This window comes from Leptodactylus fuscus, chromosome 8, assembly GCF_031893055.1.
Source record: "Leptodactylus fuscus isolate aLepFus1 chromosome 8, aLepFus1.hap2, whole genome shotgun sequence".
In the NCBI taxonomy this organism is placed as follows: domain Eukaryota; kingdom Metazoa; phylum Chordata; class Amphibia; order Anura; family Leptodactylidae; genus Leptodactylus; species Leptodactylus fuscus.
Genome location: NC_134272.1, coordinates 12,761,845 through 12,906,023, shown reverse-complemented (window position 1 = coordinate 12,906,023; position 144,179 = coordinate 12,761,845). Strand labels below are relative to the sequence as shown.

At 46.4% G+C, this 144,179-nt stretch overlaps 4 protein-coding genes and 1 non-coding gene across 6 annotated transcripts; 2 read left to right on the top strand and 3 right to left on the bottom strand.

The window, feature by feature from the left end:
* Positions 1 to 26,453: 26,453 nt before the first annotated feature.
* On the top strand, positions 26,454 to 30,150 carry GFER (growth factor, augmenter of liver regeneration). Its single transcript, XM_075283905.1, has 3 exons — positions 26,454 to 26,671; positions 28,565 to 28,773; positions 29,537 to 30,150. Exons 1-3 carry the CDS (start codon positions 26,468 to 26,470, stop codon positions 29,697 to 29,699), a joined length of 576 nt encoding a protein of 191 aa, XP_075140006.1. The 5' UTR covers positions 26,454 to 26,467; the 3' UTR covers positions 29,700 to 30,150.
* Positions 30,151 to 41,336: 11,186 nt separating this feature from the next.
* SYNGR3 (synaptogyrin 3) lies at positions 41,337 to 75,520 on the top strand. The gene is made up of 4 exons (XM_075285990.1): positions 41,337 to 41,677; positions 68,310 to 68,544; positions 72,308 to 72,450; positions 74,857 to 75,520. Exons 1-4 carry the CDS (start codon positions 41,579 to 41,581, stop codon positions 75,064 to 75,066), a joined length of 687 nt encoding a protein of 228 aa, XP_075142091.1. The 5' UTR covers positions 41,337 to 41,578; the 3' UTR covers positions 75,067 to 75,520.
* Positions 51,138 to 51,219, bottom strand: TRNAS-CGA (transfer RNA serine (anticodon CGA)). The gene has a single exon. It is a non-coding gene; the product is annotated as a tRNA-Ser (tRNA).
* Positions 75,521 to 80,227: 4,707 nt separating the features above from the next.
* Positions 80,228 to 94,120, bottom strand: ZNF598 (zinc finger protein 598, E3 ubiquitin ligase). 2 transcript variants are annotated; one of them, XM_075285512.1, is made up of 12 exons: positions 92,744 to 94,120; positions 91,078 to 91,190; positions 90,574 to 90,703; positions 89,713 to 89,924; positions 88,957 to 89,174; positions 87,746 to 87,863; positions 87,466 to 87,653; positions 87,291 to 87,387; positions 84,798 to 85,567; positions 84,238 to 84,379; positions 83,884 to 84,028; positions 80,228 to 82,922 (listed from the first exon to the last, which is right to left on the bottom strand). In XM_075285512.1, the coding sequence occupies exons 1-12, from the start codon at positions 92,921 to 92,923 to the stop codon at positions 82,572 to 82,574; spliced, it is 2,664 nt and encodes an 887-aa protein (XP_075141613.1). In that variant the 5' UTR covers positions 92,924 to 94,120; the 3' UTR covers positions 80,228 to 82,571. The 2 variants fall into 2 exon arrangements, with proteins under 2 accessions (XP_075141613.1, XP_075141614.1); XM_075285513.1 differs by having other exon boundaries at positions 87,478 to 87,653.
* A 25,345-nt stretch (positions 94,121 to 119,465) lies between these two features.
* Positions 119,466 to 131,965, bottom strand: LOC142217105 (astacin-like metalloendopeptidase). Its single transcript, XM_075285297.1, has 13 exons — positions 131,909 to 131,965; positions 128,069 to 128,111; positions 127,705 to 127,755; positions 126,280 to 126,330; positions 126,022 to 126,174; positions 125,183 to 125,300; positions 124,051 to 124,229; positions 123,884 to 123,968; positions 121,276 to 121,403; positions 120,927 to 121,176; positions 120,417 to 120,549; positions 119,877 to 120,108; positions 119,466 to 119,470 (listed from the first exon to the last, which is right to left on the bottom strand). The coding sequence occupies exons 1-13, from the start codon at positions 131,963 to 131,965 to the stop codon at positions 119,466 to 119,468; spliced, it is 1,485 nt and encodes a 494-aa protein (XP_075141398.1).
* Between the last annotated feature and the right edge of the window lie 12,214 nt (positions 131,966 to 144,179).

Genomic DNA, 144,179 nt, shown 5'->3' with positions numbered 1-144,179 from the left:
ATTGGTATTACACCCTGATGAGTCCAACTACCTGCCTTGTGCATTAGGTCATGATGGAGTTTCTATACCATTCTAGTGCTCAGTGGGGTCCCAGAGCTCAGACCCTCTCCCATCACAAACTTATCCCCTATTGCTATTAGATGAAATAGTTGAAGTTAAGCTGTGAAGTACCAATCATGTCCAGCAGTTGGAGCTGTGAAGCAGCTAGATATAGGATATGGCACGCTGTATATACTAAATACCCAACGCCCCTACTTCCATTGTGCCACTTATAATACTGGTGCTGTGTATGTGGCAGAGGGATCTTCAGGTTTCCTGGATTTTGGGAGCTGCCGCACTGTCCCAGGCAATGGGTGGTATGTCTAACATCATTCTGTCCACACTCTGCTTCATCATTCAGGCTCTGTAATGGACACAGACAGGCGCAATGTCGTGAGAGTGGTGGAGACCCAAAGATGGTTTGTTTTGCATGTTACAATCCGTAATACGAGGCAACACTATACGGTGCATGAGCCGAAAGGAGGTATTACACTGTGTATTATACTGTCCTGAGAGCTGCAAAGGGGCATTCTAGTGCATGGGGGTCACAAGGAGGCATTATACTATTTGGGGGTCTTAAGGAGACAGTGTACTGTATAGGGGCCACAAGGGGATTTATATTGCATTATACAGCTGTTTGGCCACAAGGGGATATTATACTGGATAAGGGACCATATGGGAAATGTATCCTTTGTGGGGACCACTGGGGGACATTATACTGTATGGAGGACACAAGGGGGTCATTATCCTGTGTGAAGGCGCTAAGAGAGGCATTATACATGTAGGGACAGTTAAGGGACATTATACTGTGTGGGGGCCACTGGGGGAACATTATACTGTGTGGGGGCCACTGGGGGAACATTATACTGTGTGGGGGCCACTGGGGGAACATTATACTGTGTGGGGGCCACTGGGGAAACATTATACTGTGTGGTCACTTAGGGGGCATTATACTGTGTATGGAGCACTTAGGGGTCATTATATTATGGATGGGGCACTTAGGAGGACTCATCACTGTGTGTTACACAATGGATGACACTATTAGGGGGCATGCACACGGAGTAACGCCGGGTGTGTATCACAGCTGTACACGCCAGCGTTACGAACACTTCCCATTCACTTCAATGGGAGCGCTCGTAACAGCGGCGTTTACGAGCGCTCCCATTGAAGTGAATGGGAAGTGTTCGGCAGTCTGCCGTAACGTCGGCGTGTACGGCTGTGATACACGCCCGGCGTTACTCCGTGTGAATGCCCCCTTACTGTATAGGGCCACAAAGCGACTAGGTGAAATTGGGCGGAGTAAAAGGAGACATGGGAGTTTTGCAATATAAGAGGTTTCAGGACATTATGGTTAGAAATTTCATCAATTTCATTGATATTTTGGTCAAATACAAAACAGATGCCCCATAGAGAGCAGACTTCAATTTAGGTAATGGTTTTAATTGGATTTCATATTGCCCGTGGCAACCAGCTCTCTGCATTCTAAGTTTGTGTTCACACAGAGGAATTTGCCGCAGATTTGAGGGCGGATTTCACCCCCGAATCCCGGAATCCGCCTCCCATTGTTTTCAACGGGAGGCCGAGATTGCAGCAGGACGCAGAAAAAGGAAGCATCCTGCTCAATCTCGCCATGGACACCGCGGCTGATTTGCTACAGAGTCCGCGGCTCAAGACTCCCTGCATATTTGGCCCATTCGTCCGGACCTAAACAGCAGCGGGAGGCTGTGATGGAAAATGCATCAGTATCCCGTTGCGACTTGACGGCGGAGAAAATGCCGACAGCGGAAAATGAAGCGGAATTCCGCTTCATTTTCTGCCAGAGTGTATATGACCACTATTTTCATAGCAACCAACCAGCTTCCATTTTCTAAATCACTCTAGAGAAATGAGACCCAACTGGGCGCCATGAGTAACAGTTTAGATAGAAGCCCCATGGCTACCAACCTGCTGAAAAGAAACGGTGTAGCGCTATAATGGTGATGGACGGCTTTATAAGCATGTGCGTGCAAATCCATTGTGTATGGGGATGAATCACGGGCTGTGAGAAATGCTGGTACACAAAACCAATATTTATACAGGAAATAAACTAAAAAATAAAATCCTGCGCTGGGAATATCCCACAAAAGGCATGAACGCAGCACGAGGTACTAGAGGTGTCAAGGTGACCGCCTTCCGTTAACAAACGCTTCTAGGACAATGGAGATGCCATGCCGCACTTCTAGTCACCAGGTAATGTAATCCTTATGTCAAGGGACAGGTACAGAACAGGTCTCAAGATAGTCTAGGACATTTAGACATCACATGGCTGGGTGGCTCATCTGATCGATGGTCAGGACACAATATATTAGTCAAGGTGCAAACCAGAGGCGTAACTAGGAATGGCGGGGCCCCGTGGCGAACTTTTGACATGCCCCCCCCCCCCCACGACCTAGACCGAAGAGCTGATGACCCCCCCCCCCTGCATTTCTGCGAGCTCTATTATGCCCCATGGTAGCCCCTGCACACACTATTACGCCCCATAGTGGCCCCTGCATACAGTATTATGCCCCATAGTGGTCCCTGCACACAGTATTATGCCCCATAGTGGTTCCTGCACACAGTATTACGCCCAGTAGTGGCCCCTGCACACAGTATTACGCCCAGTAGTGGCCCCTATACACAGTATTTTGCCCCATTGTGAACAGCCATGAACAATTATTATATTCTGGGGTCTTTTCAGGCCCCAGAGTATAATAAATGAAGACCGGGGGGTAGAACCAACATAAAAAAACACTGTCACTTACCTATCTCCGGCTTCGCTGTACTCCTTGGTGGTGTCAGCCATCTTCAATCACGTCCGGGACGTCACATGACCTGGGATGCAAGTCCTGGTCATGTGACGTCATGGACGTCACACAATTAGGCCCAAAGCCTGCCTGGAGAGGTAAGTAACACTATTTTTTATGTTCCCTTACCTCTCCCGGCCTTCCGATCTTTATACTCGAGGGTCTGAAAAGACCCCCGAGTATAATAATAGTGTTTGTGGGGCCCGCAGTGTCAATTACCGTTTCCGGCCCCTGCCAGTAATTCCAGTCGGTAACGGCCTATTAAAAAAAGAACAAAAAACAGCAGCGGTAGCGGCTGTCGCCGAGCTCCTAATGTCCCGGGCCCTGTGGCAGCCGCTACCCCTGCTACCCCAGTAGTTACACCCCTGCTTTGGCTCATAAAACCGCAACAAAATCTGCAACAAAAAAGGTTGCGTTTCCGCAACATGGAGCCTTAGCCTTAGGGTGGCCAATCCCACCAATGGAGACAACCTCTTAAACTCTACAACCCAATATTTTATCTTGGATCATAGAAAAAACTTGTGTCACGTATGTGCAGACTCATCCGAACACAGAAGTTTGCATGAAAGAAGAAAATCTGCAGTTACATCAGAGAGATATTGCCCCGGGGCGATGATATCACATCTATTTACAGGCGGGTGTGAGGTGGACCAACGAAACCCTAGTTGAACCGATGCTGTATTTTTCATGTTTAACATAGAACTTTGGCAAAAAACAGATGTGAAAATTTGAAGGGGTTAAATCATGGAAGTACTGCCATGTTACTTCTTACCAGGGACATGGGAGGTTTAGAGGTTGCCATCACAAGCGGACCCAGGTATCTAAGGTGGCCCAAAGGTATTTTTGCCCCCTTAGGGTAAGTTCACACGGAGATTTTATGTCAGGATTTCGAGGCCGTTTCTGCCTCAAAATCCTGACCAAAAAGACGGCTCCCATTGAAATCAATGGGAGCCGGTCAGGTCTTTGTTCTGGGAGCCGGTTTGTTCCGGAGTATGCGACTGGATGCCGGTGCGCTGCATCACCATTCAGTCGCGGCTACCCGTTTTTTGGACTGGAACCTGAGGCGGACTGGAGGTGGACTGGAACCTGGTCCAAAAAACCCCATGTGAACTTACCATTAGAGATTTTGCAACAGGGCTCTGAAGCTTCAGGTATGTGCCACGACAGGTCCCAGGGCACGCCTTAACCTAGGTTTGTAGGATCATTTACCCCTCAAAAATACCGAAAATAATGATAAATCTGACGGGAAAAATCTGATGCCCCTGCCACACCCTTGCCAGGTCTCCTTTGAGGAAAGTGGGTGAGGGCTGCAAAACCGATATAGTCTCAATTTTTTTCTCAAAAATTTTCTCTTGTTCAAAAGTTTTTGTGACTTTTGTATGACTTATATACCTGTTTTATCATACACAAGATGGAGTAAATCAGCCCCTATATTTTTTTTTAACGTAGATGTGATGGATCTGTCCAAGGTTTCTGTTGGAAAATCCTCCCAACCTAAACCTCGGAGAATGCCGCACAAGAGATCCCGCACAGATCCCACATTCTCCCACTCTCCACGAACACTTGGGTGCTCCCATATATTTCCTAATGTTGGCAAATTATGTCACCTGATATAGCTGGCCTGGATCCTGGGCTTCAATATATTGTCCCTCCCCCCCCCCAAAAAAAAAAAGTTATTCTATATTATTTTGTTATTATTGTCTTGTATTTCTACTAATCCCTTTAAGCGTGTGTCCTGAGTACTGTCTATCACAGCTCTGATCCTAAACTGTCCATTGCGTCATCTCTTCGCTATCTACCTTCAGTATCTACAATTTTTTAAAGGCATTATAAACCTGAGATGTTTGCATGACCCCATCAGTTTGCATCACCGCTACAATAAAACTCATTTCACAACCCCTTTAATTGATGGACGTTTTTATTGGTGTTTACATCTGTCTTATAGCCAGCCTCAAGGTTTTCCCACTCTGTAGCGTTTCCTCATACACAGCCGATAAGATATGGGATAAGTGGTCAAGATTTATGTCTTGTAATGTCGCAGGCGAGGCCAGAAATCTCATCAACTCAGGGTCCAAAAATAGTAGTCAAAATAGTTAAGGGGGAACCATTATAATAGGTGGTGTGCCGTGGAGGATACCCTCTCTACCTATCCTATATTATACTCCAGAGCTGTGTTTGGAAACAGTCTACACTCCTCTGCTTGCGCTTTCTCTGTTAACAGTATGCAATGAAAGCTTGAGCTCCCCCTAGTGTTGGTTACAGGCAGATAGAATGTTATCATTAACCGTATGGCTATAATTAACAAGTTCCTTCCTTGCTAATTTATATTCTACAGAAGTGAATAATTTGTTTACGCTTGTCTAACATTGCTTTAATCCCGGCCGACGTCAGCCTGATGTATTCTTTGTGCCGATGTGACTTCTACCACATTGTTATTTAAGGCTAATGCTAATATCACGTGTCAGGACGGGATTACCACAAGAACGGATGCGCCATCAAGTTTGCATAGCATTACCCTAAAAAGCTTTTCATGCGTGTAAGTGCCATGGCTGGTCATGCTACTGGATTATTGGCAAGGATGGTGTCAGCCTAGACGTCCAATCAGGAAGGGATTACCGCATGGATGGATGCACCATCATATTTGCATAGCATTTCCCTGAAAAGAAACTTTTCACGCGTGTAAGAGCCATGGTTGGTCACGCTACTGAATTATTGGCAAGGTTGGTGTCGTCCAATCCACGTGCGCTTTAGAAACTGACTTAAAGGAGTCTTGCCCATTATACTCTTCTTTACCATGTACTGTTACAGCCAGTCAAAGGCACGGCTTAAAGGGATTCCTCTTTAGCTTCTGTAACAAACTAGATTACTTAAAGGGGTACTCCACTTTGCACAATCCTTGCTTATTAGAAAGGTTCCTTTACAATAACCTTATCACAAGGCGTCCTCCTTTATATGTGGAGAAACCTAACAGTAGGTGTTCAATTTCTCTGCAGCACCTCCACAGGAGAAATTAAGCATTACACTCCAGTCAATAGCTTGTCTATGTAATGCAGAACAGGATAGGTTCTCCAGAGCAAGAGTCACTTTTTGCTGGGGGTTGGGGGAGCCAGGTGGCTCAGCTGATCACTTGCAGCTTAAAGGGATTGTCTATAATGAGACAACTCTTTTAAAAGGTTACAGCAGGGGTAGGGAACCTTTGGCTCTCCAGCTGCTGTGAAACTACAACTCCCAGCATGCTCCATTCACTTCCATGGGAGTTCCCAGAACAGCAGAGCCAGTATGCATGCTGGGAGTTGTAGTTTTGCAACAGCTGGAGAGCCGTACGTTCCCTACCCCTGGGTTACAGTATGGCATCCGTCTTGTCCAGGAACTGTGTATGGTAGTTAGTGAACAGGGCTGTGGTGCAATACCAGACACAGCCTTTGGACATGAGGGGTGCTGTTTCTGGAAAAAGAAAGTTAGACCTATTTTTCTAATCCCTTACACTAACTTTAGCCTTCAGCTCCACACCACCCTATATAAACCTATCACATCCACCATGCTTAGTTTTCATACAGCTTTAGATATATCTAATAATATAGAATTGAAAAACAGGGATGAATGAGGGGCAGGGGTTCTTATGAGGGGGTTTTCTGGGCTAAAACAAAGATGAATTGTCCTCTGGATAGATCATTAATATCAGATCAGCGAGGATCCAACTCCGACCACCTCCAGCAGCCAATACACAGAGAATGGACCAGGAAGCAGACAGCACTGTTCTCTATATGGTGGCTGGACTAAGTCGCTGCAGCTTAGCTCTCATTCAGGTACATGAGAACTGACATGCAGTACCTGGCCTGGACACTATCTGGAAAACTGAGCTGTCTGCTCCCAGCTCCACTCTCTGTGAATCGGATGCTGATTAGTAGGGATTCAACAACTGGTACCCCTATTCACAGGGAATGATCAGTGTTCTGTATAGTGGCCAGACCAGGTACTGCAGGTCAGTTAGGACCTCACTTCAGCTACTGCACAGAGATCAGCGCTGTCTGCTCCCAGCTCCACCCTCTGTGTATTGGATGCTGATCAGTGGGGATTCAACAACTGGTACCCCTATCCACAGGGAATGATCAGTGTTCTGTATAGTGGCCAGACCAGGTACTGTGGGTCAGTTAGGACCTCACTTCAGCCACTGCACAGAGATCAGCGCTGTCTGCTCCCAGCTCCACTCTCTGTGTATCAGATGCTGATCAGTGGGGATTCAACAACTGGTACCCCTATCCACAGGGAATGATCAGTGTTCTGTATAGTGGCCAGACCAGGTACTGTGGGTCAGTTAGGACCTCACTTCAGCCACTGCACAGAGATCACCACTGTCTGCTCCCAGCTCCACTCTCTGTGTATCGGATGCTGATCAGTGGCGATTCAACCGGTACCCCTATCCACAGGGAATGGAGCAGAAAGCAGACAGATCAGTGTTCTATATAGTGGCCAGACCAGGTACTGCAGGTCAGTTGGAGATTGGCGCTGTCTGCTTCCTGCTCCATTGACTGCTTGGGGTGCCAGGTGTCGGGCCCTTACTGATCTGATATTGATGAGCTATCCTTCGGTCAGGCCATCAGTACTTTTAGCCTGGATATTTTTTAATGTATGTAACACGGGGCCGGTTAATTATTTCTGTTGACTGGAAACCACGTTATTTCACAATCTTGCATCGCTGGTGCTAGCGCAAACATAAGAACATTTTTTAAAAACATAAATACAAGATCAATGACCCAAAACCCTGAGCATTGTCTGCCTTGCCTATGATTCATGTCGTAAACCGTAGATTGGTATTTGTTTAGATAAAGAGACAAAAAGCAGCTAGAAAGTCATGTGTGGACTTTGCTCAAGCATTAAACAAACCTGCAGGTTCTTGTACTTTTTTTGCTTTTGACTTGTAAACATGTTCTGTCCCACGATGCGGTGCCTCCATGACATCTTTTAAAGGGATGGTCCTGCTGATTTTTACTGATAAGGATAAGTCATCCATAAAAGGTCAGTGGTGGACGGACACCCGGCACCCCCGCTGATTTAAAGGGGTCTTGGTGATTGTGACTAGAGATGAGCGAACACTATTCGGAACAGCCGTTCCGAATAGCACGCTCCCATAGAAATGAATGGACGCGGGGGGTTAAGCAGCCAGCCGCCGGCAAAGTTGCGTGCCGGGCCGCTTCCATTAATTTCTATGGGAGCGTGCTATTCGAAACGGTTGTTTCAAATAGTGTTTGCTCATCTCTAATTGTGACCCCTTCTCTGTTTCCATCATGGCTGTGCCATATAATTTCAGCCTCTTTCCATTCATTTCTATGGGATGAAGCTGTGACTGAATTGCATGGCCAATATAAAACCGACAACATGCAGAAATAGGTCATGATGCTGGGCCCCTTTAAGCAGCTGATCAGCAGGGGTCCCAGGTGTTGGACCCCGACTGATCTTTTATTGATGGCCTATTCTGAGGAAAATGAGCTAGACAATCCCTTTAATCAACCCCTTTAATTTTCAGTCTTAGGCTGCTCAGGTTCCAGACCAAAAAACGGGTAGCCGCGATTGAATGCCGGTGCACCAGCATCCAGTCACGCACTCCGCTCCAGCTTAGGCGCAATGAATGGGAGTGTCTTCAGGCCCAATCGCGAGGCGAATCGGCCTGAAGAATGAGCACCTCGCTTCTTTTTTACAGGAGACAGAAGAAATGGGTTGTGTCTGGTATTGCAACCAATCTCCAATGAAGTAAATATAGATAAGCTGCAATACCACATGCAACCAGAGTATAGATGTGGCACTGTTTTTGGAAGAAATCCCTTCCAGAGATATCTGGATCCCATCATTCTGTACTAGAGCTGGAGAAGACATCAAGGGGGCATCAATGCATTTATTTCAGCGCTCTTAATGAATCCTACAGGTGCGATGTAAGAAGTATAAAGACCCTTATTCATCCCTTTAGTCACGGGATACAATGAGCGCTTTATAATACTTCGATACAATCTAGATACCCTCAGTGTGTTCTTCTTGGATAACTCGGCAGGAAATGTTCCTTAAGAAATGGCAAAATGAGTCATTTTTATTACTATTGCATTGTACTTGTGCGGGATCATACGTCTATTGGAGATTTTATTATTTTATTTACCTCCGTCATAGATAGACAATAATGTACATTAATAGTCCACACAAGCAGATAACACCGCAATATGTCACTACAACCACGTGCAAGAAACATTCACTGCGTGACACTGTATGGAGAGAAGTATTGGGACGTACCCATAGTCTTAATATGGAGCTGATCCCCCCCTCCTTCCACTCTCCTGTGAAGGCGTTCTATAAGATTATGGAGGTGTCTGGGAAGGTTAGGAGCTCTAAAGGCGACCAGTCCAATTCTTCTACACCAAAACCATGTCTTTATGAACTGCGCTTTGTGCACAGTTATGCTGGAACTGAAAAGAAGCTTTCCCCCAGGGCCGACCCTTGAGCAATACAGTCTTATTGGGCCCCTCATGCAGTAGCTGCAGCTGCAGCAAACATTCACAATTGTGTGGCACACCTACTGAAATTACAGTATAATGGCCCTCTTATCATGTTCCACACCATATAATGACCCCGTATACCCCCGCACAGTATAATGGCCCCCTTATCATGTTCCACACCATATAATGACCCCGTATACCCCCGCACAGTATAATGGCCCCCTTATCATGTTCCACACCATATAATGATCCCGTATACCCCCCCCCCCACACACACACAGTATAATGGCCCCCTTATCATGTTCCACACAATATAATGATCCCGTATACCCCCGCACAGTATAATGGCCCCCTTATTACATTCCACACAATGACCCCGTATACCCCCGCACAGTATAATGGCCCCCTTATTACATTCCACATCATATAATGACCCCGTATACCCCCGCACAGTATAATGGCCCCCTTATTACATTCCACACAATGACCCCGTATACCCCCGCACAGTATAATGGGCCCCTTATTACATTCCACACCATATAATGACCCCGTATACCCCCGCACAGTATAATGGCCTCCTTATCATGTTCCACACCATATAATGACCCCGTATACCCCCGCACAGTATAATGGCCCCCTTATTACATTCCACATCATATAATGACCCCGTATACCCCCGCACAGTATAATGGCCCCCTTATTACATTCCACATCATATAATGACCCCGTATACCCCCGCACAGTATAATGGCCCCCTTATCACGTTCCACACCATATAATGACGCCGTATACCCCCACACAGTATAATGGCCCCCTTATCATGTTCCATACCATATAATAACCCCGTATACCCCCGCACAGTATAATGGCCCCCTTATCATGTTCCACACAATATAATGACCCCGTATACCCCCGCACAGTATAATGGCCCCCTTATTACATTCCACACCATATAATGACCCTGTATACCCCCGCACAGTATAATGGCCCCCTTATCATGTTCCACACCATATAATGACCCCGTATACCCCCGCACAGTATAATGGCCCCCTTATTACATTCCGCACCATATAATGACCCCGTATACCCCCGCACAGTATAATGGCCCCCTTATTACATTCCGCACCATATAATGACCCCGTATACCCCCACACAGTATAATGGCCCCCTTATCATGTTCCACACTATATAATGACCCCGTATACCCCCGCACAGTATAATGGCCCCCTTATTACATTCCACATCATATAATGACCCCGTATACCCCCGCACAGTATAATGGCCCCCTTATTACATTCCACATCATATAATGACCCCGTATACCCCCGCACAGTATAATGGCCCCCTTATCACGTTCCACACCATATAATGACGCCGTATACCCCCGCACAGTATAATGGCCCCCTTATCATGTTCCATACCATATAATAACCCCGTATACCCCCGCACAGTATAATGGCCCCCTTATCATGTTCCACACCATATAATGACCCCGTATACCCCCGCACAGTATAATGGCCCCCTTATTACATTCCACACCATATAATGACCCCGTATACCCCCGCACAGTATAATGGCCCCCTTGTCATGTTCCACACCATATAATGACCCCGTATACCCCCGCACAGTATAATGGCCCCCTTATTACATTCCGCACCATATAATGACCCCGTATACCCCCGTACAGTATAATGGCCCCCTTATTACATTCCGCACCATATAATGACCCCGTATACCCCCGCACAGTATAATGGCCTCATTAGTAATGTTCTCCTGGCATTCACCAGACCCAGACCAGTCCATCACACTGCCGGATAGAGAAGTGTGAGTCAACAGAGCCTTGCACAAGGTTGGTTTAATCTCTGGCACTCCACCATTAGTCCATCATGGAGGTTACTCTTTGTACTTGCTCTACCTCTTGTACCTTGGATCAATACCTGAAGTAAACGAATATCTGAAGGTTATCCTCGGCACACAATCTTGTGTACATTAGCGTGAGTCACTTTTGTTTTACTTGTATCTTTCATAGATTCCTTGACTAATGTTCAGTTAAAAGAAAAGACAAACTCTTTTACCAAGGAACTTTCGAAGCCCCAGATCACCTAAACTTAACACCAGCCATTCATATCCCTCCAAAGGGTACTAAAGAAGATATGTGGTATGACATGGTGGGCATTGACATGGATGGCTCTGTGAGGACTGCTGTTTGGTAGCTACTCTCCATCTTAAGGCTGAGGCCCCATGTTGCAGATTTTGTTGCGGTTTTTTGAGCCAAAGCCAAGAATAGGGAAATATATAGAAAGTTCTTATACTTCTCCCTTCTGTTCAGTCCACCCCTGGGTTTGTCACAGATCAGGATATAGATATATGAAGAGTTGCTTTCGTAGCTTTAGATTTTGATGAAGGTTATAAATACGGAGGAACACATTCTGGATATCTTTCAGGTTTAGTTACCCGTTTTGTTAATGTGTACGTCACCCTCCATAGTGATAACCAACTTCACGCGATGTTCTCCCTCCCATTTTGTTGAGTGTTCTGCCATTCTGAGGATGAGCGGATGGGAGAAGATCCATGGCAGATGGTAGATTGACCCCATCAAATAGGATAATAATACCAGCATATAGGAGGATAGCCCCAACAGATTGGAAAATAACCCTAGTAGATGGGAGGATAGCCCCAGCAGGTAAAAGGATAACCTCAGATAATGTAAGGATAGGCTCTGTCATTTGAAGATCATCTCAGTAGATGTGAAAACAGACCCAGCACTTAGGAGTATCCCAGCAGATTTTGGAAAAAAAATTGAGTGAATGCAAGGATAGTCCAAACTGAAGTAAGGATAGCCTTAAATAAGGTGAAGATAGTCCTGAATATTCATTACTGTATATGTATACAGTGAAATCTCTTTGAGACGACCACCCATTGAAATGTGGTGGTTAATATGGAAAACTGAAAATCTGTGACAGAAAATGTGTCCTAGGTTAGGGGGTGGTCTTCTGGAGACTATCTATCTATCTATCTATCTATCTATCTATCTATCTATCTACCTATCTATCTATTTCCTATCTATCTATCTATCTCCTATCTATCTATCTATCTATCTATCTATCTATCTATCTCCTATCTATCTATCTATCTATCTATCTATCTATCTATCTCCTATCTATCTATCTATCTATCTATCTATCTATCTCCTATCTATCTATCTATCTATCTATCTATCTCCTATCTATCTATCTATCTATCTATCTATCTATCTATCTATCTCCTATCTATCTATCTATCTATCTATCTATCTCCTATCTATCTATCTATCTATCTCCTATCTATCTATCTATCTATCTATCTATCTATCTATCTCCTATCTATCTATCTATCTATCTATCTATCTATCATCTATCTATCTATCTATCTATCTATCTATCATCTATCTATCTATCTATCTATCTATCTATCTATTTCCTATCTATCTATCTATCTCCTATCTATCTATCTCCTATCTATCTATCTATCTATCTATCTATCTATCTATCTCCTATCTATCTATCTCCTATCTATCTATCTATCTATCTATCTATCTATCTCCTATCTATCTATCTATCTATCTATCTATCTCCTATCTATCTATCTATCTATCTATCTATCTATCTATCTATCTATTATCTCCTATCTATCTATCTATCTATCTATCTATCTATCTATCTCCTATCTATCTATCTATCTCCTATCTATCTATCTATCTCCTATCTATCTATCTATCTATCTATCTATCTCCTATCTATCTATCTATCTATCTATCTATCTATCTATCTATTATCTCCTATCTATCTATCTATCTATCTATCTATCTATCTATCTATCTATTTCCTATCTATCTATCTCCTATCTATCTATCTATCTATCTATCTATCTATCTATCTCCTATCTATCTATCTATCTATCTATCTCCTATCTATCTATCTATCTATCTATCTATCTATCTATCTCCTATCTATCTATCTATCTATCTATCTATCTCCTATCTATCTATCTATCTATCTATTTCCTATCTATCTATCTATCTATCTATCTATCTATCTATCTATCTCCTATCTATCTATCTCCTATCTATCTATCTCCTATCTATCTATCTCCTATCTATCTATCTATCTATCTATCTATCTATCTATCTATCTATCTATCTCCTATCTATCTATCTCCTATCTATCTATCTATCTATCTATCTATCTATCTATCTATCTATCTATCTATCTATCTGTAGTGGTCTTTTGCACAATGCTGTAACATTTATCCATGACATCTGCCACAAACACTTATGTCACGACAAGCGGGCAGGTGGTCAGTACCGCTCTGTCACATTCCAGCCTGCCCAATATAACGTAAATCCATCTTCCCAGTGAAGACTATTTCCTTGTACTATAAGGCACGTGTCATTGTGTTTGTGTTTATTTCACAATGTGCAGTTCCATCCTTCCAACAACCTGGACTTTACCCTCAGAGAGATCAGACTGATGCTGAGGAGTCACGTACAGTCAGAAGGACCACACCTCAAACTTACTGTCTCCATTGTGGGACATAACAAAGACCTGCAGTCATTTACTTCGTTCATTTCGTAGGAATTGCCTTCACTCGTCGCTCTTTCATACAGTGACAGGCTGCCATTTATTATATTGGTGACCCTTGTGTAACATGTCACACAAGTGGTGCATAGACAAAGGGAGCATAACAAAACTCACAATTTTTTTGGATCGCTATTTGCTATGTGGAAAGTTCAGTTTCTTTATGTATTTGTGTATGTCTATACAACCCGCCATGTTGTCACAGTACCTAAGTTTAAAAAAAAAAAAAAAATTATTCTCATTTTACCAATCCCTTCCTTGCTGCTTCCCTGATTCTCCAACCATCTCTGTTGTTCCTTACTCTAGCAATCATATGCCAACATGGACACGTGACCACGGCAGTCAATCACTGGCCACAGTGGTATTAGCGCATCCTGGAGTGATGGGGGATTGGAAATGTAATCCATTTTATTGTAACATTTTATAACTCTTTGGGTTAAATAACAGGGGGCTGAGAAACCCCTTAAGGCCAGGGCCCCGCATTGCAGAAATGCAGCTTTTTTTGTTGCAGATTTTGCTGTGGTTTTTTGAGCCAAAGCCAGAAGTGGACTGAGCAGAAGGGAGAAGTTGAAGAACTTACAATATATTTCTCATTCCCTCTGTAGCCATTCTTGGCTTTGGCTCAAAAAACCGCAGCAAAATCTGCAACAAAAAAAGCTGCATTTCCACAACGTGGGGCCTCAGCCTAAGGGTGCATTCACACTGAGTAAACGCTAGCTTATTCTGAACGTAAAACACGTTCAGAATAAGCGGCGTCTAAAGCAGCTCCATTCATTTCTATGGGAGCGGGGATACGAGCGTTCCCCATAGAAATGAATGGGCTGCTTCTTTCACTCCGTGCAGTCTCATTGAAGTGAATGGGGAGTGCCTGCGTATACGGCAAGCTCTGCTCATGCCGGAGCGTACACGCCGGCACTCCCCATTCACTTCAATGAGACTGCACGGAGTGAAAGAAGCAGCCCATTCATTTCTATGGGGAGCGCTCGTATCCCCGCTCCCATAGAAATGAATGGAGCTGCTTTAGACGCCGCTTATTCTGAACGTGTTTTACGTTCAGAATAAGCTAGCGTTTACTCAGTGTGAATGCACCCTAAGGGTGCATTCAGACTACGTAACGCCGGGCGTGTATGAGAGCCGTACACGCCGGCATTACGGCAGACTGCCGAACACTTCCCATTCACTTCAATGGGAGCGCTCGTAAACGCCGCTGTTACGAGCGCTCCCATTGAAGTGAATGGGAAGTGTTCGGCAGTCTGCCGTAATGCCGGCGTGTACGGCTCTCATACACGCCCGGCGTTACGTAGTCTGAATGCACCCTAAAGGTGTAGTCCAGTTTCAGACAAATATTGAGAGACAAATGTTAATGTTTGTACCAGTGGCGTAACTAGGAATGGCGGGGTCCTGTGGCGAACTTTTGACATGGGGGGCCCCCTCCCCGACCGACACCAACAACGAAGACCTTGACCGACCTCCTCCTACTCATTCCTGCACGCTGTATTATGTGCCATAGTGGCCCCTGAACACAGTATTATGTCCCTCAGTGGCTCCTGCACACAGGTCCAAAAAGACCCCCGAGTATAATGATAGCAGCGGCGGTAGCGGCTGTCACCGGGCCCCTAATGTATCGGGCCCTGTGGCAGCCGCCCCTGCTGCTACGGCGGTAGTTACGCCACTGGTTTGTACAATAAAAAGTTCTACAATTTCCCAATATACTTTCTGTATCAATTCTTCACTCTGATCTCAGTTTGTGGTCATTCATTTTGCTTACTCTTAGTGGATATCAATCAGTCCATGGCCATGTGATATACAGTCCATGGCCATGTGATATATGGTTCATGGTCATGTGATATACACTCCATGCCCATGTGATATACAGTCCATGGTCATGTGATATACGGTTCATGGTCATGTGATATACACTCCATGCCCATGTGATATACAGTCCATGGTCACGTGATATACGGTTCATGGTCATGTGATAACAGTCCATGGTCATGTGATATACAGTCCATGGTCATGTGATATACGGTTCATGGTCATGTGATATACACTCCATGCCCATGTGATATACAGTCCATGGTCATGTGATATACGGTTCATGGTCATGTGATAACAGTCCATGGTCATGTGATATACGGTCCATGGTCATGTGATATACGGTCCATGGTCATGTGATATACAGTCCATGGTCATGTGATATACGGTCCATGGTCATGTGATATACAGTCCATGGTCATGTGATGGACACACAGGTACACTGCTTGTTACCAGGCAGATGTCTGATGACTATGCTGTAACTTTAACAAGCTGTACAAATGTGTGTGTTGATCACGTATATCACATAACCATGGGCCGTATATCACATAACCATGGACTGTATATCACATAACCATGGGCTATATATCACATAACCATGGGCCGTATATCACATAACCATGGGCCGTATATCACATAACCATGGGCCGTATATCACATAACCATGGGCCGTATATCACATAACCATGGGCCGTATATCACATGACTATGGTCTGATTTCCAGGGACTGGAAAAACAATCCCCTAAACAACAGCAGCTGGTGAACCAAACCTCTGGACAGCAGACACTGGGGAACCAAACATCTGGTCAACAAGGTTTGGGGAACCACATTTCTGAACATCAAGGACTGGGGAACTAAACATTTGGACACCAGAGAGCAGGGAAACCAAAACTCTGGAGAAACATTGCTCTGGACACCAAGGACTGGGGAAACATACTTCTGGAACTCAATCTTTGGTCACTAGGCACTTGGATTCTGAACCATTTGACATCAGGGACTGAGCACCGAATCATTAAAGATGACTTTGTGCTTCAAATAAAGTGAAAAACAAATAGTCACCTCTTCAAAATCTCATCAGCTTTGTCAGCTCTGCAGCAAACCATAGAACTGAACCTTCTACATGTATCATTATGTAACATGGTAACACGTACAGTAACATTTGTAATGTATTGCATGTTGTATTCCAATAACTGACATTGGTTATGTACTGTACGCCTTGCAAACCACAAATGACTGATTACCCTAGAGAGGTAAAAGGTCACGGTACACAGCAGGTGTTCCTAAAAACCACAACCTTGGTTGCAGAAGACTGACGTTTTGTTTGCAGCCCTTGCCCTGTATTCACACAATGCCCCTCTTGTCACATGACTTCATTATTACTTGTCCCGCTCCTGACCATCTGTGATTTTTCAGATTTTTTCACTTCCTTACTGTAAAGAGATTAAAGACGTGCCTGACAAAGGGATAGTGAAATCCTCAGCCACTTCCTTGTCATCTAAGTGGATGAGATTGACGGCTGGCAGGTACCTGACCCGGTCCGCTAGAAGCTTTGAAGTTTTCTTCCTGGTTTCATTGCCAAGACATTGTTAAACCCAAGAGTTACCGGTATATGTTGTGTGCCAAATACCTTATGTATTTTAGATATTGTTTTACACCTACCGCGATTGTTTAGAGAAGTGACTAGAAAAAGAGACTGGAATAAGAAATTCAGAAAATGCACCAAATTTATGTAGAATGTGCACAATTATTTGCAGGACATGGAAGCCATGAGGAGGTGCAAGTAAGAAAGGAAACAAGGAAAACACATTTGTTATAAGCGTTAGGCCGGGGCCTCACGGGTCGGAAACACTGCAGAAAAAATCACCCACTTTGCTGTAAAAACCACAGTGCAGACACACCGCGATTTCCAAAGCCGGTGCGGTTTTGAAAATCGCAGCATGTCAATTATATCTACGGAAACGCCAGCGGTTTCCCCATAGATATAATTGAAATGGAAAGTCCGCAGAGGAAAACTCGGAGAACTTTCTATTTAAAGTGCTGCGGGAAGAACCGCGATGTGTTACCGCCACATTTTTTCCCACAGCACTTTATAGCTACAGGTCGTCCCGTGAGGCCTTAGCCATGTTGCGGAAACACAGCTTAATTTGTTGCAGATTTTGTTGTGGTTGTTTGAGCCAAAGACAAGAATGGCTGCAAAAGGAATGGGAAATATATAGGAAGTTCTTGGGGCTAGTACACACGGGGCAAAGTATGGGATGGAAGTCCATGCTAACACAGGGAGAACATACAAACTCCTTGCAAATGGTTTTTTGCCCTTGGTGGGATTTGAACACCAGGACTCCAGCGCTGCAGGGTTGCAGTGCTAACCACTGAGCCACCGTGTGGCCCCTAGGGTCAGGATTTTTATGCAGAATCTGTGTCAAAATCCTGCTAAAAAAAAAAACGCCTCCCATTGAAATCAATGGGAACCGGTCATTTCCTTTTTCCGCAAATAGTTTGTTCCCGTTTGCGTAAAAAAGAAGCGAGCTGCACTTTCTTCAAGTGGATTCCACGGTCTGTGATGACCTGTAGGCAGGGGTGAATTGAGGGGACGTCAGAAAGCCGCCCCTCCCCCCGGAGGAGGGAGCGGGGCGGAGCAGAGGGGGCGGGGCCGCGTGGAGGGGGTGGGGCCGAGAGGAGGGGGCAGGGCGGAGCGAGCGTCGTTAGCAGGCAGGGAGAGGACCTGCTCTCTGCCTGAGCGTGAGGGGCGGCCGCTGGAGTAGCGCTGCGTCCACAGGGCCGCCCCAATCCACCGCTCGGTGACGGTGACGCTAAGCCAGTCCAGGACAGCTTGTCCTGGACTGGCTTAGGTCAGCAAAAATGCCGCCCTCCCCCGGGGAGCGATCAGGTCGCCTCATGGGAGGTGCGGCGCTGCCTGTAGGTTGTTTAGTGTCCCTGACAGGTTCCTTTTTCATATCCTAATTAGAGTTGTACTTACGACAAGCTCCTGCCTCTAGCTAACATGACAACTCCTCTGGGTGTGAAGGCCAAGAGCAGGGAGTGCTCTGCTAAAGTACATAGCAGTCGTGGCCTTGTAAGTTGTATCTACCCAGAAATGAGCAATAGGGGACAATTAATTCTTATTTGCTGCCCATTGCATCACACTATAAAGTGGAAATGATCCTTTCCAACTGGAGATAATGTGAACATGACTGTACTAGAGCTTTATACACAGTCCAGTCACATTAATGTGACCACCTGTCAAAATCCAGAATAACCCCCTTTGGCAGAGCGGACCGCTGCAAGACGTGCAGGAAGAGAGGGAATGTTGTGATGATGATCACTGGGATGTTGAGCCATGCCGACTCCAGTGCCTTGGCCAGCTGCGCTAGGTTACGCGGTTGATCATCCATGGCGCGAACAACCCGATCGAGGTGGTCCCACAGATTCTCGATTGGGTTCAAGTCCGGGGAATTTGCTGGCCAAGGGAGTACGGTAAACTCATCCTGGTGCTCCTGGAACCCACGCACGTACACTGCGAGCTTTATGACACGTTGCATTGTCCTACTGGTAGATGCCATCATCCTGAGGAAAAACAATTCGCATGTAGGGGTGAACATGGTCTGCAAGGATAGATGCATACTTGTGTGGATCCATGGAGTGCACCCAGATGGCTGATGGCACGCGCCTTCTGCGATTGGTTATTTAACGTTCACATCAAATGTAGGCGGTGGTCACATTAATATGACTGGACTGGGCATCAGTAATAAACTACAATACCCTAATATACTTGTATTATCAGGAATGCCCCCTGATAATGACCATTATGACATAGCAGGGGGCGCAGGGCAAAAGAGTATTGCAGCTACTTATAGAATTCAGTGACACAATAGGGTCTGCCTACAGCCACCACCAGGGGGAGCTTGCTATAGGAGTATTCAATCAGAATTGTATAGAATGAGCTCCCCCTAGAGGTGGCTGCAGACAGACAGATTTCTTACATTCTATAGATAGGCGGGGTATTTGTATGAGAACAGAGCTCGAACCCCATAGATGTTTTATGGAATTAAACAGCACAAGATTTTGGTCCTATGATCTAAAAATGGTGTCAGGTAGACATTAAGGCTGGGGTCCCACTCGGCACCCATGAAACATTATTATACTCTTGGGTCTCCTCTGACCCCTGAATGTAATAAGGGAAGGTGAAGGAAAGTAATAAACACTTCTACTCACGTTGCCTCACCTCTCTGGCTGTCCTGCGGTCTCTGGGTGACATCGCACACCCCAGGATTCTTAAGACCCTGATGTCAGCTGGAGGCCAGAACAGGATGCCAGGGGACCGCTGGACGGCCAGTAGAAGTGAGGCAAGGGGAGTATAAATGTCCGCTGTTTTCCCTCACCTCTTCTGGGCCTCCACTTATTATATTAGTTGGATTCGTCCATCTTTACTGCAGAACTTTGGAAGTAGCTCAAGATGTGAATCACAACTGATGTAATACAATGGAAGCCGAGCACTAAAATAATACATTACAAAGATAACTACAACTAAATTGTTGGTTAAACATTGATAAATTAAAAGGAAATGACAGACGTGTCCGCCATTGTCATCTCCTCCAATGACATCAGGCTGAATGAATGTATAAGGAAGGTATAAGGAAATGTAGTGTAGAAAGTAGAAATTTCACAAGGACCAGTTTACCTCGGGCATTTTCTTCCTGGCCCCCACATTGCCCTGACATCATGTTGATCTCACCATAGGTTGCATGCATGTACCAGTTAAAGTCTCTTAAAGGGCCAGTATGAGTTAATTTCCCATGACTGCAGAGAGTCCGTGTGCTCCTTCTACCACCAACGTACCTGACAAGGTCTTTTTGGTTCCTGTGTCTACAAAGGTGTGTTCCTGTTCCATTTGGTATAAACCTAATTTGTGTAACCTGTCCTGACCCCTGCCTGTCTGCCACTCAAGACTGAACCCTGTGCACAGCCCGACTATGACTCCTGTTCACTGCTTTTTTTGCTACAACATGGTAATGGAGACAAGTCACATCACTTGCAAGTAATAGTAAATATGTCTGAATTTGTGCATTAGTCACAAGATCCCTTTTAGCCATCAGGTGACATTGATACCTTCTACAGTAGTGCTTAACATTTTTAAAGTGACAGGTAAAAGCCGAAAAACTGGCTCGGCCCATGTGAAGGGTCTCAACCCTGAGTCTCAATTACAACGTCCCAACCAGTTGACTCCTGCAGGCTAAGTACAGTTCGGTCCTGGCCTAAATTTTTCCCTTTTGTTCTTAGTGTCACTTCAAAGATTTTTCAATCCATAAACATTGTTATTGATTCAATTAGATAAGTATCCATGGGGCCCTAAGGATGGGCTTGGCATGATGGGGCCCCCTATAGCTCCCTATTCTGTATTTTCATATAAAACAACTCCCTTTTTATCTTTTTCAGGACTATGATATGATATGATGACATATCCTTAGAATAGACCATCGCCCTGCACTCCCACCGATCAGCTGTGTGAAGCGCTTGTTGCGCTTGGGTGAGTTCCACTTCCTGTTTTCACACCAGGTCACATGGCCATATATTTTGAATGGGCCAATGACATGGCCATCCACATGGTCGATACATTGGCCACGTGAATGGGGCTGAGCTGCAGTACCAAATACAGCCACTATACAATATGGCGCTGTGCATGGTAAGTAGCGAAGAGGCCGCAACAATCAATGTCTTAATCCTGGAAATCCCCATTAACATGGCCTTGTCATTGCATAACTTGGTGTTGTGTTTCTGGTTCCAGCACATTGTGTTACTGTGTTGCAATTCTACACAATACAAGACTGGGAGAGGAGTTGTAGCCTCCGGGCACCTCTGCAGGTTTTGGTTTCCAAAGTATTTATTGAATGATGTAAAAAAACAAAAACAAGAAAAAAGCAGATACAATGCTAAAGGCGAAATATATCCAGAAAATCCAAAATAAAAAGTGCTATAAAATAATAGGGATAAAAAGGTAATATATACAGTGCAGAGGAGAGGGGGATGGGCAGCGCTATGGAGCATACCTCAAAGGTGAAGGGGGTCCGGCCTAAGGGAAGAAACCGAGACACAATACTTACAGTGTGAGACTAGAGATGGAGACAATATGACAGACCTGGGTGTTGTATCTACTAATCCGGGGCGACCTAAACCCTGTCAGAATGTGGCCGGGTATCATATGGTGGAAGCATAGTCATGTCAACTCGTCTACTGACACCTGTCATTGAGAGGTAGGGCCGCTTTCAGATGAAGGTGAAATGGATTTGCACTGCCATTGATAGTAAAGTCGGCTTAAGGCTGAATAGAAAAACTGGAGCAGACAATGAAATTGACTGAATAATAATAATAATAATCCTATGGATGGATATCCGGCAGCCATGGGCCGCCTAAAGCGTCACAGCCTCGAAAATAAAGGGGTGAGACCGTAGGGTTAAAACCATGAAGTCTAGAAAGAAACAAATAGGTTCTGTGAATAAAACAAGTCCGAAGTCTATATACTGAACATGGAGGGCATGGAAGCCGGGCAGGGCCCATTTTGGCAGCCATACACGCGAGGGTCTTTCAAGAAGAAGGTCAGTGGGATCCGGCTCATCCACCTGGAGACCTTCATGGCGTAGGATGTGGAGACCTTCCTTCACAGATCATGGCTTAGTCTTTGTTGCTGAGAATGCATGCGACATGGAAGTGGGAAACTCCAGCAATAACGTATATGGGCCTTCTGTAAGGCGAGAGTGACTGGCTACATGGTTCAGGGTAGCTGGAGCCAAGTCAGCCAAGAACTGGACAGATGGGGCCATACTTGGTACAGCAGGGGTAGGGAACCTTCGACTCTACAGCTGCTGTGAAACTACAACTCCCAGCATGCTCCATTCACTTCCATGGGAGTACCGAGAACAGCAGAGCAAGTATGCATGCTGGGAGTTGTAGTTTTGCAACAGCTGGAGAGCCGTACGTTCCCTACCCCTGTGGTAGAGATATGAGGTTGGGGACTTCTGACAGAATTTGGTTGCAAAGCTCTGGGTAGTACAGTCCTGGGTACATTTGGGTTTTTAGGGTGCCCAGTGCTCGTTGAATATGGTCCAAGTGAAGTAATGTTGGGTCGGTCTGTGGAAGCAGAGATGAGATCAAGGCTCTAACAGTCTCCTGCAGAATACTTATTATTTCCAGCACTCCTCTGATACACTTGTTGTTATTTTCCAGATCATCCAACTTAAGATCAATGGCCTCAAATTTTTGGGCATAATCAAGGCAGGTTATATCCTCCCCCAGGGCGTCAGCAGCTTCATCCAGTCTGTCCTCCACCTCCAAGATCCTGGATTTGTTTGGTGAAACCGGCCTTAGAGAGCTTAGTGACGCTTTTTCCCAAAAAAAAACAGGCCCCTTCTTGGTACAGATATTTTTGGTACCATACAGGTCCTATTAGAGTCTGAGTGTTCCAGAACCTTGGTTCCAGATTCTGCACAACAACACAGGCCCGACCATATCAGCCCTGATATCAAAGGTAAACAGCAGATACTAAGAATAGCCATAATCTCTCCATTACATAACAAACTGATGGATAATCACAAAGTATACACACGTTACCCTTGTGGACACTGTGTGCCAGCCGCTGCCTCCTAACACCCTAGAAAAACAAGACCAAGGAAGAATGAGGTCAGAGATTTAACCCCTTCCAGCACAGGTGCAATGAATGTACCTCTGATCACAGCCATATAGCTGACTGCCAGGTACTTACAGGGGTGACCCCGTACCGCTTTGTCTGCTGCCAGGGCTGGCGGTCAGGGGTTCCTGGACACAAAGAGAAGTTGTAGAAGGTGCTGAATGAATGAATGCTGCAGGGACAGTTGTGCGTGTGTGTGGTCTGGGGTCTGGTTATTTTATATATTTCTCAGGCCTGGGGTCTGCATGATATATTAGGGTTATGCAGCCTTAGGCTACGTCCACACGGAGTAACACGCCGCTCATTCTGACACGTAAACACGTGTCAGAGTGAGCGCTGTAAAACAGAATCCCATTGACTTCAATGGGTGCCGGCTTACATGCGCTACACATTGAAATCAATGGGAGGCTTTTTTACCCATTGATTTCAATGTGTAGCGCGCGTAAGACGGTCAATGGGATTGTGTTTTACAGCGCTCACTCTGACACGTGTTTATGTGTCAGAATGATCGGCGCGTTGCTCCGTCTGAACGCAAGCTTACACTATGTTCACACCTGCAGCAGAGTATCTGGAGGATCCAGGACCACAGACAAACGGACCGCTAAACTTGTAGTAGGCCCATGATATTGCAATGGCTTCATCGGCCTGTTTATTATCATTAGGGTCTTGAGACCGGGCTAAGCTCAGGACTGCTCCCCTATACCTGTCCATTTTGCAGAATGGGCTCACTGAAGAAAGTGAATATGTCATCAGTGTGATCTTCAGGGGTCTAACACCCAGACCCCACACAGATCAGCTGTTCTGGCCGTTCTAGTTCTTATCCTGTGGGTAAGTCATCAGTATCAAAACTTTAGGTGAAGCTGGCAACCCCCTTTAAGATCAGAGGCATCTCTTAACATACTCATTTATATCACAGATTTAAACATGGCGCCAGTTTAGGATCTGAGCGGGCACAATGGCTGCTGGGTCTCTATTGTACACAGCAGTATTGCCTGTGACCAGAGGCCTCTCTGATTGTGAGCATTAACTCTTCTGATGCCTCAGTGAAATGAGTGTGGCGCCACCATGTTCAGGAGGATCACCATGCCCTAGAGCAGGGGTAGGGAACCTTCGGCACTCCAGCTGCTGTGAAATTACTGTTTTGCAACAGCTGGAGAGCCGTACGTTCATCACCCCTGCCCTAGAGTGAGATCTGGGGGCAACAATATTTTACCATGAAGCTCCCAGGCCTATCATTACTATATTCCTCCATTACCGGATCTCTGACGCTGGTGTGAACCCAGTATGTATGTCTGAGTATGTAAGTCTCTATACTCAGGTTTCTGCCTTCTGCAGGCAAAAGATGGAAACCTGTCAGACCGGCCACGAGCGCCGGTGAGCGTTTTATGCTCTCTGCGGTGAAACCGCTTTATTTAACTAGACACAAAGTCCTGCATGTCCGACTTTGTGTCCGGTTTAAAAAAACCGCTTTCGCCGCAGAGAGCATAAAACGCTCACCGGTGATCACGGCCGGACACTTTTCAAACCTATTCACTTGAATGGGCATGAATAATGCCGGCAGGTTTCCGTCTCCTGTCCAGCTTCAGGCAGGAAACGGAAACCTGAAAGTGGAGACCCGGGCGCTGGTGTGAACGAGCCCCTAGGCAGCGTAGGGAATGGATTTTTCAGTATACTGCAATATATTAGTAATGCTGTATATCGGGTTAGACAACATTTTTTGGACAGCATGCCGATATAAATGAAAAAGTTTGAGGATGAATAGTCAACATAAAAGTCATGATGCCCCATTTGTTACCCCATATGCGGCATGATGCTTTATTTGTTGCCCCCTATACATAATATGATGTGCCATTAGTTGCCCCTATACACATTATGATGTTCCAGTTGTTGTAGGGATGATCATCAACTATAAAGAACACGGCACAGAAGGGGTTATTACTGGACCTGGATCCTATAGCTGTATATTGTAGTGGTGATCGGGCCCCTTAGGGTTCAGGTTCCTCAGGGGGGAGGGGGTGTAAAAATAAAAGTTTAAAATAATGTTAAAAAGTTTAAAACCTAATAAAAAATGTAAAATCAGCCCCTTTCTGTAGCTCACAAGTAAAAAATAAACGTCAACACATCAATAAGTATCCGCACGTAAGAAAATATCCAAGTTATATACAACGTAAAAATATTTGTCCAAAAATCCCCAAAATGGTATAAATAAAAAACACAACTTTAACCATCAAAAAAGTCGCCATATACGGCCCTATACATGGAAATGTGAAAAAAATGACAGGGGTCACAATATGGCGACTCAAAAAAACTTATTTTTTGCATTTTGTATCAAAACAATCCCCATATCAATCTGGGATCACCGTAATTGCAACGACCCGCAGAATATAGCGCCATGGGAAATGCCATAAGAACAACACCCAGAAGAAAAGGGCGCAATGGCAATTTTTTTTTTTTTTTTTTTTTTGCCAATCTCACCCTATTGTGATTTTTTTCAGCTTCCCAGTCCATCATACAGAAAATTAAATGGCCCATTCTGAAGTACGATAAATAAGCCCCCTGTACGGCGCTGTGAACGGGAAAAAGTCGCGGCTTTTGGGGCGTGGAGAGTAAAAAATGGAGAAGAAAAATTGAGTTAAACAAGTAAAAAAGAACAAAAATATTATATACATATTTTATTTGCTCAATTATAAAAATAATAATGATGATGATGAAATACTAGAGAAATATTCTTTAAGGTGAGCGCCCTCTGCTGGCTGTGTTGTGTTACTGTCCTATGTGCAAATCCATAAAAAGCATATGCGCGCCCCCTGCTGGTCATCCTGTAATATACACGTGGTGTTATCGATCTAATGCTGATCAGAAATCTGACCCCAAAATGATCACTTCTGAGGAACTGTAAATCCCAGCAATGCCACAGCCGGAGAGGAGAGGCTGTCTATAGAGGCTGTCTATAGGGGCTGTCTATAGGGGCTGTCTATAGGGGCTGTCTATGGGGCTCTTCCGCCTGTCCCGGCATGCACTGCTCTGTAATGAACATGGCGGCGCCCAGTGACCGGCAGACTCCCAGTCCTCTCAGCGGGTTCCCGTTCCCTATTCCGGGGATTAAGCAAAATGGAGGCGGGCAGGAGGGGGAGGCGAAACCCAAGAAGCCGTGCAGGGCCTGTGTGGACTTCAAGAGCTGGATGAGGGAGCAGAGGAAGCAGAGCGCGGCCCCGCAGGTGAGGGGTGACCGGGCGGAGGGACCCGAGGGCGGATCTGTGCGGATACACCGGGGGAGAATGGACGGGCGCTGATCTGTGAGGGTGTGCGGTGTCTCCCATGGCAACCAATCAGCATACAGCTCTCAGGAAGGTTGGAATTGATGGTGGTAACTGGATTGGTTACTATTGGCAATGGAGTAAATTGTAATGGATGACACAAGAGGAGGCGGCTGTGTCGCGGAGGTTGGCTAGTGAGGGGCGGCTGTGTCGCGGAGGCTGGCTAGTGAGGGGCGGCTGTGTCGCGGAGGCTGGCTAGTGAGGGGCGGCTGTGTCGCGGAGGCTGGCTAGTGAGGGGCGGCTGTGTCGCGGCACTGGCTAGTGAGGGGCGGCTGTGTCACGGAGGTTGGCTAGTGAGGGGCGGCTGTGTCACGGAGGTTGGCTAGTGAGGGGCGGCTGTGTCGCGGAGGCTGGCTAGTGAGGGGCGGCTGTGTCGCGGAGGCTGGCTAGTGAGGGGCGGCTGTGTCGCGGAGGTTGGCTAGTGAGGGGCGGCTGTGTCGCGGAGGCTGGCTAGTGAGGGGCGGCTGTGTCGCGGAGGCTGGCTAGTGAGGGGCGGCTGTGTCGCGGAGGCTGGCTAGTGAGGGGCGGCTGTGTCGCGGCACTGGCTAGTGAGGGGCGGCTGTGTCACGGAGGTTGGCTAGTGAGGGGCGGCTGTGTCACGGAGGTTGGCTAGTGAGGGGCGGCTGTGTCGCGGAGGCTGGCTAGTGAGGGGCGGCTGTGTCGCGGAGGCTGGCTAGTGAGGGGCGGCTGTGTCGCGGAGGCTGGCTAGTGAGGGGCGGCTGTGTCGCGGAGGCTGGCTAGTGAGGGGCGGCTGTGTCGCGGAGGCTGGCTAGTGAGGGGCGGCTGTGTCGCGGAGGCTGGCTAGTGAGGGGCGGCTGTGTCGCGGAGGCTGGCTAGTGAGGGGCGGCTGTGTCGCGGAGGCTGGCTAGTGAGGGGCGGCTGTGTCGCGGAGGCTGGCTAGTGAGGGGCGGCTGTGTCGCGGAGGCTGGCTAGTGAGGGGCGGCTGTGTCGCGGAGGCTGGCTAGTGAGGGGCGGCTGTGTCGCGGAGGCTGGCTAGTGAGGGGCGGCTGTGTCGCGGAGGCTGGCTAGTGAGGGGCGGCTGTGTCGCGGAGGCTGGCTAGTGAGGGGCGGCTGTGTCGCGGAGGCTGGCTAGTGAGGGGCGGCTGTGTCGCGGAGGCTGGCTAGTGAGGGGCGGCTGTGTCGCGGAGGCTGGCTAGTGAGGGGCGGCTGTGTCGCGGAGGCTGGCTAGTGAGGGGCGGCTGTGTCGCGGAGGCTGGCTAGTGAGGGGCGGCTGTGTCGCGGAGGCTGGCTAGTGAGGGGCGGCTGTGTCGCGGAGGCTGGCTAGTGAGGGGCGGCTGTGTCGCGGAGGCTGGCTAGTGAGGGGCGGCTGTGTCGCGGAGGCTGGCTAGTGAGGGGCGGCTGTGTCGCGGAGGCTGGCTAGTGAGGGGCGGCTGTGTCGCGGAGGCTGGCTAGTGAGGGGCGGCTGTGTCGCGGAGGCTGGCTAGTGAGGGGCGGCTGTGTCGCGGAGGCTGGCTAGTGAGGGGCGGCTGTGTCGCGGAGGCTGGCTAGTGAGGGGCGGCTGTGTCGCGGAGGCTGGCTAGTGAGGGGCGGCTGTGTCGTGGAGGCTTTCAAGTAGGGGGTGGCAGTGTCGCGGCACTGGCTAGTGAGGGGGCGCCTTAATCGTGAAAACTGCCTAGTGAGGGGGTTGATTGTATCGCGGATGTTGATTAGTAGGCGTGGCAGCTGTATCACGGAGGCTGGCTATTGAGAATGGCGGCTAGTGCTGCCATGTTGAACAAGACAGGAGAAGAGCGCCACACACTGGAAATGTTTATCAGTTTTCTTTCCTTTCAGGAGGGCGACATTGAGGATAAGGAGCGCCCCGCTGAGTGCCCATTAGATCGGGAGGAGCTTGGTCGCAGTACCTGGTCCTTCCTGCACACGATGGCGGCTTATTACCCGGACCACCCGAGCAACAAACAGCAGCTGGAAATGAAAAGCTTCATTAACCTCTTCTCAAAGTTTTACCCCTGTGACGTGTGTGCGGAGGACCTGAGAGAGAGGTGAGTGGCTCCTAATAGTCCCATTCCCTGCTGTGCATCACATATTTTACAGGAATTTTCAATTATTTTTAGGATGTACCATGTGTATCTGATGGGTGGGGGTCCTACCTCCAAGACCCCCACCATTCAGAAGAAGCTGGATCCCAGTGAAAGCTGATGAAGCTGCGTACAGGGGGACACCATATGTAGGAATGGCTGGGCCTGTGCACATTGTAGTCCATGGGCATTACACTGGCCAGCACATTAGGTAGCAGGCGGCTATTCCTCCCAGTCACACACACATACGTGTGGCTGCTTGGGCCGAGCATGCCGGTGTTCTCACTGAGAAGAAGGAATAGGCTACGACCAGCTTTTAATATTGGCAGTGCATTCATTGCATGGAGCTGGAAGGGGTTAAATATCAGATTTTCCTCATAAGGTTGGATTTGATGTGGCCACGGCCCTCTGGTAACTGTGACGTCACCCTCACCAGTCCTATGGCCGATCCGAGTCACATTCTGCAGCACAGTCTCATTCAAGGGAATTGTAGTGAGCTGCAATACCAGACACAGCCACTATGCAATGTATAGCACTATATCTGATATACAATGAAGAACAAATGGTTTAGTATCACAAATTGCCCTTAAGGTTCCCTTTAAATAGGGGGCCGGGGGCGGCACAACCAGATTCAGGAGCATTTCAGGGCCTCTATAGCCTAATAAATCACCTCTTTTTGCAGCACCTTCTCAGTCACCTGGTCACGTCTCCTCTTCTATCTTTGCAGACTCTCTCATACACAGCCGGACACCAGCACCAGGCACAACCTGTCCCAGTGGATGTGCAGGCTCCACAATGACGTCAATAGGAAATTGGGCAAGGCCGAATTCGACTGCTCCAAAGTGGATGAGCGATGGCGAGACGGCTGGCGGGACGGGTCCTGTGACTGACATGTGCCGGACTTCTAATTATTTTGTGTATTTTCTTACCACTGGCAGGATTTGTAAGGGGGATACAGGCCATAGATATACGGACGGGGTTCAGAGGCGTCACATTGTTTCATATCTGCTGGTGTCGTCTCCATCTGCTAGTGACATCCTTCAGATTCGTCCATAATAAGCAATGAGTTTACCCCATACACCTCTGTGGGAACGGCTTGTGCTAGGAAGAGGCGGCCGCCTGCCTAAGATAATAGATTTCCATTGCGGGCACTGGACGTTGTGACTATTTCTGCCCCATAGAAGTGAGATGATGACCAATCGCCAATGTTATTGCACTGACCAACCACCATTGGAACCCTTTGTATGGTATTTTACTTACCGTCAATCCAATTGTTTGGAAATCTTAAGGTTTCATTGAATATTTAGTAAGACTCCACTGCCAGGTGTCACCAGTGCACATCAGGGACAATCCATAGGTAGCAGATTTGTTGCAGAAGTTGGTGACTCTACCATTCATGTCGATGGGGTTTGCAGAAATCCTTGGACAACGGTGCGGGGACGGTTTTCAGATACACAAAATTCTGCAATCAGTCAGATAAAAATCACTGGCTTCAGAGGTCAAAGGTTTGGCATCAGTGATGTTACGGATACCCAACATGTGACCATTGAGGCCAGTGATTGGCTGCGGCTTTCAGGACTGGCAGAATCCTGGGCTCTCTCCCAGGTCCATAGAAGTGATGGCTCCTACACAGGAATCCCTCATAGCGCCACTCTCCTGAATAGTATATAGTAGCCGCCTCGGTAGAGCCATAACCCAGGGACTTGTAGCCACATATATCACTATGATACAAGGAGTCTCGGTCTCTAGCCCGCATTCAGTTCATAAAATGCAGCCAATATATGGTGAGGATTTTCCAGACTGTATTTGTCCCATGTCTATGGGGCCTCACTTCTAGTTTGACATTCTATACTTGACCTACGTTCTCAATGCACTGAGTTTCTGCTGGTGGTAAATGTATATATTACACACCAGCCTTGGAGAGTGAGTGGAGCTGCAGTGTAAAGCAATGGGAGATAAAAGGGGTGCTGGCATCCCCCTATTAGAAAATGCTTCTATGCCATAGTCACTGATCATAACTGTACTCTAATGGAGCAGAGACTGGAGGGGTACGGTGGATTTGGCAGGGTGTGCCATCACCTTATGATCTGTGTGACCTCTGCTGTTTATGAGAATGAAGATGCCGCAGTATATATTCTGTCTCTGTGTCCCCTCCCCCGAGCGGACTGTATATCTCTGCGACTCCTCCTTTGTGTGAGTTCTGCTGATAGAATATACACCAGGTGATCGGAAGTTGGTGACTCTTCCATTCATGTCTATGGGGTTTGCAGAAATCCTTGGACAACCAGCCGAGTCCTGCCATGTTTCTTAACCCTTTGTGCTGTCATGTGCAGTGATCTATTTCCTTGCGCTGCTATATTGTATGTCCGGATACTTTGTTCAAATATGATGTGAATTTCTAAATAAAACCCGTGGTTGATACTTTGTCTTCTGTTTTGTAGTCTGGCCATAGATGTGTGTAGTGTATCTGTAAATGTCTGGTAGGTGGGGGTTAGGGGGACGCAGGCTGTACCTATACATATGTCTGTTGGGGTCATGCTGTGGTCGCTTTTGACCGCTGTGGTGATGGGGTGATATAGTCGGGACAGGGGTCCTATTCTGGCCATTACAGCAGGACCTAGGTCATGAGATCTGAGTATGTGCCCCTGAGGGACTGCCGAATAAATGACAAGGCACAATCCTGTTCATCGCTTTACACACATTTATAAATCTACCTCACTTTCTGACATGCCGAAATTCTGGCTCATTTTTCTGATGCTGCAAAACTTAAAAAAAAATAAAAAAAATCCATTGTACCAAAAATCAAAAAGTCTGCCTCCATTGTGGCAAAAATTACAAAAATTTCCTCCATTAGGCTCCAAAAATCTTCCAAACTTCTGAATTGTCAACTAAGTTTACACCATTATATATTTCGTCTGCACAAGAAAATCTGCGCCCACAGCTATCCGGCCCTATGTATCCTGTAATGGCTGCCTGATGTATAGACACAGCACAATCTGCAGACGTGACTGTCCCTCTGATACGCGGTGTGTGGCCCCTCCAAGTCTGCCATCGCTCTGTCATGTGGCATCTGGAAGGAACGTCTCCCATAGCAACAACCACGGCGCGAGGAGCTCAGATCTGAGACATGGCAGCGAGTCTGCCGCCCAGTATGTCATCCCGCCGTCTCTTCCTGCTCAGCAGCGTCAGCAAACAGAATCCGCTGTGCGCACCTGAGCTGTCACTAAGAAGAGAGACTGCAGTGTGCGGGTATATCATATATACATAATACACATGTATACCGCCCTGATGTACACCGTGTGCTCACAGCATGTGCAAACATATGGAGATCTGAGACAGAAAATGTATGTAATGTATGTACACAGTGACTGCACCGGCAGAATAGTGAGCGCAGCTCTGGAGTATAATACAGGATAAGTAATGTAATGTATGTACACAGTGACTGCACCGGCAGAATAGTGAGCGCAGCTCTGGAGTATAATACAGGATAAGTAATGTAATGTATGTACACAGTGACTGCACCAGCAGAATAGTGAGCGCAGCTCTGGAGTATAATACAGGATAAGTAATGTAATGTATGTACACAGTGACTGTACCAGCAGAATAGTGAGCGCAGCTCTGGAGTATAATACAGGATAAGTAATGTAATGTATGTACACAGTGACTGCACCGGCAGAATAGTGAGCGCAGCTCTGGAGTATAATACAGGATAAGTAATGTAATGTATGTACACAGTGACTGTACCAGCAGAATAGTGAGCGCAGCTCTGGAGTATAATACAGGATAAGTAATGTAATGTATGTACACAGTGACTGTACCAGCAGAATAGTGAGCACAGCTCTGGAGTATAATACAGGATAATTAATGTAATGTATGTACACAGTGACTGTACCAGCAGAATAGTGAGCACAGCTCTGGAGTATAATACAGGATAATTAATGTAATGTATGTACACAGTGACTGTACCAGCAGAATAGTGAGCACAGCTCTGGAGTATAATACAGGATAATTAATGTAATGTATGTACACAGTGACTACACCAGCAGAATAGTGAGTGCAGCTCTGGAGTATAATACAGGATAAGTAATGTATGTACACAGTGACTGCACCTGCAGAATAGTGAGCGCAGCTCTGGAGTATAATACAGGATAAGTAATGTAATGTATGTACACAGTGACTGCACCAGCAGAATAGTGAGCGCAGCTCTGGAGTATAATACAGGATAAGTAATGTAATGTATGTACAAAGTGACTGCACCAGCAGAATAGTGAGCGCAGCTCTGGAGTATAATACAGGATAAGTAATGTAATGTATGTACATAGTGACTGCACCAGCAGAATAGTGAGCGCAGCTCTGGAGTATAATACAGGATAAGTAATGTAATGTATGTACACAGTGACTGTACCAGCAGAATAGTGAGCGCAGCTCTGGAGTATAATACAGGATAAGTAATGTAATGTATGTACACAGTGACTGTACCAGCAGAATAGTGAGCGCAGCTCTGGAGTATAATACAGGATAAGTAATGTAATGTATGTACACAGTGACTGTACCAGCAGAATAGTGAGCGCAGCTCTGGAGTATAATACAGGATAAGTAATGTAATGTATGTACACACTGACTGTACCAGCAGAATAGTGAGCGCAGCTCTGGAGTATAATACAGGATGTAACTCAGGATCAGTACAGGATAAGTAATGTATTTCTGTAGAGACTACGTTCCTTCTGTTTGGTAATGTAAAGTACTTACTACTTCATGTCAGACTATAAGAACACATATTTATTATGCTTTGTCCGTAGTGTTCTTTGTACATCATTTATAACGACGTGTTGTGTTGCAGCAGACAGTAGGTGGCAGCAGTGGGTGACAGGACACCACCTGGGGCAGTTATTGTGTATCTGCCATTAGATCTTCCTTCTTCCCGGTTATCCATAAACTCTTCCTGTGTTGGGAATCCTGTGGCGTAGTAAATTATTAAGTATTACAGATACACAGATATATACAGCAGTACACAAGTATACAAGACGATTACATCGGTAATGCTGTGATTCTTCCACTAGGAGGTAGCATACATAATTCACTCCTATTTAACTCCTTAAAAGCATTCTCAGGGAATTTAAATAGAGATGAGCGAGTACTGTTCGGATCAGCCGATCCGAACAACACGCTCGCATAGAAATGAATGGACGTAGCCGGCACGTGGGGGAGTTAAGCGGCTGGCCGCCGTCAAAGCGGAAGTACCAGGTGCATCCATTCATTTCTATGGAGCATGCTGTTCGGATCGGCTGATCCGAACAGTACTCGCTTATCTCTAAATATAAAATCCACAGGGGAAACCCAAAATCCTCTTAGTACCACCCACTGCTGTGAACTGTTATCGCTTGCACTCCTATGCGCCCCCATACTTTACACTGCGGAGCAGATCACTTTGTGGGAGGGTCTACAGATCATATTGCCAGTGTGTTGAGAGATTGTGTTGTAGGGTCTGTGCTACAGCTTTAATACCCAGACCCCGGCAGTCATGTTGACAAGGGCTTTGAGCCATGATATTACTGGCAGGTTCTGTGTGTTATAGGTGCGGCTGTACAAACCTAATGTAATAATAAGTTATTTATTCTGAGACGGTTCCAGCAGAATTTTTACTTTCACATTCGACTTGTCACAAAGCCAGGATTGTCACGGTCACGGGATAGATCTCATGGCTGTGTACTGCTGCTGTACATGGAAATTTACTGCAGGCTGGAGGGTTAGATGTGAATACGGCCAAATGCCTTAAAGGGGTTTTCCTGGGACTAAAATATTGATGGCATCCTTAGGGTAAGTGATGGGTATCAGCTCATTGGGGGCCTGCAGAGACTGCGGCGTATGGATGAGCACCATACATTGTATAGTGGCGGTGTTTGTTACTGCAGCTGAAATTCATGATGAATGGGGACTGGGACTGATGAACATGATGTAGAGTCAGAATGGCCCAACATGGTACCAGGGGAATGGTCCAGCAGAAGACCCCAAATTAGAAGAGTGCTATGGTCTAGTGCCTACGCATTATTAGACGATGGGACGTGGTGGGCTCAAGGATCCTCAGCCCAACACTGAGCAGTGGATCTGTGGTGATCCCAGGTATCAGATATCCACGCAATCGGATATTGACCTATCCTAAGGTCAGGTCATCAATATTTGACTCCTGGAACATCCCTTTAAATCTGGCACTCGGTGCTCCAGAAATCCTGGTAATCTGGCATGAGTCAACAACAGCTCCATACTGGATTACTTGATGGCAGTCCAGTAGATGGTGATGAGTCCATGATGTCCTCAGGACCCAAGTGCTATACCTGTGGGGCTTACATGGCCCCCTGCACAGCAGTACCAGCCTCCTACGTTGCCTCTTCTCCCTTCATATCTGTTTCCATTCTGCCGAATTCACAGCAATTCAGCTCTACCCAGGGCTGTAGCCATAAGGGGTGCAGTAGTGTCAGTCACTACCGGGCCCTGGACCCTGAGGGGGCCCTAAAGGACTCTCAGCCACATAAAATACACTAAATGGCACAAGGTAGGTGGAGGCCCCGTTACAGATTTTGCATTGGAACCCAAATGTTTCAAGTTACGTCTCTGGCTCTACCTTGGATTATCAGAGTTTTGGATTACCATAATCTGAGTTAGGACCTGCTGCCTTCTGCTCATCCAATGCAGGACCAAAAAAAATAGTCCATGCAATGACGGACAACAAAATAAATCAGGTTTGCAGGACTTTTTCACTCCGGATTTGCTAGACCCTGCACAGGACAGAGATTACGACACAGATGTGAGCGAAGCCTTATGTGACTGAAGGTCACTGTGATATTCTGTGGTGTTCATCTACTGCATCGTGTTGTGACCAAAACTGAGAGGAGGAAGACATGTTACAGATAAGACAAATATCGTTATCCGAAAAAGAGGAAATAAAGTAACTGATATCCACGTGCTACGAAAGAGGAACTCCGGACTTACTGCAACAAGAAGAAGATCAGATCTACACAACAGACTGATGAAACAGCAACTCCATGTTGACCACTGAGAACCATTTTGTCTTAGACATAAATAATATCACTACCTGCCTCTGCCACTAGGTGGAGTACACACTGTATGCAGTAAGCTCCTAAGCTCCCTCTAGTGGTGGCTGCAGGCACACATAATGTTATCATGTACTTGTCTGACTATGCAGGGGATTTGGAGCTCTGCATCAGAAAAACTGAATTCCAAAATGTATATTAAGATGATTTTCCATAGGATCGGTAAACAATATACGATTGTGGGTGCGACCGTCAGGTGTTTGAAGAAGGTACAACATTTGGGTGAGCTTTGTACTCTCATCACTGAAGCACAGCGCCGTACTTTGTATAGTGGTAGTACTTGGTATTGCAGCTCATCTTCATCCACTCGAATGGGACTGAGCTGCAAATAGGCTGCATGATGAATAAAGATGATGTCACTGAACTGGAAATGTCGCTCGCCCAGCTGATCTGGATTCCCAATTTTGGACGCCACCAATCAGATATAGATGACCCTAAGGATACCACTATATATTGAGATGAGGAGACGTAAGTCAAAATCAGCCATACTTCTTAAAGCTCCTCCTAGGACGGTCCTATACCATCGTTCAGCCTGATCCTCCTGGTTCATAACCCCTTATTACGATGCCTCTATGGGACTCTTGATCATATTTATTGCGCCTTGTGACGTTCTCTATATGTCAAGCCATAAACATACAATGCGGAGGTGTCAGCGCCATTTAGTAGAGCGCCATTAATAACCGGCGAGACGTCACAGTTATTGATCTCCAGGGGAGACGCTGCTGTTCGTAACGCACAGGATCTCCAGGAAGTCTTCTCCTGGCCGGAGGACGTGAGTCACCGCGGATTGATGAAGATAAACCTGACTTCTGGGTAATGCTGTTACACATCTTCTGTGGGTTCTGGCCATATATCAGACAGTTGTAATGCCCCCGTGACATACAGCAGATGCTGCTACTTATACCTCCAGTGTCTGTCTAACTGGCTCTAGACATCCATCCCGCCCTCTGATGTAGCCTAATGTGAACTTATCTCATGCCCACGCATGTCTGTGTGCAGCCGTTCAGGCAGGGCGATGCCAGCTCAAAGTCATCATGGCCACCCCAGATATCACCATGCTTGTTTTATAGGTTAATCCCTACGTGGCGGGTCCTCATTGTGGCCCCTCGTCCATTACTGAGAGAGGAGAGCAGCTATAAGGAGCGTCGGAGGACCCAGCATGCCTGTGCGTTACATAGACAACTCAGTGTGCACACTGTAATACTTCAGTTCTCCTGTAGAGGAGCTATAGGAAAATTGAACCTTTGTTGCTAAGTTCCTCCTCTATGACTAGGGGATACCTGCCATCATTTTATCCTTAAAGGTTCTCTCTACTATGGATAATTCCTATGACCGTGCTTCCTGTAGCGCCACCACAGGGGAAATGAAGCATGACATGGTGTCTTTAAAATCAATATATTGGACAGGACAGGTCCTCCAAAGAGAGACAGACACACTCTTTGTAACGAATCTCGAAAATGGCCAAGAGATGAGGATTTTGCACAGAGGTCCCCTTTATTAACTCCAAATTACCTGATAGGGCCTTTCTAAATGAGAGAACCTTTAAAGGGATTATGATGACCGCTATTGTCCCTAAGCCACACCTCTCCATGGGTTGCGTGAGCTCCACTGAAATGTATGGGGCTGAGCTGCAGTATCACATACAAGCCATGGACAGGTGTGGCGCTCTTTCGGGGAGAGAGGAGATATGTTCATCCCATCTTGGGACAACCCCTTTAAGGGAATATTACAAATAGATATCAGATACGGATTTCTGGTAACCTTTGTTCTCGCCTAAGGAGAGAACAAAGGTCAATGGAGAGCTGGTGAAGGTTTATTGGTCCTCCATGTTCTTAATAGGTGGTGGTCCAAGACGTAGGATACATTCTGCATGTGAAATATACACTCACCGGCCACTTTATTAGGTACACCATGCTAGTAACGGGTTGGACCCCCTTTTGCCTTCAGAACTGCCTCAATTCTTCGTGGCATAGATACAACAAGGTGCTGGAAGCATTCCTCAGAGATTTTGGTCCATATTGACATGATGGCATCACACAGTTGCCGCAGATTTGTCGGCTGCACATCCCTGATGCGAATCTCCCGTTCCACCACATCCCAAAGATGCTCCTCTATTGGATTGAGATCTGGTGACTGTGGAGGCCATTGGAGTACAGTGAACTCATTGTCATGTTCAAGAAACCAGTCTGAGATGATTCCAGCTTTATGACATGGCATTGCATTATCCTGCTGAAAGTAGCCATCAGATGTTGGGTACATTGTGGTCATAAAGGGATGGACATGGTCAGCAACAATACTCAGGTAGGCTTTGGTGTTGCAACGATGCTCAATTGGTACCAAGGGGCCCAAAGAGTGCCAAGAAAATATTCCCCACACCATGACACCACCACCACCAGCCTGAACCGTTACCGATACAAGGCATGATGGATCCATGCTTTCATGTTGTTGACGCCAAATTCTGACCCTACCATCCGAATATCGCAGCGGAAATCGAGACTCATCAGACCAGGCAACGTTTTTCCAATCTTCAATTGTCCAATTTCGATGAGCTTGTGCAAATTGTAGCCTCAGTTTCCTGTTCTTAGCTGAAAGGAGTGGCACCCGGTGTGGTCTTCTGCTGCTGTAGCCCATCTGCCTCAAAGTTGGACGTACTGTGCGGCGTTCAGAGATGCTCTTCTGGCTACCTTGGTTGTAACGGGTGGCTATTTGAGTCACTGTTGCCTTTCTATCAGCTCGAACCAGTCTGGCCATTCTCCTCTGACCTCTGGCATCAACAACGCATTTCCGCCCCCCACAGAACTGCCGCTCACTGGATGTTTTTTCTTTTTCGGACCATTCTCTGTAAACCCTAGAGATGGTTGTGCGTGAAAATCCCAGTAGATCAGCAGTTTCTGAAATACTCAGACCAGCCCTTCTGGCACCAACAACCATGCCACGTTCAAAAGCACTCAAATCACCTTTCTTCCCCATACTGATGCTCGGTTTGAACTGCAGGAGATTGTCTTGACCATGTCTACATGCCTAAATGCACTGAGTTGCCGCCATGTGATTGGCTGATTAGAAATTAAGTGTTAACGAGCAGTTGGACAGGTGTACCTAATAAAGTCGCCGGTGAGTGTAGATGGCAGGTGATACTGTGATACCATACTGTCACCGGGAAGAACACAAACACAATGGAGGGGATGTATTAAAAGGCCCAGATTGATTTGTCCTACTCAGGATAGGTCAGCAGTATGTGATTTGTTGTGGTCCGACACCTGGAACCCTCACAGATCAGCTGTTCTGGCCGTCTCAGTGGATGGGGAGCCTGAGCAAACTATACAAGCAATAGGATCGGTTCAGCAATATCCTATATACAGTGGATGGGGCTGCTGCTCCCCTCCTATTACTTGTATAGGAACAGACTGTAACATCTGACTACTGGGACGGCTGATCTGTGCAGGGTCCAGGTGTCAGACCCCCACAGATCACATAGTTATAATTTACTATCTTGAAGATGAAGGCCGGAAAGCCCCTTTAAGACTGCCGTTTCCTCCAGCAATCTTAATATAGACGTCCCTGACTGTCACGAGGCTTGTCTGAATTATTAAGATGTCTTAAGATGCCTCCTTATAGATCAGTCAGGAACCTGTATAGCTCAGTCAGTTTTCTGGTGTGAATTATATGTCCGGCCGTCCCAACTCTCTCTCCAAAAAGTGACAGACAAGGCACAGGAGGAGCCACGTTCTGCATTTTTGGGCTGTGGGCCAAAGATGGGCAACAATTACACCCGTCTACAGCAGAGTGGAGTTCTCCTTTAAGGTCGCCTCTGTATATAGATAAAGATATCAGGATCCATTCATTCCCTCTACAGATGGGGTTGACCTAATCATGCAAGACTTAGCTCTCTGAGAACATCCCCTTTAAGAAAAAAATCTATGTTATAACCTCCATCCCTGGCAGAATGATGGCTCTGGATACGGTTCTCCGGTGACCTGGGTGCGGGTCTGTGGATGGTAATAATACATGTACATGAAAGTGATAGGAAAGCCTGGATATAAAAGGTGCCGTCATACCAGGAAGCTGGAGAGTCACATTAGGCTTCACGCCCCAGTTTTTTAACCAGTTGCCAAGATCTGGGATTTTCCCGACCTTCTCATGCCAATCCTTCCTCTTATAGCTGTGACCTGCACATATTATATGATCATATTGTGGGAACCTTGTGATGTCCGATGGCTGCCCGTCAATGGAGATCCATGTCCCCTGCATCGGGGGAAGGTCTTCAGCTGCAATGTGTCCATTCACTGACAGCAAGCAACACCTTCCCAGAAATACTTGGTACACGTCTAAGACTTCAGGACCACCATGATTTCACATGATCACGAAGGTGTCTTGGTGGGTCTGGGGCTGAGGTTAAGTCCCAAGAAGAGGAGAAAGAGAAGACATTAAATGCCTGGATTTGACCTTCATCCCTCCAAAACTACCAGGGTAGGAGTGTATGGCGGTAGTATAGGGGAAGTAACAGGTCTGCATAGGAGCTGTATACACCAAACGATGGGAGATTTTTTTCTGTTTGCAAAATTAAGGGGATTTGCAGGTAAATTAATGGATCACCATCCCCTTAGGTGGGGGATCTGATACCCACGCGATTGAAGAGGCCGCAGCATATAGACTGCAGTCTCTTCACAGAATGCACAGCGCCATACATTGTATAGTGGTTGTACTTGGTATTGCGGCTCAGCCCCATTCACTTCAACAGGACTGAGCCGAGAAGAGGACGTGTGACCAATGAATGTGACATCACATGGCCAGCGATGAGGTGTTGGTACCAGATCAAACAGGTGATCAGCCGATCCTGCGTGTAGGAACACTGTTGGTCTTCAATGGATAACCCCTTTAAGTGTAGGATCGACCACTCCAGTGCCTTCCACTCCATTCCATGAGTGACATAGGACTATGGAGGCCATAGTGGTCATGTACGATACGAGAAAAATAGGGATTTACTGTCCAGTCATCATTATTATTACTGGGTTATGCCGGATTTACCAGAAATGACAGATTATCGGAATTATAATTTTACGTCACCAGCGCAACAGATAGCGAGCGATTCTAAAGATTATAGATGAGTCTAGGACAATGAAACGATGGAAATCCGCTCCTCACTAGTCACTGGCTACTGATGGATTGGAATGATTTTTCTGGTAGCCATATATGTGTATGGGATCAGGTACCCTCACCCTACATGCTTAACCCATTGATACCAGGGTGAAGGTGGCTTTTGCCATGGAATCAGTGCGGTAGGAGGGATGGTGATGGTGTGAAGGGGGAGATAAGGGAAAGACAGAGGAACTGTGTGGAGGATGATAAGAAGAAGAAGAAGAAGAAGATGAGGAGGAGGGGAGGAGGAGAGTGAAATATATGGAAGGAGAGATAGGGGAGGAGGGAGGAGGCGCCACAGCTGAGGCTGTAATGCTCAGCCAGCACCATAGACAGAGACTGCGAGAGCATAGGGAGAGGGACTGAGAGCAGAGAAGAGGAAGGGTCTGCAAGAGGGAGAGAGAGGAGGGGAGGGTGAAGGAAGGACTGACAGACAGGCAGACAGGCGGCGGCGGGATCCTACCAAGGGCAGGGGGCTGTAGGACAAGGAGTGCAAGCAGGTGCCGAGCAGTGACACTGCAGACATGGAAGGAGCTTCATTTGGAGCTGGCAGAGCAGGAGGAGGCTTTGACCCTATAGAATTCCTGAAACAGCCCCAGACCATCCTGAGGATAGCATCCTGGGTAAGTGAGGACCACTCATGGTCAACTCTGTACAATAGAGCTGCAATCCGTCAGCCTGGGGTGGGATTGTAATCTGGTACCGGGGATCCTGGGCTAGTGAGGTCCATTGTGATGGCCACTTATTATTAGCCGTGCATAGACAATAGACACTCCTGTCTGCAATGCTAAAGAGCGGTGATACCGCCGCTAACGTCTACCGTGGCCTTTCCAATAGGTTTCTGATGAGGACGCTATAATGAGGCTGCTGGAGTCACACCATTCACCTTGTGTTAGTCAGGGGGCTTCAGCTTCTCCCGTCACCTGTGCTATAGTATGGGCTGCGAATATAAATGTGGCATCAAAGCCGGTGGACTAGTGCCCTATACCGGTCATACACTGGCGGAATAGAGAGAGGGGAGACATAGGCTTATATTATACCAGTATATACTAAGAACAACATTATATAGTAAGAAGATGCTTATGTTATATCATCTCTATGAAGAATAATCCTATATTATACCATTATAGAGTAACAGGACGCTTATATCATTCTCTTATATGAAAAGGTTTAGATTATATATCATGTATACTAAGAATAATCCTATATTATATCATTAGATATTTACAGGATACTTAGATTATATCATTATATATTAAGAAAATGCTTAGATTATATCATTATATACCAAGAAGATGAATATTATATTGTGTCATCATATACTAAGGCCAGAATTATATTATACCAAGAGGATGCTTATAGGATAGCAGTATATACTAAGAAGATGATTATATTATATTATATTATACTGACAGCAAGCCTATATTATAGCATTGCATACTAAGGACAAGCCTATATTATACCATTATGTATTAAAGACATGCTCACTGTATATTACAGTATTATATACTAAGGACAAGCCTATATTATATTATATCATTACATATTAAGGACAAACCTATATTATATCATTACATATTAAGGACAAGCTCACTGTATATAAGGACAAGCCTATATTATATCATTACATACTAAGGACAAGCCTATATTATATCATTACATATTAAGGACAAGCTCACTGTATATTACAGCATTATATACTAAGGACAAGCCTATATTATATCATTACCTACCAAAGACATCCTTTTCTTATACCAGTATATACTAGAAGCATGCATATATGATACCACTGTATACTAATGACCTGCTTACAGTATATTATACCATTATTCACTATATTATACCAAAGTTGCATATTTTACCGTTGTCTGCTTACGTTATACCAGTAGTGAATACATTATACCATTATATTCTATGCACATGCCTATAGTATACCGTTACACACTACAAAGATGCTTATATTATACTATATTATAATATTATTGTGTACTACGACCCTGCTTGTGTTACACCGTCCTATCCTATAGGCTTTTGTTATAGCATTCATCCTTTTGCTATACCGTGCCATGTTATACCATCTTCTTCTGTTGCACCTTGCCATTCTATTCTGTGGGCATCCCATAATAAGCCCCTCTATAATAAGGACATGCTTATGTCATACCATCCTATAATAAGCTTATGCTGTTTGTATTATTGCATTATGGTCTATGCCTCTATAACAAGGGATTGCTTATGTTATAAGATTGATTTAGCACGGTGATCCCCGCAGATAGTAATAAGGGTTAGCAGACATTTTTATTGCCCCCTCCTCTGTTTGTTCATTGGATCAGCAGTAGCGATGGGATCCTGATCATATAGGAGGAGGGGGGCGATGTGCTCTGTGTGCATAGTGGGAATCATACAGTGTTTGCTAAGTGTAGTATTTATCGTATTATACATGGTCCTGGGCCCCAGATCCTGGCTCACCTGTCTTTTATATCATCTTATATTACACGCTCCCTGCCCCCACCCACGACAGGTCAGTTTTCATTCCTTTCGGTTTCGTAGTCATTTACTGTAAATCCTGGAATAGATTATCATTATTTTCCTGCTGCGTTTCCTGGATACAACGATTAATTAGCGCATCGATTGATTCCTAAATTGTCGATACATCATGGAAGCAACACAAGGTCCTAAAGAGCGGCAGTGTGATATTATGTAGGTGCAGACAGATAGACGGATCAATGGGGGTCTCCTGGGGTGAAATTGATCAGGGGACGAACAAGACGCCTGGAAAATACAATGAGTTCAATAAATTCTGTTCTTTAGGCCATAATCCATGATGTTATTATGTTTATTTTTGTCCGATATTATGTTCTGAGAGTTTTCATGACATGCTCAGTGCAGAGAGGGGGAGGAGATGTGGCAGTGACATCATCTACTGTCAATAATGTTGACAGATATTTCCTATGTGATGTAAATGAGGTGACTGCTGCAAAGAAAACCCATCCAGAATTGGCAATTGTCTGCATATTAGTAGGCTTAGTGGTCAGAGTGAAAATTGCAGGATATAGGACTTTATTTAAATTATAAATAGTGATATGGAAAACATATGAAGCAGCTAGAAAAGGTTCATACTATTGCATGTATATGTGTTGGAAAGTGTTTTTTGCATCTCATATACATCAGTGAGGTCCAAATTCCCCTCACACCAATCATTTTGCCATGTAGGGGGCTTTAATAGGTGCAGAAATATATCTGTGTAACCACAAACTGATGAAGCAATGCAAAGATACTTATCTTTTTATGACCATGCAAGTCAGCCTTAGGTGCACTGGGGACGGGGCCTGATTTGCCAAATTTGCCTATAGACAGTCTCAAGTGCTCCTGCTCTCCTCTGTTATAAGTGCCTATTGACTCCCCTTTAGCTGTGATTAACATTTTTAGCCTCTGTTTACATCTCAGCTGTCTGTAGGCAAATCAGGCCCCGCCCCTGGTGCAGAATAATTTGCATATTGTAAAAAGATTATCACTGCATTGCTTCATTGGTTTTTGGCCACAAAGGTATGGAGTTTTTTTTTCTCCAAAAAGCCCCTTCCTGGCACAATTATTATGAGGCATTTTGGACAGAATCCCTTTAGGGGGGGGGGGGGGTGTCATAAATAGCAGCTGGACAGCGACATAGAAAACACAATTTAACAGCAGTGGTAGCTCAGCTGTGGAGTACTGTCTATGATGGTGCTGAGATTTCCTGCTGTGAGTGAGGCAGAGAGAGCTGCTCCATTCAGTATATGGGCACAAAATAATGGTTGCAGAAGAGGTGAGATAGGGAGTAGGTCCCATGTACATAGCAGCATAGCTAGCTTGAAATTATTTGGAAATGTTGGTCATCCTATTAGGGTTACACTCTGTTCAATACTGAAAACGGGAAGGGGAGTAGCATTCTACTGATCTTGTAGGAAGATTCATCCACAGGTTAAGTGGTTCTTGATCAGTGTCGGACTGAGGTTCCCTGGGCCCGCCATAGGTCCACCTATCAACAACCCCTAGGACCAGAGTATTCAAACTTGGGTGTCTACTGGTGGACCATTACTGGACCATTACTCCGGAGAATCTCATGGTACTCTGGTGGGCCATCCTGTCACTGTTCCTGGCCTAAAGGCTTATGGTTCCCAGTGTTGGAAGCATAGAAGTGGCACTTGTGCCCATCATTTACTGGCTATAACATTGCCCTCTAGATTAGAGCTGGCATTTATATAGTACCCTAATAAAAGGGCTTGCATTGACATCAGGTCCCCTTTAAGGATAAGGTTTAGTCTGCCTGGTCTATAATGTCGTATTGCTTCAGACCAAAACATGGTGGCAGGGGTGGGGTCAAGTAGAGCCACAACATGAAGCCCTTGAACCTCAATGTAAATCTGTACTGCAGAATGTGTTTGTGGTGCGGGTTTGCCTTTTGGTCTACACACCTATGGAATATAGAGTTGTCAGCTCGAAGCCAAACACATTTCACAAGTGTCATGTTAGCACAGACAGTAGAAAACAAGTGGCAGTGAGCACCGCGAGTGTTTACCCAGCCGCTTGTCACATGATCCGTCCAGTCTGGCGTATTATATCGGTACTTTCCAAGTCTGTATCAGTAATAACTATTACTCTGCATAACAGGTGCTTTGCTGTAGCTGAATAAAGTACTTAAAGGGGAATTCCACCTTCATTGGTACATTCCCTACAAGTGGCTATAAGCACCTATACAGCTCTATAGGTGAGCCAAATAACCTGATGCAGCCGAATATAGGGTCAGATTTACTAATCCTGCCTACATTATATTTAGTACAAGTTTAGATTAGACAGCACTGTTACCAATGGGGTGTGCGGCTGCGCGGCCCAATACCTTCCAGAACCCCCATGCCCCGTCTCAGTAAGTGTGAATGCCCAAGCATGACAATGGGCGCCATCTTTACTTTAACTTTAGTAGTGATGGAGGAGCTCATTGGTGTTATGGGCATTGTCTTATGGGACCTTACCCGGCCCCCTAACCACTCCGCTCAACAGCTGCCAAGTCTTAGAGGGAACATTGGCGGGCAACTTAAATTGCGATATCAATGGGGCTCCATATGGCGGCACACAGAGTGTCTACAACTTTACATAGGAGAGGGAATCTCCTTTCTTGGACATAAGTAGCCTTAGAGAGGTTATCAGAGGTCAGACGGCCGGCTGTCCATTGGATAGGTGATGAAAGTGTGCGACTTCCCTAAAAGTTTGTCGTCCTTTAGATCTAATGCAACATTTGGTCGCAAGGTAGTTGAGGTAGTATCACAGAACGAGTGATTATGAAGATAATCTTGTTTCCCTTAGTCCTAACAGCGGCACAATGTGGGGTATTTCTGCCCCTGTGTGCTGGTAGGACAGGCAGATATTTAATTAGCCAATCAAATGCGTGGCAGGCCCTATAAGAGGGCACAAGAACCTCCCCTCTGCGTGTAAATACAAAAGTACCTCCATTACATTTATATACAGTTTTATACATAAGATATGATTCCCAGGGTGGGAAATCTTGTGCCGCTGTTAGGACTAAGGGAAACAAGATTATCTTCATAATCACTCGTTCCCTGTCGTCCTCAACAGCGGCACAATGTGGGGATATAGCAAGCAGGTCCCCAAGATGGGTGGGACAAACCCATGACCGATCTTAAACTGGTCTGGGCAAAGGCAGTGGAATCTGCCACTTGGTCCTTCAGGCGGTAATGCCGAATGAAGGTGGATTCAGATGCCCAAGAGGCAGCTGCATATATTTGGTCCACAGACAAAGAACTTCTTTCTGCCCGAGAAGTGGACACTGCCCTGGTTGAATGGGCATGAAGGAAAGATGGAGCCGACAGCCCTTGGGCTGGGATATTGTAGCTTTGGCGGCTTTGGCGCCCTTGTTTTTCCCCGTGTAGCTGACCAACAGGTTTTCAGTCCACCTAAAGGGGCGAGTGCGCTGCAAGTAGATCTGCAGGCATCTAACCACATCCAGCTTGTGCCATCTTTCTTCTTCAGCAGAAGAAGGGAACGGAAAAAATACTGGAAGGGAAATCAGTTGGTTCCTGTTTACAGCAGATGGCACCTTGGGACGAAACCCAGGGAGGAACCTAAGCTGTACATGGTCAGAGAAAAAGGTGGTATATGGCTCCTCAGCGGACAAAGCTTGTAGTTCACTAACGCGTTTGGCAGTTGTGACTGCCAATAGCAGCGCCATTTTGCCGGTTAGCGACTTGAGGGAGACCTCTTCCAGAGGTTCTAAGGCCGGCCACATAGGGCGTTCAGGACCGGAATAAGGTCCCATTGGTGGACAGGGGTGTTTACCACCGGTCTCAGCCTAGTTGCCCCTTTAATAAAGGTGCTCACTAAAGGATCCTGAGACAAACGCCTCCCCAGATAGGCGGACAGGGCCGCTACGTGTACCTTGAGTGTGGCCGCAGCAAGACCTCTGTCTAGTCCGTCTTGAAGGAAGTCCAGGATCGCCTCCGTAGGGGGATCGGTGGAGTCCACTTGATGCTGCAGACACCAGGCATTAAAGATGTTACCTATTCGACGGTAGTTCCTGTTAGTCGAATCTGCTCTGGCGCTGGATAGGGTCTTCAAGACGGCTTGTGACAGTCCTCTATTTCTCAATAGGGACTGGTCAACCTCCAGGCTGTCAGGTTGAGTCTCCTCAGATCCTGGCATCTCAGCTCTCCTTGGGTTACCAGGTCTGGGAGTGGGGGAAGCCTCCAATATATGCCCTGACTCATTTGTATGAGCTGAGCAAACCAAGCCCTTTTTGGCCAGAACGGGATTATGGCTATTCCCGAGGCTTGGTCCTGTCTTATTTTTATCAATACCTTCGGTATGATTGGAATTGGAGGGAATATGTAAAACAGCCTGAACCTCCATGGGATGGACAGGGCATCCACCGCCAAGGGATTGTCCTCCTGGTACAGAGAGCAGAAGGTCCCCACCTTGGCGTTGAGTCGGGTAGCCATAAGATCGACCTCCGGGAGACCCCATCTCTGGACGATCTGTTGAAATACGTCTGGATTGAGAGACCATTCTCCTGATACGGTAATACCCTGACTCAGCTGATCCGCTACTATGTTCAGGGAGCCCTTTATGTGAACAGCGGATAACTGGACCAGATTCTTCTCCGCCTAGGCAAATATGAGATTCGTCTCTCTCAGCAAGGTTGGTGACCTGGTGCCCCCTTGTTTGTTTATATAGACTACCACCGTCATATTGTCTGACCGGTTTTTGACAGACTTGCCTTTCAATTCTGGGGCAAAGTGTACTAGGGCCAGGTACACTGCTCTGAGTTCCTTGAGATTGGATGACCCCAGCTCCGGACATCTCCATCGTCCTTGTACAGTTTTGTCTTGACAATGGGCTCCCCATCCCCACTGGGATGCATCTGTTGTCAACAGGGTCCACACTGTCGGGACCGTGGACCTTCCGTCTTTCAGGTGTATCCACCATCTGAGGGAAAGACGGGTAGCGGGAGAAAGGCAGATCTTCTTGTGCAATCCCCGTGGAGACCTGTTCCAGGTTCTCAACACTTCCATCTGCAGGGGACGCAAATGCCATAAAGTCCAAGGCACCGCCCTGGCCGAGGATGACATCAGGCCCAGGACTCTCATGGCGGTCCGGATGGTTACCTGCCGAGTGCGCAATAGGAATCGTGCACTGGCTTGGATTCTTTCCTTCCTTGGACTGGAGAGGAAGATCTGCATCGCTTCTGAATCCACTATAAATCCGAGGAATTTTCTTCAGGTGGATGGAACGATTTCGGACTTCTCCCAATTGATAATCCTAACTCCTGTAGGAAGTTGATGGCAAGGTTGAGCTGCTGGAGGAGGGCAGCAGGAGACTGAGCTTTCAGTAGCCAGTCGTCTAGATAAGGGACGATGAAAAGACCCTGAAGTCTGAGGGCCGCGGCGACCGGAGAAATCACCTTGGTGAATACCAGTGGGGCGGATGTGATGCCGAATGGCAGAGCTGTGAATTGATAGTGCTCCCTGTGGCCGGCCATAGCGACGGCAATCCTGAGGAACTTCCTGTGGAAATGAGCAATGGGGACATGTAGATAGGCGTCCTTCAAATCGAGGGTAACCATCACCTCTCCTGGCTGAAGAAACACAGCCACGGAATCCACGGTTTCCATTCGAAATGACCTCTTCCTGATAAACCGATTGAGGTACCTCAGATCTATTATCATCCTCCAGCCCCCGGTGAACTTGGGGACCAGAAAGACGGGGGAGTAGACTCCCAGACCGAGGTCTGAGGCTGGTACCTTCTCCAGGGCGCCCTTGGTAACATATTCGGCAACCAAGGCTTCTAGACTGGCCTGCTGAGAAGGTGGAAGAGTTTGGGTGGAAACGATCCGATCTGGAGGTGGAAGATGAAAGTCGATGTGATACCCGTGTTGTATGATCTTCAACACCCATGGGTCTTGGATATGGGTGAACCATGCTCTGGAAAAGGAGGAAAGACGTCCTCCCAGGAAGGGGGGCCACAGGGAGCTGCCCCACGTCAAAACTCAGGCTTCCTCTTGGTGTCCTCCTTGGAAGCGCCACGACCAGCTCCCCTAGGGCGATATCTAAAATGCCGTTGTTGGGAAGGGCGTCTATAATTAGAGGAAGAATCTCTGCCTCTAGAGGGAGCACGTCTGCCCCTGGATGCTTGAGGTAGGGACCTTCCCCTACCTTCAGCTAATCCCTCCATAATGGCGTCTAAGCTTTGGCCAGACACCCTTCCCGGCTCAAAGGGGAGAGCACAGAGTGCTGCTTTAGACGCAAAATCTGCCCGCCAAGGCTTTAGCCAAAGGGGTCTACGGGCCGCAGTAGACAACGCCATAGATTTGGCGGAGATTTTTAATTGATGGCAGGAGGATTCCGCCAAATAATCTGCAGCCCTATGAACTCTTTTCATAGAGGCCAGAATCTCATCTCTGTCTACGCCCAAGTCTATATCCCGTTCCAAGGCGGCTAAGCGGTTGCGCAAAAAGTCACCAACCATAGAGGAGGCTATGGCCACAGAGGCTTGCGCGGAGGAAGCTGAGTAGACCTTCTTCAGAACGGAGTCCGCCCTACGATTCAGAGGGTCCTGAAGATTTGAACCATCTTCCAAGGGCACCAGGGTTCTGCGGGACAGCTTTGCTACGGCCAAATCCACCTTCGGGGGAGGCCCCCAGGAATCCCACTGGGTAGTGTTAATAGGAAACAAACTCTTGAAGATCCTGGAAAGCGAATGTCCTTTCTCTGGCTGTTTCCACTGCTGCGCCATAAGGTCGGTCAGCGTGGCGTCCGCATGGAAGGCAATATGTCCCCCAGAGGCAGACGTGGAGGCTTCCCCGTCAACATCTCGGCCCACTGTAGACCGGATGGACTTCAGCAGCCTGCCCGTTTGTTCATAATGGAACGCAGTTCTGCTGGAATAACTGAGTCGTCCTCGGAGGAATCATCCTCTGCCACCCGCAGGTGTTACAAGGGGGGGGGGGAGAGACGAGGAACGGAGCTCAGAGCATGGTCTCCTGGTGAGCTGAGACAAGGTGCAATGGATCCCTTTGAGGGAATCATCCTGCAAAACAAAAAGGAGAGTACAAGCAAGGGAAAAACTATTTACCCAAGCGATGCCCAACCTCACCATCTCCTTGACCCATGCCATCATATCTCTGGGAGAGGGCTCCACAGGTGGAGGACCTCTGCACCCGCGACAACGGGCCCACTCATAGCCTGAAAATAGGCAAGTTATAGGACCAGTAGTACCCCGCAGGGCACAACCTTTCAAGCCGCTACCTACCATCAGGGAGCGGTGTGTCGCAATCAAAGCAGGAAAGATGTTTCCTCTTGGAAGAGGTTTTCCTCCTACCATCCCCAGGAGGGGTAGTAGAGGATGACATATCCTACAGAGAGAGATAATAGACCATGCAACACTGTCACCATGACATCATACCAGCTTTTAAAAAAAGGGTAAATCTTACCAGGTCCTGTAGACCGGACAGAGAGGTGACTTGGCGCCCAACGTGCGACCCGAACCCACGACCTTGAGATTAAGAGTCTCATGCTCTACCGACTGAGCTAGCCGGGCTGGCGCTGTGAACAGGATCTGAACCTGTGCGGGGAGACCCCATTGGATTTCGAGTCCAAAACCTTAACCACTCGGCCATCACAGCCGGTTCCCAATAAAGTTTGCAAACTGGAAAAGAGTTCAAGATCAATGAACACCACAATCGCACGCCTTCAGCAGATACTGCAGGAAGGTCTCTGACACCAGGCCAGCCAGCCTCTTAATTCTGGCCGGCTGGAAGTGGGCGGAGCCACAATCAAAGCAGGTGAGGCAACCTGCCCAGACAACTAACCCTGTAATCAGGGGTCTGCAAAGATATACATTCCCCCCCACCAAGAGGCCCTTAACACGGGCACTTACCCCCACATCTCCCCGTCTTTTCCGGCCTTTAATAAGGCCTGAATCTTCCCTGAGTGAGCGGCCGCCAGCGCCAGGCCGTTGCCATGGCGCTATGATACTTCCGGCGAGACCGGAAGTGCGCGCTTACAGAGGCCGGCGGGGAACAGGATACACAACAGTGTGGTTCCACCCGCCGGCAGTCCGCGCGGCCACCAGAGGCGGCATGCGGAGTCCCCGGACTCTCACCAAAATGTCAGGTAAGTCACAAGGAACAGGGGAAGCGGAGGAGAGGGGGGGCAGGGGGGATAGAGGGGGGTAGCCACACATGGCTAACAAGCACCTTCTCCCCGCAGGGCACAGAAGGTGACAAGAAGAAAACAACCGCTCAGGAGGTGAGTGATCCTGCTGAGCTTCTCAAAGAGGACACAAGTCCTCCCACCTGTCCTCTGTCCACACAGGACAGAAAAAAACACGCAGAGGGGAGGTTCTTGTGCCCTCTTATAGGGCCTGCCACGCATTTGATTGGCTAATTAAATATCCGCCTGTCCTACCAGCACACAGGGGCAGAAATACCCCACATTGTGCCGCTGTTGAGGACGACAGGGAACTACTGTGTCTCATACACTGCCTCCTCGTTTCCATAGGATAGTTCAGTGTCTGATCACTTGGGGTCCAACCACTGGGACCCCTTCCCCTATCACCATAATGATGGCTTCATGTCCCCTGTTTAAATGGACCAATAGTTGCACGTGTTCCCTGACACTTCATTCAGTCTCTATGGTAGTGATGAGGAGAGTAAAGTCCAAATCAGTCCCATAGACTTGAATGGGTCAGCAGATTTATTCAAATGGAAGATATGTGACCACCATTCTCAGGATGGGAGACCCAGTGGTGCAACCCCCAAAGATCAGACACTTGATATGGATAGGCAATATGTTTGCAATGTCCTACAGTGTGGGGAGGACACTAAGGCCCAAAGGTTGGCTCCTCACTCCTTCCGTATCATGGTGACTTTGGCAACAAACCTCTTCCAGGTCCTGGGATGGCACAGTGGAAACACCTTGGTGAAGGTAGAGGCTCCCCCGGGGCTCTTCCTCCAGTAGGTCTCCTGAGTATTGGTGCTTTGGGGAGCCATTGATGGGGGCTGCAAATGAGCCTCAGGAGATATAGCGGTAGTTGAACAGGCGACGCTTGTGGCACACTTTATTCATATGGAAACAGAGTTCTTTTAGCAAACTGTATCACATAATGGACACTCTTCAAACATGGATGGAAGTGGCTTCTGCTCCTCATTCCATCCTGTAGTCTTCTGTACCTTTCTAACATGGCGAATATGGGGCAACCCTGAACTTGGTCCTGTGTTTTGGGCAAATGCAGGGCCAGTTTCAGCCATGGATCATGAGGTTCCTCACCGTTATTCAGAGGTGATATTCTCTCGGCCATCCGGTTCTATGAGCTGTGGGGCCTGATTACATGGGGAAGACAATCTGGGCCTAAATACCACTAACTAGAGAGGTGAAGGTGCTCTCCAAAACATATCTGTCCTACCCTGCAGGTAACGTCGTATTGGTCTTCACAGTAACAGCCCAAACTGGTTGCGGGGGTTTGGTTGTTAGGCTATGGGTAACCGCAGTGGAAATACCGGTCCTGCTTACACTGCAGCAATAAACCTCATAAAAGGGGGGAAACGTGATCATAACAATTATATATAACATTGTACCACAAGGAAGATTTATAGAAACTGCCATTTTTAATGTCAATCTTCATAACCCTGCAGCCATCAGAGGTTGCACCTGATTTGTGACAAGGAGCATGACGTCTTATAAATGAAGTGCACACTTGGCCAGGCCGGGCACCTGGAGGGAAATCTATGTCAGGCCTCGTTCACATCTGCGTTGGAATTCCGTTCGAAGGAGTCTGCCTGGGGACAGAATATACCGAACGCAGATGGCAGTGAAAGCACACGGACCTCATAGACTATAATGGGGTCCGTGTGCTTGCCGTGCAACCTCTGCATGGAACATGCGGACAGGAAAGTACCGTACTTCACAATCTACTTTCCTGTCCGAATGACTCGTGCGGAGATCTCGCGGCAAGCGCACGGACAACATTATAATCTATGGGATCCGTGTGCTCTCACTGCACACCGCTTAGCTAACGCCTACGGTAGCCCATTCGGGGGGGACATTCTAGGAAAACCCCTGTAAAAAAAAATGTAATTCTCGCCTTAGGTTTATTGGCTAACACTATCAGATAAGCCTTTTAACCCCTGCTATGGACAGCCATTGTTGTTAGGGAGATATAAAGGACCAGGACCCATAGCACCAATCAGATTACAGCTCTCATTCTCCAAAGGGCCTCTATAACATGAGAGCTGCGATCTGATTGGTTGGTAGGGGACGCGGACCACTTTTCCTTTGCACTAGTGTTGATAAAGCTTTTTCATTGTGTGTACCGTGCTATGGAATATGCCGGCGCTATGTACATGACAATACATACATCAGAGCGTGCAGGAGGGTAGTATTTACCCAGCATGCAATGTGGAGGCCTAACAAGTGTGCTGGGCCTAGACAGCTCCGATGTGACATGGCCCATGGGCTATTAGAGGGTCGATCTATTAGGACCTTAGTTTATCTCCATCCAAGGTCATGTGAATGTCATTGTACGTCCTCACAATCGGCCGTCCATTATATATTTATAATAGTTCAGTCCTGAGTGATGTTATTTAGGCTCTGGTCCATGTGTACATTAAAGTGCATTTAAAGGGGAAGGCCACATCTGCTTGTGCATTAGGGAGATGGGATTTTTTGACAGCCTGACGTTATTTCAGGCAAGACCTCGCTGTCTTCCTGGAAACAGGAGTGGTGTCAGCGGCTGGTCGAGGCGTGCTGTGTGTCCATGACATCAGTGAATGTCACTCGCTGCCTACTGGCGCATAGTAATCAGGATTCCATACTACAGCCGGCCGGGATGATGGGTGCAGGAGACAAATCCCACAGCTGCGAAATATACCCGTGCTGCAGCTCCCTATAGCATAGACAACAGGCCATGACTAAAGAGCATGTGAATCCGCTTCTGGGAAAGCTGGGTGACAAAAATGTGCAGCCTATACAGCTCCCACAGGGGTTGTCACCCAGCTTTTCTACTATCCTGACTGATTGTTTAGCTATTCTGGACAACAGGAAAGCTGGGTAACCACCAGGGGCCACGTGTGCAGAAAAGCTGGGGGGGGGGGGGGGGGGTTGCAGGTTTGCTGCAGTTTTTCAAGACAAGGCCAGGAGTTTATTTTAAAGCCACCCCTGGCTCAAAAATAGAAGCAAAATCTGCAGTAAAAACATCACTTTACGGCAAAATCTGCAAAAATGTAACATATGCAGATTTTGTGGAAAGCATGTGGCAGAATATGGAGGTTTTTCTCCGCAGCATTTTTCGTTAAGTTATACTTTGCGTTTTAATTCTCCTTATGAGGGTGCAAAATAACGCGGCGTATACGAGACTAACTCCCATTGAAATCAATGGGAGCGTATACGGCGCTCAAAATCTCACACGGCGTATACGTGCCAGGTCACGCGGCACGTTACTCTGTGTGAATGCACCCTTATTTACATCTGTATAGAAAGCACTAGAGATTCCGCAGCTAAAATTTTGCACATGTTCAGTTTTTTATACTGCGTTTTTGCAGATGATAGAGCAGGGGCGCTAGGAGGGGGTCAGGGATTGGGATTAACCCTCTGTTCCTCCGCATCGGAGGCCAAAAACTTTAATTTTTCTGTAGCATGTGTGTATGCATTATTACATACATGATTATGTATTCAAGTCGCTGTTCACATTATGTTATACCGCTGTATTTGGCATATGCACCAGAAAGCACCTGGCACGCCTAACTATGTGGTGTAGTTTGATCTAGTTTAGTATCCTTTGGGCATATTCTGAGCCTCTATGCATTGGCATACATGGAAGAGTGGAGTAAACTACACAATCACATGCAGAGACATATAGTATAAAATGTATACAGTGTGGAGTCACATGGACTATATATAGCGGAAAATATTCCCAACCTGCACATCCAATGGAAGGCGCAATCTATACAGAGCTTCACTTACTTATAGTCTCACATTTTCAGCTAGCAAAGATACGTTAGTTATCTTAGCAGTATATAGTAAAGCCTTAAAGGGGTTGTCCGGGCCCAAAATTGATTTTTCATACTAATGACTTATGCACAGGATAGGTCATCTGTACGTGATCTGTGGGCCCTGCACCGATCACATATATATATATATACAGTCCTATGAAAAAGTTTGGGCACCCCTATTAATCTTAATCATTTTTAGTTCTAAATATTTTGGTATTTGCAACAGCCATTTCAGTTTGATATATCTAATAACTGATGGACACAGTAATATTTCAGGATTGAAATGAGGTTTATTGTACTAACAGAAAATGTGCAATATGCATTAAACCAAAATTTGACCGGTGCAAAAGTATGGGCACCTCAACAGAAAAGTGACATTAATATTTAGTAGATCCTCCTTTTGCAAAGATAACAGCCACTAGTCGCTTCCTGTAGCTTTTAATCAGTTCCTGGATCCTGGATAAAGGTATTTTGGACAAACAATTCAAGTTCAGTTAAGTTAGATGGTCGCCGAGCATGGACAGCCCGCTTCAAATCATCCCACAGATGTTCAATGATATTCAGGTCTGGGGACTGGGATGGCCATTCCAGAACATTGTAATTGTTCCTCTGCATGAATGCCTGAGGATTTGGAGCGGTGTTTTGGATCATTGTCTTGCTGAAATATCCATCCCCGGCGTAACTTCAACTTCGTCACTGATTCTTGAACATTATTCTCAAGAATCTGCTGATACTGAGTGGAATCCATGCGACTCTCAACTTTAACAAGATTCCCGATGCCGGCATTGGCCTCACAGCCCCAAAGCATGATGGAACCTCCACCAAATTTTACAGTGGGTAGCATGTGTTTTTCTTGGAATGCTGTTTCTTTTTGGACGCCATGCATAACGCCTTTTTTTATAACCAAACAACTCAATTTTTGTTTCCAAAATGAAGCTGCCTTGTCCAAATGTGCTTTTTCATACCTCAGGCAACTCTATTTGTGGCGTACGTGCAGAAACGGCTTCTTTCTCATCACTCTCCCATACAGCTTCTCCTTGTGCAAAGTGCGCTGTATAGTTGACCGATGCACAGTGACACCATCTGCAGCAAGATGATGCTGCAGCTCTTTGGAGGTGGTCTGTGGATTGTCCTTGACTGTTCTCACCATTCTTCTTCTCTGCCTTTCTGATATTTTTCTTGGCCTGCCACTTCTGGGCTTAACAAGAACTGTCCCTGTGGTCTTCCATTTCCTTACTATGTTCCTCACAGTGGAAACTGACAGGTTAAATCTCTGAGACAACGTTTTGTATCCTTCCCCTGAACAACTATGTTGAACAATCTTTGTTTTCAGATCATTTGAAGCGGGCTGTCCATGTTCGGCGACCATCAAACTTACCTGAACTTGAATTGTTTTGTAGAAAGAAATGGTCCAAAATACCTTCATCCAGGATCCAGGAACTGATTAAAAGCTACAGGAAGCGACTAGTGGCTGTTATCTTTGCAAAAGGAGGATGTACTAAATATTAATGTCACTTTTCTGTTGAGGTGCCCATATTTTTGCACCGGTCAAATTTTGGTTTAATGCATATTGCGCATTTTCTGTTAGTACAATAAACCTCATTTCAATCCTGAAATATTACTGTGTCCATCAGTTATTAGATATATCAAACTGAAATGGCTGTTGCAAACACCAAAATATTTAGAACTAAAAATGATTAAGATTAATAGAGGTGCCCAAACTTTTTCATAGGACTGTATATATATATATATATATATATATATATATATATATATATATATAGAGCGCCGTCATATTCCGCAGCGCTGTACAGACATTGCCAATCACTGTCCCATATAGGACTCACAATTTACATTCCCTATCAATATGTCTTATAGAGCCGATAACAAAATGAACATTTGGAAGCCTTCCAGTGTCTGCTGCGCTCGGATCCCTTTGTGCATAACAATTACCTGTTTGTTAATGCTAGGGGGTAGGTAAACACTTTGGGAAATAAAGAACTCCCTTAGCAAAGCACAATTTAATAAAAGTAATGCAGACACTTTACCCGGCTGGTGCTGGATCATATATACAGAGAAGTGAGCTAGTACTGCTCCTATAGCTGAGTCCAGAAGGTTACAGCGGCCATTGTTACAACTATGGAGCTATCACTTTGTCACAGAGTCAGCCAGGCTTCCTAGAAACGCACAGATCCTGATTTTTCCTTCCAACTACCTATCTCTACCCTATCTTCTTTCTGTGGCACTTCTTTAAAGAAGCACTCCAGTATAAATGTGTTTTTGACCGCTCCCCTATCTGAAAAGAGCCTGTATGTAGTGTAATGTCATTGAATACCATATTTACAGCTTTAGGTTATGTGCTCCACTGTTAAGCACAGATTTCTTCACTGCTCCTCTGATACAGTGTTACCTATATGAACAGAAGTTGAGATTGATAATACAAATCTATTAGAGCCTCAGCCTGACTCCTTTAGACCTGCATTTATACAGGAACGCCCTATGCATAAGAGGAGCAGAAAGGAGGTCAGCGCTCTGGTAGGGAGCACATAACTTCACAAAAAGCTATTAGTTCCTCTGAAAGTGTTCTCTCTATGAACAGAAATTTAGACTCAAAGACAGAGCCTTGCATTTATACAGGATATCCAACCATGGACCAGTTCAAACTTCCACCAACAGTGTAGGGAAAATGAAAGAAATCCGCGCTTACCGACTTTATTCTTTGCCAATAGACCTTTATTAAAACCTTCCACTCACACAACGCGTTTCGAAACCTATAGCTGGTTTCTTCCTCAGGTGTACATAAGGGTAGTAAAAGAACAACATGCCCCCTCCATATATATATACAAATGACCGGGACAAGGAAAAAGCTATTAGTTCCTCTGAAAGTGTTCTCTCTATGAACAGAAATTTAGACTCAAAGACAGAGCCTTGCATTTATACAGGGACACTGTGTGCATCGGGAAAAGCACAGAAGAGCTCAGTACTCTGGAGGGGAACACATATCTTATTAAGGCTGGGTTCATACCAGTGCTTGGATTCCATTCAAGGATACCGTCCTCGAATCTGCTTAGGATTGGCCATACTTCACATTCTTCATACTGGTGATCAGTAAGCTTGTAGTGCAGGGGTAGGGAACCTTTGGCTCTCCAGCTGCTGTGAAACTACAACTCCCAGCATGCTCCATTCACTTCCATGGGAGTTCCCAGAACATTAGAACCAGTATGCATGCTGGGAGTTGTAGTTTTGCAACAGCTGGAGAGCCGTACGTTCCCTACCCCTGTTGTAGTGGGTAGGGTCCGCTATCAATAATACATTGATGGACTACCCTTATAAGTTCTCTTCACTGAAAGCAAACCTAGATCTTGCCTGTAATTGATGGATTTGAAATAGAGAGAATATTGTGTAATGTTTTTATGTTACCTGGTGCCCAAAGGGACCCCCGGTGGAGCAGTATACAGTCCCCATACAGTTGTCCCCACAGTATACAGTCTCTCACCAGGTTCCTTCACAGTATACATGGTATACAGTCCGCCATCAGGTGCTGAACAGTCTACAGTTCCCCTCAAAGTGCCCTCAAAGTTGTTATTGGCCCTTCCAGATGCCCATGGCATGATGGATCAGGCAAAAAAGAAACTAATACTCACCTCTCCCTATTTCCTCGCTGTTCTCTCCTGTCTCTGCTTCTGAAACCTTCAGGGAGTAGCAGGCACAATGTAAGTGATGACTTTGCATTGCACCTACCACTCCCAAGACACCAGGAGCAAAAGAAAGGGGCCGAATGGTGAAGCAGGAAGCTGATGGCTCCCTGCATAACCATCGTATTCAAGTCATCCGCTTCTTCTGGACTGGGATAGCGGGACAGGCCCGGAATCCTGGACGGTTGAGAGGTATGTGATTAGCTTCTTATACAATAGGGTTAATATGGCCTGAGGCCTCGTACCGCGATCATGCAGGACGCTTCTTTTTTCAGGTGGAATTTATTCTAACTAAAAATCTTCCATGTGAACATTCCCTGTCCACCTGAATTTTTGCACCATCCTTACGTCTGACACTCATAGGGGCACATTTATGAAAACCGGTATTCAATACCATACTGACACCCCCCATGGCGAGGGTGGTGTAATAAGGGAAAACGTTGCTATTTTTCGCCTAAAAACCCGACTTACACTTAAAATTGTGACCTTTTTCATGCCGTGCATGCCAGAAAACTGATAAATCCGCTCCAGAGAGCGAGACAGACCCCCCATCAAGTGGTTGCTAAACAACAGGGCTCCTTCACCCCTAGAATACACTAAACAGAGCTGCAAAAAAGGAGAATAAACATCGATCGTACAACAAATATGATAACATTTCTACGTGTTATTTGCTCTGTTACTAAGCAGTGGGCTGTTGCTTAGCAATAGCTACTAGTGCAGGTGGGTGCCACTGCCAGGGCTCCAGTGGTGGCACGTAATAATACCAGTACGGCTAGCCCCGGAGAACGGGTTGAGGTGTGGGAGGGGAATTGACAATGGATTATGCATCCCCAACTTGAAGCTCCTAGGCCCAGCGCCGCACCTCCCATGAGGCGACCTGAAGCAACCGCTTCAGGCGGCGCTATGCCAGGGCCCCGGGGGGGGGGGGGGGGGGATGGGGGGCATTTTTGCTTACCTAAGCCAGTCCAGGACAAGCTGACTTGGACTGGCTTAGCGTCACCGTCTCGGTAGCCTGGCACGGGAAGCGAGTGGTGGATTGGGAAGGCCCTGTGGACGCAGCGCTGCTCCCGCGGCCTCCCCTCACGCTCAGGCAGAGAGCAGGTATTCTCCCTGCCTGCTCTCTGCCTGCTAACAGCGCTCCGCCACACCCCCTTTGCTCTGTACCGCCCCCTTCGCTCCGCCCCTTTCTGTCGTCCGCCTCAGGCGGCAAAAAAGGTAGGTTGACCCCTGCCTAGGCCCCAATGCAAGATGGGGCCTAGGAGCTTCCCTCACAGAACACATTTCAGCTCCCTTATATGTCGGACTAAGGCTCCTGGGCCCCACCAGATAAATTGACCCTCCAACAACGCCCACTGTACCCAACAAATTTGGGTGTCATCTGCTGGACAGTTATTGTCTTAGAGCCTGGGCCTCTCTGGTACCCGGGTGGGTCAATCCGACACTGACCAAGTGTAGTTGTATATATTCACCAGATTTTTTTTAATATTCTGTGGAATTTTTTCTGCACAATAAGCAAACAAATAGATGATTAATAAATGTTACCACTGATGTGAATTCATCAAAGTCGCCTGAGGGTGGAAAATCCCTCCATGTACTTGGAAAGTCCGGCCGTACAGATATCCTTTATCTTCTCAGTCCACTTGAAATGAAAACCCAGAAGTTATTCACCAGAACCTTTGACTCTGTATTGTGGTCACAGTGGTCAAATGCGGGGAATTTTATTTATAACGATTTTATTCCCAAAAAGTCAAGTTAAAATGCTGACAATGTTCCCTTATCTGTGTGATACAGACCACGCAGAACCATTGGGGATTTCATCCGATAAACACATGTGAATGGTGCCATGGAGAGGACTAGAGATGGGTGAACCGCTTCATTCCAAATGTTTTTTTGTTTTTTTTTAACAAAACCCATCCCAAGCCCCATCCCTTTTAGAGGATAAAAGCATCAGAGCCACAACATTTAGGGGTTTCGGACATGAGTAGGGTTGAGCTGATCTTGAGATTTTAAAATCCGATTCCGATCATTTTACAGCCGATCCCGATCGTGAAATTTAATCGATCGCTGATCAGGATCCGATCTATCCTGATCACTCAACCCAAGTCAATACTTCTCGATGGGAAAAGTCACTTTTGGGGTTGAGCCAATCTTGAGATCTCAAAATCTGATTTCCGATCATTTTCCAGCCGATCCCGATCATGTAATTTGCTCGATCACCGATCGGAATCCGGTCTTTTCCGATCCCGATCGCTCAACCCTAGACATGAGGACTATCCTATTTCAAAGAAACGGGTTATCCCTTAACCAACAGGTATCATCCTATTGGGGATCCATCCAAAAATATCCCTTTAACATGGGGCCCCATCCATTTTAGAAAACATCATGAGATTCTAACAGCCTCCACCCCTTGAAGCAGGTCCAGAAATCAGAACTCTCCTCTTTTCCAGGACTCATATGACTTGTAATTCCGGAGTTCTAATATTTATCTTGCATGCTTGGTGCTGGAGGCCATTTTCAATTACCAAAAACCGAGACATAAGCATAAAATTAAATATGCAAATGGCATAGTTGGCGGATTTCCAGTCGAGAACTAAGACGCAAAACATGACTAATACATTGTCTGACGCTTTTTAACTGGTTTGTTGCTGGAGAGAGACTGGACTAGAGAGGATGTACAGTATGAGTTCTGATCATACATTGTATTATATAGGAGGTCAGTAATACCATATACAATATTACCGCCATACAGTGAGCATATACTGTAATAGTGACTATAGTACAGTACGATCCAGTGATATCTGCTGTCTATTCAATAGTTACAATATGACCGCCATACAGTGAGCATATAGTGGTACTTCTACAGGCGTTCTCCAGACTATAATAGTGATTATAGTACAGTAGCATCCAATCGTATCTCCTGTCTATTCAATATGTACAATATTACCGCCATACAGTGAACATATAGTGGTAGTTCTACAGGCTTTCTGCAGACTGTAATAGTGACTGTAGTACAGTAAGATCCAGCATTTTCTCCTGTCTATTCAATAGTTACAATATGACCGCCAGACAGTGAGCACATAGTAGTACTTCTATAGGTGTTCTGCTGACTGTATTAGTGATTATAGTACAGTGACATCTCCTGTCTATTCAATACGTACAATATTACCGCCATACAGTGAGCATATAATGGTAGTTGTACAGGTGTTCTGCAGACTGTAATAATGACTGTAGTACAGTAAGATCCAGCGATTTCTCCTGTCTATTCAATAGTTACAATATGACCGCCAGACAGTGAGCACATAGTGGTGGTTCTATAGGCATTTTGCTGACTGTAATAGTCATTATAATACCGTAGGATCCAGTAACATCTCCTGTCTATTCAATATGTACAAGAACTGTCCTGTAACAAAGATCCCCGTCCTGGGCCGCTGATGTCCTGAGCACGGACTACAGGTTAGGGATGATTTTCTTTTGCCCCTGTTATGAGGCTAGGGCGTGTGCAGAGCTGCTGACTTCATGCATAGCTTACATGAGCTGTACATGACACAGGGATCATCTTTCATTGTCACCGGAGTGTAAAATCTGACGCTGTCAGGGATCGGCCACATGCCTCACTTCTCTTTCACTCTGCACTGAAGATTTTTTTAAAAATATTATTTGCATTACCTTGTATTATTAGAAACATCCCCTCTAACCCCCCCCCCCCCCCCCCCCTGAACTTAAGGAAGGGGTGCAAACACAGACCAAGACATCCAATGAGAAGAATCAGCCATCTGGTCAATTTTGTATACCCACCAATAGGAAACAGCCTTTGAGGATTGTTTCAGATTTAAGCAGGGGCGGGTCTGCTGGTGATAAGCGTGGGTGGAGCCTAAGCGGGTGAAATTTAAAGTTGAGGGCGGGAACAGATGATTGTCTAGAAAACCGCACCTGACACGTGCATTTAAAAGAGTAGTGTCCCTTTAAGGAAGATTCATAAGTCTACACAAGTTCTTAAGATATCCCCTATGAAGTTGCTATATGTTGTGAGTCTTGTTGTATGACAACCATAATGAGCGACACAGCTTTCCCAGAGTCCTGCACAGCATATATCCGGTTATACCACCCAGGGAATAGAAGATATTTCTAGAAATCATGAATGGGATCTGTGATGTTTCCCAGGAAAAAGTAAGGAAATCTATTCTAGGTAACACTCATAGGGGGTGAGTGGCAGCTTCCGGCTCGGAGAGTATTACGCTTTCCTGATAACGGATGAATATTTTTGTTGGTTGCAGAAAGTGAGACTGCGAGCGAGGTGAGAAGTCGGTGAGATAAATATAGATCGCACTAAAGACTCTTTCACACTTAGTCAGCCATCAGTGACATGTAAATGTAAAAGATGTTCTGCCGCTCAGTTCCCCATCGCTGTGTGTGGACTGATAATTCCTTATGGGCGCACTTCCCCTTTAAGTTGTCATTTACAGAGAGTAATAGCCCTGGAATGAAATGGTTAACTTTATGTTGCACAACTATCAGAGCGAAAACAAAAATCCCCTTCAGCTTGTGGGTTGTAAATCCCCGTGTACAGATCCCAATATGCACAGTAAGTGCTAGGGGTCAGATGTCGTATAAAGGGGAACGCTACTCTTCACAACAAGACTGTATTATAGGATTATTATAATTATACAACTGCTGTTATAGGGGGGCGCTCCAGACTACACGGCCAGGCTGCTGTTATAGGGGGGCGCTCCAGACTACACGGCCAGGCTGCTGTTATAGGGGGCGCTCCAGACTACACAGCCAGACTGCTGTTATAGGGGGTGCTCCAGACTACACAGCCAGACTGCTGTTATAGGGGGCGCTCCAGACTACATGGCCAGGCTGCTGTTATAGGGGGCGCTCCAGACTACACGGCCAGGCTGCTGTTATAGGGGGCGCTCCAGACTACACGGCCAGACTGCTGTTATAGGGGGCGCTCCAGACTACACGGCCAGACTGCTGTTATAGGGGGCGCTCCAGACTACACGGCCAGACTGCTGTTATAGGGGGAGGTCCAGACTACACGGCCAGACTGCTGTTATAGGGGGCGCTCCAGACTACACGGCCAGACTGCTGTTATAGGGGGCGCTCCAGACTACACGGCCAGGCTCCTGTTATAGGGGGCGCTCCAGACTACACGGCCAGACTGCTGTTATAGGGGGCGCTCCAGACTACACGGCCAGGCTGCTGTTATAGGGGGCGCTCCAGACTACACGGCCAGGCTGCTGTTATAGGGGGCGCTCCAGACTACACGGCCAGGCTCCTGTTATAGGGGGCGCTCCAGACTACACGGCCAGGCTGCTGTTATAGGGGGCGCTCCAGACTACACAACCAGACTGCTGTTATAGGGGGCGCTCCAGACTACACGGCCAGACTGCTGTTATAGGGGGCGCTCCAGACTACACGGCCAGACTGCTGTTATAGGGGGGCGCTCCAGACTACACGACCAGGCTCCTGTTATAGGGGGCGCTCCAGACTACATGGCCAGACTGCTGTTATAGGGGGCGCTCCAGACTACACGGCCAGACTGCTGTTATAGGGGGCGCTCCAGACTACACAGTCAGACTGCTGTTATAGGGGGCGCTCCAGACTACACAGTCAGACTGCTGTTATAGGAGGCGGTGCAGACTACACGGCCAGGCTGCTGTTATAGGGGGCGCTCCAGAGTACACGGCCAGACTGCTGTTATAGGGGGTGCTCCAGACTACACAGTCAGACTGCTGTTATAGGGGGCGCTCCAGACTACACGGCCAGACTGCTATTATAGGGGGCGCTCCAGACTACACGGCCAGGCTGCTGTTATAGGGGGCGCTCCAGAGTACACGGCCAGACTGCTGTTATAGGGGGTGCTCCAGACTACACAGTCAGACTGCTGTTATAGGGGGCGCTCCAGACTACACGGCCAGACTGCTATTATAGGGGGCGCTCCAGACTACATGGCCAGGCTGCTGTTATAGGAGGCGGTGCAGACTACACGGCCAGACTGCTATTATAGGGGGAGGTCCAGACTACACGGCCAGACTGCTGTAATAGGGGGCGCTCCAGACTACACAGTCAGACTGCTGTTATAGGGGGCGCTCCAGACTACACAACCAGACTGCTGTTATAGAGGGCGCTCCAGACTACACAGTCAGACTGCTGTTATAGAGGGCGCTCCAGACTACACGGCCAGACTGCTGTTATAGGGGGCGCTCCAGACTACACGGCCAGACTGCTGTTATAGAGGGCGCTCCAGACTACATAGTCAGACTGCTGTTATAGGGGGCGCTCCAGACTACATGGCCAGGCTGCTGTTATAGGGGGCGCTCCAGAGTACACGGCCAGACTGCTGTTATAGGGGGGCGCTCCAGACTACACGGCCAGGCTGCTGTTATAGGGGGCGCTCCAGACTACACAGTCAGACTGCTGTTATAGGGGGCGCTCCAGACTACACAACCAGACTGCTGTTATAGGAGGCGGTGCAGACTACACGGCCAGGCTGCTGTTATAGGGGGCGCTCCAGAGTACACGGCCAGACTGCTGTTATAGGGGGTGCTCCAGACTACACAGTCAGACTGCTGTTATAGGGGGCGCTCCAGACTACACAGTCAGACTGCTGTTATAGGGGGCGCTCCAGACTACATGGCCAGACTGCTGTTATAGGGGGCGCTCCAGACTACACAGCCAGACTGCTGTTATAGGGGGCGCTCCAGACTACACAGCCAGACTGCTGTTATAGGGGGCGCTCCAGACTACACAACCAGACTGCTGTTATAGGAGGCGGTGCAGACTACACGGCCAGGCTGCTGTTATAGGGGGCGCTCCAGACTACACAACCAGACTGCTGTTATAGGAGGCGGTGCAGACTATATGGCCAGACTGCTGTTATAGGGGGCGCTCCAGACTACACAGTCAGACTGCTGTTATAGAGGGCGCTCCAGACTACACAGTCAGACTGCTGTTATAGGGGGCGCTCCAGACTACACAGTCAGACTGCTGTTATAGGGGGCGCTCCAGACTACACGGCCAGACTGCTGTTATAGGAGGCGGTGCAGACTACACGGCCAGGCTGCTGTTATAGGGGGCGCTCCAGACTACACGGCCAGACTGCTGTTATAGGGGGTGCTCCAGACTACACGGCCAGACTACTATCATAGGGGGCGGTCCAGACTACACGGCCAGACTGCTGTTATAGGGGGCGCTCCAGACTACACGGCCAGACTGCTGTTATAGGGGGCGCTCCAGACTACACGACCAGGCTCCTGTTATAGGGGGCGCTCCAGACTACACAACCAGACTGCTGTTATAGGAGGCGGTGCAGACTACACGGCCAGGCTGCTGTTATAGGGGGCGCTCCAGAGTACACGGCCAGACTGCTGTTATAGGGGGCGCTCCAGACTACACGGCCAGACTGCTGTTATAGGGGGCGCTCCAGACTACACGGCCAGGCTGCTGTTATAGGGGGTGCTCCAGACTACACAGTCAGACTGCTGTTATAGGGGGCGCTCCAGACTACACAGTCAGACTGCTGTTATAGGGGGCGCTCCAGACTACATGGCCAGACTGCTGTTATAGGGGGCGCTCCAGACTACACGACCAGGCTCCTGTTATAGGGGGCGCTCCAGACTACACAACCAGACTGCTGTTATAGGAGGCGGTGCAGACTACACGGCCAGGCTGCTGTTATAGGGGGCGCTCCAGAGTACACGGCCAGACTGCTGTTATAGGGGGCGCTCCAGACTACACGGCCAGACTGCTGTTATAGGGGGCGCTCCAGACTACACGGCCAGGCTGCTGTTATAGGGGGTGCTCCAGACTACACAGTCAGACTGCTGTTATAGGGGGCGCTCCAGACTACACAGTCAGACTGCTGTTATAGGGGGCGCTCCAGACTACACAGTCAGACTGCTGTTATAGGGGGCGCTCCAGACTACACAGCCAGACTGCTGTTATAGGAGGCGGTCCAGACTACATGGCCAGGCTGCTGTTATAGGGGGCGCTCCAGACTACATGGCCAGGCTGCTGTTATAGGGGGCGCTCCAGACTACACGGCCAGACTGCTGTTATAGGGGGCGCTCCTGACTACACAACCAGACTGCTGTTATAGGAGGCGGCGCAGACTACACGGCCAGGCTGCTGTTATAGGGGGCGCTCCAGACTACACGGCCAGACTGCTGTTATAGGGGGCGCTCCAGACTACACGGCCAGGCTGCTGTTATAGGGGGCGCTCCAGAGTACACGGCCAGACTGCTGTTATAGGGGGTGCTCCAGACTACACAGTCAGACTGCTGTTATAGGGGGCGCTCCAGACTACACAACCAGACTACTGTTATAGGAGGCGGTGCAGACTATATGGCCAGACTGCTGTTATAGGGGGCGCTCCAGACTACACAGTCAGACTGCTGTTATAGGGGGCGCTCCAGACTACACAACCAGACTACTGTTATAGGAGGCGGTGCAGACTATATGGCCAGACTGCTGTTATAGGGGGCGCTCCAGACTACACAGTCAGACTACTGTTATAGGAGGCGGTCCAGACTACACGGCCAGACTGCTGTTATAGGGGGCGCTCCAGACTACATGGTCAGGCTGCTGTTATAGGGGGCGCTCCAGACTACATGGCCAGGCTGCTGTTATAGGGGGCGCTCCAGACTACACAGTCAGACTGCTGTTATAGGGGGCGCTCCAGACTACACAGCCAGACTGCTGTTATAGGGGGCGCTCCAGACTACACGGCCAGGCTGCTGTTATAGGGGGCGCTCCAGACTACACGCCCAGGCTGCTGTTATAGGGGGCGCTCCAGACTACACAGTCAGACTGCTGTTATAGGGGGCGCTCCAGACTACAGTCAGACTGCTGTTATAGGGGGCGCTCCAGACTACACAGTCAGACTGCTGTTATAGGGGGCGCTCCAGACTACAGTCAGACTGCTATTATAGGGGGCGCTCCAGACTATTGATATAAGTGGTAAGCAGGTATACGGACAGGCAGATGTGATGGCCATTACTAACCACACTATGTTACCTGTTTCAGGTTTTCTCCATCGTGGTCTTTGGCTCCATCATAAATGAAGGTTACATAAACATTGATAGCCCGGAGCTGCACTGTGTCTACAACAGAAATGAGGGCGCCTGTAACTACGCCATCTCTATTGGGATCATCGCCTTTTTCGCCTGCGTGTTCTTTATCATTCTGGACATTAATTTCCCTCAAATCAGCAGCGTCAAGGACAGGAAAAGAGCGGTCATGCTGGATATGGGGTTCTCAGGTGAGTACATAAGGAGGTGGTGTGTGTCCTGCACCCCCATTGTGTCTCACTTGGCATTAGGGTGGGTATCAAAGCGTAGTTACTCAGTTCCAGCAAAAGTACCCCCGTAAATAGTACCAGACACAGAAACCCCATAACAGTCTCAGCCGCAGGACCCCCATAGCAGTACCAACCGAAACGCCCCCATAATAGTACCACAGAATACCTACAGCAATGTCACTCACTGCATCCACTTATTGCTACCATCCACAAAACCCCTCAGCTACAGGACCCCATAACAATGCTAACCAAAGTACACCTATGCAAATACCAGCTACTGTAAGTCCATTATAGTGCCAACTGTAGGACCCCCATAACAATGCCAGCCACAGAACCACTATAGTACTACATGCAATAGGTTCACTGTAACAGTGCCAAGTCAGGACCCCCATAATACAGCCAGTCACCTGAGCCAAAGGACCCCCATAGAAGTACTAGCCACAGGACACCCATAACAGTGCCAGTCACTGGACCCCCATAGTATTGTCAGTCAAAGAACCCCATAGTTCCAGCTTCCGTACCCCTATTACAGTGTGAGCCACAATATCCCCATAGCATTGCAAGTTCCAGGATGTCTATAACAGTTACAGCAACAGGAACGCCAAGAAGGGTCAGTCAAAAAAAACCCATAACAGTGCCAGCCAGACTATATCAGTGACAGTCTGAGCCACAGGACCCCATAACAGTGCCAGCTAATCTACTGTATATCAATTACAGCCTGAGCCGCAGGACCCCATAACAGTACCAGCCATAGGACCCCATAACAATGCCGGTTACACTATATTAATGATGATCTGAGCCGCAGGACCCCATAACAGTACCAGCCATAGGACCCCATAACAATGCCGGTTACACTATATCAATGATGATCTGAGCCACAGGACCACCATAACAGTACCAGCCATAGGACCCCATAACAATGCTGGTTACACTATATCAATGATGATCTGAGCCGCAGGACCACCATAACAGTACCAGCCATAGGACCCCATAACAATGCCGGTTACACCATATCAATGATGATCTGAGCCACAGGACCCCATAACAGTACTAGCCATAGGACCCCATAACAATGCCGGTTACACCATATCAATGATGATCTGAGCCGCAGGACCACCATAACAGTACCAGCCATAGGACCCCATAACAATGCCGGTTACACTATATTAATGATGATCTGAGCCGCAGGACCCCATAACAGTACCAGCCATAGGACCCCATAACAATGCCGGTTACACTATATTAATGATGATCTGAGCCGCAGGACCCCATAACAGTACCAGCCATAGGACCCCATAACAATGCCAGTTACACCATATCAATGATGATCTGAGCCGCAGGACCCCATAACAGTACCAGCCATAGGACCCCATAACAATGCTGGTTACACCATATCAATGATGATCTGAGCCGCAGGACCCCATAACAGTACCAGCCATAGTATTTCCCTAAATTGCAGTAACAACAGCCCCCACAACAGCCATAGTCACATATAAGTGACAGCCGCCATAAACAAGCAGGTACATATTATACCCTGCCCCACAAAAAAAGACGCAACCAAGTGCCACATAACTAATATATATATCATGCAGACGTGTGATTTCATCATCCGTCTCCTGCGGGGGGCGTAGTACTGGTAGAGGGCTTCAGGCTCGTAATCTGGAAATACTCCAGAGCTGACTGTATCTTGTACGGACTTCTGTTTCGGACGCTGCGCTCTGAATAGCTTTTTAGATCTACCTGCAGTCCTATGTAAAATGACAACGTATTCAGAATGATGGCCACTGTCGCCGCGGCACAGCGCTGAGATTGGTTGCTATGGACAACTAAGACGGCTTTTCTTTAAGAAGTTTACATAAATGTGTCCCACTACGCGCTGTTGTGGACCGAGCCGCGCTCCTGCCGCGCTCCTGCCAGCGTAACAATAACCATATTGCGTGGATAGAATAATTAGATATTACTTCAGTATAATCACAGACATTTAGTGTTAGACTTTCAATGGCGGCCCTAAATTGGCGGCTGTGTCTGCGCTCTCAGTCCCTCGCTGCTCGCTGTTTACAGGCGGCGTCTTACCCGCCATATGCTGTAATTATGTATTGTTTCCCTAATAGCTTAACACAGGCACAGACCCTCGGCGCTGAGGCCGTCGTACTAAACACGTCTGGAACCGAGGGTTAATATTAATTACATCCTGGATTCCCGGACCAAGGGCACCATGAGGAATCTCATTGGAGGGGGGCTATAGCACATGGGGCCCCTGAGGGCCCGGACTAAGGATGGAGAACCACCTATCTGCGGACACTACTATGGCGTCAGGGGTCGTGGAGCAGAAATGGGCTCTTGCTATCCGAAGTGATTAGGGATATAGTAATGTAATCCGTCACCAAATGGTGCGCCCTGTTAGGAGCTGTCGGGCCCCAGACCTGAGTGATCTGGTTTATTGACCCTAACATGGCCTAGCCATAGGCAACCAACCAGGACATCTGTAACATCCCATAATAGTGTGAAATATAGCAGGTGCAATGGTGCCCCCTGGTCAGAGGCATAACTTAAAGGGATCCTTTCATACAAACCCTTTTTTTTTTCTGAATAACACGTCAGAATAGCTTTAAGAAAGACTATTCTTCTCCTACCTTTCGTTGTCTTCTCCGCGCCCCCATTCCGTAGGAATCCCAGTTTTGTCGGTGCAAATGAGTTCTCTCGCAGCACTGGGGGCGTCCCCAATGCTGCGAGAGAACTCTCTCCAGCGCCGCCTCCATCTTCGTCAGCAACGTCCTCTTCATCCTCTTCTTCCAGTGCAAGTTTCAGACCTCTAGGTCTCGGGCAGAGCAGACTACTCATGCCCACAGGCCACAAGAAAATGGCCGCTTGCACGGTATTGCAGTCTGCTTTGCCCGAGGCCTAGAAGTCTGAAACCTGTGCTGGAAGAAGAGGATGAAGAGGACATTTTGGAGAGAGTTCTCTCGCAGCATTGGGGATGCCCCCAGTACTGTTTGAAGGCTGGGTCCCGCCCCCAGTGCTGCGAGAGAGCTCATTTGCATACTGACAAGAACCTTCCTACAGAACGGGGGCGCGGAGAAGACAACGAAAGGTAGGAGAAGAATAGCCTTTCTTAAGGCTATTCCGACGTGTTACTCAGAAAAAAAGGGTTTGTATGATAGGATCCTTTTAAGGCTGCTCAGCCCCAATGCAAAAAATCTCAGCCCCGAGCCCTGTATTAATGCCAAGCATAGCCCCATGGCTGGGAGTTGTAGTGCCACCTGGCGAGCCACCAATTGGAGACCACTGCTCCTTCTGATATATTACTTACACGATAATTTCTAACCCGCCATTATTTTGATAAGTATGTGCCCCCCTTCCTTTCTGCAGTTTAGAGTTCTTCTGCTTTTTATAGATTTTTTCAAAATTATTCAGAAATCTGCGGTTTTAATACAATGCAAAAGAAAATGAAGTGAAACCTGCAGTCGGAGATGCTTTGCTATTTATTACCTATGTCAGATGTCTGAGTCACGCACTTTCCAGCTTAAAGGAGCACTCCGGGCAGAACTAATAGACTGTGTTGTGTCCTGTGCAGGACCTAAGGAGGCAGAGTAGGCAGCAGGTACCCTCTTAGGTCATGTTCTGCTCCTTAGGTGCTGCACAAGACATAACACAGCTGTACTGACATGTATGTTGTAATGTATAACCCGCTTACTTACGTCTTTATCGTCTGTATTTGCCCTAGGGTTGTGGACCTTCTTCTGGTTCGTCTGCTTCTGCTTCTTGGCCAACCAATGGCAAAGGACGCCAAAACTGGCCGAGGTAGACCAAGCGGCGGATGCGGCTAGAGCGGCCATTGCCTTCTCCTTCTTCTCCATTATCTCCTGGGTGAGTGTCCCCTTGTTATTAGACACATGTTGTATCCAGGTACAGTGGCGGTAATCTGTATATCAATGTACAGGGCCCGGACTTGTATGGAGTAGAAGGGTCAGAGCTGGACTCAGTCATGTGGCGGCTCCAAGGAGTGGCGTCCTGATCCCGTTATAGAGGGAGGGATCTGGATAGAAGCAAATAACAGTCATCATGATAAAAGTGCCATAGATTGCCCAAATAATAGCTTCATATAGTGTTACCATAACCATATAGTGTCTATATAATATCACCATACAATGCTAAAGTGTCACATATAGTGTCATACCTCATATAGAGAAGAAATATCACCATACAATGCAAAATAATAGTGCCGTATGGTGGTATACCCTATAAAGTGAAGAAATATCACCATATAGTACTATTATAATTGAGTAAATAATAGCACTGTACACCATATAATAGTGCCATATAGTGCCAAACACCATAAAGTGAATAACTATCATGATACAGTACCGAAATAACAGTGCCATATGGTGAAAAACCCTATAAAGTGAAGAAATATCAAGATACAGTTCCAAAATAGTAGCGCCATATGGTTGTATATCCTATAAAGTCAAAAAATAATGTCATACAGTACCAAAATAATAGTGCCATATGGTGGTATAGGTGCTAAAGTGATGCAATGTCACCATACAGTGCCAAAATAACAGTGCCATATGGTGTTATACCCTATAAAGTGAACAAATGTCACCATACCATAACCAAAATAATACTGCCATATGATGGTATATGCTGTAAAGTGAAGAAATAATGCCATACAGTACCAAAATAATAGTGCCATATGGTGGTATACCCTCTAATGTGAAAAAATGTCACCAGACCGTACCAAAATAATACTGCCATATGATGGTATATGCTGTAAAGTGAAGAAATAATGCCATACAGTACCAAAATAATAGTGCCATATAGTGATACACCCTATAAAGTGAAGAAATATCAAGATACAGTTCCAAAATAGTAGCGCCATATGGTTGTATAGCCTATAAAGTGAAGAAATAATGCCATACAGTACCAAAATAATAGTGCCATATGGTGGTATAGGTGCTAAAGTGAACAAATGTCACCATGTAGGGCCAAAATAATAGTGCCATATGGTGGTATACTCTCTAACGTGACGAAATATCACCATACAGTGCCAAGATAATAGTGCTAATAACTATAAAGTACGGTACTTTTGCACTTGAGTAAGTAATATCACTGTTATCATGAAATACTACCGCCATGTCTGTAGATTGTGTGGTGCTGCAGGCTCAGCACTATCCACATCAATGGAGCTGAGCTGCAATACCAGATATAACCATGGACACGCATGGCGCTGTTTTTGCAAAAAAGCAGACACATTTTCTGATTCTGTATGTCCATGGAATAGAGGAAGTCCATGTGTTGCGAGGTGTGGCGGCCCTGTAGCACATGTGACCGTTTTATGGTTGTACGGTCAAGCAGCAGATGATAAGGCGCTGACATTATCGTTGGCCCTTATGACTAGTACGGTATAAACATCATTCAGAAGTATAAGCTCTGTCGCCCCCCGCAGGTCAGTGCACTGTATGGTATGTACAGTATGAAGAATTTTTTTGAATGTTATTCCATATTATGTTGCGAATCTTCCGGATTATTGGATTGTGAAGCGGATCCAGACGTTTAATCCTGTTTTTCCTATTTCAGGCCTTCTTATCACTATGGGCCACCGAAAAACTGAAGGATTTAGCCTTTGGGGAAGAGGAGCAGAGGATTTGTCCCAATCCCTGACCCCTCCTCGCACCCCTGCTCTCTCTGTATCTCCTGCCCCCTGTGGATCACAGTCTTAACCCAAACTAACAATCTCTTAGGGTAAGGCCCGGGTTTTGCTACCTTGGGCCTCAGCCTTGCTTGGATTTGTAAAGGGGGATCCATGAAAAGTAATAGAGGTGAGTAGATCGCCTTGGTGTAGACTGTGATCTGATCTCCAGGACTGGATTGTGATCTGACCTCTTGGGTACCGCTCAGAGACTTCTGGTTTCCACACAACCAATGGTAATGTACTGAGAATATTATGGGAGAGAAATCTCTGGGCGGTGCCAAAGGGGTTGCGATTGGATTGTTCTTCGGTCCTGGAACTCAGCGTGGACCAAACCAAAGTGATCTTCTCGCCCGGTCATAGTGGCCTCCCGTACGAGCTTGCCATGGGTATACACAAGATCCGTCCTTGGGTCTTGGCTATATCTCTGAATACAAAAATTTTCAAACCTATTTTTTATACTTCTATTAACGAACTTCTAAGTCACCTGTGTAACCCTTTAACCCCCTGACGTATGTGCAGCCTTGTCTACCTTTCTGCTTTTTAACCCATTATTAACCCTTTTAACATACCCTCTCACCCAGGCCGCTATGACTCTGAAAGCCTTCCAGAGATTCCGCCTAGGAACAGATATGTCCCTCTTTGCCACAGACCAGTTTGCCCCAGGACCCAACGCGGGATACCCAGGCTACCCCACAGGCAGCGGTATTGAAAGTACAGAAACCTATCAAAGTCCTCCTTTCACCGAGAATGCCGACATCAGCCCCAAGGGATACCAAGCACCCTCGTACTGATGGACCCCGGATGTTTGTATGCACATATAAGAGGTGTACTGATCCAGTGCAGAGCATCGAGTGACTACCGTATCCTGCTGTACATTCTAGATGTGATCCCTGTAGTTAGATGTACAGTGCACTCTGTACTGTGACATTGATTGCTTGTTTGTGATCACTTCAAAAAAGGTTTTCCTGTTTTTGTTTTTAATTTTTACTTTTTTTTTTATTATTATTATTTTTATTAACAAAGTGTTCCCTCTAAGGTAGGCCTCTAGTTGTTACTGGACTACAGCTACCAGCAAAGGACCAGGGGGCTAAGAGTTCAATAAGACCAACTGAAGAGGTCTAACTTGAAACCTCTTAAAGGGAATCTGTTAAATCTCGTATCTGAAGGCAGCATTAGATAGAGGAAGAAACGCTGAATTCGGCGATATATAGTTTTCTATATTTTTATTTACTAGTTTCATGTAAAAGTCTGTCTAAACGCTACATGGTCTGAATCTGTGAGTCCTGCTAGCTCCGCCCATATTGATTGACTGTGTGGGCGGGGACGTAGGACTCACAGGCTCAGAGCAGGCTGCATTTGGACAGACTTTTACATGACAATAGTAAATAAAAGTATAGAAAACTATATATCCCCGAATTCAGCGTCTCCTCCTTTATCAGATGACGAGGTCAGATCCCAGATCTGACAGATTCACTTTAAATGTGTAAACGCTTTTAACAAGGGCACTAGATAACTTTATCTACTTTTATGTCACATAGAATTATTTCATATAACCTGATCTGATCTATATACAATGGGCCAAACAGAGTACAATATTATTGCAAGTAGTTTTTATCATTAGTCATACACTCAGGTTTTTGTATTAGTCAGAACATACTTTGGCTTCTGAGAACATTCCATCGGTAACAGGGGTAAGGCTATAACCCCCTGTGACAGCACCTAACATAACACTATATGGCAGACTTTGTACAAGGTCCAACCATAAACTGATCATTCCCACTGCTGGGACCTCTAGTGACTAGCTGTAATCTTATCAGCAAGTGTTCCATTTCCCCACAGCGCCTCCACAGGAGAAATGAAATATTACACATTTCTCATTGAATTGAGTAGCCTGTCTGTGTAATGCATGGACACGTCGGGTCCTCCAAAGTGAGAGGTGTTCTTTATAGTCAAGTGCACTCTGGCTACTAGATGGAGGGTCCTAGACAGCGCCCCCTACCCTCAGTTTAAGTAATGATACTTGTAAATGGCTTTTCTAAACCAGACAGCCCCTTGAACACAGAGTAAAGGGAAGTAAAAATGGCGCTCTCTGCGGGAAGAGTGCTGTTAGCTTGCAGGAATACATGGAAGGAATTAATTAAAAGAAAATTAAAATTTGATGAAATTTTTGAAATTAAAAAAACAAGACGGATCGGGAGCTTGAAGGGACAGGAAAAAAATACGCTGTGCTGACCACAGATCTATCCAAAGACCTATCCAAGCAAGCAATATAAGGTCTCCATGCAACCAAGTAGGATTGCTAGGAGCCACAGATGTCGCTGAGCCGTGATACACGACGTGGCTCGTACCTCCGGGTTTCTCCAAAAATGACAAACCTAAGATTGTGGGTCGGGTATTTCATCGTTGCGAAATCTCCTGATAGTCAGCGCTTTATTGTGGAAGTTGTAAACAATAACCCACATAAAGCAGAAATGTGATTGGTTGTCAAGTGACTGCATTCCGAAACCAGATCAACTGTGCCACCTGCTGGCCAGAAAATAATACTCACCTCTCCCATATAACAAGGACTATAGGGTGCATGAAAAGTAGGTTCATGCTGCAAAATTATCTGAGCAAGGGGAAGAGCAGCAGACATCTGGGGAGCAACTTCACATACAATGGAAGCTAAAAGCTTGGCTGTTGTTTTTGACAATTGCAGTCCTTATACTCCAGAGCTGCATTGAATATTCTGCTGCAGAGCTGGAATCTCCCAGAATGCCTTTGGGTGTACATGCAGCGTGCACTAATAAAGTGTAATATAACTGATCTTCTCCTATTAGGAGCTTAAAGTGGACCTTCCAGCAGTCCTTTGCATCCCTTTAATATGGCATTGCTTCACTGAGTCTGGATTTTTTTTTCTCTAGCCCCCACCACTCCTGAGCAATCACTGCAGATTGTTTTGGTGCCTGAAAGGTTAAGTAGACTACCTAATAACAAGTGGGTGGTGTCAGGCAGGAGTGGGGTTCTGAGCTCTGAGTCACGCCCCCCTTCACCTGCTCCTGTATGACACCACCCACTTGTTATGAGGGAGTTTGATAACATAGCAGGCACCAAAACTAACTGCACAGATTGTTTAGGAACGGTGGGGGCTAGAGAAAAAATTCCAACTGTGCCGAGATTAGAGGAAAAGGGGCTGTTGAAGGATGAAAAGAACTCGAGTTGTCAGAGTTGGTCCTCTTCAACTATTAGGGGTGATTTTCGGATGACATGCTTGCTGATTGTTTCCAATTGGCAGAATTGAGAATGCAGCTCTGGAGTCAATAATAATGAATGTAAGGCATGGACAGGAAGGGAATAGGAGCACCCAAATGACCAGACACAGAGCACAGTAGCATGCTGTCCCAGGGTTTAACCCTTTGTAGTCCTATGCAGCTTTATGGAAACATGTAGCAAACTATAGCTAGCAATATATTCTATCAAGGTGGGCGTTCTTAGAGGGAACACTGGGAGGTGTCACAATGCGGGAATTTGTTTTATAGGGGTTGCAAAGGATTACCTATAGCGCCTCCCTCACCCAAGGGTTGTGCCTAGTACTGCAGCATTCACGTCAATGGGCATGACCTGCAATACTGGACACAGCCTTAAGAGAAGAGTGGCGCTGGTTGTAAGGAAAACAAAATCATGCAACCCCTTTAACAGCCTCAGATTAACGAAATATGGTCTGTTGAAATTGCGTCTGTCGGATGATGTGTGTTGAGTGCACCGTATCGCCTTTTCTAGCTAAATGTATCCGTGTAAAAACAGCCGACGCTCGTCTCAACTTACAAGCACAAATGTCCGCTATGTACCGCCAACCGCAGATGAGACGCAAAGCTGAAGAGGACCCCAATAGATTTTATCAAAACTTCCCATCGCACAGAGCCACCACCAGGGGGAACCTTCAGTGTACAGATGTATACAGTTTCTGACATAGTAGATGTATAAATCCATAGGTAATAGCTCCCCCTAGCGGTGACAGTATGCATACAGATTAAGCGCCCTGACTGTGTAAAGGGAAGTCATGGAGCAATATATGGGGGATATTACCCCGTTACTATGCCTTTCACTCCCTTACACTTGGTAGCCAAAGGCTAATGTAACAGAGCCGCATTCTTTGGGGTTACTTTTGGGGCCGTGTAGGGGAAGGGATACTCCCCAATTCTAGGGTCCCTTCTTTATGGTTGATTTGACCTCAACAGGTGGCCCTGATACAACCCAAACCGGGGTCATCCTAATACGGCCTTTGGGACCCTACACACCCCGGGGCGACTTCAACCACCACCCGCATCACTCCGTAGGTAATGACATGGACTCCCTATTAGCTATCTGTACATTATTCTGCACTTGACACTAGAGGGGGCTGTAGAGCCTGCCCTATGAGCCTCACCTTGTGAGATAAAACTGCCAAGAATTTTGCTAATGTTTACACAGGGGGCGCAATTTTTTAATACATTTGATGCAAAGGGGGTAAACCATAGGCCAGACCGGGGAGGGGGGGGGGGTCACTTACATTATATCTCACCCTTCTAATGCACTATTGTCTGCCTAGGACATGATGGGAATGTAAGTTAGGTAATGCCGGCCTTCGGGCTACTCTATAGGAAACCTATTAGGATCAGTTTATATGACTGAGGCGCGGGGGCTCATTGTACCTCATACCCCGGGGGAGGGGGTCACTAGCTCCTGGTATTTTCAGATCCATTTTTAAGAAGAATCTTTAACCCTACGACGTCCACATCGCTCCTCTTTTCGCCACAGTTATACTCACGCTTGCCGGTCGTCATCTACGCATCGCCAAATACGTACCAGGGCCTGTTTACACGGGAAACCAGGGCGGTTCACAAACGTGTCAGTTATACAGTGTGGTCTGTGTGTGTCTGGACAAAAGTGACATGTTTACAATTATCTGTATATATTGTATCTCCTGAAAGAACAATCTGTGATTGTGCGTTTTCAGTAGCGTCTCGTGTCGGAAATGTAACTCGTTTTCTGTACATTATGAAATAAAAAGATTCAATGGAAGACGGAGTGCAGCCTGGATTGTTCGCCTGTAACACGAGGGGTTAAAAGGGACTGGAGGTTGCAATACCACAACAAGCCAGGGAGTGGCACTGTATTCAAAAAAAAAGTCTGCTGGCTACTAAGTGGTTGTAATGGGAGGGTAGGGGTTAAAGAGACACTTCGAGGGTGTGGGCTGTAATACCAGAACTAGCCAGAGGGTGGCATGGTTTCTTTAAAATAAAAAATTACCCCACTAGGAGGGGTTAAATTGATATATTAAATGATGCACTGCAATACCATGACCGGCCTTAGGATAAAGGTGGCACTGTTCCTTAAAAATAAAGAATTCGTTATAGTAGGAATTGTAAATGGTTATGGAGCTGCAACACCAGAACTAACCATTGGGGGCGCTGTTCTTATACAAGGACCATGGAGCCCTAGGGAGAACTACAAAAAAGACGTCATGGCAACAAACTCATCTATCTCTGCTACACGTATAAAATATGGCAAAATTAACATGAGTGACGGTGCGCCCGCCTGAGATATTCAGAACTCTCATAGAAGTAAATGAAAAGAACTGAGATGTAATACCAAGCATGGCCACTATACAAAGGATGGCGCTGTGCTTGGTTTTCAGTGGTCACCTGACTGCGGTCTCTTCAATCAGTTAGTCAGTGTGGGCCCTGGGTGTTGGACCCCTGTGTATCTTCCACGCCCAATAAGATCTTGACCATAGACGTACAATCTGATTGGTTGTCATAAGTAGCCTCAAAGAAAAAAAAAACAAACAAAAAGAAAAAGCCCCTCTTAAAAGGGGAAGTAACAGTTAAAACTATGTAAACCATATCGCCACCTAGTGACTAGTATGTATTACTGCCAGAAAATAGAGCCAGAAAGTTGGTGTAATTTTTTTTTTTTTTTTTTTTTATTTGCTCAATGCAGATTTGGGTCTGACCTGTGCACAGAGACCCCGGTAATCTTCCCACAATGCTGAACATGGGGGGGGAGGGGGGAGCTAGGACTATGCGGTGTTAACCTCTTCACCACCACAAGCAGCTGAATGGAGGCCACTAGCCCAGGGGGTTCAAATAAGTCACATGGCACACAGACAGCAATAACAATTGTACAGCATACAGAGGGTTAATACTGCAGGGGGGGATGGGTGGCCCGGGTCAGGGCGGTCCAAATACATAACAGCGAGACAAACATCACAAAGCGTATCAGTCATCTACTGGCAGCCCTCAGAGGGTTAAACCTACCCCCAATGACGTCAGAGGCGCTTGATACCTCGCACCTCAAAGTACAAGCTCAAGCAGCCATTTACAAATAAAAAAAAAATAATGTTAAAAATATCAATAAAGTTTGACATTTTTGAATCTATACAGACCACTGCATTAACCCTGCTAGCCAATCACAGCTCAGCTTTCTTGTCTCAAACAGCTCTGGTAAAATGAAAGCTGCGCTCTGATTGGCCGCTGTGGGCAACCTAGGCCTAAAGGAGGTACCAGGTCAGACATATTATAATAAAATGGTGACACCTGCGAAAGGGGCGGGGCAAACAAAATTAAAATAAATTCTAACTAAAAACCTTCAATTTTTACAATTTAGCTAAACATGCATGTGTATCTGCTTTACCAAATTATTACCTGCAGTCACCCCTTCTAAAACGTGACCCATGATCTTATTTCACGACCCCTCCCCCCCTCCGCCCCATGATGAGGTCACTGCTGGGAAAGATGAGGCAAACATCTGGAAAGCACATGAGCGAGTTTGTGACGCTGCCCCCACAGGATGGGATGACCATAATGAATTTTGGTGCGGCAGTCAGGGCCTTCTCCACAGCTCTACAACACATTGTTTGCAGCATGCCATAAAGTGAGTGCGATGGGGCTGCCATACTAAAATGAACTGGATGGATCGAAATTTCGACCAAAAGTGCCGCTTCTACCCCTGTGTGTGACCCGGACATCACCTACATGGCACCAGTCACAGGTTACGTTTACTCACTATAGAAGGAGAGTGCTGCGACTTACACGGCCCCTTCATTATAGGATAATATGGTTTATTGCTGTGTGAATAAGCCCCAGCTCGCCGCGCCCAGGTACGTCAGATCACTAGACATTTTATATTATATCCGTGAAGAGAACCTTTCTACAACTCCACCAGTCATCCATAGCCGCCCCTTCACCGATTCCAGTACAGTTGGAATATTTTCTCTAGTTCCCACCATTCCTGAGTCATCAGTGCTGATAGTTTTGGTGTTGGATATACCAACTAGACTCCCACCTAACAAGTGGGTGGTGTCAGGCAGGAGCAGAGCTCCAACCAGAGGTGAACAGTGTCAGAGCTCAGCTCCACCCCCTTGCCTGTTCCCACCTGACTCCACCCACTTGACATTAGGGAGTCTAGTTAACATCTCAGGAACCAGAACTAAATGCACTGATTGCTTAGGAACAGAAGGTGCTAGAGCCAAAATTCCAACTGTGCCAGAATCAGAGGAGCGGCACCTACAAAAGGAGGCAGAGAGGTTCTCTCTAAGGTCAGCAGCTTATAAAAATGCAGAAGCGTTACAGGATGATCTGCTAAATCTAATTATTCTGGACACATCTTCATTTATCCCACTAATACACTGCACAATCCTCCCCAGCCGAAAATGGCTGATAACAGAGAGGAACACAGCACAGTCAACCACCCAACAACAGACAATAATCCAGGCTTCAGGCCTAGTTGCCCTAGACCACAACCCAATATGAATCCAGTTCCCAGAATGCATCACCACCCACAAAACACATCAGATGGGGGGGGGGGGGGTGTCTTGTAAAATGATCATCCCATAATGTTATCCAATCAATGAATTAGAGAGAATCGGATTAAGCAGACATAGGCCCAAAAAAAGCAGCAAAAGCAGGCATGAGAAATAAACCGCGGCCCTGTTTGTTCCACAGCGACACTTGGAGGACTGTAATGATACGATACACTAAGCCGCGCCTTGGACGTGGCAGTCACTACTTGCAGCAATTCTGCCCCGGCTGGCAGTCATGGGCAATCTCTTTAGAGGGTGGCACCACCTCTATGCCCTGCACACTCAGCACCGCCATCACATCATCATTTATTCGGCCACTCAGAGCATCGCAATAATTTACTTTATTATCCCCAGGCAGCCATATTGACGCCGGGATTTGCCCACATTTCCACTTTTACTATTACGGGTATTTTTGGTGCACTTATTTTGTTCTCCTTTCTTTTTATCCCACACCCGGGGTAGGTGCGCCGGCGCCTAGCTGATGATCCGGCTGATGGCCTGGAGAGAGGGGAAGTCATTGTCTTCGATGTGCAAAGTCTTGTGATATGCAACGTCCTGGGGGGCCAGCACCTGGCTGCAGGAGGGACAGGTGGAGTAGTCCAGTTCGGGGGAGCTGGAGTCCGTTTTCCAGGCGGCTTTCTTGCTCTTCTTGGACTTGTTTGTACTTTGCTTCTGCTCTAGCCGGAGCTCTTGGTGGGCGGCCAGTAGTTCCTGTTGTTTGGCGTTGTCTGGGAGAAGCACCAGGAGCTCGTTGAATATCAGGCTGAAGTTCTCCCCGAGCAGTTGGCGGCAGCTTTTGTAATACTCCGAGGCTGATATCAATCCCTAGAAGTAGACGATGAGAACATACATGACGGTCCTTCATCTACAGAAAACCAAATAATGTAGCCAAAGTCTATTCTGTGCAGCCCATGGGGAATATCAGGAGATCCAAGTTATCCAATATTGTCAGAACTACAGCTCCCAGCATGCCCTGACAATCTACAGCTGTAGGGCACAAGTTAAAAGGAAGTTAAATTTATCTGGACTCCCTCCGATGGCTTCTATGTGCTGGACCTGGTTCTGACCTTTAGGAAAGAGACCCAGTATTCTTCATGCTGGACAGGAAGGTGGGGGGGTTTCTGGTCTGTTTCTGACCCCTGGACCAGAACCTGACGCTCCCTGGCGCTACCTCCTCCTTCCTCTCCTTTTTACTATATTCAGCCCCCATAGCACGGCCTGTGTAGTCAGGAGAGGGAGGAGGTGGAACAACCCAGGGGTCAGGGTCAGGTTTGGATATCATGACCCAGGGGATAGGGACAAGGGCAGAACCAATGGAGGAAGTCAGGTGAATTTAACACCCCAAAAAACCCCATAACATGCACTAAGTTTATTTGGTTGCAGTAATTCATAGGACAATAAGTGATCAATAACACCCACGATCAGCAGTTTGAAGAGACCACGGTACTCACATGTGCTGTGGCCCGATTCCTTTCATTCATTGGTCACATGGTACGACATAGCTTAGACCTATTCAAGTGAGTGGGGCTGAGCTGTAATACCAAGCACAGTCCCTATAATATGTATGGCGCTGTACTAGATATTCATCGGAGGCTGCAGCATTCAAGCAGCTGATCTGTGGGGGTCCTGTGCACCAAACTCCCACCATTCAAGTGTTGATCTATTCTAAGGACAAGTCATCAAAACATAAGATGCCACCTAGTGGCTAGCAGATGTCCTGACATGGCAATACTGTAAAGCTTGGTGATCATTGAGAAGCGATGGCGTCTGTGTTCTCGGCACTTACCTGTCTGAACTTGCCAGAATGGGACTTAAACTCATTGAACTTGGACTCGTCGCTGTACAGGTAATCTTTGATGGAGTTGATCAGGTGGATGTTTCTCTGCTGGAAGTTTTCAGGTATGAGGTAAGTCCTGGTGCAGAATGAAGCCCTAAGGAAGCGTAAGGCAGACGGTTGTGTTATCAGGGGATGGATGGGCAACAGAATCATTTCCTACAATCCCCATGATCTCATATTTGGGTCTGTCCATATAAACGAACGGACGGAGGAGGAGGATGGGGGTGGGGCGGGGACACTTATAAGAATTGGACACTTCATTACAATTACAGCTTCTGGAAGAATATAGTTTACGTCACTCACTCCTTGACTGGCTTGGTGTGCGGCTGGGCAGGAGGAGGCGCGGATGAGACGCCGCAGAATCCTGGAGGAGGTTTCCCGACTGATGAGGACAATCCTGGAGGAGGAAGCGGCAATGGCACAGCAGACACCACAGGAGAAAACCCTGCAAAAGGGGAATAGCACCAATTACATAGTCACCTTCATAATGGATTTTGGCAAGTGTGGACCCCCCTCAACCAGACACTAATGCCTTGAAGCCCATCCTATCAAGTCATGGTGAGCGCGCTGTTCAAGTCTAGTTCCCATCAACTAATATAATATTGTCACAGTGATGTCTATCCCTGGTGGAGGACTACGGCATCTAAGTAGTAAGACAAGGAACAGAGCTCCTGGGTGCGCCCACCATGCAATTGCAGGGTCCCACTTGGATGCCTAAAGGTCCCTGCATTTGCCCTGTGCCCATTAGGCCCTTGCTGTAAGTACGGACATCACATATACACTGCAATGAAGGAAATGCCATAAAAACAATACCCCAAAACATGGAGGACTTCATATAAGTGATACAATATGACTATATGTACCTGGTGGCGGCATCCTCAGAAGGTTACTGTTCACCAGCGCTGGAAAGTCTTCATCAGGTCCCGGGTACTTTGGGCCAGGATTGGGTAAGGTTTTTAGCCCCGGGGGCTCTTTACAGACACTTCCTTTGTCCGGCACCTTTTTCTCACTCAGCCCGTTCACCACCGTATTGGACTTGTCGCTGAGGATTGACATAGCGGGCGGTGTCGGGGTGCGCTCAACCTCAGTGGCGTTCTCTTTGAGAGATGAACTGGTTGACCTGTCTTCTACGGTCTGACCACTGCCGGGATTGCTCGGCTTCTCTGACCCCATTCGCTTCTTCTTGTTGTTTTTCCCGCTCGATGTAGTCAGCAGCTTAGAGATATCCATCATGGTGGGCGCGTTACGGAATTCCTGTGCGGTTATCCCGACGCCATCATCTTCATCCTCGGATAAGGAGGGAGGTTTCTGGAGCTTCTTGTTGGACACTTTTGGGATACTTGGTTGGGCGGCATGTCTTGAGATTTTGCTTGCAGAGGAGACGGTAGGAGAAGAGGTTTTTGTGGTATTTTTGGAGGAGGAAGTTGCCCAAGCGGAAGTGACAGAAGACAGTGGTTTACCGGGTTTTATTTTGGACACTAAGGCTGGGAAATCCTCCTCATGGAAAGCATTAGAAGAGCGAGCAGAGGCCGTGTACGACAGCCCGGCAGGGAAGGCCGACAGCGAGGAAGAGCCCGAGGAAAGACTTGGAAAATCTTCTTCCTTCAGTTTAACAGGAGCTGGTTTTGGAGCACTGAAAATCCAAAGACATAAAACAAACTCTCAGGACACATCTACACAAGACTGACAGGCTACAAATTTCTCCATGCGGATGTGCAGGCGTTTACAGGGACGGCAAAGTGACATCACCACATCACATCTGCTGTCCAGGAAGCTGGACAGGAGACGGAAAGCGGCAGTCAGTGTCCGCCAGTGAGCGTCGTCTGGTCTCCGCGGCGAAAGTTGTTTTTTTTTTTAACCGGACACAAAGTCCTGCATGTCCGACTGTGTCCAGTTAAAAAAAAAAAAAGTTTCGCTGTGGGGAAGCGCTCACTTTGCAAACCAATTCAAATGAATGGGTTTGAAAACTGACTGCCGGTTTCCATCTCCTGTCCAGTTTCTCGGCCAGAAGGTGGAAACCTGCAAAGCGGAGACCGGGCGCAGGTGTGAACTCGCCCCAATATAAAAGACTTAATTTAATAACAGACATATTACACTAAAGCCTCGATTCAGACCTGGTTTACTGGCCTGAACTGTACGCCAGCAGAAGGGGTCCTAGCATTATAGTCCTGACAGACATTAGAAGCCCCTGACTGCCAGCACCAGACTGTCTTGTAGCGATTATAGTATGGTGCAGTATGTCGCTGTATGTGGTTTCGCTTCTGATTACAACAAATCTCCTTCTAAAGGCTATGGAGACCTTTGCATTGAGAGTTTTTAACTGTTCATTTCCTTCCTAAATGGAAAATTAAACATTCTAAATAACGTTTATTAAAATTTCCTACAGTTTTGCTAATGTAGAGTCTGTGTAACTTCTGTACAGAGCTGGCTTTCCTGCTGCTTCAGACAGCACACTGCTCCTGGCTGCGTCACCTCTTTCTGTTCTCTCTCTTTCCACTTCCCCTTCTCTCAGTCCAAGTGTATGTTCACATGGCGGAAAGCTTTTCTGCCGTGTGAACTCTCCACGCGGCTTGCCGCAATGGGATGTTGACGCAGTGCATTGGCGTTCTGTCGCGGCATCCCGCTCCTGATTAGGTCCGAGTAAATGGGCCTCATTGGGAGAGATTCTCGAGCCAGGGAATCCGCGGCAAAAAAGAACGTCACTTCTTTTTTTCTGCTGGGGAAGGGGGGGAGAGCAGCTCCATTTGAAGTGAATGGGAGCCTTTTTTGCAAGCAGATTCAGCATCAAAGTCCGCCTGCAAAAACCTCTGTGTGAACATACCCTTGGAGAGAGATCAGCAGGGGGAGAGGAGGAGGTGTGGGAAAAGGACAGAAAGCAGCCGAGTCTTCAAGAGGGGCAGATCACACTGACTGAAGACAGGGAGAAGGGTGACGTTGCACAGACTGTGTACAAGTGTAGAGAGAAGGGAGGAACCATTGCAGACTCTGCTGAGTGTGAAGGGTCAAATCACACACTCCTCAGCATCAGTGTCTGCCAGCCCAAGGGAAAACAGATCCATCATGGACTGCAGCAGGATAAATCAGCAGAGGAACAAAGCTGTACTGACATAGGAGATCTAGTGTAGGAAACAACATCCTGGATGCATAGCTGATAGACACAGTATGCGTTACAGGGAACCATATACACACACATATAAGAGACAAATTAGGAGCAGGTAGTAGGCTGCATATTGAAGGCTGGAACTGAAGGTTGCAACCAGAAATCCACTGCAACTTTTTAACTCAAGGTAACCAATAACAAAAGGTGTCCATAGCCTTTAAGTAGGATGACCCATAGGAGAAGACATCCATCCTACCTTAGCGGTGCAGCTACAGCAGAGCCAAAGGCTGGGAAATCTTGTGGATTTAATACCCCATTGGACGCGTTTGACATCATATTCACTTCTTTTGGACCTAAAGAAAGATTTACAGATAGTTATAACATCTGTCCTTATAAAGAAATCGTAACAAGCAATCCAAAAGTTCTGTGACCTATGGCATCACCAGAAGGTTTGGGGGTAGGTTTCATTTTGCGCCCCTCCTCAGGATCCCTGGGGTCCTCCATCCTACTTTTCAGGTTATCGCCATTCTCAAGCATTTGTTTCCTCCCACTTTCTTCTTGCCTTCGGGCGGCAACAGACGCTCTCACCGCAGCAGCAACTTCCCGATCTTCCTCTTCCCTGCAAGGCAACAATCAGAACCATTAATAAGGGTGTGTTTAGTTTTGCAGCCATGTTTTCAGGGCATCACTGGCTCACCAGTCACGGCTTACCTTTTATACCTCCAGCTCCCCCTACGGTTCTGCTGGCCGCCCCGTGCTAAGCCCCGTGTTGTTCTCGCCTGCCTGTTATATCGCTCCACCTCTTCGTAATCTTCTCCTCCAACTACACCTGAAACATAAAATGGCATCAAAGTCATAAACCACACTTTACCCCTAAACATCTAGAAATCTTGTGCTTGTTCTCAGCACAGAACTTTAAGCGAATGTCACAAGATCTTAAAGGGGTATGTCCAGGATTAGAAAAACATGGCCGGTTTCTTATAAAAGTCGCACACGGGTAGTATGCGATATTGCAGTTCAGCCTCATTCACTTTAATGGAGCAGAACTACAATACACACAAATCCATGGACAATCCCTTTAACAAGGCATTCCCATCTAAACAAGTTAGCTTATCTTATAGAACTTATTATATAGGACTTGCGTATCAGTGGTCATCTGACAGACCTGCCCCTCATTGATCAGGAGAATAAGGGAACTTTGTCCCCGATACTAAATGGAGCTGTGATGGAGCAGCACGCGTCTCATCAATAATTTCAATTCGAGGGACAGAGACGGCCAAACACTAGACTTCATCTATCTCAGGCACTCCCATTGTATGAAACGTAAGATGCACGTGCTGCCTGCCCACTGCTTCATTCAGAATGGGGGACATACCCCGCCCACCATCCCCACCCCCCCACCCTCAATTCTCCTGGGAATAACTTGTTAAGGTGAAAGGGCTGGCCCAGTTATAGACACTTCTCCCCAATCCACAGGACAAGGGATAAGGGTCTGGTTGCTGGGTCCCCAGTGATCAGCAGGACAAGAAGTCCACCTAAGGCCTCCTTGAGAATGGCGCACCAGTGAGCTTGTGTGATCAGCGCTCCATTCACTTCTGCGGGGCTGCGGATACTGAATGAGATCACAGTCCCATAGGAGTAAATGGAGCTCGGGTCACACAATTGCACTGGAGCTCCATTCACAATGGACTTAAATGGACTTTTGGTATCCAGTCAGCCCCCAGCGATCGGTATCCTGTAGATAGGGGATAAGTGTCCATAATAGAACAACCTCTTAAAGACTCAGCAGTGAGCCAACAAGAGACTTTCCATAAAAACCAAAGTTGGAGTCTTCTTGACTTTTCTATAAGCGTACAATTCAGGTCTGACATGAAGGCAGGACAGATGCACGGTTGATAGTGATATTAAAAGCCAGTGGTTACCCTCAGCCCTGCGGTTATGTCTTGGCGTGTAGTTGAACTGAAGATCGATCTGGCGGTTCTGGCGGGCTTCGGCGCGGTTCTTGCTGTGGCACGAGGTCTTATGCGCCTTGTAGTCAATTTCAGTCCGGAAGGCGTGTGTAAACTGCTCGGTGCTGCACCTTCCCTCCTCGCACAGAAAGTGACTCTCACGGAAGTGTTCTCGCAGGAATGTGTAGTCGCTACAAGAGGAGACGCAGATCATCACTATACAGTATAGAACACAGTTATGGCACATTGGATTTTCATACTGATGCCTTGTCCATAGGATAGGTCATCAGTCTGATCTGTGGGGGGCAGACTCCTGGAACCTGCACAGATCAGCGGTTTCAGCAACCTCCGGGTACTAAAAGAGGAGGACGGGCAGCACGTGCAGAACAATGCTGTGATTCCCCAGAAACACCACTATGGAGTGGACAGGACCGCAGTGCTGCGCCTATTACAGAGCTCATCCACTAGCAGCTTCTGGCGCCTGTGCAGGGTCCGCACGTTAGGCCAACAGATCGCATAGCAATAACCTATTATCAAAAATCAATTTGGGGCCTGGACAACCCCTTTAAGGCATTAAAGCAGTTTATCCACCATCGTAGTGACATAGGGCTATTTATATATGATCTGTGGCAGTTCAGCCACTGGGACGTCCATAGTTAACATATAACAAGGGAAGAATGAAGATGAATTCCCTGGCATTAAATGGGCACAGCCGCCTCCGTCACTTACCTGTAGTATTCCTGGGCACCATCCGAGTCACAGAAGTGGCAGAAATAGTGGTCCCTGCGCAAATGCTTCAACAATTCATCATTGTCAAGGTAGCGCTCATCACAGAACTTGCAGAGAGGATGGCCCCGGTGCGAGGTGTCCTCAGGGTCCCCTTGGATGCGATGACGGGCGAGGTCCTTACGTGAATACCACTTCCTCTCGTAGGTAAAATTCTAGAAGTGGTGAACAGAACGTCCACTCAGGTATTGCATATGTGATCAGGTCAGGTTCACACAGGGAGGTTTAGAGGAGACTTTAACAGAGTTCTGCGAGTTCTTACTTCCTACAGGGCTTTTAGGCACCTTACCTAGGTGTGCTGGGCAGGGGTCAACCCTGATCAGAACCAGCAGGTAGTCCCTGGGCACTCTACACCTCCCCATCCAGTGTCCACATGTGCGATGGGATCTGGCAGAATATAGTAGAGCGAACAATCATAGCAGAGGCTGAACACATTGGAGCGACTAGAAGGCCGGGTGCTGCCTCCAATCACGTGACTAAGGGTCAGGCCCAACCTGGTGCCCCCTAGCTACAGCATCTAAACACCCTGGAGAAAGGTAAGTGTACACAGACGCCCCAGTGTCAGCACCAAACTCTCTGCATAAATATACCAAGAGCTGCTGTCACAAATCTGCAGGCTTCAGAGCAGAAATCTCCAGACAGTTTTTGCTGGTTTATGTGTACAGAGCCCTGTGCTGCTCATACAGTGATGTAGAGAGGCCATGTCTATCTGATAGGACCCTGTATACAGGAGGGGACCTCGCCCAGATGCTTCTATGCCAAGCACAAGGAACATCTGCAGCCAGTGATGGAAAATATTCTCACCTTCAGGTGCTTTACGCAGAGTTTACAGCAGAAGAGCTCGTGATGTTTTCTCATGTGTTGTTCCAGGTCAGCAAAGGCGTGGAAAGGTCTCATGTCGGGGCACAGGTGACATTCGTGTTGTAGCAACCGCCTGGATAGGAAACACACAGAGGCCATATTGTGTGTGTGTGTGTATATATATATATATATATATATATATATATATATATATATATATATATTATATATATATATATATAGGAAATCAATATTAGAAACTGTATAACCCATTAAGTACATGTGACGGGCACCACATCGGTATTAAGAGAACACCAAAGAGTACGACTATCTGTTCTGTATACAGCGTGACAGCAGTACCATGGGGAGGCAGGGGCTCCGAACATCACAGGACGCAAGAAGTCCCGCTCTCAAGACAAAATTCAGTGGAGGAGATATGGGGAATGTATGGCCCGGATTGTCCAGGCCGTATCTGCCTGCCTACAGCAGGTCTGAAGGTTCACTTACCTGAACAGGGAGAAGAGCTTGCCATCACTGAAGTAGATGTCGTGTTTCTTCTCACATTGCATCTGGGAGGTGTTGATGCTTGAGAAAGGAGAAACTTTTTTAACAAACACCACCTGTAAGACGAGAAGCAGAGGAGTCACATGTCTACAGAGGAGTAACAGGGTGATCCCGGCAATGCAACCAGCCGGACGGACAAACAATGGACAAGAATATCAGCAACGGAAATGTCACTGTTACAATTATGTCGATGGTTTTATTCTCAGCTTAGCTTAAAGGGGAACTCCAGCCACAAGCATCTATGTAATGGTTAGCTGATCTGCGAGTGTGGAGACCCTTCAATCGGGGAATACCAACCCAGCTAGGTGGCAAACCAATGTCTGCTGGACAACCCCTTTAAATTATATTTATACAATTGACACCAGTAGATGGAATTTAAAGATTCCATAAAATAAACAGTAAAAACCTTTGCAAATTGTATAAAGCAAAAATTCACAGTACTCTCCTCTTCTTTCCCTGGTGACCCAGCAGCGGACTTCTAATATCCCCCCATTCTCAGCACGTCAATAACTGGGTGCAGCGGTCTCATTCCTCAGACCTGAGGAATGAGAGCGGGCCAGTCTGTTTAGTAATGGGGATTCACAGGGGGAAGGTCCATGGTAGTGAGTCAGTAAGTGGGCCAAAACAGTGTAATACAGACGTCATCCAAACAATGCAAAGATCTAGTGTCAGGGCCTGCGCTGGGATGACAACACTCTACACAACCACCATCAGGGTATACGGCTGTAAAAGAGAGGGGTCCCCTGATATGGGTCACAACAAGAGCCGCTAAGCAGGAGGGTCTCAGTCTGGAGCTGCCATTGAATGGTCACCATGTAATACTTACAATGGCCACCATAATGGAAAAAAAATGCAGAAGCAGCACAGTATACAAAGCGGATGCAGAGCCAAATTACACGATGGCAAATCTTCAACTTTACATAAGAAGTGGAAAAAATGGCAGCGCTCCAACAATTAGAAAAAGTAAAGCCAGCCGTCTTCTATTTGTTGGAGTGCTGCCATTTATTACATGTCTTATAAGGTCATCATAGGTACAGAATAGGTGCCTCCCCCCCCTGTAACGTGTCTGGGTGCCATCACTGCAGCTCTGATGCTACCCGGACATTATACAGGGGACAGACCCTTCTGCTTTCAGTCCTGTATTGTATATACATAGGGGGATTTTCTATTGGAACCAGACAACCCCCTAAAGTGTATAAGGTGTCCCCTCCCCACCTTAACATCCCCATATTAAACCCATACTCCACCCAAATTCTCAGTCAGCAGCTGTGAGCAGGTCTAATGCTATTAATAAGAGGACAGAGTGGATCTTAGCTCTGGATTTCTCAGAAAGGAGCCAAAATCTGTTAATAAAGTAAATTACAGAATCTATCAATGGCAGATGTGATAGCAGAAAACGAAAGTTGTCAGAAGGTTTAGGTTTCAGTTTACGATTTCTCTCTCTCAGCCATGACCTAACTAAGAACGCCCACACAGTTATCTGTAAGCTGGATTCCAGGTGACTGAGCGAATGCTGTCAGCAGATCTGCACAAACCCGCTGACAGTTTCCCTCATAACACCAGGACAATGTGACAGAGAGCAGGCCTGCGCCGCCATGTCAGTCCGTACCTTGTCCAGCTCCTCCCGGCACACAGCACAGTACTTCTGCTCACACAGCACCCTCATCTTGGTGGAGCAGCGGAAGCACACGGGGTGGTCACATTTCCCAATAGCAAAGATATCCAATTCCTGACAGCACAGGACACAATTCCCCTCCAAATCCAAGGTCTTGCCTGACTTTGCTGCCATGGTCAGTGGTCGGGAGATAAATGCTACGCTGCAGATTGGGTTAGTAGTAGAGTAATATACTGGACAATGGGCGGGGGGCAGAGGGGTACACTAGTGATCAGGAGGAGGGGTACACTAGTGATCAGGGCAGAAAGTGGGGTACACTAGTGCTCAGGAGGAGGAGGGGTACACTAGAGATCAGGAGGAGGAGGGGTACACTAGTGATCAGAGGGGCAGGAGGAGGGGTACACTAGTGATCAGAGGGGCAGGAGGAGGGGTACACTAGTGATCAGAGGGGCAGGAGGAGGGGTACACTAGAGATCGGGGCAGGAGGAGGGGTACACTAGAGATCGGGGCAGGAGGAGGGGTACACTAGAGATCGGGGCAGGAGGAGGGGTACACTAGAGATCGGGGCAGGAGGAGGGGTACACTAGAGATCAGGAGGAGGAGGGGTACACTAGAGATCAGGAGGAGGAGGGGTACACTAGTGATCAGAGGGGCAGGAGGAGGGGTACACTAGTGATCAGAGGGGCAGGAGGAGGGGTACACTAGTGATCAGAGGGGCAGGAGGAGGGGTACACTAGAGATCAGGAGGAGGGGTACACTAGTGATCAGAGGGGCAGGAGGAGGGGTACACTAGTGATCAGAGGGGCAGGAGGAGGGGTACACTAGTGATCAGGAGGAGGAGGGGTACACTAGTGATCAGGAGGAGGGGTACACTAGTGATCAGGAGGAGGGGTACACTAGTGATCAGGAGGAGGGGTACACTAGTGATCAGGAGGAGGGATACACTAGTGATCAGGAGGAGGGGTACACTAGTGATCAGGAGGAGGGGTACACTAGTGATCAGGAGGAGGGGTACACTAGTGATCAGGAGGAGGAGGGGTACACTAGTGATCAGAGGGGCAGGAGGAGGGGTACACTAGTGATCAGGAGGAGGGGTACACTAGTGATCAGACTACAGTGGAGTTATTCTGGTCACTAGGGCTCCTGGGGGCAGAGGCCACACTGACAGGGCAGATACTTAGGAGGTTACTAGAAGATCTCGCTATGTATGCCGGGAAGCAGCATCCGGGGCTGAGGGGAGGAATAACCGGGGGTGGAGGAGGAGCTGCCGCCGCTGCAGTTGTTGAACCACCGACTAGCGATAGAAGTTCCGGGTGGTGAAGCAGCCGACTCCCCGCTCCGAGCAGCGCACACACGTTACCGGCTAAGGAGACGTCACGCGAATGACACATTCCGCCGGAACAGCACCATAGAGGCCGCGGGAGCCGGGCTAGAGCGTCCACTGCAGGCGGCTGCGCTCACTGACTCCCTGGAGGACTCAGCTTTATCACCTGTCTCAGCCCTACACTGCAATCTGCTCCTCATTAGGCCTCCCACAATATGGCCCCCACAGTGTAATGTTACCCTTAATATGGCCCCCACAGTGTAATGTTACCCTAAATATGGCCCCCACAGTGTAATGTTACCCACAATATGGCCCCCACAGTGTAATGTTACCCTTAATATGGCCCCCACAGTGTAATGTTACCCTAAATATGGCCCCCACAGTGTAATGTTACCCACAATATGGCCCCCACAGTGTAATGTTACCCTTAATATGGCCCCCACAGTGTAATGTTACCCTTAATATGGCCCCCACAGTGTAATGTTACCCTTAATATGGCCCCCACAGTGTAATGTTACCCTTAATATGGCCCCACAGTGTAATGTTACCCTTAATATGCCCCCCACAGTGTAATGTTACCCTTAATATGGCCCCCACAGTGTAATGTTACCCTTAATATGGCCCCACAGTGTAATGTTACCCTAAATATGGCCCCCACAGTGTAATGTTACCCTTAATATGGCCCCCACAGTGTAATGTTACCCACAATATGACCCCACAGTGTAATGTTACCCTTAATATGGCCCCACAGTGTAATGTTACCCTTAATATGGCCCCACAGTGTAATGTTACCCTAAATATGACCCCCACAGTGTAATGTCCTCCTTAATATGGCCCCCACAGTGTAATGTTACCCTTAATATGGCCCCACAGTGTAATGTTACCCTTAATATGGCCCCCACCGTGTAATGTTACCCTTAATATGGCCCACACAGTGTAATGTTACCCTTAATATGGCCCACACAGTGTAATGTTACCCTTAATATGGCCCACACAGTGTAATGTTCCCCTTATATGGCTCCTACAGTGTAATGTTACCCTTAATATGGCCCCCACAGTGTAATGTTACCCTTAATATGGCCCCTTCAGTACAATATTTCCCTTAATATGGCCCCTACAATATAATGTCCTCCTTAATATGCCCCACTATTAACCCCTTCTGCAGGGCTGTCTGGCATAAATAATGCTGGGAGTCTATGCCAGTTATGAGTTGGTGTATATTTGCCTCCAGGTGCACGGTCAGTGCAATGTGCACCCTCGGCCTCCGCCATCATTGAGGCCATAAATATGCCCCTTCATTCAGAGAAGTCTGGGCTGCCAACACCTCCGGGGCAGTAGGTGCAATGCCATGTTGTCACTACATCACACCTGCCTGCATCACCATTGTACTCAACTCAATGAAGCTGGGACTTCTCTCCTACCACCCAGGACAGCCGGACAGCACCCGAAATCCAGGCCTGTCCCACTGCATTGAGTTGAGCGGTATGCCACATACAACAGGATATGCAGCCATATTGCCCGCTGGTGAATTTTGGTCATTGTCACCTCAGCCATCAGTTTGATATGGACAGAGAAGGCTGACGAGATGATATCTTGTTACCTTGGTAATATAGGGATATGTAAGTCCTGCCCCTAATCCATCTTGGGGCCGTCCATTTTGGGTTAGTGGGCTAATTGGGAGGGGGGTCTGTCTCCAATGCTTAGGCCTGGTTCACATCTGCATTCGATATTCCATTCGGGGAGTCCACTTGGGGACCCCCCTGAACAGAATACCGAACGCATTAAAAAGCTAAACCACATGGACCCCATAGACTATAATAGAATCCGTGTGTTTTCTGTGCAGTGTCCGCATGAATCCTGCACAAAGAAAAGTACCGCAAGCGGCACTTTTCTCTCCGCACGATTCGTGTGGAAACTATGGACCCAATTACAGTCTATGGGGTCCGTGTGCTTTCCTAGCTAACCGCTTCTTACTGTATCCGGTATTCCGTTCGGGAAGTCCACTTGAGGATGCAGGTGTGAATCGGGCCTTAGCTATGAGGCAATGTGCAGAGGTGAGAAAGTATAACACCAGCTGAAGGGAATTTTTCTTCATTTTTTCAGGAAGGAGATTGAGAAGGTACGTGCAGAGGAAATTTGGGAAATACTCGTTCTATCAAGATCTGAACCTGACATCAAAACGGTTGGATTAAAGGGCACTGCCAAAAAAAAGTGAAATCTGTTGGCCAGACTGGCACCACACCTGTATAGCAGCATTAAACGAATGGAGAAGAGCTGGGGTGTGATACCAGTGGTCTCTATAGGTAACACAGCGAGGGGTCTTGGCCTCCCCTCTCCAAAAAATGGTCCAGGGAAGATATGAGAGAGTCGCACCTAAATAACCTTCCCATGTCTGCATATAGGAATGTCTAGGATATGTCTCCAGGGTCGGATCTGAAAGTATAGACGGGAGGCCCGTGCAAAATCTCTAATAGATACTGGCGGTTAGTCCAGCAGGGAAGAGAAGTGCTGCACAGGTGAATGGCCAGATGGAAATGTGGAGCAGAAAAAGGCGGCAGAGAAAATGACGACCGGGGCTCATTAGATTTTGTTGCTTATTTTGCCTTTCAGGAGTTAGAACTGATTTCACTGACTGTACATGGTAATAAAGGGTTACATATCTAAAGCACAAAGAAAACAAGGTAAGCAAAAAAAAACCCTTGAGCTATGTAATAGATGCAATAAAAATTTGCACTTGACTGCAGTTTCTGACTGTAACACTAGATGGCAACATGCCCCATGTAAAGCTTTAAAAAAAAAAAAAAAAAAAGTGACTCTGTTAGCTGGTATATACAGTAGATAGATAGATAGATGACCTATTGGGTCCAGGAATCCCCAAAAATCAGCTCCTTAGCGCCGCTTCCACTTCACAGTCTCTGTGACACTACGTGACCTGATCACAGCTCAGTCCCATTCTAGTGACTGCAATACCAAGCACAGCCACTAGCCAATGAACGGCACTGTGCTCGGTAAGTAGTGAAGGGACTGGAGCGCTCATCTGAACACTGCGGCCTCTTCAAACAGCTGATCGGCCATTTCCCTGCTGATCTTTAATTGATGACCTGTGCTAAGGGTTGTCATCAATTACTTGGCCCTGAAAGCTTCTTTACATGTAGGTGGCGGCTCCCTGGTCTTTGTCTTTAGGGTTGGGGGTTCCCGTCTGCGTGGGCGGGGGTCCAGTGTATAGTGGACTTTCCATTTTTGGGTTTTAGTCTGTGCTGTCAACACAAGGCCGTTTCGGTGTTATGTCTGGTTGATATTGGACAAAACACAGAAGTGAAATACATCCCCATCTCCTATGTGAACTGCACGTACTCTGATTAAGCTGTAGGGGGGGATAGCACTATGACTGTGGAGCCCTGCCATGGACATGAGTAGTCGTAGGAACTGACTATACGGCAGAGACTTTCTCAGGCTAGGTTCACATCTGTGTTGAAGACTCCGCTGCAGAATCTGCCTAAAATCGTTTCAGCATAAAAATGGCGGAAATCTTGCAGACCCTATGATAGTCTAAAGGGTCCGTGGTTGTCCGCGGGCAATTGCTTTTTAGTGAATTGTCTCTCCGTCGTTACCTATGCAATCACTACTAGTCCTAAACTAGAAGGTTGTTTTGCCCATTTTAGTAGAAATTTAGATTAAAAATGCATTCTGGGTAACTTTTTCTGTTCCCTATAGTTCTACGTTATTGCTGATTATACCCATTGATGGATAAATATGATATGGAGATGGTCCTTTAATAAAAAACAAAATGGCCGCCATCCCCATTAATTAGACAAATTATCTCCTGAGTAAATCGCTCTGGATTGTAGCCTCATCCGTATCAAACATCAAGACCGGAGCGCCGCTTTTTAATCTTACCCGTACAAATTAACCCCTGGAGGTTGCCGATATAAACGCGCTGCCTCCGACAGTGAGACGTTCTGCGAAAACCCTGACACATCGTTCTTCTAGGATAATTGTTCTGCTGCGGCGTCATCCTAAAGACTGACAGTCCTGTCGTGTATAAAGTGAGCCTAACTGGAAAATGAATCTCTTACTGGGAAAAAAAAGCGAATGTAATGAGTCAGGGGGGATCATGGGATTATTTGCGTACACGCTAAATTTATGATGGCGCTGAAGTAATGGAGCTTGGTGATGGCGCTCCGGAAGTCAGAGAGTGTGAAATGTCATTTTGCGGCGAGTGCGTCTCCTGCCTCATCGGCTTCTTCAATCCAATTAAAATGGGAGATCGATTTCTCGAGTCGCCGTTTCTGAAGGGATGTGACCTGTACAGGCCGGATGATGGACCCCGTTTATGCGATATGATCGATGGCGTCCATGGCGATGATCCCATCGATCATTCTTGAATTATGGAAATGAGGCCGTCGGCGGAGAAATTTCCTGTTTTTATTGCTCCATTGTGGAAATTTCGAGGGCGTATTTAGCGCAGTCGTCCTATTAAGACAATCGGTGCTTGACATATCCCATTTACTTATAATGGGGTCATTGTGGTGGCCATCAACGCTACATTTGCCATCAAATCTGACAGAATATGGGGTATGAGGTATTCGAAGAACAAGTAAACGGGGCCTTAGGCGCCATTCAGATCATGATTCTGCTGTCCGTTTTTACATGAAGAGAACAGATCCGTTTGGTTGAACAGGGTCATGACTAGATGGGCGAACCTCAAAAAAAAATTTGATGAATATTTGAGAGGTTTGTCTCCCCGGGTTTGTTAGAGAAAGTCTTATTATTATACCCTGGGTTCTTCTCAGAACAGAGAGTATAATAAGCGTAGGCCGAGGCCCAGGGGCGGTGAGTAAAAATAACAGCTACATTCACCTTATCAAACCCCTTTTGGGCATCCAGCCCCTCATCATGGTTGTCCAGATTTTAAAACAAGGGCATTTTTCCTGAAACAGCGCCACTCTTCTCCAAAGGCTGGCTCTGGTACTGCAGCGTGTTTCTATTCAAGTGAATAAGGATGAGCTGCAATACATAACCTAGTCTAGGGACAGATGAAGAGTTCCTTCTGGAAAAGATATAGATCTATTTTCACAATTCTGGACAACACCTTTTATATAGTGTCAGATTCCCTTGGGCTTACCAAATATAATGGTTCTGCTGGGCCCACCCTCCAACATCCCCTAGGAAATAGACCATAGTACACTTCAATTTTGGATGTCTTTTTCTGGGCCATTATTGTGCCTGAGCCCACCAGAGGATCCTGTTATACCAGTGTAACCAAAGATTTGCACCAAATTTATTAAAGGGATTCTTCACTTTGGACAATTGCTATTTGTGAAGAGGATCTCATAGAAATACCCAAAGTCTCCCCCTGCTGGAATCACCACCAATCAGCTGTAATCTCTAGAGCAGCCCTGGGCAATGGCCAACCTGCGGGCCACATCCGGCCCTCTGACTGCTTCTATCCGGCCCACATAGCTAGTGGAAGTTTTTTGGTTTTTTTTAAAATGGAGATTGTGAGCCCCACATAGAGCTCACAATGTACATTTTTCCCTATCAGTATGTCTTTTTTCGGAATATGGGATGGTAATCCATGCAAACACGGGGAGAACATACAAACTCCTTGCAGATGGTTTTTTGCCCATGGTGGGATTTGAACACCAGGACTCCAGCGCTGCAAGGCTGCAGTGCTAACCACTGAGCCACCGTGTGGCCCCTAGCTAGTGGAAGTTTGTTCAAGGACCTGTGATGATGTCATCACAGCCTATTACCAGGATAGGCTATGACTCGTTAGTGGGAGGAGCCACACGGAACTGTGTGCTTCCTGCAAGCTGCCAGCAATGGGGGCTGGTGGATGGTAAAGAGAGAAGAGACAGCATGTGTGAGCAAGAGGGAGGAACTAGGGGCAGATGTAGGGGGGCAGTTAAACTGAATACACATGGAGGGGAGACATTAAACTGGGGCAGCTGGAGGAGGATATTAAACCATGGGGGGGGGGGGTAGCTGGAGGAGAACGTCTGCCTCTAGTTGCCCCCAGTTTAATGTCCCCTCTAGTTTCTACTAGTTTATACTGGGGTACCAGGGACTTAATACTGAGGGAAACGTTATAATGTTAGGGTGACTGTAGGAGGATTTTACTTTGTGGGGCACATGGGAAAAATGATTGAGAATGGGCGGAGTCAGTGAAGAAGTGGGTGGAGCTAAATTTGCCGTGGCGTGCATGGCCCTCTAGAACCGTTACAATTTCTCATGTGGCCCCATGGGAAAATAAATTGCCCGCCCCTGCTCTAGAGGAACTTGACAGCAACTGTTTGGTTTCCCTACAGCGCCCCCAAAGGTGAAATGAAACATTACTCTGAATTTTTAGTGTGAAAAGGCCTTTTGGCCCTAAGCACATGACTGTGTTGCGGGTCCATAATTGCACATAATAGGCAGACCCATTCATCTGATGGCTCCGTACACAAGTCTGTAGTGAAAACCATGGATGACACACGGATACCATCAGTTTTGGATTTACTGATGTGTGCACAAGCCTAAAAATGCGGATCCTGAACAGAGGACCCCCTTCTATTGACCAGGGCCTACACTACTTCCAAATTTGCCAAGTGACAAAAAAGAAAAAGCTACATTTTCTGCAAATTTATCAAGTTCTACCAATTTTGACCTGATTTACTCTCTAATGGGGTCTGTTTAGGATGCAAGAATTAGGCAAATCTTATTGTCACAAATGGGCTGAGACATAAAGAGATGCCTGTAAGTGCGACCGAAAAATGGTGCAAAATGATTGCAAAAAAAAGGTCTTGGAGCATTATCTCGCCTCGAATGTCATACAGGACTTACCTTTATTTGAAACGTGGAAAAGTGCTGCGCAACCCATGACGCCAATAGATCTGGCCATTACTGGCAACCAAACAGGTGAAAATAGGGGGAGGCGGGGGTTAATGGTGCTTTATATAGAGAAAGTCTCCATATAGACTGTGAGTGATGTGTTTTGTCCTCTGACTTCTACAATTATGTAGCATGGAGCGGAGGCGTAGAGGAAAACACACCGGAGAGGACAAATTAATCAGGAGTGACGAAGGCGCCATTAGGTAATTACTCCATGAGATCGCCCTTCCCCCCTACTTAAAACGAATAGTTATGTAAAATGGGATTTCATGTCAAAATGAGCCCATCACCCGTCACAAAGTGCAATGAGCATGAAATGAGCTGAGGTTCGGCAGAACTAATGGAGAGGCGCTATAACACCCTGCCAGGAAATAATAGCCCCCTAACCGCAGATTTAGGGTGAATGGAGGCGGCTCAGGGAAACACAGAAGTCAAAACAAAAGAGTATTATGTGATTTCTATCAATCTGATGGCGGCATAGCATAATAAATGTGGCGTGTATCTCACATGCAGCAGACAGGTGATACCGTATGCACAAATGACTACGATATAGCAATGTTTTAAGGGGGGCTCTGGTGTTCCAATCTCAGACAGGGAATTAATGTAAAGGGATTGACAGACCGTCCTAGCAGGTGACAGGAGTGCGACTACCTGGGGTTAGCTCTCTGCAAATTCAGCATAAATCATACCCCAACACAGTCCACGTACCCCCAGATACACGCTGCCACCACCTATTGTATTCAGGACCAATAGGAGTCCAACACATACACACTACGTCCGGCACACGGGATCCATACAACATACAGGGACTAACATTAAAGTGAACACTTCAATACACAAAGCTTTAGCTTTTACAAAATGTGACAAACAAGCAAACAGTTCTAAAATAAAAAGAGAGAAAATTATTCGTACACCTAAGGCCACAAAACCCCAGGAATTCTCCAAAGTGACCACAAGTAATTAACATTACAGGGCCAAAAAGAGAATATACTCCTGTTGCATATGTCATATCACCACATATATACACATCAACAATACAATTCCAAGTGTATACAGGTCGGGGCTTTCATTACAGGGATCTTTTCTGTCCATAACTTCAGTGGACACTGTGTAATACCTTGGTTTGCCAGTGGAGGTGCTGCAGAGAAATGTTATACTTGCATCCAGATTCCCCCATAGATTATAGCCGGTCGCTGTAATCTGCTCATTATCATAATGGATTGTAATCTGTAATCCGTACATGTGTGTGCTAAGGACCATTTACCCGAACACAAAAATCCCAAGTATATGGATGCTTGAGTCATCAATAAATTCTTGTCACCCGTTTCCTATGTCTCTCAGATGGTAGCCATCATGGTCACCATTACAGTTTTTACAGGGTTGTGTAAATATGGCTTCCATTGTAGCCTGCACAGGATTGCTCACCATTATGGCCACCATTACATCTTCTACAATATTGAATCAATATGGGGGGGCCATTACAGCTTATACATCAATATGGCCGCCATTACAGCTTTTCTTATAAACACAGAGTTCATATACCATCATTTCTGGTCCTGAAGGGGTTAAGGGAATGACGCACTTTACACGTATTCAGATTGAGAGAATGTATGGATAAGATGTCCCTTGAAGAAGAGGCCACAGGTGGATTGAAGAGCCGTCTTTACATGTTCAGCCTCTTGTCAGAGCCCCAGGTGGCGATAAGAAGGGGCGAACGCCCAAACTGTAGGAATCACGATGAAGGATCTGTGACATACACCTCCGGGCATTTTGTTTTTCTGCCTGGCATATCCGACCTTTGGAAATCAAAAATAAGAACACGCGTCCCGTGTACAACAATGTGAACAGACATATGTGACGTATAGTATAGCCTTAATACACAAGCCTTATAGACCCTATATAACAGATGCCCCATTGCTGACACCCCCATAACCAGCGCCCCTACCTGTTTGGTGTTATGTCTGATAAGTCGCATATTTTGGCGCAGGGTCATTGTTGTGCCACAATTTGCAATTTTTGGTTTATTTGCCATATTTGTCAATGTTAGACTAGATTCACGCCAGCATTGGAGACTCCGCCGTAGTCGAACACTTCAATGACAAAGCTTTATTGCAGCCTCCTGACATTGTGCTCTATATACCTCTGTAGGATATCGCTGAGCGTGTGATATATATGACAACGAAAGGGCAATAATTATCCATGTCACAGACCCGCGCCGGAGTCACGACTTCGTCTAATGATCGCGTCTGTGTCATCCTTAACGTCGCCACAAATGAGCGCAATGGATCTTTTTAAGCCTATGATGAAATATTTTACCCTTTAGTTTAATGGCAGCGGATCCGAGGAAAGTTTATCTGCTCCATCATATGGCGATCATCTTAGGGAGTCACATGAACCCTGACGCCTATATTAGAGAATACATGACAGCCCCATAGAGCTTGGATCGGGAGGACACGGGTGACCACCTCTTAATTCGTAGAGGGGACCTAAGATCATTGAGCGGCTTATCCGTTCCAGTTCCTTCATCTGTGGATCGGTAATAAGAGGCCTAAGGAAAGGAACTCCTACATGTCACATAGCCAGAATCCTATCCACTTTGCAGGAACTGCCCCGACCATGGAAAAAGCATACGAAATACGTGATACGAAATATACCGTAATACCGCATAATGTTCTGTGGTTTTCTGATTCCGGACATGCTGGGAATTGTAGTTTGACAGCTGGCGGGCCACAGACCAGTAATGTTAGATATTATTATCACATTATGACTCTATGTTTTCACATAAGTGTCCTCGTATTATTCCCGCCACTTCTATAATGTATATGGAGAGCTGCGGTCTGCATTGTCTGGGTATCTGGAGGGTCCTCTATAGATCGCTCTATTACTACTACAGATGTCACTGCAGCTGAGGTTCACGGCTACCTCTGAAGAGCCCTCGAAGGGGAAAATAATTGGGAAAGCTGCTATCATTGTAAGGAAACTTGGATACGTCTTACCTGGTGTATATGTCACAGGGGGCAAATGGTTTACGTAGCTTCTGGTGAAAAATAAACCTCTCCAGCAGGAGGCAGGATCTATGGATGACGCAATGGACACCAAGCAGCGCTCGCCAGCTGTGTTTAACCACTGCGACAAGTTGCTGGGAGTTGTAGTTCCACAACAGGTTAGATAGCGCCAGGCGTGTAATTAAAGGGATCCTATCATTAAAAAATTTTTTATGACTAACACGTAGGAACAGCATTCTTCTCCTACCTTTAGCTGCCGTTCCGTAGAAATCCCGGTTTTTGTCTGTATGTAAATGAGTTCTCTCGCAGCACTGGGGGCGTCCCCAATGCTGCGAGAGAACTCTCCAGCACCACCTCCATCTGCTTCTCCCCGCGTCTTCTTCCGGCGCTGGGATCAAACTTCTACGCATGCGCAGAGCTGACTGCACATGCGCGCGGCCAATTTTTTGAAGCTGCTTACGCGAGCATGGACCAGTGTGAGTGACAAAAATCCAGGGGGTATAGGAGTAAAATCTGAGCAGTGCAGAGATATCACCTGGTCAGATGGATCCAGATTTCGGTTGCGCCATGCTGATGTGAGAGGCAGAATTTGTCACCAGCGCAGGCGTGCAGGGGCCTCCATGGCGCAGGTTGTACCATTACAGGGCTCTTTTCTCTGGATAATAGGTGATGCTCCTAATTTGCTCTTATTATCAGTATTATTTGATAATGATTGGACATTTTTGGTCCCATTTCTTCTATGTGGTTCAAGTCCCTAATAATGACTCTCCACATTGACTCCATCTTTTATACGGGTGTAGTACGAATCCTGTCACTCTTATCTCTTTGTCGTCTCTCTACAAAAAGTCGGGTCAATTACATAACAATCGTATTATGGAGTACGAAATGACTCCGTCTAATTCCATCAAGTGGGCGTTGTGCTGGGATGCTGCAGATAGCAGGAATCAAGCTGTGAGAGTGCACTTTAGCGGGTGCGCCATCATCTCCCCTGCACAATAATAGTAAGAACATTGCGGGATGTAATTGGCCGCACATTAACCCCTGGGAGCTGCGGCACAATCTGTGTCTCAGGGAAGAGGCAATAGGCTTCTCGTATGTCCGGCAGCGAAAGGGTCCCTACCGCTCTAAAAGTATCAAGCAATTCTTGGAAGCTAACCTGACATTGTCTTAGTCATTCCAATTGTGTACTATAATGTGAACAAACACTAACCCACGTACCTGAGAACTACACCAAATACAATAATAACTCTGCTTCACTAAAGGCCTCCACCACTTTCTGTTGTGTCTAAAGCTGCCGGGTATAGAAGATTTCTGTCTGTGGGTTCCAGCGTTTTTGGCATACTACTTGCAATTATCTGTTTTCTTTTCATCCCCCTTTGTAAACTGACATTCACTCTGAAATCTCTGCTGAATCTGTCTTGCTTTTACAAGACAGACTGCAACTCACTAATGTGTCAAATGACAGCAGTGGCGGATCCAGGGTTTGCGGGGCCCTGGGCAATTGACTTTGGCGGGGCCCTACTTACTGGGGGTCTCGCACTTCTAACCTGTACTTCCCAACTGTTGAAGACTAGAAAGAGGGAATAAAACATTAGCAAAGCAAAGCAAATTAGGCCCCGCCCACTTTTATGTTGACTCCACCCATTCTCATTCAATTTTCATGTGATTCCACACAGTATAATCCTCCTACAGTCACCCGTAAATTATATCCCCCCCCCATTTTCATATACACCCTTCATCTACCCCTAGTTTCATGTCCCCCCCCCTCTATCTCTGTCCCCAGTTTCATGCCATTCTCCCCCTTTATCTGCCCACAGTTTCATTTCCCCCCCCGTCTCTGCCCCAGTGTCATGCCGTTCTCCCCCCTTCATCTGCCCCAGTGTCATGCCGTTCCCTCCCCTTCATCTGCCCCAATGTCATGCCATCCCCCCCTTCATCTGCCCTAGTGTCATGCCGTTCTCCACCTCCATCTGCCCAAGTGTCATGCTGTTCTCCCCCCCTTCATCTGCCCCAGTGTCATGCTGTTCTCCCCCCCTCCATCTTCCCCAGTGTCATGCTGTTCTCCCCCCCTCCATCTGCCCCAGTGTCATGCCGTTCTCCCCCCTCCATCTGCCCAAGTGTCATGCCGTTCTCCCCTCCATCTGCCCCAGTGTCATGCCATTCTCCCCCCTCCATCTGCCCCAGTGTCATGCTGTTCTCTCCCCCTCTATCTGCCCCAGTGTCATGCCATTCTCCCCCCTCCATCTGCCCCAGTGTCATGCCATTCTCCCCCCTCCATCTGCCCCAGTGTCATACTGTTCTTCCCCCCTTCATCTGCCCCAGTGCCATGCCATTCTCCCCCCTCCATCTGCCCTAGTGTCATTCTGTTCTTCCCCCCTTCATCTGCCCCAGTGTCATGCCATTCTCCCCCCTCCATCTGCCCCAGTGTCATGCTGTTCTCTCCCCCTCTATCTGCCCCAGTGTCATGCCATTCTCCCCCCTCCATCTGCCCCAGTGTCATGCTGTTCTCTCCCCCTCTATCTGCCCCAGTGTCATGCCATTCTCCCCCCTCCATCTGCCCCAGTGTCATGCCATTCTCCCCCCTCAATCTGCCCCAGTGTCATGCCATTCTCCCCCCTCCATCTGCCCGTGTCATGTCATTCTCCCCCCTTCATCTGCCCCAGTGCCATGCCGTTCGTCCCCTCCATCTGCCCCAGTGTCAAGCCGTTCTCACTCACACACACTCACAATTCCTCGTTCCCTCGCAGCTCTCTCCCTCAGACACATATTGTAGCCGCGATGTGATGACGTCATCACATCGCGGCTACAAATGCCGGAGGCCGGAGCTCAGCGTTAAAGCCGGAGCTGAGCTGTGACAGCTCCGGCTTTAAACGCCTATGTATTTCATCTCATCGGCGTCCTACCGCCGATGAGATGAAATACATAGGCGTTTAAAGCAGGAGCTGTGAGCTCAGCTCCTGCTTTAACGCTGAGCTCTGTTGGAGTCGGGACATGCCGACCGGGACCATTTTGTTAGGTCCCGGCCGCGCCGCGGGGCCCTGCTAAGCGCGGGGCCCCGGGCGGTTGCCCGGCTCGCCCGGCCCTGGATCCGCCTCTGAATGACAGTGTACGAATCAAGGAAGACGGGAAAGAGGAAGACGGCACTGGCCCTACATAGGGTGATGCCGATAAATGTGAAGTTTCTATCTCACCCCAGGTACTTTATTCTTATGATATAGGTCACTACATCTCGATAATGTCCTCCATGATGTTTTTGAGTGAGTAAGAGGTAAGGGAGCATAATCTTCTTCTTTCCAGCTCTACATGGATACATTGGAAGAAACTTGTTTTGGATGAGATTGTCGTCACCATTTTTATACTGAACATTCCCTTGATTGTCACCCTTCTAGCCTCGGAACCCTTCAGCTACACGTTTTACCTACAGCGGCCACTACAGGAGAAATGTAGTATTACATGCAACCTTCAAATGAATAGTCGCCATATAATACATGGACAGGCCAGGTGGACACTCCATGACCTTCAAATGTCCTAATAGGGTGTTTGAACAGGATTATTGTCATGATACAACCCCTTTAAGAGTGGGCCCAGAAGCTACATTAAAGCATACATTTTTGCTCTATGTTTATACCCACTGGGGGAATTTATCAAGACTAGGGTTAACTGCACCTGAATTATTAAAAGGCTCCAAATATATTTGGTGTCCCTGCCAAAGCCTGCCCTGGTTTCTGTTGCATTTCACCACTTTCATAACAGGTGTGAAAAAGGCACATAAGGAAAATTGGTGCAAGAAATCCTGGTGACCTGAAGATGCGCCACCGTCCCAGATTCTGTAGGACATTCCTGGATTCGGGGCCCATGAAACTGGGGACAGATGAAGTGGGGGGGGGGGGTGGAGGATGATATAAAACTGGGGGCATAGATGGAGGAGGGGGGTATGAAACTGGGGGCAGAGATGGAGGGGGTATGAAACTGGGGGCAGAGATGGAGGGGGGTATGAAACTGGGGGCATAGATGGAGGAGGGGGGTATGAAACTGGGGACAGAGATGGAGGGGGGTATGAAACTGGGGGCATAGATGGAGGAGGGAGGTATGAAACTGGGGGCAGAGATGGAGGGGGTATGAAACTGGGGGCAGAGATGGAGGGGGTATGAAACTGGGGGCATAGATGGAGGAGGGGGGTATGAAACTGGGGACAGAGATGGAAGGGGGTATGAAACTGGGGGCAGAGATGGAGGGGGTATGAAACTGGGGGCAGAGATGGGGGGACATGAAACTGGGCAGATGGAAGGGGGACATGAAACTGTGGGCAGAGATTGGGGGGTCCTGAAACTGGAGACAGATGGAGGGGGACATGAAACGGGACAGATGGAGGGGAACCATGAAACTGGGGACAGAGATGGAGGAGGGACATGAAACGGGACTGAGATGGAGGGAGCATGAAACTGGGGGCAGATGAAGGGGGGATATGAAACTGGGGGATAGAGGGGGGCATATAATTTACGGGAGACTGTAGGAGGATTGTACTGTGTAGCGGCACATGAAAAATGAATGAGAATGGGCGGACTCAACATAAAGTGGGTGGAGCTAAATTTGCAGTGGGCACTCTGCGCACCGCACATTTTGTTCCTCTTTCTGTTCTTTGAAAGTTGGACGGTATGAAAAAAGAGTTGCGATAAAAACCAAGGCGGCAGCGCAGTTTTCCTCTGCAGAATTTCTGTTTCAATTACCTAAAGGGAAACCGTGTTTCCGTAGGTTTATTGGACATGCTGTGATTTCCAAAACCGCGACGGGTTTGGAAATCGTGGCATGTCTGTGTCGCAGTTTTTACTGCAAAGTGGACATGGGATTCCCTAGAATTCCATCCACTTTGCCCTGTAAAACGCCATGATTTTACCCACGGTGCAAACGTTGTGGGCAAATTGCGGTGTTTCCATCCCTCAGAAAACTGGTGTTTCATCGATCTACTTAAAAAGTCATAAAAGACGACGACGGATCCATTCCCATTTACCACAATAGGAACGAAGGATGATTTATAGCAGAGGAGGAATAAAATATAGCGAATACGGGGAATGAAGATATTTCTAATTATCCCATATTTCATTCTATTACTCACTGAATTCTATAAGAAATGACTGTGATTATAACACGACTTATATTACTTTTTTATAATTAAAAATCATTTCTTTGTATTTCTTAATTTACCATAAATTCATTCTCCAGCGTTGCTTGAAATTAATTACATTTATTAAAATTGCTCTAAGTCCCCCCCCCTCCCCGCAGGATGTAAAGGGGCACAACTGTTTTATTTGATTCAAGTTCATCTTTTAAATACTCATTATGTAATGACTATTGTGTCTGCAGCTCCCATGCAGATCTATGTGTCTCCATGTTTACAGACTACAATCACACCCCTTTAATAGAAGGGAAGAGGTCACCATTCAGAAGCTTCCACACCATAGAGTACCAGTAAAGAGTGTCCCTTGCTCTGGAGGACCCAACGTGTCCATGTATTACATAAACAGCCTTCTTATCTGTAATACCTCATCTCACCTCCGTGGGCGCTGCAGGAGAATTAAACATTCATTGCTGAGTTTCTCCACAGTTTACAGCGGAGACCATCAGCAAGGTAACCTGTGAGATCCTTATGGGGGATCCTTGAGCAAGCAGTGATCTAATGACGACCTAAAACGCAAAGTATATTAGAAAGTTGCTGAACTTTTCGGTAACTTTAGCAGCAGTTTTGCACATCAGACCTCTGCGCGCCCGCACGTCTCCACCACTAGTCAGCACAATAACAGGTTTCTTCCGTGTTCTGTATTATTCAAATCGAGCTGTTTGTGACTTGGATAGTAAATGATCCTGTATTATGTGGCTGACATTTCGCACAATCCAGCTCCATTACGATGAGTAATTAGACGCGTTTTATTGCCTATATTTGCCATCTTTTATCTTGCTGTAAAGTTTAATGTTCACGGATAATTTCTTTTATTTGGAGTGCGAGGCGCAGACCTATTTGTTTGCAGGATAATGAGGTTTTCTACATGTGTTCAGATTGTGAAGCCGCGAACTACAATGGAAGGAATTACAGATCAGCCGCTCTAATTATCAAGTGGTATTGTCTAGTGAAACAATCAGGAGGCTTTGTGTCCTGCGCGCTGACTGCACACTGCTACATCATAGCCAAGGCTTTATGCAAGGGGCGCTGACAGCAGGACAAGGAGAATACTGGGGGGACACTGGCACTTGGGGTACAGAGCAATGACACACTCATACATGGGGTACAGGACAATGACATGCTGACACTTGGGGTACAGGATAATGACACATTGACACTTGGGGTACAGGACAATGACATGCTGACACTTGGGGTACAGGACAATGACATGCTGACACTTGGGGTACAGGACAATGACACACTGATACTTGGGGTACAGGAAAATGACACGCTGACACTTGGGGTACAGGACAATGACACACTGACACTTGGGGTACAGGATAATGACAAACTGACACTTGGGGTACAGGATAATGACAGGCTGATACTTGGGGTACAGGACAATAACACACTGACACTTGGGGTACAGGATAATGACAAACTGACACTTGGGGTACAGGATAATGACAGGCTGATACTTGGGGTACAGGACAATAACACACTGACACTTGGGGTACAGGATAATGACAAACTGACACTTGGGGTACAGGATAATGACAGGCTGATACTTGGGGTACAGGATAATGACACACTGACACTTGGGGAACAGGATAATGACACACTGACACTTGGGGTACAGGATAATGACACCCTGACACTTGGGGTACAGGATAATGACAGGCTGATACTTGGGGTACAGGATAATGACACCCTGACACTTGGGGTACAGGATAATGACACGCTGACACTTGGGGTACAGGATAATGACACGCTGACACTTGGGGTACAGGATAATGACACGCTGACACTTGGGGTACAGGATAATAACACGCTGACACTTGGGGTACAGGACAATGACACTTGGGGTACAGGACAATGACACTTGGGGTACAGGACAATGACACTTGGGGTACAGGATAATGACACACTGACATTGGGGTACAGGATAATGACACCCTGACACTTGGGGTACAGGATAATGACAGGCTGACACTTGGGGTACAGGATAAGGACACGCTGACACTTGGGGTACAGGATAATGACACGCTGACACTTGGGGTACAGCACATTGATATAACACTTCTATACATTCCATAAATCATCGCAGTAAATTACAACTTATTTCACACAATCCATTTTGACAATTTTCTGACGTTTCGGTCCTTTCTGTAGATTTTAGTAATTCTTATTATTTCCAGCTACATTGTTGCATAAGTAATCACGCCTCTGTCCAGCGTCAGTATCAGATGTGGACACTTGTATGTTGTTTCTGTCGCTCACGCAGCAGTTTGTGACCATGAAATTCCCATATGACATGACAAATCAGACGGCGCAGTCGCCCCGCGCCCCCCACATTTACATTAATACTGATAAGGGAATCTTTGGGATAATAGTAAGAAGGTATGAGAGAGCAATCTGTATTATTCCAGTGTATAGAGCGACCCCCACCCCCCCTCCTTAAGAGTGAGTGGTATCTCAGTGATGATGTGATGACTCCCCCCTCCTCATATGTCTCTATATAGAGAGAGGAACAAGGGACTCAGTTACAGATCTGATACCAGACTCCAGGCTGACTACAGGGGTGCAGGCTACACTTATTACAGAACCTGAGGACACATCTGCCTATACCTCTCCTCATCTCGTCCCAAACCATCTTCTGGACCAGCCCAGGAGGACACTCCAAATAAACTTCTAGGACAGGTAGACTATGGGTTGGCTCATGTGCCCCGTCAGTTGCTGGTTTCTATGGACCCTACTTCTAGCTGCACCCCTTCCAGGAGCCTCCTGGTACAAACACTCTGCCAGTCCCAGATACCACACTGTGGGCAGAGCCTCAGGACTCCTCATAGGGGTCCGTCGCTCACCTTACTTATGGAGAAGAGATGCTAAAGAAGACACCTGGCCGGTCATTGAACAGGGGGCAGAAGAGAATGTAGGATTACTACCCTGGACTGGGGAAGAAGCCGGACTTCAGTTGTCCCTTGATCCAGGAGAGAAACGGTTCCTAAAGAATCTCATCCAAGAAAGCAAACTGAGGAGCCTTGAGGAGAGAAGTCTTAATGAAGTTCAGGAAGGGAAGAACCTGGAGCAAGGTCCTTGGTTGTATGATGACCTAGTAGAAGACGAGAGCCAGGTGACTAGGTTCCCGGAGAAGGAGGAAAGAAGAAGTCTTGAGGAGACCATGGTGGCCACTATGGAGCCAGAAGAAGAAAAGAGGAGCCCCGAAGAGACTTGGATCACTAAAGAGCCAGGGGAAGTATTTAGAAGACTGGAAAGTGGTCAGAGAAAGGTGAGGAACCAAGATAGACGTGTGAGGAGCTCCTTAGAGTCTGGACTACAGAGAAGTCCCAGCAGAGAGGACATCTTATCCCTGTTCCTTCATCTGCAAGAAGAGAACAGGTCACATCCTCAGCCATGGAGAACACCAACCACCAAAGACAAGCAGGTAACATATGGGATGGTACTTTTTGAGACAGAGCGCCGCTCTTGCCCGTAGGTTGTGCTTGGTATTGCACTAGACTAAGCTATCTGACTTAACTTGCCAGCTCTTAGCTCAATGGTGCCTACTTCAAGACAAGCATGGGGTGATGGGGACTATACTCTTGAGAGATCTGTATAAAGTCATTCAAGAGGTTTATGGGATTATAGAAGTGTTAAGTAATCACATAAATGAGGTAGCAGAGCCGAGTGTGTTACATGCAGCAGAGCTGTTTGCAGTGTATCTTATCACTATTTGTACATTAGGTTTCTTCGAGCGGTTAAATGACAAACTTAGCTCTGCTACATCTGTTCAGCATCAGCACTACTTTGGAGTCTTCATTATATCAATAATTAGCTAACAGCACATAAACTATTAATTTCTATTATATAAATACAGTAGACTTATAAGTAAGGTAAGGCAGAGTAATAGTTAAGTGGCTCAGTGGTTAATACTGTTGCCTTGCCGCTTTGGGGTCTGGCATGGACTTTGCATGTTCTCCCCGTGTTTGCATGGGTTTCCTCCTAGCACTCTGGTTTCATCTCTGACATCAAACCAAACCCCCTACAGAATTTATAATGTGATTCCTATTAAAATAGATAATACTGTGAATTGACAGTAAAACTGGCACAGTGAGAAAGAGTAGGAATGTGTTTGGCACAGTGAGTAAGAACAATATATGACAAAACCATTACAGAGAGAAAGACAGAGGCTCAGAATAATGGTGTAAAGAGGAGAAATAACCCTATAAAGAGGAAGAGCAGAGACAATGCTGGCACAGTGAGAAAGTGCCCTGGTAATATAGGCATAGTAAGATTATTGATGTTTTAAAGGGCGTTAGGAATAAGAATATTGAAATAACACCAATATATTCTACAGATATAAATATTTGTGCAATGACGGAAGAGTTTCTTTGATATTGGCTCAGTGAGAAAGAGTAGCTAAATAGTGGTACAGTGAGTAAAGTAGACATAAAGGAAAACTAGAAATGACCTTGTTGCAATAACAATATGTTATTTATTGGTTATGATATTTGTACAGTGAAAGAGCAGTGATATTGGCACAGTGAGGAAGAGGAGAAATGAAGCAGATGGTTCAGTGAGGAAAATTTTCATAGCAGTGATACAGTAAAGAAGCATGGCGATGACAAGTGATGGTGAGAGAGCATTATATAATGGTACAGTGAAGATAATTACCTATAATAGTGATGAAGGAATCAGAAAGAGCAGTATATATATAGGTACAGTGAGGAAGAGTAGCCATATTAGAAGGACTGAAAGGAATAGTATCTAAAATAGTAGTACAGTGAGAAAGAGTACCTACAATAGTTATCTAGTAAAAAAAAAAAAAGTACCTTTAAAAGCTGTAAATCGAGGATTAGTCTTGTCGGTACAGTGAGTAAGAGTATCCATAATACCTATAATAATGGCTCAGTGTGAAATAGTACCCTTAATAGTAGCATAGTAAGGAAAAGCACCTAAAAATATTGGTCCAATGAGAAATAACACCCATAATCATAGTGCAGTAAGGAAGAGCACCTATAATAGTGGTTCAGTAAGAAATAATTCTAATAGCATAGCCCTGATAATGAATACATTGTGCCGCACAATATGCAGTCTGTACTAATAGACTTCTCTTACTAATCCTCCACAATATACCACCTAGCAGGTAACTGATGATGCACCAGGGAGCTCTGGATGTCCCTAGTAATTGATGGCAGCTGTGTGTGCTGCAGCGATGATGAATTGATTAGTCGGTAGTATTACAGAAAACCATATACCACCAGACACATCATCTGTATCATATCACTATTCTCCAGTGATACCATGACGTCTACTATTACATAAGGCCAGGCAGGCTTCAGGCTGCGCAGAGCATGCTGGGAGCCCCCGCCATGATTTTATATTGCATACTGTATACTTATTCTGTTACTTATGACATATGTTATATTCCTAGCATGGGAGTGTAAAAATCTCTATATAGTGAGATCCCTCACTAGTGCAAAAAACTAGCCATAAATACATCACCACTTATTAAACACCATCCATTGTCTACATCCCTGGGGTGCAGTGCAGTGAAGGGGTTAATGTCAGTAATACCTGGTGGTCTTGGGCTATGAAGGGGTAAATGTCTGTATGCCTGGTGCTCTGTAACAGTAAAGGTGTTAGTGTCGGTATTCCTGGTGGTCTAAGGCTGTAAAGGGGCTAATTCCAATATCCATTGTAGTCTTAGGCAGTGAAATGGTTAATGTAAAAAATGACTTGTGGTCTAGAGCTATGAAAGGGTTAATGCCAGTACATCTGGAGCGCTGGAGACGTAAAGGGGTATTATTAGTGTACCTGGTAATCAATGGCACCGAGGAGGTTAATTTCGGTATCCTTGGAGGTCTAGTGCAGTGATGGGGATAGTGTCTGTATCCCTGGTGATCTAGGGCAATAAAAGAGTTAATGTCTGTATGCTTGATCATCTATGGCAGTAAAGCTGGTAGTGTCAGCAGTCCTGGTGGTCTAGGGAAGGAAAGGGGTTAATGTCTGTATACCTGGTGGACTAGTAATGTAAGGGTATCCATCAGTATCCATGGTGGTCTTGGACAGTGAAGATGTTAATGTAAGAATCCAAGAAGGCTTAGGTCAGAGAAAGGACTAAAGTCAATATACATGGTGCTCTAGAAAAGAGAAGGGGTCAACTTGGTGATCTAGAGCAGAGAGAAGGCTAATTTCAGTATCTCTGTTGGTCTAGGGTTGTGTAAGGGTTAATGTTAATATTCGGAAACTGAAAGGGTTAATGCTGTTTACTTAGCGCATAGAAGTTACCTCTCCAGGCTTCAGCATGGTTGTGACAAAGACTCTCTTCCATAAGAACCTTGTTGTTGGTCCCATCTTCTTCACATGTATCCTGTAGGTGGCACTGCATGGCTCTGGGTGTGTTGGTTATGTGGTCTGGTGGGCTACCTACCCTCCACCTCAGAATTTAGTTTATGCAGCTTGGTCCAAATGAGCTATCCTAAATGCAACCCTATCACTAACTTCCCTGGTTTAGCATGGACACAGGGGTGGGGCCTAATATAGGCATTCATATGAGGGGGCTTGGTCACGGGGATATATCCTGTAGCAGATGCTGCTCCAGTATTGCCCTGGCTGTTTCCATAGAGTATAGTTCAGGAAAGGGGATAAAGAAGACTGTGCAGCTATAACTCTGGGGCTGCACAATTCTCTCTAGGATCAGGTAGCATTCACGTGAAGGGGAGTGGTCACAGGGGGTACATCATATAGCCATTGAAGTTCCAGCATTGAGGCGGTTTCCTCCCTTCACTCACTATAGAGTTGAGTTCGGGAAGGGGATAATGAGGACTGTGCAGCTATGACACTTTGGCTGCACAATTCTCTCTATGATCAGGCAGAGCAATTTAAGAACGCACTTTTCGATTAACATTAGTATAATGAGGGGGAACCGGTGGACTAGGCCGCAAATGTGTCAGCCAAAACCCCTAAGGATTTGGTATCATGGAGTCTAGTCTTCACAATCCTCTGTGAGCTAAATATAGTGTATAAGCTGTGTTAGACTGAGGTTCCTTGGATCCTTCATATAAGATCATCCTGGGGGCCAACTCTTCATTATCCCCTACAAAATAGACCATACTACCCTTAAAATTTGGGACTCTTCCATTATTGGGACCATTATTGTTGGCCCACCGATGTATAGCGGTATATCATGTTTATCCCTTGTGTCTGTTTCCACAGCCATTATACTCCAAGTCCAAGACCTCTGAATGGTTTAGCTGCGAAGACTTCAGATTGAGCTCCTATAAATTCCTGTGCAGAGCTAGACTACAATTCCTGTCTAATTCACAGCCGCGGCCCGGAAGACCCCGCTATGAGACAGAAGAAGACCCCACCGCTGATTTATGAACTAGACCCGAGAACGTTCCAGGCAGACAGTGATCCATGTGGACTTGCCATCAGTCATCTACAATAGACCATCGCTCTGGGCGATCACCAAGGACGAAGCTCTGGAGCCCCATCCTCTGTAGTGGTGTTCTACGTTCACACGTCCACATCATAGCCCACTCTCAACAACCTAGATGTACATTACTACATTTCAGAGCTGATTATGGTCAAATAAGTCACCGGCGGATCTGAAATTGTGCGTTGTTTTGGCTTTCTTTTTCACTAATGTTGCCTATTCAGACAATAAAGGTGTCATGTTGTTTGTTCAGCAGAATGCACGTACTGAATTTCCAAAAAAAAATAAAAAAAATAGCTCCAATGGTCTGTGCTTAGTAATTTCTTAAAGGGGTTTTCTGGGTCAAAAATATTGATGACCGATGCTAAGGGTAGGTTATCAATGCCAGATTGGTGGAGATCCTACTCCTGACACCACCACCAATCCGCTGTTCTTAGCAGCTGCTATAGAGAGAATGGAGCCGGAAGCGGACAGCTCCGTTCTCTGAGTAGTGGCCAGACCAGGTACTGCAGATCAACGCTTATCTATTTGAATGAGACCTAGGTTGCAGTGATTCAGTTTAGGTCTTATTTAAATGAATGAGATTTGATTTGCAGTCCCTGGTCTGGCCACTACATAGAGAACGGAGCTGTCCACTTCCTGCTACCTTCTCGGTATACCGGTGGCTGAGAATAGCTAATTGATAGAAGTGACAGGTGTGAGATCTTGCAATCTGATACCGATGACTGATCTATAGGTTATATCATCAATATTTTTGCCCAGAAAACCCCTTTAATATAACATCACAGTAGTCAAATAAGAGCATCAAATCTCCTACATAGAGTTTATATAATTCCCTCTGTCTGCAGCCACTAGAGGGAGCTTACTGTAAAAAAGTTGCACACTGTATACACTGAACTTACTCCTGATTCCAACATTGGGATTTCACCAACTCCATAAACTCCAACTCGTTTGCTTTCTTCAATAGGTGGCGCTGCACTGATTCCAGCACAGTTGAAATTTTTTTTCTAGCCCCCACCATTCCTGAGCAATCAGTGCTGTTAGTTTCAGTGCCCAATATGCTAATTAACTGACTGGAGGGCGGTCTTAGACTATCTAATCCAGTCCAGGACCACCCATCTGACTGTAGAGAACATTATTAGCATATTGGGTGCTGGAACTAACAGAAAACATGACAACTGTACCGAAACGGCATGTTCAGTATACTGTTTCTCCACCACTACCACCAGAGGGAGCTCCCAACATGGGGGTTGAGAAAGCAGTAGGTGTGGTCTCGGCTTACCCCTCCCACCCCATAGCAGTTTTTGTTTTTTTCACAAATAGGGGTTCAATTGTCACACCCAAAAATGGGTGGGGCCTAGTGGGATGGGGGCGGGCCCGTCCTGAACTTTCTGTCCTTTCTGGACAACTGCCAGTAAATATGGTATAGGGCAGTGATGGCGAACCTTTTAGAGACCGAGTGCCCAAACTGCAACCCAAAACCCACAAAATTTTCGCGGAGTGCCAACACGACAATATAGACTTAATACTATGCGGATCCACAATTGCGGACAGTTACTGACCAAAAATTACAGTCATGTGGGGCTTTACAGAGCTTTCAATAATACAAACAACGTTGTACTGAAATGTAAAGGTCTCGGCATTACATCGCACAGGATCTGTTTTATAGTTACCGTGTAATATTCTTACATCCTGTACTAATATCACGTCTGCTATAAAACAGATACTGTGTGATATAAATAGTGAGGGGACCCCAGACAGTATTATATGCTCTGCAGTGGGCCTACCACACAATATTATATTCTCCACAGTACCACAGTAGCCCCCCAGTGTAATATGCTCTGCAGTAGGTGTCCCCCCCACCACAGGATTATATGCTCCACAGTGGCATCCACACACAGTATTGTGTGCTTATAAATAGCCCCCCCCCAGTATTATATGCTCTTTAGTACACCCCCCAGTATTATAAGCCACCCCAGTATTATAAGCCACCCCAGTATTATAAGCCACCCCAGTATTATAAGCCACCCCAGTATTATACACTCCCCCCAGTATTATAAGCCCCCTCAGTATTATACACTCCCCCCAGTATTATACACTCCCCCCAATATTAAACACCCCACCCAGTATTATAAGCCCCCCCAGTATTATACACTCCCCCCAGTATTATACACTCCCCCCAGTATTATACACCCCACCCAGTATTATAAGCCCCCCCAGTATTATACACTCCCCCCCAGTATCATACACCCCACCAAGTATTATAAGCGCTCCCCCCAACATCATATACACAGTGAGCCACTCTCATACTCACCCCTGAAGAGCCGCCGGCATCCACCTTCTTGTCACTGGCGGCGCTGATGACGTCATCGCGCCCGCGTCGGGGCAGAGGTCAAACTCTGCAGCCAGTGTAGGCCGCGGTCGCGTGATCCGCGGCCTACCCTGACAGCTTTCAGCTGTATGTGCATTTGCACATACAACTGAAGGCAGTGATCGCTCATCAACGGGGAATCCTGTACCGGATTCCCTGTTGGTGAGCGATCCGGGCGACCGCACGCGTGCCAGCATGGAGGGCTCTGCGTGCCCTCTCTGGCACGCATGCCATAGGTTCGCCATCACTGGTATAGGGGGTACAGAGGTAGCAGCTGTACTCGCGCCCTGAGACCTAAGGGGAACCATAGGCGCTTCGGCCACATAAAGGGATAACCGTACCATAAATGATAGCATATCATCACCAAGTAAAACGCAACACAAGTGTTCTACCGTATATAATATATTTCCACGTATACAAAGGGAGTAAAAGAAACACAAGACAAATACATTATATTAACAATAATAGAATCCATTCTGGTCGCGTAGCATGGGTCGGCGCGTTTCAGCAATTTTACAATATTCTGTGAATCTTCTATTTCCATAAGTTACACTGCAAGAAAGCAAATACAGGAAGTTTACTTAAAGGGGTAGTCCGCTAAGGAGGCAACACCACCCACAGAAAACCGATAACTAGGTTGCTAGAACCATCAAAACTGGTCACTTTTTGGTTCCCATTGATCACAATGTTAGTAGATTGAGCTTCTTTTGGTATAGAAGATGCCACCATGTTGGTTTGGCCCATTTCCAGGAGTAGTATGAACCTTCTCAGCGATCCATATTCCCATGGTCTTCTCATAGGGATGGAAGCTCTAAGCCCTCCTATCCCCAGATGGGGGCAAGAACCAGCACAAGGATAAAGGATTTTGTCCTCGTAGGTGAGTAGAAAAGGCTTTCTTCAAAATAGGACAACCTAAAGGTTTGGAACCTCAGATCTTTGGAGGACCTCTATGACTCACCTGGTTGGTAGACTACCCGAAATCCTTTCCATGCCACATTGAAGTCACTGGTGAAAACAAACTGCATGGCGTTTCCATAAGAAGTAATTGGTGATGGGAGTTTTGGCCCACAGAGATCTTTGAGCTGATACATGGCATTGAAATCTCTTCCATCGTAGATCTTCAGCTTGTCAAAGTGACAATTCATATTACTACTGCCCTCGATGTCGAAGTCTGTGAAGGTGACTCTGAACTGGACCAAAATGACAAACAAAAAACTTGGGTTAAATTTTTTACAATTACGACCATTGAGACTCCAGTCAACCCCAAGAACAAGTGGTCTAGATCCTCCTCTTAGGGAGTTACGTGTCTTATTTATCTATTTCTATATCGTCCATATTATGGTCAAATGCAAATGGAGTGGCTTTGGGGAAACCTCACCAATCTATTCATCCTTATGGTAGTACCAAAGCTGAAGGCACATGATAACTAGACCATTTGTCCTAGATCGTAGGTGCCCATCGAAGACATGTTGAAGGATAGATAATCCCTGACAATTACCTTTCTATCGGTGGTGATATTCCAGTGACAGTAGGCATTATCGGGGTAACTGCGTGGAAAATTTGGAGATGTGAAAACTCCTTCTGGTGTTGTCAAGTTTCCTCCACAACCTGTGAGAATATTAACAAGGTTTTATAAACCATGGACAATACATATGGATCAACAGGAATAGTCGTCTTACCATTGAGGAAAGGCTTCACATCTTTGGTTGTGGTGGTAGTCGTTCTCATTGTGGTTGGTTTTGTAGTGGTTGTAGTGGTTTTGGCAGTAGTGCTGGTTGAGGTTTGAGTGGTAGATGCAGTGCTGGTGGTGGTCTTAGAAGTTGTGGTGGTGGTGGTCCTAGGAGTTGTGGTGGTGGTCCTAGGAGTCGTGGATGTGGTGGTCATAGGAGTTGTGGTGGTGGTCCTAGTAGTCGTGGTCGTGGTGGTCCTAGGAGTTGTGGTGGTGGTTCTTGGAGTTGTGGACGTGGTGGTCTTAGGAGTCGTGGTTGTGGTGGTCATAGGAGTTGTGGTGGTGGTCCTAGTAGTCGTGGTCGTGGTGGTCCTAGGAGTTGTGGTGGTGGTTCTTGGAGTTGTGGTGGTCTTAGGAGTCGTGGTTGTGGTGGTCCTAGGAGTCGTAGTGGTTGTCCTAGGAGTCGTGGTGATTGTGCTAGGAGTCGTGATCGTGGTGGTCCTAGGAGTTGTGGTCGTGGAGGTCCTAGGAGTTGTGGTCGTGGTGGTCCTAGACGATGCTTTTGAAACTTTGAGCGAACTATTGATTTCTATTTAAAAAAGTCAGCGGGTAAATGATATTACATCTCATTTTAGGCCAGTACTTTCAAGGACTAACACTCAAGATGGCGCTCAGTATATTTACTTACTGCAGTTGTATAGACGGTTAATTTTTACGATGTCCAATTTACTCATGACGAACTGTTGTCCTAACTCCTTAGAACTGTCATTAACAGCGACAATGGTGGGCAGGGATCCATCAATGGAGAACGCCTTGCTGGGAGAGAACAAGAACACGTAAGCTGAGTACCTAATATGAAGAACTCAAATAGGTTGTCCTGCCAAGTTCGTATATTTTGTGGGGAAGGTAGCTCGGTAGAAGCAGTGGTGCGGACCCAACCAGTCAGAGACGGGGACACAAATCTTGCAGAAAAACAGTTTATTAAAAAGAAAAAAGAAAACTGCAAAATAAAATACAGCCTTAACTTCAGACAAAATAATAAGAAACAAAATCCTGCTTGTCTGAGCTACTAACTAAACAGTAATAATAAAGTAACTATATGGGTGACTTAGTACCAGCCGCATGAACTCATGGACTCAGAGTATCAGGACAGACCCAGACGCCTCCACTCACTCCCTGGATCTGCCCTGAAATGCAGGCTCTTCAGCGTTTTATGGGCTGTACTGTGACATCACTGTGTATATTGTCTCTGTACTGTGACATCACTGTGTGTATTATCCCTGTACTGTGACATCACTGTGTGTATTATCCCTGTACTGTGACATCACTGTGTGTATTATCCTGTACTGTGACATCACTGTGTGTATTATCTCTGTACTGTGACATCACTGTGTGTATTATCTCTGTACTGTGACATCACTGTGTGTATTATCTCTGTACTGTGACATCACTGTGTATTATATCTGTACTGTGACATCACTGTGTGTATTATCCTGTACTGTGACATCACTGTGTGTATTATCCCTGTACTGTGACATCACTGTGTGTATTATCCCTGTACTGTGACATCACTGTGTGTATTATCTCTGTACTGTGACATCACTGTGTGTGTTATCCCTGTACTGTGACATCACTGTGTGTATTATCTCTGTACTGTGACATCACTGTGTGTATTATCCCTGTACTGTGACATCACTGTGTGTATTATCCCTGTACTGTGACATCACTGTGTGTATTATCCCTGTACTGTGACATCACTGTGTGTATTATCCTGTACTGTGACATCACTGTGTGTATTATCTCTGTACTGTGACATCACTGTGTGTATTATCTCTGTACTGTGACATCACTGTGTGTATTATCCCTGTACTGTGACATCACTGTGTGTATTATCCTGTACTGTGACATCACTGTGTGTATTATCTCTGTACTGTGACATCACTGTGTGTATTATCTCTGTACTGTGACATCACTGTGTGTATTATCCTGTACTGTGACATCACTGTGTGTATTATCCCTGTACTGTGACATCACTGTGTGTATTATCCCTGTACTGTGACATCACTGTGTGTATTATCCCTGTACTGTGACATCACTGTGTGTATTATCCCTGTACTGTGACATCACTGTGTGTATTATCCCTGTACTGTGACATCACTGTGTGTATTATCCCTGTACTGTGACATCACTGTGTGTATTATTCCTGTACTGTGACATCACTGTGTGTATTATCCCTGTACTGTGACATCACTGTGTGTATTATCCCTGTACTGTGACATCACTGTGTGTATTATCCCTGTACTGTGACATCACTGTGTGTATTATCCCTGTACTGTGACATCACTGTGTGTATTATCCTGTACTGTGACATCACTGTGTGTATTATCCCTGTACTGTGACATCACTGTGTGTATTATCTCTGTACTGTGACATCACTGTGTGTATTATCCCTGTACTGTGACATCACTGTGTGTATTATCCTGTACTGTGACATCACTGTGTGTATTATCTCTGTACTGTGACATCACTGTGTGTATTATCTCTGTACTGTGACATCACTGTGTGTATTATCTCTGTACTGTGACATCACTGTGTATTATCCTGTACTGTGACATCACTGGGTGTATTATCCTGTACTGTGACATCACTGTGTGTATTATCCCTGTACTGTGACATCACTGTGTGTATTATCTCTGTACTGTGACATCACTGTGTGTATTATCCCTGTACTGTGACATCACTGTGTATTATCCTGTACTGTGACATCACTGTGTGTATTATCCCTGTACTGTGACATCACTGTGTGTATTATCCTGTACTGTGACATCACTGTGTGTATTATCCTGTACTGTGACATCACTGTGTGTATTATCCCTGTACTGTGACATCACTGTGTGTATTATCCCTGTACTGTGACATCACTGTGTGTATTATCCTGTACTGTGACATCACTGTGTGTATTATCCTGTACTGTGACATCACTGTGTGTATTATCCCTGTACTGTGACATCACTGTGTGTATTATCCTGTACTGTGACATCACTGTGTGTATTATCCTGTACTGTGACATCACTGTGTGTATTATCCTGTACTGTGACATCACTGTGTGTATTATCCTGTACTGTGACATCTCCCTTATCCATTTGGGATATCTATAGTTTTGCCATTAGCCCCATGGTTAGGGTCAGGAGATATTGCTTCCAGATGACATCTATGTATGGGGGATGGGCAACTGTTCATTTCAGAATCCAGGTAGTAAACCATATATGCATTGATATAATACAGTATATACTCACTTAGTATAGTGCATAATGGAGTTGTAGTCGTATGTAGTAAGATCTATGTTATGGGTGGTGACTATTTCAAAATTCGATTTTGTATCTGTAATGAGAATGTCGGGTTACTCGGCCTTCTATAGATTGTAAAATCGTATCAAGATCAAATGTTGTGTCAAGGAACTTACCCGGCTGGATATTATCCCACTTAATCTCCACGTATTTATCTCTGTCGAGTCTCACGTGCTCATGGTGAAGACCTAGAGCATGCAGAACTTCATGTGTGACAACCCCTCCCCAAATACATCCCGATTTATCCAGGGAGATGCTCTGGGCACCAAAACTGCGACCCACTTGAGACCAGCACCTACAAGACAGAAGATGACAGCTGTAGTGAAGTACAGGATAGGAAACATGGATAGTATGTGACATATAGGAGAAGGGGAAGTGGTAGGTTCTCAAAAGATCTCCCCATTGCTGCGAGAGAAGAAATTTGCATACCGGTAAAACCCGGTATTTCTAAGGAACGGCGCGGCGGAGATCACATCTAAAGGTAAGAAACGAATAGCCCTTCTAAAGGCTATTCCGACGTCTTATCTACAAAAAAAAAGGGGTTTTAATGGTAGAATCCCTTTAAGGATTATGAAGACCACTGTGCAATTCTGTCTCTGAGCTCCTGGGTCAGTCCCTTTGACCTCCTGATTCTGCTGTGATATACACTGTGAGCTGTGAGGTCTTACTTTATATAGACAGGTCTTCGCCTTTCCTAATCAAGTCCAATCAGCGTAATTAAACCCAGCTGGACTCCAAGGAAGGAGCAGAACCATCTCACGGAGGATCAGAAGGAAATGGACAGCATGTGAGTTACATATACATGTCACAGCAAACCGTCTGAATACTTGTGACCATGTGATATTTCAGTTTTTTTTTGTTTTTTTTTTAAATTTTGCAAAAATACCTACATTTCTGGGGGAGGGGGGTTTGGTGAAGATGGGGCCGAGTATATATTCATGAGAAATAAAATGAACTTTTTTGATTTTAGCAAATGGCTGCAATGAAACAAAAAGTGAAAAATGTAAAGGGGTCTGAATACTTTCGCACCCACTGTAAATCAGGGGCGTAGCTATGGGGAGGCAGAGGGAACAATTATAGATAGCATATGGTAAGTGGGGGCCCCTCTATATGGGTTTAGTAAATCCCCCCGGGATTAGTGTCAGGGGTCTTAAAGGGGTTTTCCAGACAGATAAAGTTGACATAAGAATGAATATGTGCACTACTAGGATTTTAGCTCTGGACATACCATCCGCTATCGGAACGTACCCTGTAGAAGACACAAAATTGATGTAGTCGGTCTCATTTGTCCGTGTTGTGAAGCGCATACAGGTGACGTCCTCAATGTCCTTTAGGCAGGATGTAATTACGATGTTGTCAAAGGAACCTAATGAACAGAGAAAAATATCAGCTACATGACTCCGATCCTTCCAGCGCCACTGCTCATATGCGGAACAATCTCTAAAGACTATTGGTAGTTACAATAGAAGATAACACCTCTATAGATAACACCACAGATCCATCATTACATCACAGCTCATCTACTCCCCCTTCCTGCACAAGAGGATGTCTAAAAAATTTCTCCAATAGACCTCAATGTGTCAGCCCCCCGACTATTGCTGCTTATGGTCACTTTGCTGTAAAGCATGTCACTAAATGCTGAAAATAGAAGTTTAGGCAAAATGTCCGCCCCCTTAGCCATGAATAGACAACATAATTAATAAAGAAAAAAATCTACAATCAGAAAAAGAACCAGATTAGAAAAAGTTTTAAGAAATATATTATAAAGATTATAACATATTCCTTTTAAGCAGGGGTGGAGCAAGGTTAGTCTTGGACTAAGCAGGGGAGGAGCATTGCTGCAACTTTGAGATGATAAATGTCCAGGTAGCAGACTCATATGGCGTCACTTTGTTGCAGAAACCTTGCCTAAACTTGAGACGTTAGAGCTGAGACCATTGGCCTTTGTACAACCGCCATCATGGTAAGAAGCTGTGTGATCTTGCTTAAGCGTGGGTGGAGCAAGGCAAGTTTTAAATTGAGCGGGGGCGGAGCACTGCTACAACTACACATGTATAAGAGAACTGTCAAGACCATACAATCATTACCGAAATCACTGGATATGAAGTAAGGGACGTAGACAAATCCATCTGGAGACATGGGCCACAGCCTGACCTTATTCGGATAGGGATCTGAACTTTTTCCAATCCTATAAGCGATGTCCAAATCTCTGATGACATATTTTCCATCCAGGAAGGGTTCTGGGTAATAAAATATGGTCATTGGGGGAATATTAACACCATGAAATGATATCTTTAATACGGAGCCATCGATAAAGTTAGAAGAAATCAAAATGAGTTCCTTACCGCTTCTGATGTTGCGAATTATGTCGAACCAGCTCGGATTCGGCCCGGCATCTGTAAAACACGGCGAAACAAGGAAAGTGAAGAAGAGATCATAAAATGGACAGGAATAGGACCCATGGCCTCCACGAGGATCTGCCGTGGACATGGGGCCTACCTGTTATTGACAAAAATAGGTTTGTGTGTATGAGGCCTAAGCTATAGAATGATGGTTGTAGTGCCTTCCCTCAAGTAGCAGAAGCCCAACGACATACATCATGTGACTGACACTGTCACCCTGAACATGTAGGTGCTTTGTTTATCCAAATCCGTTCAGCCGTTCCAAAGATATAGGCTCTTTTAGTGTTCAGGGTATATTAGCCAAGTGGGTGGTAACATTGTGGATTTATGGGGGTGTGGTGTGTTTTATGTTCCCGCCCAATTATTTGGTGTCCTTTAATCTGCATTAACACTATCAGGGCTTATATCTTTGGAATAACTGAACAGATTTGGATGAAAGAAACACCAAAATGCTCAGGGTGACGGCACCGATCAGTCAATGTACGTCATTGGGCTTACAGGTCTCCATTAAGGAGGCACTCTTCTCAGAGCCTTGTTTATTTGGAGCATTGAGTGGCATTGTGCAGGCACTGTCTTGCATTTTAGCTTTCATTCCATGGACATGTCTATGTAGGACATACACAAGGGTTAATATATGCCACTGTACCATCCCGCTATTGTAGGATTGTGCAATTGTGTGAGACTTTTATTAACAATTTATATAATCGGACCATTATCTCCAATAACTGATTGCTCGGGATGTGCTGAGTGTACGGCGAGACCTCAAATACCACTCGAAAGAGCCTTATTGTTATACGTCTGATGGCTCCTGACGCCGCACTGCATGTACGGGTGGGGGCCGACAACAACCTGTACTGCCAGACACGTCATAGAGGAAAATACTAGCACAATAGTGCAACCTAGGGGACAAAAAATTAGATTTTAATTTGGAATTTCTAATATTTACAATATAATAAGTGGGAATATTCTCAGTAGTGATGTAATAATGGCTCAGTTGTGTTATCTATAGAGGTGTTATCTTCTATTGTTATCCTGTCTGTGATGTAAGTGAGGCGACTGCTGCTAAGAAAACCTGTATAGAATTGGCAAGTGTCCGTCTATTATTAGGCTTAGTGGCCAGAGTGAAAATTCAGTATATAAAAGTAAAAAAAAAAATTAAATGGGAAATTAAAAATAAATAAATTAAAAGAATTTAAAATATGTTTAAACTAAAAACTTGTTTTAAAAATGGGGTTTTTTTTGGTGACACAATAAATTGCTTATGTCTTCTAGCTCGTTATAGGTTTGGGCATGTACATGATATATTCTATTCTAATATTACTATATATTCTAACCTCATGGCTTCACATTAGGAAGCATATAACTTACGGTCACCACTGGATTCTTCTGTCGGATTCCCCTGGATTAATGGTTCGGTACCTGTGGAGTAGTAGACAGGAGTCGATAAATAGTTCATGCTGTTTTTCTGTCTTTCCCCCATGCTTTACACTGCAGCACTGCTATTGGTAAGCTTGAGTCTTACAGATAAGTGGATACAAAATTGATATTAAAGCCATATAAATCACCAATGTCAAGTAATTGGGACATATAGACTCAAGTGCATCAAGGGTAAGGCCTCTACTTCTGTATGACCACATTACTAGGTGGTGACAGATGGAATAGTTGCCATATTGGTTGCCCCATCGCAATATGAATGTATTTGTAAAGGAAATCAGAATCTATTAACTCTTACTTGTCGCATCTTCTGAGCTTCTTCTCTTCCTTTGATGTAATATCTGGTTAAAAAAAAAAGCAATTCCTTAGTCAAGACATAGAGGGCGCCACTTGTCCACAATGTGTTGTGTGACCCAAAAGGAAATTAGTCAACACGGAATTCACTTTTTGTGAATACAAAAAAAAAGCTCTGATTTATTTTGTGTACATTATTCATTTTATGTCACAAATCCTATTTTTGAGCACAAAATCTCATTTTGTCGCACAAAACACAATCAGAATTTCTTTGGTCGCACAGAATTCATTTGATCCTAACTAATTGCTTTTACACCATTCGTTCTGTTACCCAAAATTAATTTGGCAAACAGAAATCACTTTTATGACCACAGAATCACAAATTACATTTTGTAACAAGATTGTGAACAGGAAAAATAACAACCAATTTGTGAGACAAGATGGCCCAGATTTCCTAATACTTAGACAGACAGTCTGATACTACACCAGTTTTATCACAGTGACTGATGCTGGAGGATAACTCTGATGGATCCTAAGACTGACTCGGCACATTCTAGTTGACGGACACAATTCTTCACACTATTTTGGGGCATTGTGATTCTTATAAGTCACTTCGATTTCTGAGATTTCATACCCATGTTGAAAAATTGTAGCCCACGTTGCGAAAGAAATGCGCCAAAGATGCTCCAGGTTTACATCAGTGTCTTGTCATAACCACAATAGTAAATCTGGATCGTTATGTCACAAAACAAAATTCTGTGTGAGAAAAGAACAGTCTGTGCCATAAATTGATAAAAAATTGATTTTGTAAATACAACATACAATCCAATATGTAAGAACTATCCTACAGATAAGGAAGCTGTGAACGACTGTTACTCTAAAACAACGGAGATAAGTGGCAGCCGGGTATACCGGATGCCGCTGATCATGTGGATAACAAAGGGTTATTATTAGTATAGCTTCCTATTAATTTGTTACATGAGATTTTTGGGATATCCCATCGTAATCAGCAGAACTCTCACGGCCATGACCTGCTTAGGTGATTGATACAAGGCTATATACACGCTATGCACCAGTAAGTTCCTCCATGACCTACTCATATCCCTTGTATCTTGGGTCCAGAATACCTAAATGTCCTAAAAATGGATGCCCAATTCCCACAAATACTCACCGGAGATGGAAAAGCTAAGCACACGCCGCATAGGACAGCCAGGAGAAGACTCCTCATTGTGTTGGTGATGATCATGGTGAAGCTCTTGAGATGTCTACACAACTTCTTCAGGGTCTGTAGGGCCAGTTTGTCTTGGAATGGTCTTACTACTTATATACCCCATATACCCCCCACTGAATACAAATCTCCACTTTGATGTTCAGGATCTGTAGTAACTTGTCTAACAATGGCCCATGATGAGGTCTTTTGTTTTCCCAGATAAGAGCGGTGATATGGTGGCATCTCCTCCATGCTTTGTGTAACTGGGCGTATAGCTACAGGTGGATTTTGCAGAGCACCAGGGGATCCACAGTAATCCATCACCTCGTAATCTGATAGTGGATCCCAGAATTTTCACGTAGGACATTCCAGGGTGTCCTCCTTGTGGAGAGTTGGACCCCCTAGGGTTTTTCTTCAAAGCCCCAAATTACAAGACGTAATATACAATCTCATATACCAGTCCGTACATATCAGATAATGGACCTGTCCCACCATATTAAACAGGTTTGGCCGACATTCCTCTAAGGATTGGTTCACACTGAGGGATTTGGAGATGACTTTGAGGTGTCCTCCTAAATATATTAACAGAAGATCATAAAAAAATTATCCCAGACCCCAGATATGAAAAAAATAAGACTATAGAAGAAAAAAAAACCAAACTGACCCTAAATCAGAGAAAACAATTGAGACCCTCAGAGCAGAAAACAAAATTCAGACCTCAGATAGGGAAAATACAGTCAGGACCTGAATCAAGAAAAAAAATTCAGACCCGCTCAGACAAGTCTGACAACTTCCATGTTTTATTGGCATGGCCTGGGAGATTGTAGTCACTGTCTTACATTGTCCTACTTATCAGCCCCCTTAAAGCGATAGCATCAGAGGACCCTCAGATGAGGTCACCATAGAAGCCGCCATTATCAGGTCATCAGGGCTTTCTCCAGGGACGGGTCAATGATGACTGTTTGTAGCATTGATTTAGGGTTTTCACAACTCAAATTGTAAATTGGTCATTACATATATATATATATATATATATATATATATATATCCTACTAATATTGCAAAGGTGAAAGTATGTGTGTTTGGATGTTTGTTCCTCAATCACACCTACACAGGCGAACGGATTTGTCTGAAAATGCGCACATACATACCTTGGGTCCCGGATTGAACGATAGGCTACATGGAATTCCCGTACACCACCGCAATTCACTCCCGTGCCCGGTGTTTCTCACGGTTCAATTCGCTGCAGGACCTGGCACGCTGTAGGACCTGGGATGACGTCATCCCAGCCCCTTCAGCAGCTCACCTGATTGGGTGCCGCTTCTCTATGTGGGCGGAGTTATCGTCCTGCCGTCGTCCATACCAACATGGCGTCTCTGAGAGGTCCGGAGCGTCCTGCACAAGGGCCTCTACTCTGGGGCACCTGTGTGGCCTCACCACGGGCCTGCAGTACTCTGCTGCGGTCAGGCAGGGGGTCGCCTGCGCCGCGCTCAGGAACGCCGGTTCGGCCAGCTGTTCCGCAGCGTCTGCCGTCTCTGGACACTACAAGTCGGAACATCGGTGCACGGGAAGCCCAGGGTGTGGTGAGGCCGGGGCCACAGGTTGGTAGGGGGAAAGGGAACACACGGTCGGCAGGGTCTGGTGGGGGGAAAAGGGGTCATGGGGTAGGGGGCATGGGGTAGGAGGAAGGAGTGACCACATGGGGAAGTGGGTAGGGACAAAGGGGGGTGGTGGGCGCCAGGAGGGAGACCAGGTAAAGAGTTCCAGCGGGCCGTAGGGTGGGGGGGCACGGGGTAGGTAAGACAGGGGAAGGGGGCATGGGGTAGGGGGAAAAAGGGGGCACGGAGTAGGTAACACAGGAGAAGGGGGCATGGGGTTAGGGGGCACGTTCCTGGGGGGCAAAGGAGGAGGAAGGAGTGACCACATGGGGAAGCAGGTAGGGAGAAAGGGGGGTGGTGGGCGCCAGGAGGGAGAGGAGGTAAACAGTTCCAGCGGGCCGCAGGGTGGGCCCCGAGGGTCCATGGACCCACAAGTGTAGGAAGGACCCACTGCGGACACAAGGCAAAGGAACAAGCCTACACACCGCTCCAGGTGGGTCCTGCAGGGGTCGCGGGTAAAAACTAGTATATATATATATATATATATATATATATATATATATATATATATATATATACAGTCGTATGTATGGGCACCCCTATTAATCTTAATCATTTTTAGTTCTAAATATTTTGGTATTTGCAACAGCCATTTCAGTTTGATATATCTAATAACTGATGGACACAGTAATATTTCAGGATTGAAATGAGGTTTATTGTACTAACAGAAAATGTGCAATATGCATTAAACCAAAATTTGACCGGTGCAAAAGTATGGGCACCTCAACAGAAAAGTGACATTAATATTTAGTAGATCCTCCTTTTGCAAAGATAACAGCCTCTAGTCGCTTCCTGTAGCTTTTCCTACTTCCTACTTCCTACTTCCCCTTCCTTGTTGACAAAAATTGTATATCCTGAACCACCCCTTTAAGTCCTGGGGGGATTTATCAAAACCGGTGCACCCACTGGGGTCCATGCGCCTAATCTGAAATGCTGCCGAAAGCAACCAATAAGATTTTAACTTTCATTTCTTTACTGCAGGATCAGAACTGAAAATCCGTGTCTCATTGGTTGCTACGGGTAACGCCGCCATTTTGCGTGTCTGATCCTATTACAGAAATGTTTTTGCGCGGTATTTTTAGAAGTGAATAAAATTCTGGATTCTTTTATGTTTCAGACTGGCGAAGACTCTATAAATAGGATGAAGTCATCTCATGAATAGGAGGCCATGGCTAAATATAGCGGGATGAGGGGCTGAACTGACAGCTCAATGCAAGGTGTATGTAGCGGTAAGCGTCCTGTATAATAACATACGTGTACTTATACATGTGTTTATTGGAAAGAACTGGTGGGAAGAAGGGTGACAAGAGTGCAAATGATACACACGTCAGTCAGGCCTGGGACTTGTAGTGCCGCGTGCATAACGCACTTACCTGAATATGAGTCTGTCAGCACATGGCTTCTATAATGTGAGGACACGTGGCTGATATAACAATATGGCTGGTGCAAGGCTGTGAGCAGGGAACATGAAGTAACACATAGCTCCTATATGGTAGGGGGCACAGGACTAGTACAATGGGAGCAGGGTACAAGGCTGGTATAACATGAGCTGGCACATGGCTGGTAATGTGAAAGGACACGGAGGTAGTATAATGTTATGGGGCACATGGCTGATATAATGTGAGGGGGCACATGGATAGTTTAATGTGAGGGGGCACATGGCTGGTATAATGTGAGGGGCACATCGCTGGTATAATATGAGGGGGCTCATGGCTAGTTTAATGTGAGGGGCACATGACTGGTATAATGTGAGGGGGCTCATGACTGGTATAATATGAGGGTATAGGTTCATGTCACTGCCCTTACTCAGTATACATAAATGTGTCTTGTTTGCGTCCCCCATGACTACCAGCGCCCTCCGCTATGAGCCTCTACCTGATGTTTTCGGAAGACCACAACACTCTCTCCCGCCTTGTAGACTGTGGTGGACATCAGACTTGCACATGGTATACAGATCAGTTGTGCCTCAGGCCCTGCGAACCATAATTAGTATCCTGACCCTTATCTCAGCATTGACCCATTGTCCGCCCCAATGTTTTCTCCACCACCACCACGACGCCTAGCAACTTGCTGGAAAAAAAAAGGTAGCCAGTATATCATCAAAGGGTAAGCCATCTTGTCGAACCTGTCCACAACTACCCAGTGGTATCCTGGCCCCGGGAGGTGCCGGGCAACTTGGCCATAAAGTCCATAGATATAATCTACACTCACCGGCCACTTTATTAGGTACACCTGTCCAACTGCTCGTTAACACTTAATTTCTAATCAGCCAATCACATGGCGGCAACTCAGTGCATTTAGGCATGTAGACATGGTCAAGACAATCTCCTGCAGTTCAAACCGAGCATCAGTATGGGGAAGAAAGGTGATTTGAGTGCCTTTGAACGTGGCATGGTTGTTGGTGCCAGAAGGGCTGGTCTGAGTATTTCAGAAACTGCTGATCTACTGGGATTTTCACGCACAACCATCTCTAGGGTTTACAGAGAATGGTCCGAAAAAGAAAAAACATCCAGTGAGCGGCAGTTCTGTGGGCGGAAATGCGTTGTTGATGCCAGAGGTCAGAGGAGAATGGCCAGACTGATCTGAGCTGATAGAAAGGCAACAGTGACTCAAATAGCCACCCGTTACAACCAAGGTAGCCAGAAGAGCATCTCTGAACGCCGCACAGTACGTCGAACTTTGAGGCAGATGGGCTACAGCAGCAGAAGACCACACCGGGTGCCACTCCTTTCAGCTAAGAACAGGAAACTGAGGCTACAATTTGCACAAGCTCATCGAAATTGGACAATTGAAGATTGGAAAAACGTTGCCTGGTCTGATGAGTCTCGATTTCTGCTGCGACATTCGGATGGTAGGGTCAGAATTTGGCGTCAACAACATGAAAGCATGGATCCATCCTGCCTTGTATCGGTAACGGTTCAGGCTGGTGGTGGTGGTGTCATGGTGTGGGGAATATTTTCTTGGCACTCTTTGGGCCCCTTGGTACCAATTGAGCATCGTTGCAACGCCAAAGCCTACCTGAGTATTGTTGCTGACCATGTCCATCCCTTTATGAGCACAATGTACCCAACATCTGATGGCTACTTTCAGCAGGATAATGCAATGCCATGTCATAAAGCTGGAATCATCTCAGACTGGTTTCTTGAACATGACAATGAGTTCACTGTACTCCAATGGCCTCCACAGTCACCAGATCTCAATCCAATAGAGCATCTTTGGGATGTGGTGGAACGGGAGAGTCGCATCATGGATGTGCAGCCGACAAATCTGTGGCAACTGTGTGATGCCATCATGTCAATATGGACCAAAATCTCTGAGGAATGCTTCCAGCACCTTGTGGTATCTATGCCACGAAGAATTGAGGCAGTTCTGAAGGCAAAAGGGGGTCCAACCCGTTACTAGCATGGTGTACCTAATAAATTGGCCGGTGAGTGTATAAGCAAAAGTCTCTCTGTGCTGATCAGCGCTGATCAAAACACAGTCAGGTAAAGAGCAACACCTAGTGGTCAGTATGAAACACTGCAATATGTTTAGACTAGAAATGGCTACACACAAAAACATACAGTACTTCTTGTAGGGTTACCCTATAAAAAGCAATCCAGCATAGCGAACCTCCTAGTCATGGAGACCTCTGCCATTGTGTAGCCACTCATACATGCTCAGTCAGCAGACAGCTACTCCTTCAGACCCCCAGTTCACGTGCATGCCCAACCTGGCCAACCAGTAGACATTGACCGAAGAAAGTTTCTCTATACATTATATGAAACATGAAATGGCCCTATGAAAAAAATACAACTTTTCCTGCAAAAAACAAGCCCTCATATGAACAGAAAATATCTCCATAAGAAAGGTGAGGAGATAACAGTGAGAATGAAGACGTGAAATCTGGAAGGGGTTAATGTCACTCATGTGAAGACAATGACACAATACAAGGAGGAGTCAATGAAAGTTAAAGGAGTCTCCAGTAGACAAGTGCTCAGCGGGGTCTGATCTCATGGACAGGGTGTCATGGCTGTCCCCGGGGCAGGTCACTGTGAGTTTAGGGCCCTGTACTATAGGAAGGCCGCGCAGGAAGCAGGAGCGGTGCCCAATCTCCAGGCTCTGCGGAAACCTATTGTCTTATGGAGAGGGAGGAGAAGCCGGAATAGAAGGAATGAGTGACCGCAGTGAGGACCCTCGTGTGAAAAGCGAGGCTTCCTGTCTAGATGATTGACTCCCTCTTCCTGCATGGATTATATCTGAAGAAGACAATGAGTGACAAGCGAATGGACACGTAAAGATTCTCGCCTTCTGAACAGTCGTAGTCTATCCTCTATGCTGAGAGGGCGCCTTGTCTATATAGCGGTATACAGTGGTGTAAATACTGGGGTAGTAGCAGTAGTGCCTGACACAGGGCCCAGGATATTAGGGGGCCCGCTGCACCCCTGATGGGTTTTTTTTTTAATAGGCCGTCACCTTCTGGAGTAACCCCAGCAGGTAACGGGCCCTATTTACTTACCGATCCCCGCTCCTGCTCATGACGGGGATCAGTAAGTAAGGGGCTGCGGGCCCACAAACCCCAACACACACCGCTATCATTGTCAAATGTTCACCTTGGGGCCCAGCCAGTTCACGCCACCGTCCCATATCTATAGCAGGACAACCCCTGGCTTGTTGGACAGAAGAAGGTTGTGACCTCAGGGCTGCCCACACACCTTAAAAAAGGGTCATGACCTTGCAACCAGGGCTGTGGAGTCGGTAGCCAAACCACCGACTCCAACTCCTACTTTGACTCCTGCTGCGACTCCTCAATGACAACCATGGTCAGACAGAAGCGGTAACGATTCTCTAATTCTGGAACATTCTGGTGACTGATTCTTATGATATGTAACAATCTATACATCGAATTATGGAATATTAATAACCATAGAATATAATTATTCAGTATTTTATTCTGAAGCCGGAGTCAGAGTGGGTAACTTATTTTCCGACTCTAGCCAAAATTGTTTTGGGACTCTGACTCCCCATCCCTGCTTGGGACTTACTACTTTCTGGTATCCCTGGTGTCTAGGGTAGTAAAAGGGTTAGAATCAAAATCCCTGGTGGTCTAGAGTGGTGAAGGGTTAATATAAGTATCGTTGGCGACCCAGGGCAGAAAAGTGGTTAAGGCCAATGTCCCTGGTGGTCTACAGTAGTGAAGAGGTTAATGTAAGTATCCTTGGTGTCCCAGGGCAGGAAAGTGGTTATCGTCAATGTCCCTGGTGGTCTAGGGCAGTGAAGAGGTTAATGTAAGTATCCTTGGTGACCCAGGGCAGAAAAAATGGTTTACGCCAATGTCCCTGGTGGTCTAGAGTAGTGAAGGGTTAATATAAGTATCCTTGGTGTCCCAGGGCAGGAAAGTGGTTATTGCCAATGTCCCTGGTGGTCTAGGGCAGTGCAGTGGATCATTTAAAGTTTTTTTTGGGACTATGATATTGATGGCCTATCCATAGTATAGGACATCAATATAATAATGGTGAGGGGCCAACACCTAGCACCCCTACAGGTGAGTAGTGTAAGGAGGCTGAGTGCCGCTTCATCTTCTCAGACCGGTATTATCATGTTTATTGCTGCAGCTCAGTGGATTTAGCTGCAATACCAATTACAAGCACTATATAGTGTATGGTGCTGTGCTTGCTATAAAGTGAAGAAGCCACAGCAGTCATCCGAATGCTACAAATAAATGATGTCGGATCTGATATTGGTGACCTATACTAAGGCTAATTCATCATGAATATCATAGTTCTAGAAAGCCCCTTTAAGCACCATTGGTGGTTAAAGGGGTTGTCCATGGGAGTACTAGGACCTATCCTTAGGATACATCATCCAGCACTGACACCCAGCGTCCCAGCAATCAGTTGATCGCCAGAGCTAGCACATCGCCATACACTGTGTAGTGGCCAGGAAAGGTACTGCAAGATCAGTTTAATACACTGAAATGGGTTAGGGCTCCATGGAAATTTCTGGTTACTGTAAAATGTGTTTCCCAATAGGGAATAATCACAAAAGTTTCATCAGCCTGTAACTTTTTCCCTCCTAGGCTGGAAGTTTCTTATCTGCCTCCCTTTACTAGGCCATTGAGTCATTCAGCATCGCCACCCGTCAGCATCAGCACCAGGAAGTAATGAACTAAATCCAGACTCATTTATTTCAGTATCAAAGTAATTAAGTAAAAATAAACCGGAGTCAGGGTGTCAGCAATGTCGCTCCGCCGCACCGTAATTATAACGTGGAATGGTTTGATGAAACATCTTTCCTCTATGGGCAGATGGCGGCTTCCAGATAACAATAAATCACAAGGTTCTGCGTCTGCCAGGGCTCGCCTGTCACCAATTAGTTAAGAGGCCAGAGCAGTCCAGCGTCATTGGCACAGCGCCATACATGCAGCTGTGGCTGTGACTGGTACTACAACTCAGGTGAATAGGACTTAGCTGCTGCACCAAAAACAAGTGTGTATGCCTCTGTGTCTGGGTAAACATTACAGGCGATGTCACCCCTGATGCTAAAAATTGTACCCCACATAACAGGGAGTAGACTATTAAAGGGCCGTTCCAGGACTATTATATTTATTGCCGAAGCCTCGTTACTGCTTGCCAAGCAGAGCGCTACACATTGTATAGTGGCCGTACTTGGTACTGCAGCTCAGCCCCATTCTTTTAAATGGATCTGAGCTACAATATGACCATGTGACCAATGGACATAATGTCCACTGGCCTGGGAAGAGGACTAGAGACCACCCAAGCACAGCATGGTCTCCAAACAGCTGATCTGTGGGGGTCCTGGGTGTCGGACTTTACCGATGTAATACTGATGACTTATCCTAAAGGTTCATAGTCCAAGAAAATCCCTTTAAGCGAGAGTTGGGTATGCACTCTACCACTCCATACAAGTCTACGGGAGATATGCATACATGACAACTCTCCCAAAAGTTGTGGGAGGCCTATGGGTGTTGATGTCCCAAAAGGGCAAGGTCAGACCCATGCAGTTCTCCCGAAACCCTACAGTAACATATTGGCAAATACGGAGGAGTGGGAGTCCTAAAATAGAGTCTATTATTTGTAAATGAGACTATACAAGATCGACCGGTTTATTAGTCAGTGACAGTAGCAGTGAGCATAGCTGAGCAGCAGGTGGCACTGTGCTGCAGATTTTTACATAAGCCAAGGGGATGCTCAGGGCGAGGGAGGAGGGAAAGTTTCCCGTTTCCAAATCGTAGGATTCCAGAGGCTATTAAGTGAGTTGGTTGATGTCATCTCTGTTATGCGATATTAGACATCGCTTATTTATATTCGCTCGGCTACCGCTTGCCTCGGCTACTATCCACGATATTTGATTTACAGGGTCGTAAGGGGCTGGCAGCAGGTATCGCTGACGTCTTCCTTTTCGTAGCCAGATGTTTGGGGTTTTTATAAACATTGGCGAAGGCGAAGCAGCTGGAGGTGCGGAGGTTAAACATCTGCGCTCATGGAAATCCTACTCCAGTCTTTTAATAGGTTGCTGGAGGTAGGAGCAGCATGGCCGCCTGGCAAAGGATTCTGGGTGACTCAATATCATTGGGATATGAGAGATGATTTACAGGTCATTCTTCTTTCGGAGTCAAGTATGTAGATCTGGACGTCGTCGATCCCTTCTGCCTGCTGTTTACTTCCCGCACAGCTGCAGATATAGCAAGGGTGACTGCAGCAGGCGATTATGCAAGCAACAGCTGTGGCGTTGCACATACGACTGCAGGCATGGGCGTATAGCGTGCGATGAGGACTGCTGTAATCCGTCACAATGACAGCACCATATAGGACGTTATAAAGAAGTACTGTACGATATTGGTGTGAATAAAGCACTTGGGGTGAGATAGAAGACTTGCTACTAGCTCCAGCATCCGTTGTTTGCCTCTGTCTCTGCTTCTTTCTCACTCCCCTACCCATAGGCTTCTATGGGCACATGAATTCTGATCCTTCAGCAAGCTGACAATCCGTCTTGGGAGACAAAGATAGATTTAGCAGAAAATTCAGAGTGAGTCAATGCTCTGCCCCCCTAGACTAGGCATAATTTATACATCATGAAGGGGACCTTTCACCACTAGATCCAACTCTTCTCATCCTTCAACAAACTCCTCTCAACTGTTTCCGACATTTTTTTTCTCTAGCCCCCACCCTTCCTGAGCAATCATTGCTCTTAGTCTAAGTACAATTCTGTTCTCTACTGTCAAGTGGACAGTCCCTGTTTTTCTGCTCCAAGCTAGGACTGCCCACCTGACAGTAGAGAACAGAATTGTACTTAGACTAAGAGCAATGATTGCTCAGGAAGGGTGGGGGCTAGAGAATAAGTTTTCAACTGTGCCAGAATCCGTGCAGGGGCGCCTATTGAAAGATGCAAAGAGATGGAATTGGTGAAGGTGAAAGGTCTTTAAAGGAACAGGCAACCCAAATGTGTGCTATCCCTAGAGCCGGTAGGTTGTAGATCTGCCAGGAAGTTTAGAGTGACTTTAACTCTTAGTATCCTGTGTGTCGGGGGAAGCCGCGTTGTATCCAGACTCCCCCCTTATGTTTTAGATTAGACTTACTGCTGGCTTGTAGACTCATAAACTCAGTGATACAAACGAAAGCAGATGGTGCTGATACCAAACAGTGAGCAAAGATTGCGCAAATGTCAGCAGACACGCACGTGGGTGCCAGATCTATGATATCCTCCTGGATACGGGAACCTTAGTACCGGCACCATGACCTCAAGCTGGGTAATAACCAACATAGTATCAGCCAAGTCTATAGTATCTACTAGAACATGCCGGGTACCAACACTGCAGAACTGAGCGGGCTACAATGCTATAATATCACCCACCTTGGTAGTAGCACTGTAGTATCCACCTGGGTATCAGTATTATAGTATATACCTGGGTATCAGTATTATAGTATAAGGGGTATGCCGAATTTCATTCAAATCTGTTCAGCCATTTTTGCATGATTGAGCAACAAACATCCAAACTTTCACATTTATAATATTAGTAAGATAAGATAAGATTAGTAAGATAAGATAAGATACCTGGGTATCACTATTATAGTATACCAGCCTCTGCCCACGACTTCATCTGCGGGTTGTTGTCATTGATGATCCGCCTATATTTAGCAAATTGCTGGCGTCGATGGTTTGCCTGCATCGGCATTTTGGCAGCTGTTAAGCTGTCCTGCTGCTGAACATATTCCTCATACCATGCCTGTGATTGTTCTGGCATCTCAGCAGCTCGCTGGGGCACCATATTAATGAGCATCTTCTTGGCGTTGATGATCCGCATGCTCCGGCGTTTCGGCAGCTCTCAAGCTGGCCTGCCGCTGAGCTTGTTTCTTGCACTGTGCCTGGGATTATTCCGGCATCTCAGCACCTCGCTGAAACATCATATAATGAGCGTGTTGTTGGTGTTGATGATCCACCTGCTCCAGCGTTTTGGCAGCTGACAAGCTGGCCTGCCGCTGAACACGTTCCTGTCGCGGTGCCCGTGATTGTTCTGGCATCTCAGCAGCTCACTGGGACGCCATAATATGAGCGTGTTGTTGGTGTTGATGATCTGCATACTCCGGCTTTTGGGCAGCTCTCAAGCTGGCCTGCCGCTGAACTTGGTTCTTGTACTGTGCTTGGGATTGTTCCAGCATCTCAGCAGCACGCCGGGACACCATATAATCATGATCCCCCTCAGCTGCGCTTGAGAAGAACTCTGTGACTTCTGGCTTCCTTCATGGCTGTTGTTGTTTGCGACAAATTAGATTCTCTTTTTCCAGACATGTTAAAAATTGGCCAATTTGGATTGAAGGGGTTTGTCCATGTTTGTCAGCACTGGAGCAGATCAGATAATATGTAAAGGTGTCTGCACACTGAGAGTACAGAGAGATAACAGCCCTGGCTGAGATAAGGTGCTGCTAAGAGCAGTGTAGTATAGTATGTGAACCGAAATTCATAACTGTCATGAAACCATGTCACTTACCGGGATAAAAAGTAGCCTATATTTTAATTCGAGGTTACAATCTATCTGTGTGCTGAATTTCATTCAAATCCGTTCTATTGGTAGGAGGATAGGATAGGAGGAAGGAAGGATAGGATAAGATTCAGCCATCTACAGCACGGCTGGTGCACTATCTTGCAGTATATTACTACTGTATCCCCCGTGGTAAATATTACACATGTGTATAAATGTAGCACGGCAATGCGAGGGTTAAAGGCTGCCCTGACACACTGCGATGTATTGCAACACTCGTCTGGCAAAAATCTGTCAGGCACGTGAATAAGATCATTTACAGGTTACTGAGCTTCACATCTGGCGAATGTCACCGCGACCTCCAAGGGTCAAAAGCAAAATACTTAGAATTTTTTTTGTATTTTTTTTTTACAAATCCGCTGCGCTCCCCATGTAAAGATCATCGAAAATGTCAAAGCCGAGTATAAAGACTGGAGCGCAGCGGTCTATAATCTGCGGGGAGAAATCACGTGACTAATAAGCATTTAATAGCGCGCGCTGTGAGGCCCGGACAGGAAATGTAAGAGATTCCAGATCATTCCGAGTGCGCTAAATCCTCTGTACGAGACCGCCGAATATACAAACACGGTCACCCGAAATATAGATATACATGGGGGCAGGATAAGTAATGTAATGTATGTACACAGTGACTGCACCAGCAGAATAGTGAGCGCAGCTCTGGAGTATAATACAGGATAAGTAATGTAATGTATGTACACAGTGACTGTACCAGCAGAATAGTGAGCGCAGCTCTGGAGTATAATACAGGATAAGTAATGTAATGTATGTACACAGTGACTGCACCAGCAGAATAGTGAGCGCAGCTCTGGAGTATAATACAGGATAAGTAATGTAATGTATGTACACAGTGACTGCACCAGCAGAATAGTGAGCGCAGCTCTGGAGTATAATACAGGATAAGTAATGTAATGTATGTACACAGTGACTGCACCAGCAGAATAGTGAGCGCAGCTCTGGAGTATAATACAGGATAAGTAATGTAATGTATGTACACAGTGACTGCACCAGCAGAATAGTGAGCGCAGCTCTGGAGTATAATACAGGATAAGTAATGTAATGTATGTACACAGTGACTGCACCAGCAGAATAGTGAGCGCAGCTCTGGAGTATAATACAGGATAAGTAATGTAATGTATGTACACAGTGACTGTACCAGCAGAATAGTGAGCGCAGCTCTGGAGTATAATACAGGATAAGTAATGTAATGTATGTACACAGTGACTGTACCAGCAGAATAGTGAGTGCAGCTCCGGAGTATAATACAGGATAAGTAATGTAATGTATGTACACAGTGACTGTACCAGCAGAATAGTAAGCGCAGCTCTGGAGTATAATACAGGATAAGTAATGTAATGTATGTACACAGTGACTGTACCAGCAGAATAGTGAGTGCAGCTCCGGAGTATAATACAGGATAAGTAATGTAATGTATGTACACAGTGACTGTACCAGCAGAATAGTGAGTGCAGCTCTGGAGTATAATACAGGATAAGTAATGTAATATATGTACACAGTGACTGCACCAGCAGAATAGTGAGCGCAGCTCTGGAGTATAATACAGGATAAGTAATATAATGTATGCACACAGTGACTGTACCAGCAGAATAGTGAGCGCAGCTCTGGAGTATAATACAGGATAAGTAATATAATGTATTCACACAGTGACTGTACCAGCAGAATAGTGAGCGCAGCTCTGGAGTATAATACAGGATAAGTAATGTAATGTATGTACACAGTGACTGCACCAGCAGAATAGTGAGCGCAGCTCTGGAGTATAATACAGGATAAGTAATGTAATGTATGTACACAGTGACTGTACCAGCAGAATAGTGAGTGCAGCTCTGGAGTATAATACAGGATAAGTAACGTAATGTATGTACACAGTGACTGCACCAGCAGAATAGTGAGCGCAGCTCTGGAGTATAATACAGGATAAGTAATATAATGTATGTACACAGTGACTGTACCAGCAGAATAGTGAGCGCAGCTCTGGAGTATAATACAGGATAAGTAATGTAATGTATATACACAGTGACTGTACCAGCAGAATAGTGAGCGCAGCTCCGGAGTATAATACAGGATAAGTAATATAATGTATTCACACAGTGACTGTACCAGCAGAATAGTGAGCGCAGCTCTGGAGTATAATACAGGATAAGTAATGTAATGTATGCACACAGTGACTGTACCAGCAGAATAGTGAGCGCAGCTCTGGAGTATAATACATGATGTATCAGGATAAGTAATGTAATGTATGTACACAGTGACTGTACCAGCAGAATAGTGAGCGCAGCTCTGGAGTATAATACAGGATAAGTAATGTAATGTATGCACACAGTGACTGTACCAGCAGAATAGTGAGCGCAGCTCTGGAGTATAATACATGATGTATCAGGATAAGTAATGTAATGTATGTACACAGACTTTTTATGAAGATTATATTTACATGTACACTGTTGTATATTGGGTCTACACTTCACACTCTTCCTGTATTCCTGAGTTCATTCGGTCGGGTGTCGCGCTCTCCTGGTAATAATACACATGCTCCAGTCTATTCAGTGATTTTACTATGTTTATGGGTAAATTCTGTACAATTGATGCTGATCACACGTGCGCCTATTTATATGGCAGGGTAAGTGATGAGGGGGCGCTGTGTAAACATTCGGGGTGAGATGTGACTTCTTTCCGCTATGGTGACCTCAGTTTGTTAGCAAACACCGTCTTAGTGGCTATATATACATCTGTATCTTTTTTGTGCCAGATAAATACAGATTACATGGAGGAGAAGAGACGTCTTAATCTCGGCTCACATTTCCCTGATATTCTCTGGAGTGCTGATTTCCTATATACGTTTCCTTTAAGGGGATGTCCACATTGGACTGAGACATGGAAGAATATCTGCAGTAGCCAAAACTGTACCAAGTGGCCAAAATGTATTGCTCCTGATTTGCCCCCATCATGTTTTTGTGGTCTCTGGGACAGATTGGGTTGTTAGGGACCCTCTGCGTGACAACCCCATAGACCCTCTGCGTGACAACCCCATAGACCCTCTGCGTGACAACCCCATAGACCCTCTGCGTGACAACCCCATAGGCCCTCTGTGTGACAACCCCATGGACCCTCGGTGTGACAACCCCATAGACCCTCTGCGTTACAACCCCATAGACCCTCTGTGTGACAATCCCATAGACCCTCTGCGTGACAACCC

Excerpts from the sequence above, each read along its gene's own strand:
- GFER (XM_075283905.1), top strand. The coding sequence starts at position 26,468 with ATGCACTGCTCTGTAATGAACATGGCGGCGCCCAGTGACCGGCAGACT. Across the intron at positions 26,672-28,564 it reads AGCAGAGCGCGGCCCCGCAG|GAGGGCGACATTGAGGATAA; the intron begins GTGAGGGGTGAC and ends CTTTCCTTTCAG. Across the intron at positions 28,774-29,536 it reads GCGGAGGACCTGAGAGAGAG|ACTCTCTCATACACAGCCGG; the intron begins GTGAGTGGCTCC and ends CTATCTTTGCAG.
- SYNGR3 (XM_075285990.1), top strand. The coding sequence starts at position 41,579 with ATGGAAGGAGCTTCATTTGGAGCTGGCAGAGCAGGAGGAGGCTTTGAC. Across the intron at positions 68,545-72,307 it reads GCTGGATATGGGGTTCTCAG|GGTTGTGGACCTTCTTCTGG; the intron begins GTGAGTACATAA and ends TATTTGCCCTAG. Across the intron at positions 72,451-74,856 it reads TCTTCTCCATTATCTCCTGG|GCCGCTATGACTCTGAAAGC; the intron begins GTGAGTGTCCCC and ends CCTCTCACCCAG.
- ZNF598 (XM_075285512.1), bottom strand. The coding sequence starts at position 92,923 with ATGGCAGCAAAGTCAGGCAAGACCTTGGATTTGGAGGGGAATTGTGTC. Across the intron at positions 89,175-89,712 it reads GGTGCCCAGGAATACTACAG|CGACTACACATTCCTGCGAG; the intron begins GTAAGTGACGGA and ends CTCCTCTTGTAG. Across the intron at positions 84,380-84,797 it reads TCTGAGGATGCCGCCACCAG|GGTTTTCTCCTGTGGTGTCT; the intron begins GTACATATAGTC and ends CCCCTTTTGCAG.
- LOC142217105 (XM_075285297.1), bottom strand. The coding sequence starts at position 131,965 with ATGGCGGCGTTACCCGTAGCAACCAATGAGACACGGATTTTCAGTTCT. Across the intron at positions 128,112-131,908 it reads TTTTCAGTTCTGATCCTGCA|ATATTACATCAAAGGAAGAG; the intron begins GTAAAGAAATGA and ends TTTTTTAACCAG. Across the intron at positions 121,177-121,275 it reads TAACCGTCTATACAACTGCA|AAATCAATAGTTCGCTCAAA; the intron begins GTAAGTAAATAT and ends TTTTTTAAATAG.